Source organism: Phacochoerus africanus, chromosome 8 (assembly GCF_016906955.1).
Source record: "Phacochoerus africanus isolate WHEZ1 chromosome 8, ROS_Pafr_v1, whole genome shotgun sequence".
Lineage (NCBI taxonomy): Eukaryota > Metazoa > Chordata > Mammalia > Artiodactyla > Suidae > Phacochoerus > Phacochoerus africanus.
The window spans coordinates 63,703,477-63,839,816 of NC_062551.1; the positions used below are offsets into that span (position 1 = coordinate 63,703,477).

General features: G+C 61.6%; 3 protein-coding genes across 4 annotated transcripts; 2 read left to right on the forward strand and 1 right to left on the reverse strand.

The window, feature by feature from the left end:
* Nucleotides 1-1,248: 1,248 nt before the first annotated feature.
* On the forward strand, nucleotides 1,249-11,052 carry GABRD (gamma-aminobutyric acid type A receptor subunit delta). The gene is made up of 9 exons (XM_047792998.1): nucleotides 1,249-1,333; nucleotides 6,590-6,702; nucleotides 6,981-7,048; nucleotides 7,136-7,356; nucleotides 8,437-8,519; nucleotides 8,866-9,003; nucleotides 9,536-9,691; nucleotides 9,913-10,124; nucleotides 10,370-11,052. Exons 1-9 carry the CDS (start codon nucleotides 1,266-1,268, stop codon nucleotides 10,655-10,657), a joined length of 1,347 nt encoding a protein of 448 aa, XP_047648954.1. The 5' UTR covers nucleotides 1,249-1,265; the 3' UTR covers nucleotides 10,658-11,052.
* Nucleotides 11,053-24,721: 13,669 nt separating this feature from the next.
* On the forward strand, nucleotides 24,722-110,851 carry PRKCZ (protein kinase C zeta). The gene is made up of 18 exons (XM_047791120.1): nucleotides 24,722-24,958; nucleotides 28,831-28,952; nucleotides 29,697-29,786; nucleotides 31,133-31,183; nucleotides 80,979-81,064; nucleotides 84,810-84,941; nucleotides 85,746-85,827; nucleotides 86,847-86,899; nucleotides 89,232-89,420; nucleotides 91,665-91,762; nucleotides 99,813-99,899; nucleotides 101,023-101,158; nucleotides 101,281-101,368; nucleotides 102,285-102,404; nucleotides 103,211-103,290; nucleotides 103,630-103,719; nucleotides 109,985-110,100; nucleotides 110,479-110,851. The coding sequence occupies exons 1-18, from the start codon at nucleotides 24,888-24,890 to the stop codon at nucleotides 110,564-110,566; spliced, it is 1,779 nt and encodes a 592-aa protein (XP_047647076.1). The 5' UTR covers nucleotides 24,722-24,887; the 3' UTR covers nucleotides 110,567-110,851.
* A 1,667-nt stretch (nucleotides 110,852-112,518) lies between these two features.
* Nucleotides 112,519-116,883, reverse strand: FAAP20 (FA core complex associated protein 20). Of its 2 annotated transcripts, none has more exons than XM_047791122.1 (4): nucleotides 116,772-116,883; nucleotides 116,324-116,459; nucleotides 115,917-116,233; nucleotides 112,519-113,617 (listed from the first exon to the last, which is right to left on the reverse strand). In XM_047791122.1, exons 1-4 carry the CDS (start codon nucleotides 116,831-116,833, stop codon nucleotides 113,548-113,550), a joined length of 585 nt encoding a protein of 194 aa, XP_047647078.1. In that variant the 5' UTR covers nucleotides 116,834-116,883; the 3' UTR covers nucleotides 112,519-113,547. The 2 variants fall into 2 exon arrangements, with proteins under 2 accessions (XP_047647078.1, XP_047647079.1); XM_047791123.1 differs by having other exon boundaries at nucleotides 112,519-114,750.
* Between the last annotated feature and the right edge of the window lie 19,457 nt (nucleotides 116,884-136,340).

Sequence of the window (136,340 nt, forward strand, 5' to 3'; positions counted from 1 at the left end):
TGTGCTCTCTGCCCTTCTTGAGGGTTAACTCCTTAACTCTCGAGTCCTGTGTGGGAGGGCAAATGGGGGATGTGGCCTCGAGGCCCAGAGCACACACGCACACACGCAGCCAGTGGACCTCTACAGGCAGTGCCTCCACGTACCCAGAGGCCCCTCCTGGGAGACACGCACGCTGGGACCTGCCTGACTTTCCTAGAGCTCGTACCTGGCTTCAGGAGGCAGCTGGGAAGCAGCGCCCTGATATTCGGGCCCCAGGACTGGGCTAGAAAGTCACAGGAGCAAAGCCCTTTCCAGCCGTTCCTCCTGCACCTGCTCCTCCAGGGTCCGTGGTCAGCCGGGACCCACCCCCACTCCAGGACCGGCTCTCCTGTTCAGGTGTTTTCCTGAGATGTTCACGTTGGGTCATCAGCTGATGCGGCGTCTCCAAGTCAGTGAATGAGACCAAACGATTCAAGTTCGTGGTCAGCTTTTGGGGGGAAACTGCACAGAGCTTTTACGTTCGAGTCACAACAGAGAAGGAACACAAGGGGCCTTGACTTTCTCAGCAGTTGGGCGGGCGCGGTGGGTGCCATCCTGTCAGAGCCCAGAGTCTCCCATGCCCTCCGAGGGCGTGTGAACAGGAGATGGGGCCCGACCCGGTAGGCAGAGGGTCACCGCATCCCCGGCCGGAGAGGGATTCTGACCACAGAACTGCGGCCAGTGCGGCCCCGCTCCTCTCACCGCGGGGGCCCAAGCGTGAGGGTTCTGGAAGCGCCTGCCGGTGTTGGGGGAGGTGTCTCTCCCAGTTAAAGGTGCCGCCGCAGGGATGCTGGCACCCTCCGCGGCCCCACCAGTTCCCGGGATCCGTGACCCCCGCCTACGGCCCATGGCACACTCTGCTTCAGGGACGAGGTTCTGCCGCCCCCGTCGGTGCCCAGGCGCCGGGCCGGCAGCCGGAGGCCGCGTCCGCGGGGGTCGTGCGCCTGGGTGGCCACCCGGCAGAGGCGCGAAGGAGCGTTCGCGGCCGGCAAGGGCAGCGGCGCTGGGACAGCGCGGCACGGGGCGGGGCGGCCGGCAGGGGAGCGGCCCGGATCGGGGCGGGGCGGCTCCGGCTCCGGCTTCGGCTCCGGCTCCGCGCTCCGTCCGCCCTCGCGCTCGCGCCGCGCGCCTCCCGCTCCCGCCCGCCTGCGCCGCCGCCGCGGCCGCGGGCGAAGCAACTTCGCGAGCGCCTGCGACCGGCCGGACCCCGACGCCGCCCCCGGTCCGGCGCCGAGCCGGCCGAGGCCATGGGCGCGCTGGCGTGGCTGCTGCCCCCGCTCCTGCTGCTCTGCGCGCAGCAGCACCGCGGCACCAGGTGAGCGAGCGCCGGGGTCGCCCTCGATGGGGAGCCCTGCCTGCTGGGGTAGTGCTCGGCAGGAACCCCTGGTCTTCGGGTCCTCGCGTCTGCCTCCCGCGCCGCCGGGTCCCACCGCGTCGGTGCCCCACCTCGCCCCCGTGACTCCCCGGACCCGCTCGCCCCCGCGGGCCCCCTCTGGGGACCATGCCCTTGGGGCGCCGGCAGCGGCGCTGTTCCTGGTTCTGGCCGCCTCGGTGCTGTCCGCCTCCCGGTGCTGAACCGGCGGCGCGGGGCAAGGGGAGGGCGTCGGAGCCGCTCTCAGGGCTCCCTGTGCCCGGGCTGGGCTCGGCTGCTGAGCTCGCGTCCCTCAGCCCCAGCTGTCCCTTGGCCGGTCCCTGGCTGGCTGGTGCCCTTGCAGGCGCCGACGGAGCGCTCAGATGGCCCGAGCTTCAGGCAGGAAGAAAGGAGGGACCTGGGGACCCGGGAGGAGGCTTCTCCCCTTCCCACCAGAGCAGAGCTACCAGGACCTGCTTCCGCCAAAGCCGACAGGTCTGCGGTGGGCAGGAGGGCACCACCTCATGGCAGTGTGTGCTTGTTAAGGGGACCCCACAGGGCCGTTTCCGTGCCTTCCGACTCCAGAGTATGCAATGGAGGGAGCCGGGAGCCCTAGGCAGGAGCCGAGAGAAGATGCCCTTTCTTGTCTGCAGAGGAAGGGGCTAAGAAGGAACGGCCCCTGGGCTGAGGCTCCCTCCCTGGCACCGTCCAGGTCTCTCTGTGGACCTGATGTGGGCCCTGGATCCCCCAGCACGCTGAGCACTGAGCCTGGCCACCTACCATAGAGGTGTGAGGGGTCTTTTTGAAAACCATCTTGGTACAAGGGCTGCAGAAACAAACAAACAAACAAACAAACAAACAAACAAACCAAGCAAAAGCGGCTCCCTGCCCCCCCCCCCCAAGCATTCTGGTGTTCGTGGCCAACCAGCTGACGTCCAAGACTTTCAAAGCCAGAAATGGTTGAACACTAGCCCGTGCTTCGGCTGCAGGCACTCAGGCAACGGGGAACATGTCTGTGTATGTGCAGTCACAGTTTCCTTGGTGGGGCCGGGGGCAGAGTCAGGAAGGCCACCGTTTATGCCAAGGTCGCAGGCGGCGCGTGTGGCCCCTGTCCCAGGGCTTGTCCTGTATGGAGCCCGACGGGCCCATCTCCTTTTTCCTTTTCCTGCCTCACGGTACCAGGAAGGGCAAAGCACTGAGGTCTGGCTGCGGACAGAGGCCTGGCGTCGGTTACTAGCTCAGTCCCACAGCCATGTAGCCGCAGTTCTGAAATCCAAGTCGCTCCGAACCCCAAAATCTTAGTCCAAGTTTGACGCCAAAAGTCTTGGCTGCAAAGCCTGTCCTGCTTTCATCTTTGTTCATGATAATATTTTCTGCTGGAGAATTCTCCAGACTCCCCCTCGAGTCCGTAAGCACATCATATGGCTTTTCTAAACTCTGAAGTGTCTGAACTCCGACCCGCATCCGGCTCCTGGGGTACCGGGGGAGGAGTGAGCCTGTCTGCCTGTGCAGGAAGGCTGCAGGGCTGAGGGCCCGGTCGGGACAAGGGCCTCTGAGCTGTGGGGGCCTTCATCCATTTGGGGCCTCTTTGCCCATCTGCTCCTATACCCCTCCCCTCGGAAGCCAGGAGGATGCACCCTCCCGCCCCTCTCCCCCTGGGGTGGTGTGAGGGGACAGCGGGGCTAATGGGAGGTGGGTATCTGGCTGCCACTGCTCAGCCCGGATCCCAGGGATCCTCGTGGGTTAAGAGGGACTGGGTCACGGCCACACTTCCCTGAGTTGGAAGACCCACTCACGCAGCAACCACCCCATCTGCCAGCTGCCTACCCGAGCGGGTGGCCCTCCGTCTCCCTGGAGAAGGTGCCTCGCCGCTCCTGCCTCGCGCTCACCTCCGATCGTGGTGTTTCTCTTCGCCTTGGTAACTGAGGTGCCAGTGTGGCGGCTGCTCTAAAAGCAGAGCTGGCAGGGATCTGTGGGCGAGGATCGGGGAGGGGGCACCTTCAGCTACACCCACCTTCCCTTTTCTGTCCCCTGGGCCACAGGCAAGTGACAGGAGTGGGTGTCTCTGGTGGGGCTGGAAGGCGGCAGGGGGGAGGCCAGAGGACACCAGGAGCAGCCCGGGCAGGAGATTTCACCGAGCCTGTGGCGTCCCCCTGGCCGGAGCCTGGAGCCGGTGTCTCTGAGCCTCTGATCCTCTAAGGAAACCCCAGCCCTCAGCCACCGCCGGCTTCCTGGGCCTTCGGATGAGTCAGATGCTCTTTCCCAAGACTCTGATCAGAGTCCCCACATTCTTACCCCGTGCCGAGCTCCCCCCACCAGGTACCCTGCCCGACCCCCACCCGGACTCCACCTGCAGCAGTGGAGGAGGGCAGGGCCCTCCAGGACCCAGAGCTGCATGGAGCACAGCTTCCTGGGCGCTTGGGCCCCCATGCCCCTTCACAGCTGCATCAACCACCAGCCTCGTCCTAGTGGAGCAGGGATGCAGGGCGGGGGTGAGGGTCCTGTTCCTTCTCACCCCACAGAGGGCAGAGGCTGAGAGTCTGCTGGGGCCCTGACCGTTTGGGGCCGGCTTCTCAGTGAGGGCTGCCCTTGGCCTTGTCTTTGTACCCTGAGCTAGCGCGGGGCTTTGGCCGAGGGCGGGTGTGCTCACCTGTGCCTCCAGCCTAAGGCCAGAAGGACAGTGTCTCCCGACTGCCTCGCTCCAGGCCGGCTGGCCGCTGCTGCAAGGTGGCAGCTGGGCCGGTCCAAAAATAAAGGCTCACGGAATCCCTTCCCATTGACCTTGAGCGTGACCTCCATCTGCGTTTGGAATGGCGCCTTCTTGGGGCTGGGGCCTCCTTTAATTCCTCCTTTTCCTTGGTTACCAAAGCCTCTCCCTGGCCACCCCCCCCCCCCCCCGCCTAGCCTTGGCCTGGAGGGGCCCCGGGGGTCTGCGGGATACAGCAGCCTTGGTGGGTGGCACTATCTGAGCATCTCCGGCGTCCAGTTCAGCCCTCCTCAAGGCCCGCAGGAGAAGCAGACGAGGGGCCTGGGCGCCTTGCTGGTGCTTCTCTACGCCGCCTGAGAGGGCAGGGTCCAGGGCCGCGTCCAGCTGGATGCCCAGCCCCTGCCTCACACTGCCCCCTCCCCAACCCCAGGTCTGGACCAGGCCCCCTCCTGTCTCTGTGTTTCCGCCTCCCTCCCTCCACGGCCCAGCCTGGCATCACCCCAGCCTCCACGGTGCCCTTAGAGCACAGTCTTCTGTCCCCCAAGACACACCTCCCCCCTCCCCCCAACCCCGGATGGGCTCTGTTGTCCACCCCTCTCCACTCGTGGCCCCGGTGCCCCCCGCCGCCACCCTCCAGGCCCCTCCCTGGGCCCCACCTCGTGGAGCTGTCGCTGCAGCCACCTCTGCCTGCCCCCAGACAGGCGCCGGTTCTCTCTCCTTGGGCTCTGATGTCACTTTCTGGGGGAGGCTGTCCCATCCCAGCCGGGAGCTCCTGATCTCCCTTTCCTGTCACCCTCGTCACCCTTAAAGCCACTTGCTTTGTCACCACTCACAGACGCCATTTGGGCCTAGGCTGCAACCATCCTGTCCCCGCTGCTCAGTCACATCCCTGGGGGGTCCCATTTGCCCTCGATGGGTGGGTGAATAATGATCGGGACAGCCTCCAGCCTGGGGCAGGACGGGGTGGAGGGGGATCAGCTCGATGACCGATGTGGGTGTCAGGTAGCGCTGGAGAAAGAGGTGGGGCCTGATGGCAGAGGGTCCAGAGGCGGAGGCGTGGCCGACGCCTAAGAGGGGGGAGAGGAGGACGGAGACTGGGAGTCGGGGGAGGGGGGCTGCAGTGGCCCAGGCGGGGGCTGGAGGCTGCACAGCAGGAACCCCAGAGGGGAGGGCGGGCCAGTGGCGCCGTGGGAGCTGGGAGGGGGCACCTGGGTGCAGCCACACCTGACTTCAGGTCGCTCTGTCTCAGGGTTCCCAGCAGCCCCTTCATCCAGACCCGGGCCTGTCATGAATCCCCCAGGGGCTTGGGCCCAGGGTGACCTGGTGACCTTTTCCCACTGGGAACAGCTGTGATTCAGGGAGAAACAAGCGGGTTCCTCCTGAAAAGTCCCTTGTCCCCGGGGGGCGGTGGAGGAGGAAGGCCCCTTCCCGACAGGGGGCCAGAGGAGGAAGTGTGTGGGTCCCGGGCCGCTGTCACAAGGGACCGCAACCTGGAGGGCCTGAGACCATGGGAATGGTTCTCTCGAGATTCTGGAGGCCAGAGGTCTGAAGCCGGGGGTGTGGGCGGGGCGGGGACGTGTCCAGGCCTCTCCCTGGCCTCCGGGCTGCCAGAGTTCGGCTTCCTCGGCCTGTGACCCCATTGCTCCGACTCTGCCTCTGTGGTCACGTGGCTTCGCCTTGTCTGTCCACTGTCTCTTCTTGTAAGGACACCGGCCGCAGCCGTGGTTTAGGGCCCGACCTACTCTAGCATATGGCCTCATCTTAGCCAACTGCATCCGCAAAGCCCCTTCTTCCTAATGAGGTCCCATTCTGGGCTCCGGGTGGACACGCGTTTGGGGGTCACTCTTCACCAGATGATGGTGGGCAGGGGCGGCTATTGGGGAGCTTCTGGCAGCTGGCCTGTGCCGGTCACCCTGTGTGGCCTTGCCATGGACAAACAGGACCAGCCTAGGCTGGAACCAGGGGCACTGCCCCCAGCTGCTCCAGGGTCAGGCTGAGCCCTAGAAGCACAGGGCAACTGGAGGACCTATGGGGCCTGCCTGGGAAGGGACAGAGAGCAGGAGGCTGACTGCAGGCTCCCCAGGGGCCCTCAGCCTGGCCCAGAGTCCCAGGTTTGGACGTCCCCTGCTCCTCCTGTCCCTGCCCTCAGCCTCCTGGTTACGGGTCTTTGCTCCCAAGTCGCCTTTTATAGGGTCTCCGGTCCTCAGAAGCTGAGAGGAGGCCATGTGCTCTTGTTGGGGTCCCCCAGGGCCTATTTGTTGAGGACCCCAGGGGTGGGTGTGCCGGCTGGTTTAGAGGGGGCGTGGGGGCTCGGCCGGGTGGGCGGGGTGCAAACCAAGCGCAGAGGCTGGGGGAGAGGTCGAGCATCCTGGCCCTGCCCCTCCTGGGGGCTCCCTGTGTCTGGTGTGAGTTCCCGGGGCCTGCTGGGTCCTCCCTGCCCACCTGGCCTGGGTGCCCAGGACAGGCTCGGCCCCTGGCACCCTGCCTGTGACCAGCGGGCCTTGCGTCTCCAGGGCAATGAATGACATTGGCGACTACGTCGGCTCCAACCTGGAGATATCCTGGCTACCCAACCTGGATGGCCTGATGGAGGGCTACGCCCGCAACTTCCGGCCCGGCATTGGAGGTGAGGGTGGCCGTCCAGGGCGCGGGCAGGCCACTGGGGCCAGCTGTGGGGTGATCCCCGCCTGGCTCTGGGCTGGTGGAAGTTGGCTCCCCCGAGGGGTGTGTCAGCTCCCCAGCGAGACGGCTGCCAGGTGGATCTTCTCAGGCTTCAGGCACCAAGACGGCCACCCCTGCAAAAACCCTGGCTGCTCCCTGTCCTGCCTGCCTGCGGTGGGGGGCGTGGGGTGCCGGGGCCTAGCCTCAGCCCCCTGCCGCCTCGGGCCGGCTCCTTCCGCGCAGGGCCCCCTGTGAACGTGGCACTCGCCATCGAGGTGGCCAGCATCGACCACATCTCAGAGGTGAACATGGTAGGTCCCGGCCAGCTCTGCCCCCTGCCGCCCCCGGGCCAGCGCGCCCCAGAGCAGCGGGGCTGACGGCCGGACCCTGCCCCCCAGGAATACACCATGACCGTGTTCCTGCACCAGAGCTGGCGGGACAGCCGGCTCTCCTACAACCACACCAACGAGACCCTGGGCCTGGACAGCCGCTTTGTGGACAAGCTGTGGCTCCCAGACACCTTCATCGTGAACGCCAAGTCCGCTTGGTTCCACGACGTGACCGTGGAGAACAAGCTCATCCGGCTGCAGCCCGACGGCGTGATCCTGTACAGCATCCGGTGAGCCGGCCTGCGGAGCTCGGCGGCGGCCGGTGGTATTTATATCCCCTGCTGCCAGCAGCTGCTCAGGAAGGGGACCGCAGAGGCTGCTGGCGGGCAGCCAGCCGAGGCTGCTTTGGGACACACACGTGTCCTCCTGCTTTTAAACCGGGGGGAAGTTCATGTAACGTGACATCAACCATTTAAAAGCGAAGAGTTCCGTGATGCCTGGTGCCCTCCGAACGTTGTGCAAACGTCCCCTCGTCTCGGTTCCCATACGCTTCACCCCCGGAAGGAGGCCCGGTGCCCGTTGGCTCCGGCAGCAGCCCGTCTGCCTTCTGTCTCCGTGGATGTGTCTGCTCTGCCCATTTCATGCACAAGTCCTCATGCCCTCTGTGAGCCGGTGTGTCCGACTGGTCTCACTTCATTCGGTGTGTTCGAGGTTCGTTGTGTTGTGACACTCATCAGAAGCTCCTGCCTTCTGAGGGACAAACACTCCATTGCACGAACGCATCAGCTTGTGTGTCAGCTCCTCGCTCACTGGACACTGTGCTGGTTCCACGCTGACGGTCGTGAGCCGTGTTGTGACTGTCGTGAACAGACGTGTACGTGTGTTCGTTTGAATGTGTGTTTTCTGACACAGGCTTTGTGGACCTCATTGCCAACATTCTAAAATTCAGGTTTACATAAGAATCGAAATTCTCTTGGAAACCCAGAACTCTTGGCAACCTGAGCCTTTAGCAGGCTGCCTGGTCAGCAGGGGTGCCCAGAGGCCATGCCCAGGGGCGGGCGGGGTGCTCAGGCTGAACCTGCCGCCCTGGCCCCCGGCTTAGATAGTCAGGTGTTTTCAAGGATGAGGAAAGTGAATGAAATCCAGTTCTTGATCCCAGAATGAAAACGCACGCATACCTGGGACATGGCCACGATTTCCAGTTTCCACCCAGAGAGGCAGCTTGGCCTCCTCCCCGCATCCCAACCCCCCAATGAAGAGGCCCCATTGGCTGGGGTTAGGGTGTCTCTGTCTGCGGCGCGGCAGGGGGGCTGCTGGCTTCCGGGACCAGGCCTCACCCTGGGGAGCTCAGCGGCCTGTTGTCTGGGCAGAATCACCTCCACAGTGGCCTGCGACATGGACCTGGCCAAGTACCCCCTGGACGAGCAGGAGTGCATGCTGCATCTGGAAAGCTGTGAGTGCCCAGCCGGCGTGGGGAGGGAGGGCGGCGGGGCCCCTGCAGCCAGCCCGGCCCAGGGTCAGGGCGGCACCTGGGGTGGGTCACCGCCTGGCCGGCCGGCCCCGGATCCCACAAGACACCCATCTGTGTCACTGGGCCCGCGAGGCAGCTCCCAGGGGCCACCAGCAAGGGTGGCTTGCACTTCTTCCAGCTTTTCTGGCCTTTGCACCTGCCAAAGTGCCAGCGTGGCCCCAGGCCCCCTCGCTCCTGGCCGGGTTTTCCCTCGCCGTCCCCGCCTGTGTGTGGGGCCGCGGGGCTGGGGGGCGCCGGGCTCTGCTGCCCGTCTGTGGGCTCCCCGCAGACGGCTACTCGTCCGAGGATATCGTCTACTACTGGTCGGAAAACCAGGAGCAGATCCACGGGCTGGACCAGCTGCAGCTGGCGCAGTTCACCATCACCAGCTACCGCTTCAGCACGGAGCTGATGAACTTCAAGTCGGGTAACAGGGCCTCTCGCCCGCGAGCCCGGCCTGGGGCTTTTGAATGCTGCTAACAGAACCCCTGGCCGGCTCCTAGGGCCCGAGGCCGCGGCTGGCAAACTGCCGCTCCGCACGAGCGGTGCCAGCCGAGTGGCCAGGTCAGGTTTCCTCGGGCTCACTCCTTGGTCCCTCATGGCGTCCAGGGCTTGGCGGGGAGGAGGGGGGGGGGTCCCTGAGGGGTGGGGCCCCTCCTGATCCTCGTGCCCATCGTGGGAGCTTGGCTGTGCCCGAGGAGGACAGGAGGGAGGGAGCATGGTGCTCGGGGGAGGGGGGGCGGGGGGGGACGGTCCCTCCTTCCCATGGAGGCCCCACCACAGGGCTGGCCCCTCTGCTGAGCCCAGGCCTGGGGCACGGGCGGCTCCTGGCCCTCACGCGGTGAGGGTGGGGTGTCTCCCTGAGGCTTGCTGTGGCCCGCCTGCCCGCCCCAGCCCTCCCCTCCTGCGCGCTGCCAGCCGTGTGGCAGGTCTGGCCCTGACGGGTGGCCCTCCGGCAGCCGGCCAGTTCCCCCGGCTCAGCCTGGCCTTCCACCTGCGGAGGAACCGCGGCGTCCACATCATCCAGTCCTACATGCCCTCCATCCTGCTGGTCGCCATGTCCTGGGTCTCCTTCTGGATTAGTCAGGCCGCGGTGCCCGCCAGGGTTTCTCTAGGTACGGGGTCCTGGCCTCCGCCCCCAGGGAGCTGGTGCAAGGGTGGGAGCCTGGGGCCGGGCCCTGAGTGCACCGGTCACGAGCACAGGCCTGGCCTGGCGGCCCCTCGGCACTGTCCTGGGTACTGGCTGGCCAGGCCGGGCCCGATAAGAGGATGACCGGCTCCCAGGTTGGGGTGGGGGTGTCAGCGGCCCAGGGATGGCACCACCTGTTCCCGCCAGGCATCACCACCGTGCTGACCATGACCACCCTGATGGTCAGTGCCCGCTCCTCCCTCCCGCGGGCATCCGCCATCAAGGCGCTGGATGTGTACTTCTGGATCTGCTATGTCTTCGTGTTTGCTGCCCTGGTGGAGTACGCCTTTGCCCACTTCAATGCCGACTACCGGAAGAAGCAAAAGGCCAAGGCCAAGGTCAAGGAGCAGAGGGCTGAGGTGAGGCTGGGCCGGGCCGGGTCTCCAGTGTTCAGGACCAAGGCTCCCCCCCGCCCACCCAGTATGGGCCAGCAGATGCACCTTTTCCTGCGCTTGGCCCGGGACCCTCTGCCATTGCCGCCCCTGGGTCAGGGGGACAGGCTGGGACTCCTGGATCTGCCACAGTGCCTGCTGGGGGGTGGAGCCACTGGCCAGGCTGGGGGTCCCACGTAGGGGCCGCTCATCCCCCCCCCGCCCCCGTGCAGATGGACGTGAGGAGCGCCATCGTGCTCTTCTCCCTCTCGGCCGCCGGCGTCACCCAGGAGCTGGCTGTGTCCCGCCGGCAATGCCGCGTGCCCGGGAACCTCATGGGCTCCTACAGGTCCATGGAGGTGGAGACGGGGGAGACAAAGAAGCAGGGGGGTGGCCGGGGGGGCCTCCGGGCCCTTTTCAAGCCCATTGACGCAGACACCATTGACGTCTACGCCCGCGCCGTGTTCCCAGCCGCCTTCGCCGCCGTCAATGTCATCTACTGGGCAGCCTACACCATGTGAGACCGCGGGCAGGCCTTCGCGCCTCCTGCTGCCCAGAACCTCCTGGGGGAGGGACCCACGCTGCGTGTTTCGGAGCCCGCAGGCCACAGACGGCAAGAGGAAGGCCCTGGCTCCGTCCCCGCCCTCACGGGGATGCGGGCGCTGGGGACGCCGGCCCATGGCCTCCTTTCCCGCAGCAGAGCTGCCTGACCTGGGCCCAGCCAGGCAGGCGCTGTGCCTGGGGAGCTGCGCTTTTGACTAGGAACGTGGTCCTGAGCCTGGGCTCTGGGGTGTGGACCAGGAGGGGCGGGGGCCGGGAGTGGACAGCGCTCGACGTTGTGGGGAGACGGTGGCAAAGGCGCTTGTGAGCCTTCGGTCCCAGCATGAAATAAAATGAGGCCTTTGGCCGCTGCTCACATTCGCTGCTGCTGCTGCTGCGGCCTCCTCTTCCAGCCCCCAGAGCCTGGAGCCGTCTCTTCCCATGGGAGCTGGGGGTGCGGGAGGCCGAGGCGGCGTGAGGTGTCACCCCCACCCCCGGTCCCTTGGCCAGGAACAGAGCGCTCTGGGTCCTCACAGACACCCCAGCCCCTCCCCACCTCTGCCGCCACCACGGGCCCAGGGTGACAAAGTCACCCTGGGCGACCCTCGGCCTTGGGAGTTGACAGGCAGCCCCACAGAGAGAAGGGAGGTCGCCACGCTCAGAAGGAACAGAAGCCGAGACCGAGGGGCGGCCTTGTCACCCAGCTGTCTGCGCAGCGCGGGGAACGCCCCACTCAGTGTCCTGATGGTCAGGCGGCAGCCAGGCAATGACCCTGCTGGCCCTGCAGGGTCCCTCCAGGGCAGCAGCCAAACCACCTTGAGGGGAGTGTGTGAATCAGAAAGGTGGCCCCGCTGCGCCCTGCCCTCAGCCAGCACACCTGTCCAGGGTCTGCAGTGTCCCCAGGCCGTGAGGGCAGGTGCTGGCAGAGTGGCCCCTGAGGCCAGGCGGTCCAGCCAGGGATGCAGAACCCACTCCCTCCCAAAAGACCGGCCATGGCCGAGGGCGGAGGTGCACCTCACTCAGGCCCATGCCTCCAGCTCGGAGGCCCCTCACCCCCCCAAAGAGACTCTTGCTCTGAAAGGCCAGGCTGCAGGTCTGGACACGGTCATCTCGGGGGCTGGGACGGGCCAGGGGGCAGGGCCACGGGGCCCCAGCATGACTGCCCTGGGAGCACCGCAAACCATGCAGGAGAGCAGGCAGCTGGGCAGCAGCAGAGCCTGGATCTGGGTCCGCCAGGGCCCGGGGCAGCTCGGGGCAGCAGAGCTTGGCTGGCCATGCACGCCGGCTCCAAGAATGAGGGCAGTGATACCTCTTTGTCCCAGATCGGCACCCTCTGGCCTGTGTGTCCCCAGCAGGATCACTGCTCCCCCCCCCCCAACCCCCACCTCAGGTACCTGAAGTGTGTCCAGGCCCCAGCTGGTGCTCTGAAGCCCCCACCCCCACCCCCGCCCCGGGTTGGGCCTGAGACTTCCCACGGTACCCCTGCCTGGGCACCCAGGGTCCCACCCCAAGGCTTGCCTCCCGCCCACTTGGAGGACGCTCACAGAACTGCTGTCCTCACCTGGGTCCGGAAGCCAGTGAGCCACCCCCCTCTTCTGCCAGGACCCCAGCACCCGTCGCCCGCCTCTCCCCGCCCTCCTCCCACTGCGCGAACCCACATGAGCTATTTAAAGCCGGGCTTTGTGACCGCCTCGGGCACCCACGCAGCGCGGCCCGTCGGGCAGGAGCCTTCTCCTGATTCTGCAACCAGCAGTCCCGCCCTCTCGCCCGCAGGCTGCTATTTCTGCCCGCGCAGGGGCAGGGCCGGTTCTCTCTGGTCTGGGGTGGTGACAGGAGCGGATGGAAGGCCAGGGCCGGGCAGAGGTTTGCAGCTGAGAGGAACGGTGTGGACAGGGGTGTCAGCGCTTCCTGCAGGGGCACCCAGGCGGGTCGATGGGTGGGAGGTGGCCTGGGCTCTGTACACATCTTACCCTGGCAGGGACAGAGTGGAACCTGGTGGCTTCCCTGTTTGCTGTCTCCTGTGAAGACTGGGATGGGTACGCTGATCTCTGGGTCCCAAAGTGCCTCCCTGAGAGCTGGGACAGCCCGTCCCCAAGGCTGGAGGGGCCGGAGTGGCAGGGTACAAAGCCCAGCTGCCCTCCCTCGTCTGCGGGGCAGGGTGGGCACTGATCACCCCACTGTGAGGCGGTCAGCCCACCACACACGGAGCCCACACCGGGGGCCTTGTTTGAGTTCCCTCAAAAGCAGAGCCTGAGACAAGGACCTGGTGCCACGGACTGGGGGGGTTATGGTCCCAGTTCTGAGGGCCGGGGTCCGAGGTCAGGTGTGAATGGGTCTGCCCCAGGCCTCTCCCCACTCCTGGCGCTGCTGGCGATCCCTGGTGTCCCTCGGCTTGCAGACATGTCACCCGGTCTCTGTCCCCATCACCACATGGCTGTGTCCCGCCTCTTCTTGCAGAGGCACCTACTGTTGGGTCGGGGACCCCATTATCCAGTGCGACTTCATCTTAACTCATTACAGCTGCAAACGGGTCACATACTGATGTTCTGGGTGGACAAAATGCAGCCCAGGACAGAGGGTGACTCCCCAGACTCAGGAGGGTGGGGTGGGGAGAACGGAGGGAGGGGACCTGCAAGGGCCTTGACTGGCCTGGGGCAACCAGGTCCCCGGCCCACGGGGGAGCCCTGGGGAGGGGGGCCTGAGTCGTCTTTCAGAAGAATGGGAGCCGAGGCTTTACCACAAGTTCCTTCCCCCAGGCTGCCCGCCCTCAAGATGAGCGGCACCCCTGCTTCACTCCGGAGGGCCTGGAGGTGGCAACTGCGATGGCTCAGGGAGGCCCTGGTTCTTTAAGGTGCTGGCTGTCATAGCAGCAGTAACAAAAGACACGGAGGTTCCGTGGAACAAGCCACTTGGAGCCACGCGGCAGCCAGTCCAAGCTGTCGTCGGGAACCCCCCTCTCCCAGAGCCCCTGGCCAGCACTTCTGCTCACTTAGGCCACCTCCTGGTACAGTGACCAGACCCTGGTCCCAAGGGGCAACTCTCAGTCACCTTGCCCTTACGGGTGCCTGCGGCTCTGTGACCACTCTGTGCCCATGGCGTGTGGGAGCCCGAGAAGGCACACCTGTGATTTTTTTTTTTTTTTTCCTTTTTAGGGCCACATTCGTGGCATAGGGAAGTTCCCAGGCTAGGGGTCGCATCGGAGCAATAGCTGCTGTCCTGAACCACAGCCACAGCAACGAGGGATCTGAGCCACATCTGTGAGCTACCCCACAGCTCACGGCAATGCCAGATCCTTAACCCACTCACTGAGGCCAGGGATTGAACCTGTGTCCTTATGGAAACTAATTAACTAATTGGATTCTTAACCTGCTGAGCCACAACAGGAACTCCCGGGAATCCTACAAAGTTGAAAGTCAAGTGTGCTGCTCAGAGCCTTGGGGACCCTTCCCTCTGCCACTGTCACCATTGCTGCTGTATGTCAGCTCAGCCCATTGTTATCTTGGACTGACGCCAAGCTGGCACTTCCGGGAACCAGGCTGGAGTGGCTTCTCTGTCACTTGGTTTTAGGGGCCCCAGCCGGACATGAAGCCACAGGTTTGAGCTGAGGGGACGCATGGCTCTCTGGGATAGGCGGCCTGGCCTCTGGGCCCCTTTTAGGTAATTCTGTACCCTGGAGACTCACTGGGTCCTAAGCCGAAGGGACCATTTCCACTGTCGCCAGACAGCTGCACACCTGCTTAGAAATCCCAGCTGGCGGGCAGCTCCGGCTGCATGGGGCCTGCTGCCCTGTGTTCCCCGTGCCAAGGTTGGGCCCCCAGACATGTTTAGGGCACTGCTGTCACACAGCGAGTAGTTCCCCATGCAGGCCTCTCTGCCTCGCCCCAGGGGCCTAGGGGGTCTCCCTCCACGCCTCCAGCTGGGGCTTCTGCAGTCCCCAGGGGCCTCCGGACCTGCAGCAGGCGCTCTGCTCTGGGTGTTGCTGCAAACCTGCACCAAGTGTGGGTCGGCGGCCGCGTGGAGAAGCCCAGCCCGCGCTGGGCAGGTTGCGGTGCTGCAGCGTGGTGACCCTCCCTGAGGCTGGACCCTGACCCCGTGGGATCTGCGCCCCCGGCCGGTGGCTCTCACTGGGACTCACTTCCCGTCCACCAGGCCCAGTGCACTCACCGTCCTCCTCCAAGTGGATCGGGAGACAAACCACTTGGCCTATGCATCCACATGAGCCGGCGCCCCCGCCTCTGCCGTGGCCCCACCACGCCTGCCGCCCCTGGAGCCCTTGCGGAAAGGGGTCCTGCTGTTTCAGGACCCGCGGCGGCCATGCCTCCTGTTCACGTGGCCATGCGGGTCAGCCAGCCTTGAGCTTCCTGGTAACACCGGAGCCCCTCACCTGCGCCTTTCTCGTTGTTTTGGTGACAGGCCTGCCTTCTAGTTCTGGGGACCCGGCAGGGGGTGGCACCTGTGCCTTCTCCCTGACGGCGCTCCCCCACCCCCCAGCCTCCAAGCCCCTCTTCAAACTCTTCCAACGCTGTTCCTGTGTCTCCACCACTGTGCCCCGGCCTCAGGGAGCCACCCCAGCTGGGCCAGGGCTGGTGCCCCCCTGCTAGGACAGCCAACAGTCAGTCCTAGATCCCAGCCCAGCCCCTGATCCAACCCCCCCGCCCACGCCACACATGATGGAGCGCTCCTGAGCGGGCCTTGTGGTTCCCTTGGGAGCGAGCCAGGCTCTCCTGAAGCAGGTGCTCGGTATCCTGCTCGGGCCGGGCTGAGCCGGCCCCGCTGTGGTCTGGACCCAGTGAGGGGAGGGACGGATTCTGAAGGGACAAGAGTGAGGGTTGAATTGCGTCCCCGAGAAGGTAAGGTCCTCATTCCTGGCGCCTGTGACTGTGACACTGGAAATCGGGTCTTGGAAGATGTAATTAAGACGTAGGTTAAGATGGGAGTTCCCATTGTGGCTGAGTGGTTAAAGAACCCGACTAGGAACCATGAGGTCACGGGTTCGATCCCTGGCCTTGCTCAGCGGGTTAAGGATCCGGCATTGCCACGAGCTGTGGTGTAGGTCGCAGACACAGCTTGGACCCTGCATTGCTGTGGCTGTGGTGTAGCTGGCAGCTGCAGCTCTGATTCGACCCCTGGCCTGGGAACCTCCATACGCCGCGGGTGCGGCCCTAAAATGCAAAAAAAAAAAAAAAGATGTAGGTTAGGATGAAGTCCTGTTGGGGTGAGGTGGGCTCTAGGTCTAACCCCCGCTGCCCCCTTTGAGGAGAGGACAGACAGTGAGTCAGGGCAGACAGCTGTGTGACGACAGAGGCAGAGACGGCAGAGATGTGTGTATTTGCCAAGGACCCCAAGGGATGCCAGGAAAGCCCAGAATCTAGGGAGAGCCTCCAGGAGGGACCGGGCTGCCCACGCCTGGGCTCCTGGCCTCCAGGCCCTGGGCATAGATTTTGGTTGTTGTAAGGCTCCCAGTTGTGGCCCTTTGTCACAGAAGACACAGAAAGTGTGCGAGGAGCACTCTTTGGCAAGTGTGCCATCACAGATGTATCTCCAGGGCCTCCTCTTTCCACTGTCATGTGGGATGGGATCTGGGCACCAGATCCTGTGTTCACTCATAATGACCCCAGGCCAGGCTCATGCCCACGCCCCCGATAGGGTCCTGCTCTTAGCCCGAGAGGCCTGCCGAGGCTGCGGTCAGTCTTCCTGGGCCCTGTTGCCTCATGAAGGTTGGACCTTGGGCCTGATTCTCAGCACCCCTGCCTTCTGGCTGAAGGAGACGAGGTGACTTGGAGGTGACCTTTCCAGCTCCCCCTGCCCCCCGACGCCCTGAGGCCAAGGCGCTCCCGACCCAGTAGTGGCAGAGTCTGTGGGCCCGTGGGCACCACCCCATGTTTTCTGCCAGCGGGGCTGGGCCCTGGTCGTCATCAGGCAGAGTGACCCAGCTCCACGGTGCTTCCAGGCCCCCAGAGTAGCATCCACCGCAAGGACTTCAGGGCACAGAGTGAACTTGGCAGGTGACCCCGGGAGGCAGGAATGAGCAATGGGGAGGGGAGGAGAAGCCCCCGGAGACTGTCCCTGGGCTGTTGCTGTGGGGGTGTGGTCTCCAGCCCAGAGACCCTCTGGGGAACCATACCTACAGCCCCCAGCACTGTTCTGAGGATGGCCAGCTGGGTCCAGGGCCCACTGGCTGAGGGCTGCCCTGGGATGGTGACGTCCCCCTTGCAGGCTGCCCTCCCACCCTGGGCCGGGCAGGTCAGAGAAAGTCCTGGGGTGGGACAGGTAGAGACGGGGGCCTGCCTGTGCTTGGGGACTATGCCCCTGCTGCCCTGAAATTGGAGGGGAGCTGAGGGGACGGACACAGGGGGTCAAGGGACCCTCCAACCAGAGGTCCTGGATTTCCTGCGTGGTGGGGCGGCCATTTGGAGGAAATCAACGTGTTTTTCCCTTTTACCTCCGGAGCGTGACGTCTGGGTTAGGAAGTCCCATGACAGAGTTACCTCGTGGCTCAGTAGGTTAGGGATCTGCCATTGTCGCCGGTGGTACAGGTTCAATCCCTGGCTCGGAAACTCCCACATGCTGTGGGTGGGACCAAAGAAAATGAAGTCCTGTGACGTGGTGGCTGGGAGTTGGGCTCGGAGCTGGATGCCAGCCTTGTAACCCTGGGTGAATGACTCAACCGCCCTGGGGCTCTTCGCCTGCTAATGGGGTAAGGATGGCCCTTGGTTGTCATGAGCTTTAATGGATACAGTTAATAAAAAGCATCTACTGCAGTGCTTGGTACCTTGTGCCATTCAGGAGGTGCCCAGGGCACCCGACTGCCTCGGGGAAGGCGATCAGCCTGGTGGAGGAGGCACGTGAAAGCAGAGCTTGGCTGGCGTTCGGGTTCCGGTGCCGGAAGTAGCATGTGCAGCAGGAAGGTAGGCTTGCGGTCTTCCAGCCCCGCCCGGCAGGGCCAGGGCACTTTCTAGGAAACGCCGGCTTAGCTCCTTGGCTGTGGCCCAGGAGGAGGCCTGGTCTCGAGAAATGGGACAGCCCACCTCTCCCAGCCCAGGGGCTGCAGGAAGGGCGAGCAGAGGGGGAGAGGAAGGGGCTCCAACAGGCCCGAGAGAGATGTCTCCCCGACTCCAAGTTCAGCGATGACATGCCATGGGGGTTCAGCAAACGCTGCGCCTGGAGGGCTGGTTTAGTGGCACAGCAAGTGGCGGGTGACCTGCCACCCAGGTCACAGCCAGGGCACGCTGCTCCCATTCTGGACATGATTCAGAGGTGGGGCGGGTGGCCCAGCCTGCCTCCCGAGCTTCTAGGGCGCCACCCTGGTCCACTGAGGCCGAGCGAGAGGACGCTTAAGAGAGGCTGGGGCTCCACTGGGGCCAGAGAGCCGGAGGTCGCCACGCAGAGGCTGGCGCATCACCAACCGGGACACTGAGGGAGGACACCCCTCCTGGGTTGGCTGCTGGGCCGCATCAGGAAGCAGCGCTGAGACTGGTCCCCTCAGGTTTGTTTCTGCAAATCTCGTGAGCAGGATGCTGACTGCCTGCTGCTCTGCACAGTCTGGCTGAGGAGGACTCGGGGTGCACAGCCTGGGAGCGCTCCCCAGAAGGGGTGGAGTCTTTTCTTCCTGGTAAAAAGCACTTGGGGCCCTGAGCTCAGGCTCGTCTCTTGTAAGGGAACCGTGTGTATGCAGCAGCTCCCTGGGCTGCCTCCCTCGGGATGGGCCCCGCCCAGGTGGGCCCGGGGCACAAGCACCCGGATAGGGTGGCCGTGGGTTCCGTGTCCTCAGCCTGGGATGCCTGCAGCCCCCTTCCCCCGGGGACCAAGGGCCCAACACCCTAGGTACAGCCTTCGGGCAGCTGCAGCCACAACCGAGGCCCCAGGAACCGACTCCCCCTCAAGTGGACACTGAAGGCACAGCCCTCGGGATGCCCCCGATGCACCAGGCAGGGAGGCAGCAGGGCACTGAGGGGCCTGCCTGGGTACCTGCACTGGGCCCCAGAAGGTGCCCACCTCTCAAAGCCACAGAGCCTGCCCCATGCCCCAGGCAGCTGCAGTTGTCAAGCAGCCACTCTGCCGGGATGGTCCACGAGGGCTGGGGGCTGCCTCAGGAGTCTGCTCTTTGCGGCCGAAGCACGGACCTCGCCTTAGACAGAGAGGCCTGCACACAGCACGGCTGGCGGCCCAGTGCCTCCTTCTGGACAGGCCCTGCGGTTTGGTCCATCTGCTGGTTTGCTGGGGCCACTCTGCAGGGGTCCCTGGCAGAGCCTCTCCTGCCTGCTCTGGGTAGGCACCAGTTCAGGTCCTGAACGCCTGCCTGGGGGCCCCCTTGTGAGGTGGAGGGGGCCTTCTGCATGCCCTCCCCAGGATGGGCTTGGAACGAACAATTTAGATCCAGTGCCATGCTTTGGGCCATGCCCGCCTGGGGCCCCAGCCAGGCTCCGATGGGCAGACTCGGTGAGGTGCTGGCACTCAGGGTGGTGGATCCTGATGCATGGGGCGGGTGTGGACAGACAAGGTGGGTCTTGGGGCAGAGCGTTGGAGACCTGTCCCGTCTCTGCCACCGAGGCTCCCTGGGATGCTCCTTGCAGCTAAAATAGCGCTGGCACAGCATCACCATGGCGACCGTGCTCTGGGTGCTGCCTCTCCAGGCTTATTTTGGGTTTTAAATACAATCCCAGGCAGCCCTGGAACGGGAGAGCAGGACAGACTCTGTTTCCCAGCAGCCACCGGACAGGAAGTGCCCCCTCCCTCCACAGTGCCCCCACCCCCTGTCTTAGGTCCCATTCTGCAGGCTCGTCCAGCCTGAAGAGAGAGATGTGCAGTGTGTCCCCACTGGCCTTGGCAGCCCTGTGACCCTGGGACAAAGCCCTGGGCCACCCTGACCCTCGGTGTCCTCATTCAGAGAATGGGACCTTGTCACCCACGTCCCTGAGAAGGGCTGAGGGTGATGCTCACATGGGGGTGAGCCTGGGGCACCTTGCCAAACGGTCCTCACCTGTGCAATGGCACCATGCCAGGCTCAGCCACGTCTAGGAAGTGCCACTGCAGGGTCCAGCCCTTCCCAGCCAAGCAGCAGTGTCCTGCCAGCTTCTCTCCAGTCCCTGGACACGCCAATGCCCCCACCCCCGGCTGTCCTGCACCTCCTGCAGGGCATGCACACGGAAACACACACACAGGTACACAAGTGCACACACAGCACGCAGGCTGTGTCTGGGTCCAACGTGCAGACAAGCCTCAGGGCGCTTAAGAGGGACGATTTCTGTAACTGGCGGTTAAGCTGTAAATGTACCACTGCCCGTCGCCCACGGAGCGATGAACCTGGAAGCGGGACTGGCCTCCGGGCCCTCCTTCCGGGCGTGTGGTTGGGAGGAGCGCCCTACGGATGCGCCGAACCCCGGGGCAGTTCCTTCGTCCCTGAGGCACCCTCTACCGGGAACGCGCAGCACTGCGCCCATGGGAAGGCGTGGGCAGGGCTGCGGGGATGCGCCTCCGCACAGCCCGCAAGGGGAGAAAGCTAAACCCTCACCTTGAGGGAAGTCCGTCCGCAATCAGAGGTAGGAAATGGTGCCTCTGGGGCTGGGAGGCACACGTCTGCACAGACGCACGCGGACAGAGGCCCCTCGGGCTGCTCCGTGCCCCCAACCCCCTGCTCCCGGGCATCCGGAGTCCGAGGCCTCTCCCAGCGCACCCGCCGCTCTGCTCTCCAGCTCCCCTCCCCCTTACCTGCTCCCCAATTCCCTCTTCACAGCCTCCGGTCCACAGCCAGCCTCCCCTGCCCCACAGCCCCGAGACCCACTTTTGACAAAGCTGCCAGGTGTGTGACCTGTCCCCTGCCACCGTGCAGGTTCCCAGTCCCCCGTGGGCAACATCCCTTGAATGAGGAAGCAGGGAAATGAATATTGTCACTTGACCCACCTGTCAGCCAGCATCCCAGACTCCTGTGACCTGTGTGGTCCTTGCCAGGCCCCTCCTGGGTGAGTCAGTGTCACACCTGGCCTGAGGCCCTGCCCCCCCCCATGTGCCCCGCTGCTCAGTGAGTGCTCCTTCCTGCAGGCCACCCCTTCTGGGGCGGTCCCAAGTACTGGGTTGGCACAAATGCAGCCTGCGGACATTGGCGAGGAAGGGTCCCCTCAGGAGGGGCCACTGACCCCCACGGGAGGCCCTGATCAGTCTCCTCTGGCATAGCTCCACCTGACTTTTCTCTCCCCAAAGGCTCCCCGCGTTGTTGCGGGTCTCGCTTACAGAACATTAATCAAAGAAAAGCAGGGGGCACGTCTCGCCACCTGGGGGAGGGACCTGGGCCCCAGGAGAGGACCAGGGCTCCACTTGGCCCTCCCTCGGCGGCCCTGGCCCTCTCCTCCCCAGAGCTCAGAGGGTGGACGCACCCTGCAGCCCCACCCTGGGTCCCGGTGACAGGTGACAGGAGAGGGGCGGGGGCCCTGCTGCGCCTGGGGAGGCAGAACAGGGGGAGGGCCCCTCTCGGCACCTGCCGAGCCGTCCGAGTTCTACAACGAGCCTCTTGCATGTTTACAATCAGCTAAAAACAACACACCTCTGTACTTTCCATAGGTGTTTGTGATCTCAAACTATATGAGGTCTTTGTGGAAAAATGGGAAATACAGAACCTGCCCAGAGGTGAAAAAGATCAGCCCTCAGCTGGGGGGGTGGGGAGGGAAGGGGACTTCGGGCCTGTGCGGCCATCCAAGGCTCTGCCCCCCGGTGCCCGTGAAGCCTTGAATGGTGTCATTAGGCTGCAGACGGCCAACAAGGTGCCCCCAGAGCAGGCCCAGGGTCCTAGGAGGACCCCCTGGTCCCAGCATTTCCGAGGGGTTTTCACTCACTTGTTCATTCATGCCAGATGTGCTACATGAGTGACATGCCGGGGAAAAAGCGGTGACTCAGGCTGACCGGGTCCCAACCCATGCCAAGCACACCAACACCCTTTGCCTGTCTCCAGGGCTCTGGGAGAGAGGTGGACGCTGGCCGGGCACACCTACCTGTTGCTCAGGACCAAGCCCTCTGCCCATGAGGCCCTAAGAAGGGTGGCTCAGTGGCTCCACCCAGGCTGGGGGGTTGTTCTGCAGAGCTTGTTAGTGGGAGAACCCAAAGGCGGGGGGGCTCCACCTTCTGTGGGCTTCAAGAAAATCAGGCAACCCATGTGCCTCACCCGGGTCTGGGGCTGGGTGTGGTCGGGAGATCCCCTCCTGGAACAGGCCTCCCCACCCCCACCACCAGGGAGAACAGAGGTCCCGCCCTCCAAAGCCGCCTGACCCCAAGCAGGCAGCTCTAGCCCCCTCCACTTCCCACATGGCACTCAGGTCTGCCCACAGGGACACCGGACTGCCAGGGGCTCCTACTCCAGCAAGGGCTTCCCTGGTTAGCAAGGGATTTGGGGGAGCTCCCTGGTGGCTCCGCAGGTCAAAGATCTGGCGTGGTCATTGCTGTGGCTCTGGTTTGACTGCCACTCGATCCCTGGCCTGGGCATTTCCGCAAGCCTTTGGGCTGTTGCGTCAGTGGTGCCTTGCATGGGGCATGTCCAGGAAACAGTGCCCAGTGGAATCCTGCCCACAGTGGGAAGTGGGCATCAAGAACTGAACTCACTGACCCCTCCTCCTCCGCCCCGCCCCGCCCCGAGGAACCAGAACTTGGGGCGAGGGGGTGCTCTGGGGCATTCTCATTCTTCTCGGGATGTGCCCAAGGCCGTGTGCCAGGCTGGGCTCCTAATGGCCCAGGGGACACAGCCACAGCGCTGGCCATGGGGCCAGCTGAGGGGCCGGATCTGGGGGCTGCAGCCCACTCTCTGGCCTCTGGACAGCAGGTTCTGCTCATTCCTGTGCCACGCTGCTCGCCTCACAGGGCAAACCCTCGGACCCCATTCCCCTTCACGGGCACCTGACAGCAGTGCTGGGCATGGAGGAGCCACCCCACGGGGGTCGGGAGCAGACAATACGGTGCTGAAGATGTTGAGGAGACTCAAAGGAAGTGTGGGTCTGGGCACAGGTGCTCCCTGGAGATGGGACAGCATGTGCAAAGGCCCTGAGGCAGGAGGCAACCAGGGGTCCATGTGGAGTGAGCCAGGAGGGTGGAGGGAGACAGGGCAGGGAAGGCGTGGGGTCCCAGAGGACAGTGGACACGCTGCAGGTTTTGAATGCCAGAGATGGATACTGACGGACTTCTGTTTTAAGGAAGCTGGCAGCAGAGGGGCCCATCTGGAGCCGCCAGGGTCTGCAGGTAGCCTAGCATGGGTGCATGAGGGGGAGGTGGCCGAGCAAACTCCAGGAGATGGGGAGGGGCATCTGGGGGAGGTTGGTGGATGGGAGGGGCATCAGCCCAGGAGAGCAGTCTGGGGTTGGGAGGGTACCAGGAGCCCGATGTGAATGCGAGCGGCTCCGCAGCTCGAGGGCCTGAGAAGCACCGAAGACTGAGGCGGGGGTGGCAGAGGGAGATGAAGGAGAGGTGGGGGAGAGGCCAAGGCTCAGTTAAGAAAACACCTGCAAACTGGACGCAGTGTTTAAAACCCAGGAGCTGGTGGTGACAGTGGGGGATGGAGGGGCTCAGAGAAGGGCTGCAGACAGCTCGCGGCAGGAGTTTTGTTGTAAAGCAGAGAGAGAAATGGCCAGGGGGTGGAGGGATGTGGGGAGCAGATGACTTATTTTAAAAAAAAGAGAGAGAGAGTTTACAGCTCCCTAAGTAGGTGACAAGTGGGCTGTCAACAGGTTTCTCTGTGTCCACCTTCAGGGAGAATGTGGGTCCTATGACCACAAGCACTACGCCCAGGGATCCCAGCACCTGGTAACTCTGTGGAATGAGAGACCAAAGGAGGAATGCTTACAATTGTTCAAGTGAGGCATGGTGAATGCTAAGACAGGACTGGGTCAGAGGCTGCCAACATTTGGGGTAGGGAGCAGGAGAGCGGCAGGAGGGGAGTCGGCGAGCATGGATGGGTCTTTACAGGGGCGGCAGAGATGCAGACCTGACAACTAGCTGAGGTCCCGAAAACTGCAGATGTGGCCCCCCTGTGGATGCAACCACTGAGAGATGGGTTCTTCAGGGAAGACCCGAACCCTAGTGTAAGGGGAACGGATGGGCCCAGGACACAGGCGCCTGGGGGGTGGGGCCGTGAAAGTTCCGACGCGGCAGTGCGGAACAAACGCACTACGCTGGGAAGACCCCAAGGAGGTTGTTCAAAAATGAAGGCCACGGGGGAACCGGACACACTCAGTTTCCTTGTCCTGGACCGGGGAGTGGACTGGAGGAGAGGGAGCGGGCTGGGAGCAGAGACAAACCTTCCGCAGGGGGAGGAGGGCGGCTGGGGCCAGGAGAACCCGCGGAGCCCAGACCTGCGGGCCCTGCATTTCTCCGGGTTCTCGCTCCTCGCCCTCAGTCTCCGCATCTGCAAGCTGTACGGACGCGGGTCACACGGTCCGAGTGCTGCTCGGAATCGAGGGTCTGAGCGGCTGATCGCACGCGTCAGGGGCGACTCCTCCCCGCTCCAGCGGCTCTCAGACTCGCGCTCACCTCGAATTACCAGGTCTTCTTAGCACAGACTGCTGGAGTTTCCATTCCGCGAGTCTGGGCTGGGCCGAAGGCCTGTATTTCCAACAAGATCCCAGGGCGCGCAGCGCAGGGGCCGCACCTGGGAGCCGCGGCCCCGGGAGCCCACTTCGCCAAAGGGCCAGCGCGCAGGGCTGGTTTGGGGCGCCCGTTGCCGGGCAGAGCCGGGCCGCGCGCGCTCCCATTGGCCCCAGGTGCGGCCGCGCCCCGCCCGACAGGTAGTCCGCCCCGCGCCGCGCCATTGGGTCGCGGCCGCGGAGTCCCCCAGGGATTGGCCCAGGTGGAGGCCCCGCCTCACCCTCATTGGCCGCAGGTGCCACCGCCCCCGCCCCGGGACCGCCCGCCCCGCCGATTGGCCGCTGGCTGGGCCTCGGGTCGGCCATGTTCGGACCCCCCCCCGCCCCGCCCCCGCCGGTCCTGACGCTGGACTCCGTGCGCGCCCCCCCCCCGCTCCCCTGCGCGCGCCCGCCGGCCGCGCCCCCGCCCCGCCCCGCCCTGCCCGCTCCCAAGTTCCACGGAGTTGACCCGACCGGCACCCCTCGGTCCCCGCGCCGCGCGCTCCCTTCCGCGTTCCGCCGTCGGCCCCACCTGCGCCCCGGCCCGGCAACTGGGGCCCGCGCCATGGCCCGAGCGTCCGGGGCGCGGCGCTGACGGCGGCCAGGGGAGCGCGCCATGCCCAGCAGGACGGGCCCCAAGATGGACGGGAGCGGCGGCCGCGTCCGCCTGAAGGCGCACTACAGCGGGTGAGCGCCAGCGCCCGACGGCAGGGCCCGGCCGGGGTGGAGGGCCGAGCGCCGCCGTCGGGGACCGTGTCGCCGCAGCCTGGGGAGACCGAGAGCTGGGGGCAGCCGGACGAGGCGTGGGAGAGAGGGGACAGTGAGGCCCCTCCGGGCGCTGGGGCGTCCCGGGAGGTCCTGCGGTGGCCCAGGCGAGGCGGGCGCTCTTGAACGTCACGGGCGGGAAAGCTCGCGGCCAGGGCGCGGTGGGCCTGGCCCCCGGCGCCCTAGCTCGGGGTCGCAGGCCCAGCTCCGAGCGCGGCGGCCACACGGGTCCCTCCCAGCCCCGACGACATTTTCCTGGGCTCGGACTTGCCCGGGGCACTGGGCGGTGCGGGGAGCGGGCGTCGGGAACGCTCCACATCCTTGTGTTGACATCGGCCCGGAAAGCTGGCGGAAAGCTTAAGATCACAACGTGAAAGGACGAAAGTTTTTGTCACATTGTGAAGCCTGCTGGCAGAGGTTTAAAAGTCGTGGCGTCCTCAGCTTTTCCCAGTTTGAGAGCGTTGCAGCCCCGGCTGAAGGTGCGCCGCGGTGGCTGCGCGAGTGGAGCGCGCCTGGAAAGGCTCGGGAGCCCTTCCTTCGGGCGCCCGGCCTTTCTGACAGCCTCGGGCCCTGCGTCCGCGCCCCGCGCCCTGGATTCGATTCCAGCGGTGAGATGGGAGTCAGTGATCGAGCGCCTGGCCAGGGAGCAATCGCTGGATTCTTGGCCGCCGCGGGACAGCCCTGGTGGGGGAGGGAACTGCACTCAGAGGGACCGCGCCGCCGCTTCCTGCGCAGAGCAGACAGCGATGGAGGGAACCCTGGGCGCCTTTGCTGCTGCCGTTTCCCACTTGGTCTCCAGGAGCCCGGGTCTGCTCCCAGGGCCGCCTCTGCCGGGCAGGGAGGAGGGGGAAGGGGGGCTGAACGCCAGAGGTTGAACTTGGTGGTCTCCGCTGTAGTAGCACCGGAGGAGGGGCTTCAGGCTCTGACCTGGTGAGCGCACCTTGTTTGGGGTGTCCGGTGGGCATCTCCTGCTCTCTCTGCTGTCCTCAGCCTGACCACCTGGGAGCGCAGGGGGTGGGGGATGGTGGCAGAGCCCTAGGAGAGAAGGAAGGATTTCTGGAGGAGGACTGGCCAGCCCACCCTTAGAGGCTGGGGAGGCTTGTCTTCTGGCCTGGAAGGGTGGGCTGCAAACTAACACCGGTGAGACATTGGCTAGGTCCTGGCCGGGACTGGTCCAAGGGCCAGAGCATCCTGGCTTGCCGGCGGTGAGGAACAGGAGTGGCTGTCAACTCATCAGACAGTCCTCTGCCTACCTGGAACCGTGGCACTGAGCAATAGGTGACTTGGTGAAAATCAGAGATGGTCCTTAGTGAGAGGAAGAGGCCAGAAGTGGGAAGCAGACCCCCAGCCTCCCAGGAGGCCCCTCCCTGGCACTGAGTCCTTGGGAGTTCTGGCTGCATGCACACCCCCCCCACCCCCACCCCCCGGGGCTTGGGCCCCTGGAGAGTGCTGTGGTTACCGGAGAAACTGACCTGTTGAGTCCAGTCCTGGGCTGATGTGGCCACACCCAGCACTCCTCTTCCTTCCCCTCCGCCCTCTTTCCCTCTTCTCTGCTCCTCCTCCCTTCCTCTCCCTGCTTCCGCCCCCTCTCCTCTCCGCCCCCCTCCAGTCCCCTCCCCTCCTTCCCTCCGCCCTCTCATTCCCCTCCCCACCCGGCTCCTCCGGCGGTGCTTTTCCTAAAGTGCTCTAGAGGGTGCCTCTCCTTGCGGAGGGAGGCCTAGTCCCCTGTGCAGCAGAAAAGTGCCCCCTGGATCCAGCTCACGCAGCCAAACCCTGCAGGTCCAAGTGACATTTTGTCTCTGCTGCTGCCGCCACCGGGAAGGAGGTTAATTTCTAAGCAGCAGGGCTCGGAGCCGAGGGTCAGGAACATTCAAGACACTGTTTTTAAGGATAAAGGGCCTTCAGCTGCTCCCACTGGTGGTGGCTCCTCCCGGTCTCCCTGTCTGTCCCCTCCCTGCCCCTGTCTGTCCCCTCCCTGCCCCGGGCCCTCCGAAAGCTTGAGATCAGTCTCTGCCAGCGGGGCCTTTGGAGGGTCTCCGGGGTTTCCAGGTGATGTGTGCAGCGTTTGGAGACCCTGCTGTGCCAGCCTGAGTCCAAGTGCTGCTTTTCTAAGAACACATGAACAGCTCGGCTGGATCTTCCCTCTCTCCTGCTCTAGCTTGCCTTCCAGAACCCTTGCTAGGCACCTGCTCTGTGCAAAGCCCAGGGCTGGGTACTGCGGCCTGGGCACACCCAGGAGTCTGGGGAGGGCCTCTCAGCAGGCTGTTGGGTGCGGATGGGGCTCTGTTTTGGAGCGCCTGGTGGCTCAGAGAGGCTGCCTGATTCAGGTTTGGGGTGACCCTAGGGGTGGTGGTCAGGAGTCCGGCCTTGGGGGGGGTGGCCTCTCCCCGTGCGTGCTGAGGTCGTGCCGTGGAGAAGAGCCGAACTGCTATGACTGGGTCATGAGCTTGGGGTCCGGGGGGGTCCAGCCTGGTGTCCGGTGCTTCCAAACTGCTGGGGAGCCCCTACCTGGCCTCTAGGCCCTGAAGCACTGGGGGAGGGGGAAGCTAGCTGCCCCTTGGGGGAGGAGGTGCGGGAGAGGGTCACAGGGCAGGGAGGGGTCAAAGGTGAAGGGATGGTGAACTCTGACCTCCAGAGTTCTTGGTGGTGAGTCTGCTGATCCGTGTGGGTACCAAGCCGGGTGACTCCAGGGCGTGGGGTGGCTGCGGCGGGACCTTGGTCTCTGGGGCCACCCCAGGTGAGCTGTGTCCCCCTCTGTGCCACGGTTTCCGTTTGCCCCGATGCTGCCATGCTGCCAGCTGTGGTGAAGATGGCCGTGCTGTTCCCCGAAGCGCGCTCGGGGCGCTGGGCAGGTGCTGAGGTTTTTGAGCAGATGCGAGCAGCTGGGGCTACTTCCCCCACCCCTTCGGGGAGTATGGGCCGTGGGCCGGGCCTGGGCTGCAGTGGGCGCTGGGCTGACAGATGCTGGATCCTGGTGGCCCTGGATTTGTTACCTGGTGGGCAGAGACTCTTTATAAACACACTTGTCGGAGTTCAGAAGCCAGAGGTGTTCTCACCAAGCCGACCCTAGACGTCTGCTGTTGGCGTGTTTCAGACCTTCTCTGGCTGCTCGTGCTTGTGGTGGCAAACGTGGGTGGATAGATTTCCCCCCAAATCCAGTGTCTTCTGTGTGGTTGCTGCCCCGCCGTCCACCTGAGAGAGTGCCACCCCTTCTTTGTGGGGGGCGTCTCCCCCCGCCTGCGGCTGGGGGGAGCGCTCTCCCCCGAAGGGCCAGCCCTCAGAGGCTGACCGCGAGTCCCTGAGCCGCCACCAGTCCAGCTTCTACAGCCCAGTTTGGACGGAGAGAGAAGAGGCGGGGACTTGCTTTTCAAAACCCCCTTGCCTGGCTTGGTGGGGCTGCACCGGAGGCTCAGCCCAGGGGCCCCTCCCCGCCCCCACGTCCCAGTCTGTGGGTGGGTCCTGCCCCCGTTGGCCCCATCCAGGTTGGGGGACTGGGTAATGAGGTCCCTGAGCCTGACCAAAAGGGCTGTGTCCACCGGCCACCCCTCGGGGCGCCCCTCCCTGCAGGGCTCAGGGAGGTGCTTTCTGCCACTCCCACGGGCACCCGGGTAGGGCCCTTGCGGGGGTGATTTACCCGCTGCGGTCAGTGGTTGGCAGCGTGCGGGGGCGTCATAACCTTCTTTTTGGGGAAAACACCGCTCCATTTATCGAGGCACCGACTTGGTGCATCAGCCAGCAGGGCTTCACGGGACTTCGATGTACCCCATGGTGACCTGTCCGTCTCTCTGCCCCAGGGACATCCTGATCACCAGCCTGGACTCCGCCACCACCTTCGAGGAGCTCTGCGAGGAGGTGCGGGAGATGTGCTGTCTCAGCCGGGACCACCCGCTCACCCTCAAGTGGGTGGACAGCGAAGGTAGCTCCGGGGGGACGTGACTCTCCAGGCCCTTCCCCGCGTTCAGCGGCTTCACCTGGACTGGCTTCCCCGGCAGGGCCTTGGAACCGTCTCCCAGGCAGGGGCGGCGGGCCAGCGGCCCCTTGGGAGGAGGGCCCCAGCTGCGAGGCCGGCTCTGGCCCTGGGCACCGGGGGAGGCTGCAGGGTCTCCCCAACTCCCTGCTCACATGACCTTCCTTCCTTGGGTCCTGGGTCTTCCGGTGGCTCTTCGCTTCCTCAGGAAAGTGGGGAGGGAGGGGCGGCGGGGCTGGTGTCCCCCCCTCTCCACTGTCCCCCGTCCCCCCAGCCAGACACAGGCGGCCTCGTTCCCCCGCAGCTGTGCCAGGCAGTGGTCAGCCTGGGCACAGGGGCCACGGCGGGCCCTCTAGCCAGGCCCCGTCCCGCTGGCCCTGGGCGCCGGCTCCCTGCATGTCCGCTCCTGCCGGGCTCCGTCTGCAGCACCCACCATGAAGCATCTGCTCGCTCCTGCCCGGGCCAGGAAGGCCACCCGGCTTCAGGCCTCCTCCGGCCAGGGGCGAAGTTATTCCCCTCCTGGGGTGGTTGGTTGTGATGCGGGGCCCCGCTGGTCTGGGGGCCGCCTGCGCGGGGCCTGGTTACAGGCAGTGAGCCGTCACCCTGGCATGCCCGTCTGACGGCAAGGGCCTGCCTCTGTCAGCCCTTGCCTCGGGCCCGCGGTGGCCTCAGCGGTGTCCCTTGCCTGCCCAGGTGACCCCTGCACCGTGTCCTCCCAGATGGAGCTGGAGGAGGCCTTCCGGCTGTCCAGTCAGCGCAGGGACGAAGGGCTCATCATTCACGGTCAGTGCCGGCCACGGGGACCAGCCGGGGGGAGGGGAGGTGGGGGCGCTGCCGTCAGACCGGCAGCCGCACGGAGAGGATGGGCCTCAGTTTAAGACGGGGCAGTGCCGGCACATTAAGGATGTGGAATGTGACGCAGCTCCGTGGGTCCCCGACCCGGATGGAAATGGCTCATCTTGTGAGAGGCCGATGTGTCCTTCCCTGGACACAGAAGCCCGGGTTCCGGCCGCCGGCCCGTGCTACCCGTTTCCTGGTGGGGGCACAGTCACTCCCTTGCCCCCGCCTTTCCTGGAGCTCAGAGGGTCTGGGGCCCACGTGCCCAGGGGCAGAGCGGGCCTGGTGCGCAGCCCTGCTCCGAGGCGGACGGGACCCCCCCAGGCTCACAGCCCTCAGCTCAGCAGGCTCGGCGCTGGGGTGTAAGGTGTCCTGTCCATGTGGACTTTAAATGTGGGTTTGCAGACTGTGTGCCCCAGCGCTTGGGGTTCCCAGGGCCTGCGCCCCGCCATGTCTGCATCCACTTCTTTCTTTTCTTCTTCTGTTTTGGTTTTTTTTTTTTTTGGCTGCACCCGTGGCACATGAAAAATCCCAGGCCAGGAATCAAACCCATGCCACAGCAGCCACCCGAACCACACAGTGATGCCAGATCCTGAACCCGCCACACCATAGGGGAGTTCCCTGGACCCATTGCTGGTGCAGAGGCGGGAGGGGGGGTGCCCAGGGACAGCTGTGCCCAAGGAGAAGGACCAGCGCCGGCACCCGCCGCGGTTTTCTGCCCACAGTTGGGCATTGTCCTCCCTAGCGCTGGGCTTGTGGTTAAAATGCCCAGTTTGTAGCCCTTTATCTGAGTGTGGCTGAGCTGTGATGGATGCCCCGGCCTGCTGCGCTGCAGGGTAACAAGGCCCTGTTTAAAGGGGAGAGTCTGGCCCTTTAAAATTTCACTTTATTTTTTAGAATAAGAGAAGGGTTGTTTTAGGTAAGTTGTAATGATGGTGGAGCTTGCGTTTTAGTGATTTCTTGTGGAAACCCAGCGTAGGTTTTAGCATAATTTTGAGCTCTGTCTTGAGTGGAAGGAAACGGGCCGGGCCGGGCCTTCGGAGGCCACTTTTCTGGGCGTTTCCGTTCTTTCCCATTTCCATGCCGACGTAGAGGGCCTCCTTGGACGGCTCTGCTGTCGCGGTCCCTCTGGCTGCTCCTCCCCGATTTTTCCCTGCATCTCCCAGTCCCCCCCGGGAGCTGGGCTCCCATCCACATGCCAGGTCCCCAGGGCTTTGCCTGAATGAGCATCTCTCCAGGGCAGGCTCCTGCGGGGGCAGCGCGGGGCGCTAACGGCTTCCTCCTCTCTGCAGTGTTCCCCAGCATCCCTGAGGAGCCCGGCCTGCCCTGCCCCGGAGAAGACAGTGAGTACCAGCTCTACCCACCCGCGTCGGTGCGGCTCAGGCGGCCCCGCGTGCCGAGGGCAGGGAGGCTGCTTCGTGTGGCTTGGATGCTCCTGGCAGAGGGTTGGAAGGCCAGTGGGCAGCTGCTGTGGCCTCGTGTGGCCCTCTCACTGCGCCGTGGCTGAGCGGGCATGCTTGGGCCAGGGAGTTCCGCCCAGAGAGGGCACTGGCTCGGTCGGGTGGTGCCATAAGGAAAAGTCCGGGGCCGGCTGGAGGTGCTGCCCGGTGGGCAGGGCGGCGTGGATGAGGGGGGCAGCTCTGGGAAGCGGGGGGGCGTGTGTGGAGCCCAGTATGTCTGGGGGCAGGTGACAAGCTGGTGGCTGTCAGTAGTAAGTAAAGCTAGAGGTGGGAGTGGAGGGGGGACCCTGGGGACCCACACTGACGGTCAGCTGGGGCGGTGGGGGGAGGCTAGCCCGCCTGGCCTAGGACGGCAGGCACTTGAGTGGCACTTGGGACCTGGGAGGATGTGGCTGAGGGCGGGTGTTAGGAGGTGGGTATGCAGTGGGCGCCTGGGGAAGAGGGGTGGGGCCGGTGGGAGCGGGAGTCCCCGTGCCCAGAGAGCAGCCGTGGTGGGGCTGGGAGGTGGACGGGCTGCACAGGGGTTTTGGGGTCCTTGCCCCCGGGGCGTCCCTGCCCAGGATCTGCCCCTGGGTGCCCACCTCTCTTGGAAAGGGCACACACCCTGAGGGGCAGTGTTTCCGTGACAATGTACGTGTCTTCGTTCCTTTCTGCCCATGCCCCTGCTCTGTGCCCGTGTGGACGCTGTCCCGTGTGGGCCTTGTGTAGGGGCTGGTGACCAGGGCTGCAGTGTGGGGCTTCGGGGTTCTGCCCGAGGCTGAGGCTCAGGGGCCACGACACCTCGGGGAATGCAGAGAATGTGGCCGTCTCTGCACAAGGGCAGGTCCTTGAGGTGCTCACCGGGGCGGCCCCTAGGCTCTGGGCCACTTGGTTTTGTGGGAACATTCCAGCAGCGTCTTGGCAGTACCAGGGGAGGGGGTGGCAGAGGGTGAGTGTTCCTGCTCGATGGTGACGCTGCTCGTGGACAGCTAGGACGGTCACCCGATGCCCAGGTGATGCTGGCCCCCGTGTCTCTTGGTCTCCAGAAGTACTGTCTGCACCCGGCAGGGTAAACGGCCCCCATGACCCAGGTCAGGGCCTGTGCTCAGGGCTGGTGGAGCTGGCGGGTGTGGCTGCACCGTGGCGCCTGGGCCCGATTTCATGGCAGCAAAGCCCCTTCCAGAACCTCCTGTGCAGGTTTCATCTGAATCTAATGGGCTCTAAAGGGTTTTTTAAGAAATTGTGGGACACGCGTGTCACACGAAGTGGCCTGTTTCAACGCCTTGAGGGTTTGGTGTCATGTGCTGCGGTCGCCTTGTTCAAGCCCCGCCTCCACCCGCTTCTGAACCGTGTTCAGGAGGAAGCTTCGCACCCGCTGGCCGCTCAGCACCTGATGGCCACCGCCCCAGGCTGGGCCGTGGGTCCGCTTTGCATACATGGGATATGCGACGTGTGGCCTCATGCGTCTGCCTCGCTCACTTCGCTTGATGCCGTCATGATCATCCATGTGGCACGTCGCAGATTTTCTGCCGATTTTTCACTGCAGCGAATCACACGTAAAACCAGCGCAGCGTCTCAGCCATGCTGGTGCAGGCGGTCGTGTTAGCTGCGCTTGTGGTGCTGCTGCTGCTGCCCCGTTCTCCCAGGACGCTCTTCCCCTTCCCCACTGGAAACTCGGTCCCCGAAGCCCTGGCTCCCCGCCCTCCCCCAGCCCCCGCCCCCGCCGCACTTTCCGTTCCCGGTTTTGACTCCTTCGGGGACCTCCCAGCAGGGGTCATGCAGGATCTGTCCTCTGTGACTGGCCCACTTCCCTCCACGTCGGGTCTCAGGGTCTATCCCTGTCGCAGCAGGCGTCAGAATGGCCTTCCTTTTACGTCTGAGTGACATTCCAGTGTGGGGATGGACCACATCCGTTTATCTGTTCAACCGGAGATGGAGGCTTGGGCTGCTTCCGTGTTTTAGCCCCAGTGCGGGGTGCAGCGTGACCCCGGGTGCAGAGCAGGCTCTCTGGGTCCCTCCTTGCAGCTCTGGGCCTGTACGCCCAGGTGGGGGCTGTGGCAGCCCAGCTTTACTCTTCGGAGGCGCCTCAGTTCTCTTTCCTCCGGCGGCAGTGCCGTGCCCAGCGGGTCTCGTTTCCCGCAGCCTCGCCACGCGTGTTCTTTTCTGTGGTTTTGGCGGTTGCCCTCCTGTGCGTGAGGAGGTGCCTCCTTGCGGTTTGGATCCGCGCTTCCCTGATGATTAGCGCCGTCGCGCTCGCTGGCCCGGCTCTGTCTTCTTTGGAGCAAGGTCTCTTCAAGCTCTTTGCCCGTTTTGCATTGGGTTGTTGGTTTTGTTTCTGAGCTTAGGTGTTCTCTGCATCTTCTGGATGTGAACTCCCATCAGATAGATGATTTGCATGTATTTTCTCCTATTTCGGGAGTTTCTTTTTATTTGTTTACGGTGTGTCTTGATGCACAAAATTGTAAAATTTTCATGAAGTCCAGTTTGTTTATTTCTTCCTGTTGCCAGTTGTGGTGTCGTAGCCAAGAGGTCACTCCAGACTCCACGTGGGGAAGTTTTTGTCCTCTGTTTTCTTCTAAGAGGTGTACAGCTTCAGATCTTACATTTAGGGACTTTGCGTGGTGAGGTAGCTTTTGCATGTGATGTTAGAAAAGGGTCCAGCTTTGTTCAAGGCTTGTGGATGCGCAGTTTCCCAGCACCCTTTGTGGACAAGACCTGTCCCTGCCCCGTTGAGGGTCGTGGCTCCCGTGTTGGAAATCACGGGCTCTCTGTTCTGGCCCATTGCTCTGCACGTCTCTGTGCTAGCACGTTACAGACCATTGTAGCTTTGCAGCAAGTTTCAATATCAGTCCTCCAGTTTTGTTCTTTTTCAATACTGTTCTGGCTGTTGTGTGTCCCTGGAGATACCGTATGATTTTAGGGTGGGTTTTTTGTTTTTTGTCTGGGCCATGGCATGCAGTGGCTTGATGTGAGATCTCAGTTCCCAGACCCGGGATCGAACCCCAGCCACAGTAGTGAAAGCACTGAACCCTAACCACTAGACCACAAGGGAACTCCTAGAATGGGTTTTAAAAAAAATTTCTGCAAAGCACATCATCGGGATTTTGGTAGTGGTTGCACTGACTCTTTAGATCATTCTGGGAAGGATTGAGGTTTTAATGATATCTTAGTGAGTCTTCTAATCTGTAGATACGGGATGCCTTCTTGCTAATTTATGTCTTATTTAATTCCTTTCATGGCTGGGCTGTAGTCGTCACGGTCAAAGTCATCATCTCCTTGTTAGCTGTATTCATAAGTATCTTATTGTTCTTTTGCTGTTGTTCTCGGCTGCACCTGTGGCCTGTAGACGTTCTCGGGCGAGGGATCGAACCTGCACTGCAGCTGCAACCTCTACTGCAGTGGTCACGCCAGGTCCTTACCCTGCTGTGCCAGCAGGGAACTGCTTAAGAATTTCATTCCTGACGCTGGTGCGAGCGCAACTGTTCTCCTGCTTCCCTTCTTGGTCGCTGGGCGTGTCTATAAATGCGACTGATTTTTCTGTGCTGACTTTGTACCTGCCGTTTGGCGGAATTTGTTTATTCCAACACCTTCTTTGTGGAGTCTTTAGTGTCCTGTGTATCGTCTGTGAACAGAGATGCCTTTTCCGACTCCTTTTCGATTTATGTGCTTTTCGTTTCTTTTTCTTGCCTAATTGCTCTGGTTAGAACTTCCAGCCTTGGCTGAGTACAGGTGGTGAGAGTGGAACCTCGACTTGCTCCTGAGGAGGGAGGAAAAGCCTTTGGTCTTTGCGGTGGGTCTTTCACCGTCGCGGTGACGCTTGCGGTGGGTTTTCCACCTTCGCTTTCTGTGGTTCCCTTCTGTGGTGGTCCTTGTCCCTGGTTAGGAAGCCCCTGGAGTTTCCTGCGTGGGAGGAGTGTCTTGTCCTGGCACACCTGAGCTTTTGCTATCAGGGTCCCCCCCAGCATCGGGAGCAGGCGGGTCAGGGGACGATCTAGCGATGCGAGGGCGGCACCTCTGGCTCCCAGGCCTGATGGCCAGTCCCCAGTGGGTGGCGATTCCAGCAACCCGCGCCTGGGGAAGGCCCCCTGGGCTGCGGGCCGGGGAGGCTGCCGAGAGCTGCCGGTGGGGGTCTGCAGAGACCCCTGAATTCACGCAGCGGGCGAAGCGTTTCTCTGAGCTCTGAGAGCTGCTCGGGCAAGTTCATGCCCTTGAGGCGGGTTCATCGGCCGCGCGGGGGCCACCTGGACTGGCCTTGGCGTCTGGGGGGCGGGGGCGGGCGGTCAGCCCTGCCGGCTGAGCCTCAACCTGCGGGGTTGACGCCGCCTCCGGGGAGATGGGGTCAGAGATGAGTTGACGGGTCGGTAGCAGGGGCAGGAAACAGACTCGGTAGTGGAGTGTTCGGCTTTTTTGTTTTTTTAATCATGGAAGGACTTTTCAGTTTTGTCAGATGCCTTTTCTGCATCCGTCGACATGCCCATGTGTTGTCCCTTGTTCTCCTCTTTTTTTTTGTCCCTTTGTCTTTTCTAGGGCCGCTCCCATGGCATATGGAGGTTCCCAGGCTAGGGGTCCAATCGGAGCAGTAGCCACCGGTCTACGCCAGCCACAGCAACGTCAGATCCCAGCCGCGTCTGCAACCCACACCACAGCTCACGGCAACGTCGGATCCTTAACCCACTGAGCAAGGGCCGGGATTGAACCTGTGTCCTCATGGATATACTTGTCAGGTTCTTATTCCACTGAGCCACAGTGGGAACTCCTCTAAGTATTTTCTTTTCACTTTTTTGGCCATGTCTGCAGCATGTGGAAGTCCCCAGGCCAGGGATCGAACCTGAGCTTTTGCAGCCACCTGAGCCACTGTAGTGACAATGGTGGATTCTTAACCTGCTGTCCCACAAGGGGACTCCACGTCTCTAAGTATTTTCTAATTTCCCATGATTTCTCTGATCCATTAGTTATCCAAAGTATGTTGTTTAGGAGTTCCCATCATGGCTCAGCGGAAACTAATCTGACTAGTATCCTTGAGGACACAGGTTTGATCCCTAGCCTGGGAACCTCCATATACTGTGGATGTGGCCCTTAAAAAAATAAATAAATAAATAAAAGTGTATTGTTTAGGAGTTCCTGCTATGGCTCAGTGGGTTAGGAATCCAACTGCAGTGGTTCAGGGTTGCTGTGGAGGCACGGGTTCAATCCCTGACCTGGCTCAGTGGGTTAAAGAGCCTGGCATTGCTGCGGCTGCTGCTCAGATTCAGTCTCTGGCCCAGGAACTTCCATGTCGAGCTGTACGGCCATTTAAGAAGAGAAGGAAAAGGAGTTAATTTCCACACAATCTGTGCATCTTCCAGTTTTCCTTGTTGTTAATTCCCACCCTGATCCTGCTGCGGTCAAGAAGATGCTTTGTCTGCTGTCTGTCCTTTAAAATCTCTGAGCCTGACGTGTGGCCTGACCATGGTCTCTTCCTGAAAATGTCCCGAGCACAGCTGAGAAGGACGCGTGTGCTGCTTCCTCCATCTGGCTGCTCCCTCACAGCGTCTCCTGGCTGAGCCGTGCCCACCGGCCCGCGGGCGGGCGCAGGGGTGGTTTCTGCCTCCTGACTCATGTCCGCGAGCAGTCACGGCAGGTGCCAGGACCCCAGGCGCCCTCCCTGAAGGGTCTGGCGTCTGTGTGAGTCTGGCTCCTGCGCCAGCAGTGCTCCGTCGCCCATGGGGGCTCGGGGTGACAGCCTGGCGGCTCAGCCGGGGGCCACGCTCCCCACGGTCCGTTGGCACCAAGGGCCTGGCACCAAGGGCCAGGCTGAGGGCCTGGGGGGCTCCCTCCCACCAGCTGGGCACACGTTTCCAGGCTCCTCTGGGGCTGGGCGCCTGGCACCATGAGGAATCCTGGTGCGGGGTGCTGTGGGGAGACGGGGGCTGGCCGGGGAGGACCTCCAGGTGGTGGCCGGCAGTGGCTCTGGGTGGCTTGTTGGAGCACAGAAGTGAGGGAGGGGTCTGAGGGAGGCCCACCTGCAGGGCAGGGGTGCGGGCAGCGGCAGCGCAGAGGGGCTTTGCGGCCTCGTGGCCACCCGTGTCGCCCCCTCTGTGCATTGTCCGTCCTGTGCCGGCAGGTCCCCTGAGTGGATCTGTCCTCTGTCTGGCCTGGGAGATGCCACGGGTGTCACACGTGTGGCGGCAGGACGCGGGGGGTGCACGGCGTATGGGCCTGGGCCGGCTCTTCGACCCCCTTCCTCACCTGCAAAGTAGGGGACAGCGGGCTTGTTTGTAGCAGTGCTGAGAGCCCCGTGGAGCAAGTGCTCTTTCACTGCGTCTTGAAGGACTGCCGGGGGCACTTATAGGGCAGCATAAACAAAGTCCTTTCTGTCCCAGTGGGCGGTGAGTGTGGATCCCAGGGGGCTCCCTGGAGGAGGAGTCTCACTGGAGGCCCTGTGGCCTGGAGTTAGATGTGGATGCTGCAGGCCTTGGGTGACCTCCCGGGAAGGAGGCTGCGGTGTCTGCATCAGGACCCAGTGGGAGCAGGGCCGATGGTCCTGACGCAGCTGGGACCCTCGGGTCTCAAAGGCCACAGAGAAAATACAGCCGGGAGTTTGGGGTCAGGGGATCCTACCTCAAAGCCAGTGGTGTCCTGCAAGTCCACAGGACTGGCCCTGGCAGCCTGTGTGCTTCGTGTCATTTGTCCCGGCCTGTCCACAGGCTCAGGCGTCCCCGGGCTGTTGGGTGGATGTCCCCCTCCTGCCTCTTCCCTAGGGGAGGCGTCCCACCGCAGGCGGCACCGCCGAGCACCCTGCTTGTCCCCTGGGCGGCGCTCGTGTGGCTCTGGGGCCAAGCCCAGCGCTCGGGGCAGGATGCTCAGTGTTGGGGAGACTGTGTCTGGGTCGGGACTCTGGGAAGCTGGGCCCCTCTCCAGCCTCACCGCTCCGCTCTGGAGGGGCTTGACCCCTGGCGGCCAAGTCCCTGGCACAGCCCCCTACGGGCCTGAGTGGGCTTCCTCGCCTGTCGGGAGCCCCGGCCTCTGAGGGCTATCAAGCCCTCTTGTAGGTGGCGGTGGAGGGGGTTACAGCTCCCCCAACCCCGGGGCTGTTCCCAGGCCGTTTCCCCTTCTGTGGAAAGAGTTTTCGCAGTCTGAGATGTTAAGGGCAGGTGCCCGGCAACCTACGGGGGGCAGAGGGCACCGCTGCAGGGAGCCTGGGCTCCCCTGGTCTCCCCTGGCTCGTACATCTAGAAGCTCAGAGAGCTGGTACCACGGAGTGGGGCCACGTTGGGCCTGGTGGAGGCCACAGTGGGCTGAGGGGAGGGGCTGCGGGGGGAGGGCGCCCTCGCTGGGCCGTAGCAGGATCCCCAGGCCCATCGGGCCCCCTCGCCCGCCTGTCTCGCTGACACCCCCACCTGCTGGGCCTGAAGCTGCTGTCCGGCCTTCTCTCTGGCCTGAAGCTTCCTGGACACAGGCTGCTCGATGGCCCAGAAGCAGAGCCGGGCAGGGAGGGGCCTCGGCTGGGGTGTGTCTGGGTGGCCCCGAACCCCGGGAGTGGCAGCCCTGGGGAGTGTGTGTCTCTGAGGCGGTGCCGCTGTGCTGCTGGGTCCGAGCCCTGGTCCCGGGGTGGGGGCGGGGGGCGTGTGTCTGCCTCGGTTCCCCCTGTTCTGAGGGTCGTGTGAGTACCAGCGGCTTAGAAGGGCTCCATGAGGGAGCTGAGTGCCCGGCGAGGCCAGCGCGCTGTCTCCCCCGCCCAGCGCCCCAGCTGGCTGATGGGGGCAGTTGTCCCCATCATGTGCCTGAGGCCACCCTGTGTCCTCAGGTCAGAGGGCACAAACTAGGCTCACCTGGGGGGGGGGCGGGCAGGAGGGCCAGTTACCAGTGGTTACCTGGTAACCAGTTACCACGGAATCCTTCTGAAGTTACCAGCGCCTGGTATCCCCTCGTGTTTGTAGGTACGCGTGTAGTTTCATAAAAGTCCAGTTTGATTCCGCTTTGTCTCAAATTACTTGCAACAACCTGGAGAAGTGGCTTTTCCACCTAAAATAGGCTTCCTGTAAAATTAATAAGCTCTCAGCTCAGCCCGGCTGTCCTAGAGTTCCCCACAGCTGGACATCTCGGCGACACAGAGACCCGGCCTGGGTGCTGTGACAGAGCTAATCGTATGCAACGTTTCCAGGGGGCTCGGAGTGCGTTTGCGCGTCCCACTGAGGCTGCTGGCAGATTGGGGGTTCCGTCGCTTTGTGATCTCACGCTCTTGGGGTCATGCAGGCTTTTTCCCGGAAGGGCAAACAGTACCTGGGGCTCGCTGGGCCGTCTGGTCTCTGCCGCTGCGGTGTGCAAGTGGCTGCAGCTCGGACACGGAGGAGCAGCGCTGTGCTACTGTGAAGCTTTCTTGACAGACACGCTCCCGGGTCTCCTGGGGACCTTCTACCCCAGGGGTGTGTCTGGTGTTGTATCTTGGAGTTTCAAACGCCCTCGCAACGGCCGGTCAACCACTGGGTCAGAGAAGCTCCAAAGTGATTTCAGCCCAGAGCAAGGGAAGGAGCCAAAATTCGCACCCACAGCTTTGGCCCGGATTCTCTGCCGTGAACACAAATAAGCAGGCGCCTCAGCCTGACGCCTGCTCTGAGCGACTGGGGGGGAGGTTGGAGCCAAGACACATGCCTCCCCCGGCCTGTGCGCCGGCCAGAATGTGGCCCATAGAAGTTTCTTGAACCTTCCCGGGGCCCCAGCGTGGATCTGGCCATGTAGGCTCCGCACAACACCAGGGTTCTGGAGAGTTTGGCTGAGGCTGGTACCGTCTTTGCCCTCGTGATTTTGGGATTGGAGGGAAACAGGCTTAGGGTCGCCCTTCAGCCAGCAGGGCTGGATGCCAGGTGGGGCCCAGGGTGGGTGTCGGAGGTCAAGGGCCTGCTTTAGCCACAGCTGGGAACAGTGCAGGTGGCACACAAGCCTTAGGCTGAAGCGGGTGTGATACCAGACCAGTCGCCCCAATGCCCCACCCCCGGAGCTCGGTTCCCGGTTTCTGCCCTTCCCGCTGCCCCCCTGCCCCCAGAGCCACAGCAACACCCAGACGCCCCCGACCCGGTTCGGCCACCTTGTTGGCCAGAGCCACACGGCTGCTCCTTCCCTCCCCTCCGGCCAGGGACCCTTGAGCGTCTGCCTCAGACCCATCTCGGCCCCTGCAGACGCAGGTCAGAGGTCACCCGTACTCCGTGGCTGCTGCGTCCCCATGTCCCGGCCGCGAGCCTGAGTGGGCCCCTCCGGGCTCTGTCCCCAGGACGCTGTGTTTGAGATGCTGGCAAGGCTGAGCGGCTGCCCCGCGCTGCCCCTGCCGCCAGCCTCTGCGCAGGGATGCTCGTTGTCCTGTGACGTCAGCTCCTTGATATCCAGGCCGTGTTTTAGCTGGTGCCTCGGCCGCCGGCTGCAGCTTCCCAGGGGAGCGGGTACCACCCGGGCCTGGAGACATGAGGAGGCAGGGATGTGAGAGGCGGGGGACCGGCCGGCCAGCCTCCCTTTAAATCTCTGCCCCTGGAGCCTGAGCCCACCCTGCCTATTGTCGGGGTCCAGGGGGGGCGGGGCGGCGCTGGGGGAGGAGGATGCCCCCTTTCACGCCCACCGCTCGCAGCGCATAAAGAGCCGGAGCCGAGGAGGCAGGAGAAGAAAGCGGGTGAGTAACGTGCTGGGCCCGGGCGTGGGGGCAGGCCTGGCCCGCAGCCCCCCTGCGGCACGGATGCTCGGAACACAGGCGCGGGGCGCTGCTGGCAGGGATGCGGCTGCCGCAGCTCCGAGCCATGGGGGGAGCAGCGCCGAGGGGTGACAGGTTTCAGAAAAACAAGCCCCAGGGGAGCGCCCAGCGTGGGACGTGGCTGGCGGGGCAGGAGGTCGCTCAGTGTGTGACCGGGGCCGGGCCTCGCGGCCGGTCGGCCCGGGAAGTAGCCTCCTTTTCCTCCGACCCCGGGCTCGGGCCCTGCTGGCTCCTGGGGAGTCGGCTCGCTGGTGACTCCGCAGTGGAGGGTCTGAGCCCACGGCCGGGCGGACGTGCCTCTGCGCTGCTGCCGCGTGCGTGGGCAGCGCCGTGATGGGGCAGCCCTGCGCCCCCCACCCTGGCTGGCGACTGGCACCTGCCTGCCCCGCCTGAGCCCCGCGGCCCGGCGGTCCTGGCTGCATCCCTGTGTGGACAGCGGGTCTGTGGGAGCCTGGCTGGCACGGCCAGCATCAGCGTGCCGGCCCCTCCCGCAGGGCCTCGGAGGTCGCGGCCGGCTGTTCCCTCTGAGATGGTCGGAGGTAGACCCCGTGCGGCAGCTGCACGTCTGGCGGGAGGTGGGCATGTGGGAGCTCCTCTGACGTCCATTTTGCAAAAGGTGCTTTTGCAAAAAACAAAACAACAGCGTGCAGCCCCCCTCCCCCGCCCGCAGGCTGGGGGGGCAGGGCGGCCTGGGAGGGTGGGCTGCTGGGCGCAGGTCCCCTCTCGCGGATGGTGGGGGATGAGGAGTGCGCCCCTCCCCCAGGAGCAGAGGGACCCTTGAAATACCGCGTTCTGCAGCTGGCCCGTGCTGGGGGTGACTTGTTGGTTTGGGATCCAGAATGGAAAAATTGGGGAGCACTGAAGCGCCCGCGGGAAGGGAGACGCGCAGTAGGCTCCCACGTGTGGCCGAGGAGCAGGAATTAGCTGTGTCATAGTTTCTTCGGGACATCTTGGCCTGTTTCCTTCCCTGGGATCACGGGCTGCTGGTGCAGGGCTGGTGGGACCCTCAGTGCAGACACGCTGACCGCAGACCCAGGACACAGCTCCGGGCCCCAGGGCCTCTGCTGGGCTTGGTTGAAGCCATGGCTGGGGGAGGAGTGAACCCCAGAACCATATCCATCCTGTGTCGATGCCGCCGGGGCGGGGGGGCCGCTGAGGTGTGTCCACCTGTACCTGCGTCTGGGTCACATCTGGTGGCTTCACCACTTGCCTGTCTTACTGCGTCAGCCACCGGCGGGACCCCGTCACAAAGTTCAGGGCCGCTGGCAGTTATGTAAGGAGTGTGTGTGCTGCACCTTCCAGACGCTACCTCCAGGGCTCCCTGGCACCAGCCGGTCACACGGAGAGGGTGGAGCCTCGGCCTCCCTTTGCTCGGGTGCTGCCGGCCCCCGTCGGGGCGTCTGGTTCCCTCGGGGACCCTCCCTTGATCCTCGTGTTCCTGTCTTGTTCCTTTGATGTTGGGGAGGGGGCCGCGTCCCGTCTACCACCCAGGACGAGCCGAGCCCCGCTGTCTAACTGGCGAGAGGCCTGTTCTCGGAGCTCCAGTCGGCCGGTGCCCGGGGTCAGGCTCCAGACTCCACTGGGGACCCAGAGGCGTGAGGAGCTGCCATTTCCTTGCCACCCAGGGTGTCGTCAGGACACCCTGAGCCAGGGACACCCAGTCCCTCTGAGAACAGACCCTCTCCGGGCTTCGTGTCTGTTTACGACTGCAGAGCAGAGACGTTTCTGTTTGCCGGCCTCCCTCGGGGTTTGGGGGGGCCTGGGTCCGGTCGCGTCGTGGTTACTCCCTGCCGCCACTGGCCCTTTGCTCGTGCCGTCCCCGCCGCTCCTGCCAGTCGGTGAGTGGCACTCGGGGCTCTGTTCCGTGAGGGTTGGACGGGCATCTCACGCTCCTGTGGGCCCCCAGCCCAGGGTGGGCACTGGGCAGGCTCCCTGTTGCAGAAGCTTGTTGCTTTGGGGGGGCAGGAGAAGCTTTGTCCCAGATCAGCCCCCTGGACCGGGCGCTCGCCCAGCGTTCCTGTGGTCTGGGTGGTGGCATTACGGCGGTTGTCATTCATGCGGGAGGCAGCCTGGAAAAATCCCGGCCGGTGTATTTGGATGTGGCGGTTTATTTTTAGGCTCATCCTAAAACGTGGAGCAGGCCTCGGCGTCACTGCCGGCCTCTCCTCCTTGGGGCTCTGAGGACCCCGCTGGATGCCGATCCCTCCCCCCTCCGCCCTGGGGGGCTGAAGCGGAGCCCGTGGGTCCCCGTGTCCACCAAGGGAGGGTCCAGGTCAGAGCGGTAAGGGCGCCAGCCGACGCCTGCGATCCTTGGTCGGTGGTTATTTTCGAGGTGCTGAGCTGTGGTCTGACAGCTGTGGAGCCTGTTTCAGCTTCATTTTAGTGATAATTTATTGGGTGAACAAGAGCTCGCATGCGTGACGGCGGGTGGGGGCGGGAGGAACCCGAATTGGTGTTTTATTGTTTGATGCGCTGATGTGAATGTGTCCAGTCTTTTTAAAGTTTGCTTTCCTCTAATGTCTCTTCTTTGGGGAGTTTTGGAAAGATTTGATTTGCAGCAAAATGGAGCATCTCTGTATGTGGGTGTGAAGAGCGGGAGCGGTAGCTGGGGGCCGGGTGCCCAGCTGCCCTGGTCACGCGCCTCCCCGGCCCCCGCCCGGGGCCTACGTTTGCGTACCTTTGAAACGAGGTTGTAGGATGGACCGAGCAAGGTTGCGGGAACCGGGGGCTGGGCGGCATCCCGGCCATGAAATGCTTGGGGTAAAGTTTGCATTTATGTTAATTATTTTCACATCTTGAATTTAATTTGTTTTAAAGCGTTGACTGGTCCACGTGTTTTAGAGAGAGAGCAGGTGCCGCCGCCCGAGGGGCTCGTCTTCATCTCCTGGTGGGTTCTTCCTGGCATGTATTTCTAGATTTCGGGGGCACGCCTTGCTGTCTGGGGCATGCCTTTTCCGGGAGGGTTGTTTACACACTGTATCTTGTGGCCCCCGCACCAGTGCGCACGAGTCACTGGCATTCCCTTCCCTGTCTTATACAGCTTTTCGTTTCTCTTGATTTTTTCCTTCCTTAGATTTTGCTAGAAGCCCTGTCTCGTTTGCCCTCATCATCCCAGCTCGGGGGCCGTGCTCCCAGTGCCCCAGGCTCCACACAACATGCCCCATCATCCCAGGACCCCCCGCCACCCTGCCTGCTTGCTTCCTCCATCCTTGCCTCCCCCCTTTTTTGGCTTAATCTCCAGTTAAGACACCCTCCAGAGGCGGTTCCGAGAGAGGGGGCGCGTTTTTCGAGAGCTGGGGTGAAAGTGCTTTTCCTCTGGGGACTGCTGGTGAGAGCTGAGCTGGGTACGGAACCCTTTGCTGGTCTCACCTCCTCCTCCGCACTTTGATGGCCCTGACCGCAGCCTCTTAATTTCCGGTGTGATCGCAGCGTCAGAGGTGGTTTTGCGTTTGTGTAGGTTTTCTCCTAAAAGATTTTTAGGGTCTTAGGAGTTCCTGAAGTGGAACAGCGGGATCGATGGTGTCTCTGCCGTGGCAGGAACGTGGGTTCGGTCCCCAGCCCGGTGCAGCAGGGTAGGGATCTGGCATTGCTGTAGCTGTGGCGTAGGTCACACCTGCAGCTTGGATCTGATCGCCGGCCCGGGAACTTCATATGCCGTAGGGCAGCCAAAAAAGGAAAGGAAAAAAAAAAAAGGATTTTAGGATCTTTCGTCTTCTTTGTTCTCAAGTTTCATGATGATGGGCTTGACATGGGGCTGTTGGCTTCTGTGCCGGAGCTTTCAGCAGGGACACGGCAGGCGTTCGTGGTGGGGGTTTGGTTCAGTCACTTCTTTGCCGGCTCCGCTCCCTCCCGTTGCCTTTTTCTGGAGCCCAGTGACGACTTGCTGGGGCCCCTTAGCTGGTCCTCTGCTGTCCTCGCTTCCGATTCTTTTATTTTGTTAAACAGGTGCTATTTTCTTGTACAAACCATTACCAGGTGTGTTGTCTTGGCCTTATTATTATTTTTTAACTTCCAAGAGCTCTCTTTTGATGTTGTTCTCGGAAGCTGCCTTTTCAGAGAGGAGTGTTCTGCCCCCGTGTCCCGGGGAAGTCACACCATTTTTTGGACGGGATTAATGACGGCCCGTCACATGCTGTGGTTACGTGGGTTCCTGAGCACGCTTACGGCTTTGGCGCTTTCATCGTCACGATGCCGCGTGGGAGCCCACTTTCGACATCTCCGTCCTGTGGAGAGAATGGCACCCCGGGCACAGAGAGGTCGGGTCATTTGCCCACATTACACAGCTCAGAGGTGGGGCCCATCCGCCGTGGCTGGGCCCACGTCCAGGCTCTCGGCCGAGGGGTCAGCTCCGCTCAGAACCTCGTCTGTGCAGTGGTGATGGTGCTTCTGGCTGCAGGGCAGGCGGCCTGACCCCAGAACTCTGGAAGTGGCTCTGTCCACTCTGGTGGCCTCGGTCTGTCCAGCCTTGGTCCGTCCTCTGTCCCGGGCGGTGTCTGGGGAGAGGCTGAGCAGTAAGGGGCTCAGACGGACCGGCTGCATCTTCCAGGAGTGAGTCTGCTGGGGCTTCTTCTGCCTTGGTCGGCGAGTAAGATGAGTCGTGTGGAAACTGACCGTCCGTGAGTGTGGGGTTCATGGCTCGGCATCTGCGTGGCCATTTGTGATATAAGATGTGTCTGTTTCTCAGTGCTCCCCCCCCCCCCGCTGCCCCCATCACCCATCTCCAGGTGGCACCTGGAGAGGCCACGCAGTTGGCTGGCATGCCCTTCCCTCGTCTCCTTGCCAGCGACGGCCGGGGGTGATGCCCCATGGGGCCCTGTTTGGTTGCTTGCCGCAGCTCAGGAAGTGCCTCCCGCCCCATGGGCTCCGGGCTGCCTCTCCAGAGGCACTTGGGCGCTTGGCGGTCAGCGGGTAAGCCAGGCAGTGGGCAGCTTCCAGGAGCCGGCGGGGAGGGTGGCGTGCCCACCGTGGTGTGGGGTGACCGTGATGTGCACCAAGGGGTCACGCTACAGAGATGGGTTTTAAATACCTCCTTCCCCAGGCTGGCATCCAGCATGTGGGTCCTGGAACAGACCCGCTGGGCTGCTGGGATGTCGAGGCATCAGGAGACGGTGTTGGCACAGGGGGCAGCTGCGTGGACGGCGCAGACCCAGATGCGGGACGCCGGTCTCCACCTGCAGACCCGCATCCCTCCGACCTCTGGTTCTGGCCCCGGGGGGTGGCTTAGGCCGCGTCCTAGGCTCGCAGCAGCTCCTGAAGAACCACAGAGCTTCGAAGACGTGACCCGCCCTTCCTGTAGTTGACATTTGACAAGAGACGTATGTGTTCATCATTTAAAAATTCAAACCCCTTCACGTTAATGTAAACAACGCATTTTAGCGAAAATGGCTCTTCTCCAGAACAAAACAAAATACCTGGCGTGAGGGAGTGGCGAGGCCCTTCCGTGTCCAGCGCGGGGACGACAGCCCGGCTCCCCGCCTCCGCGTCAGCCTGTCGAACCAGGTGCTCTCGGTCGACGTGTCCACGGGAAGCCTCGGAGCGTCCTCTCGGGAGCCTTCTCAGGCTGGCACGAATGCTTTGCTCTGCCGTTTCTCTAAAGCCCAGAAACTGGTTGTTTCGCAAAGGTTAGTTACAGGGAGTGCCCGTCGCGGCGCAGCGGAGACAAATCCGACCAGGAACCATGAGGTGGCAGGTTCGATCCCTGGCCTTGCTCCGTGGGTTAAGGATCCGGCGTTGCCGTGAGCTGTGGTGCAGGTCGCAGACGTGGCTTGGATCCTGCGTGGCTGTGGCTGTGGTGTAGGCCGGCGGGTACGGCTCCGATTGGACCCCTAGCCTGGGACCCTCCATAGGGCGTGAGTGCAGCCCTAGAAAGCAAAAAAAAAAAAGGTTAGATACCATGCGGATTTGAAACCACGTCGGTGAGGTCTTCTTCCTTTTTGGTGGAAATACGTTGGTTTGTCTCGCGAGTGGGCAGGTCCGTGACCCACGCACGATGCTGTTGTGTGTGACACTCTGGTCCTTGAGGAAGTGCCAGGTCCCTGAGTTACCGGACCTTCCGAAGTGCGGCGAGGGTCGAGACGGCACGTGCTCTCACTGCTGTGGAGCCGGTTTGCACTTGTGGTTCCCCAGGGAGCGTCTCCAGGTCTCCGACCGGGTGGAGGTCGGATGTAGGGTGGATGGATTTCAGGGGGGCCGTTCGTGCCCACATGAGTGGGCTGCTGGCTGATCCCAAGGGAGGGAGGGGGTCCTCTGTTGCTGGGCAGGGGGTGCAGGGAGGGAGCCAAGTGTGCAGCGCTTCCTCTTGGTGAGTCTGGACCAGCTCAGGGTGGCCACTGAGGGGAACAGTGTGGCAGAAGGTCAGGAACAGACTCAGGGAGCAGTGAGCTCAGAGTCATTGGAGAAGCACAAAGCGGGGAGGGGTGGGAGAGGTCCCAGGGGTCTGCGGCGGGTCCACCTCACCCCTCGCCTCTGGGTCATGCTTACACTTCCCTGGATGGGGCTTTGTTCTCGCAAAGACGTGTCGGTAGCATTTTCAGTAACCTGTCTGCATATCTGCTGGGAGGAGGAGACTCGGGCAGGGCTGGTCACACAAGAGGAGCCAGTGGCAGGACTGGAGGCCTGAGTGTTGCAGGGCGTGTGCTCAGACTTCAGAGCCGGGGCCTCGGGGCAGCCGAGTGGGTCTTCCCTCTGGCCCCAGGCGGCCAGCGGCAGCCGGAACCCTGGCGCAGGTCCTCGGCACACACCCGCCCCTCTTGCCAAACCGGACTCTGTTGATCCTGTCTTTCCAGGTCCCTATTAGCTGAAGACGCCTCCCAGCCAGTGCCGCCCCGGGGTCGCAGTCGCGGCGCCTCGCAGATCCACGGCCCTGGGGAGGCCCTCGGGGGCGGCGGCCGTGCTTCCCCCACGTGGTGTCGGCCTCCAGGGAGGGTTTCGTAACCTCCGTGGCACCCTCCTGGCGGTTTTCGCTCCGTCGTCCCCTTTGCCAACGCGAGTGGGCGTTTTTTGTTGCGAGGAAGAGCTGCCCCCCCCCGCCCCCGTTTAAAAACGATGTCGTGTCTGGAGCTCCTGTTGTGGCTCAGCTGGCTGAGAATCAGACTGGAATCCATGAGGATGCGCATTTGACCCCTGGTCTCGCTCAGGGGGCTAAGGATCCGGTGTTGCCGTGGCTGTGGTGTCGGCCGTCCACTGCAGCTCCGGTTCAAATCCTAGCCCGGGAACTTCAGATGCCGCAGGTGCAGCCCTAAAAAGAACAAAAACAAAAAATAAAAATAAAAACGATGTCATATCAACATGGACTGGGATTTTCTAGAACTCGAGTTTGTTATACTTCCTACCTGTTACCCCTCCTGAGGCTCCTGGCAGAGTGTCTTCTACCCCTGCGCTGGCACAGATGCCCCCCTGCCCGCAGGCGGCTGCAAGCCTGTTTCTGGGTGCGCCTGGCCGGCTCTGCTGGGAGAACAGGGGCCCGTGCTCCGGGACCCTTGGCCTCTGGACTCTGTCCACCTCCCCCCGACACACCGAGTCATTCGAGGCAGTTCCCCACGGGGCCTCTGGGACAACGACGTCCCCGTGCACCTGGCTGTGTCGTCAGCATGCAGCAGGTGGGGTCGACGTCTGTCTGCTCCCTTGCCTGCTTCTGGACGGGCTGTGGCACATTGACAAGATTCAGAAATAAAAACTGTCTGCAAAGACCCCTTCCGTGACCCGTGTACACCCAATTTCATTCATTTTTTTGGCTTGTTTTTCCTGCGTTTCTTTTTTGTAAAAATAGGTGTGTATGGATCATTTACTCTTTTTTTAACCGCAAGCGTAGCCTGGTATCGGTTGCCTTCTCCGTGTTGCTTTCACGCACTCATCTGCTTGTGTGTGTGTGTGTGTGTGTGTGTGTGTGTGTTTCGAAGGAGAATGGAGATGGAAATAGTGGTAAAGGTTAAACTACTGACAGCATCACAAAACCAAGGAAAAAATCACGTTTATTAGCTTCATTGTTAAATAGCCGCTTAGCACGAGACTGTAATGTCTCCCCTGGTATTTTCTGGCTGCAAACATTTTGATTGCCTTCTCAAATGACAATTTGGAGTATTTTCTACAGAGAACCCTCAAACATAATTATAATTTTGTCAACTGTATTACAGTCTTTGCTGTAATGTGGTTGACAAAATTTCACTCGATCTTTTGGGAAATCTTTTTTTTTTCAGCCTCACAAATGATTATCGGTAATACCACGTCAGTCTTTAGAATTGTTTTCCGATTTGGGAATATCTGCGTGTCTTTCGTTTAAGATTGGTAAGTCCCCAGGACGTTTCACCTTTTCTTGTGCACTGACTCGTCTTGAATATTCTTCGTGCGATAATCACGCAGCGATGGTTTTGCTGTAGAGGTCCTCACTGTGGGCACACACGCTGTGTGAATTTTGTGTTATCGTCATTCATGTTGTAGTTTTTGAGAGATGCTTGAAGCATGTGACTTAGTATTCTGGCAAATGCGTGGAACACAACACAGCACGTGGGAGCGCCTGCAGCCCCTCGTCCCGCTAAGCGTCTGTGCCCCCGACTGGTGCTGCTTTACAGCTGGGAGGGGGCTCTGGCCACCGGCCGTCCTGCGGAACATGTGTCACATCCCACGTCCACCTGCAGCCAAGGAACACACACTGTAGAAACTGCCCTCTCAGCCTCCTTGTGCTTCTCTTTATTACAATCGTCTCTCCTAGAGCCGTTTTAGTTCACAGCCGCCTTGAGAAGATGGCCCCGAGAGGTCCCCTCTGCACGCCCCGGGCAGCGCGCCTGTGCTCAGCGCCCCCCCGCCCCCGAGGGAGGGAACACCCGTTGAGGTTCCTGAGCCTGCAGCAACACATCGTTTCTGCCCCGAGCCTGTGGAAGCCCCTCGACCTCGGCTTCACGCTCGGTGGGGTGCGTTCTGTGTGTCTGGACAGATGTGGAGTGATGGTTCCACCGTCTCAGAGTCGTCAGAACAGGCCCACTGCCCTAAAGCCCTCCGCGAGCCCCGCACCCTCCGCCCTCCAGCCCCTGGTGAGACGCTGGTCTTTTTGCTGTCTCCGTGGTTTTGCCTCTTTCAGAACGCCGTGGAGGAGTTCCCGGGTGGCACAGGGGGTTGAGGCTCTCCCATTGTCACTGCTGTGGCTCAGGCTGCTGCTTCAGCGCGGGGTCCATCCCTGACCTGGGAACTTACTCCTGCCATGGATGCGCCCCAAGAATAAAATTAAATGAACGAATATCGCCGGGGCCAGGCGGTAAGAGGCCTTCCCGGCCGTCTCCCTTCACGTGGCGACGCGCGGTTAAGGCTCCTCCGCGTGTTCCCGTGGCTTGAGAGCCGCTTCGCTGTTGTCTGGACGAACCGCAGCCGATCTGATCACCTACCCACGGGGAGCTTGGCTGCACCCACGTTTTGGCAGTTGTGAACCAGGCCGTCGGAAATGTCTTCCCGGAGGCTCTTGTGTGGACGAGAGCTTTCCGGCCCTGTGTGTAAAGGCTTGCTTGCGGCTGCTGGACTGTCTGGTAAGACTGCGTTTGATTTGTGGGAAGACTCTCAAGGGTCTTCCCGCGTGGCTGCGCTGGGTCCCATCTCCCGCAGCGAGCTTCCCCGTTGCCCCAGTCCTCGCCAGCATTGGGTGCTGCCCAGGCTCTGGAGTGGGGTCGTTCTAACAGGTGTAGCTGAACTGTCTTTAGCAGCTCAGAAGGGTTAATGGTGTTCCCATGTCAGGCACCAGACCTCAAGAACGCTTTCATCTTCTCACCTACTTTTAAACAAAGGAGAGGTCTGAGAATCCGGAAATAAAGTTTTAAGTGTGGAGCGGATAGAGTTTAAGGCTCTGCTGTGGGCTGACTGTGTTCCTGGCTGGGAAGGGGCCCCGTCACACTGAGAGCCATGATGTCACTCCGTTTGGACGGTGGCCTGAGACACGGGGTGGTGTGCGCAGCGACGTGCCACTGATGAGACCTTTGCTCGAAGTTATGTTAACAAGTCCCTTATTTTTCTATTTTATTTATTCTGTCTTTTCTAGGGCCGCACCTGCAGCATATGGAGGTTCCCAGGCTGGGGGTCAAATCAGAGCTACAGCCGCTGGCCTAGACCACAGCAACAGCCACGCAGGATCTGAGCCGCACCTGCGACCTACACCACAGCTCACAGCATCGTCGGATCCTTAACCCACTGAGCGGGGCCAGGGATCAAACCCACATGCTCTTGAATACTAGTCAGGCTCATTACTGCTGAGCCACAACAGGAACTTCCTTACATTTTTTTTTTTTTCTTTTCAGGGCTGTACGGGCGGCGTATGGAGGAGCCCAGACTAGGGGTCGAATCAGAGCTACAGCTGCTGGCCTCCACCACAGCCACAACCACGCAGGGTCCGAGCCGCGTCTGTGACCTACACCACAGCTCACGGCAACGCCGGATCCTTAACCCCCTTAACCCCCTGTGCAAGGCCATGGATCGAACCCGCAACCTCGTGGTTCCTGGTCAGGTTGGTTACCACCGAGCCACAGTGGGAGTTCCTGTGCCACATCTTCTTAATCCAGTCATCTGTCACCAGACATTTAGGTTGTTGCCGTGTCTTGGCTGTTGCGAGTAGTGCTGCTGCGACCATCGGGGTGCATTGAAGTGGATACGCCTTTTCTCCAGACACACACCCAGGAGCGTTAGTGCTGGGTCACGTGGGGGCTCTATTTCTAGTCTTCAGCAGAATGTCCGTGCTGTTTTCCGCAGTGGCTGCAGCAGTTTATGCCCCCGGCAGCAGCGTGGGGAGGTTGTCTTTTCTCCGCGCCCCCCCCCCGGCCCCAGCATTTGCTCTTTGTGGGCCTGTGGGTGGCCGTTCTGTCTGGCGTGAAGTGGGGCCTCACTGTCGTTGGGCTTTGCCTTTCCGTCACAGTCACGTGCCCGCCGCCCACCTGTGTGTCTTCTTTGGAGAAACGTCTTTTTGGGTCTCCTGCCCGCTTTTCAGTTGCGTCGTTCTGGTCATTGCTGCTGCTCTTGGGCTGAATGAGCCATGTGTGTGTCTGGGCGACTGAGCCCCGGTTGCCCCTCGTCTGCAAAGACTTTCTCCCAGTCTCTCGGTTGTCTTTTCATTTTGTTGATGGTCTCTTTGCTGTGCAAGAGCTTGTGAGTGTGATTAGGTCCTGTTTGTTGATCTTTGCTTTTATTTCTATTGCCTTGATAATTCTCTTATTTTTGTAGTCTTTTTTTCTTTTTTTCTTTTTTTTTTTTTTTTTTTGGTCTTACCTCATCACCTAGAAAATTTTGGTGTCATTCCCAAAGGACTATAGTGAGATACGTGAGCAGTATGTGAATTATGTCACCAAGACAATATATTGCGGGGAGTTCTCTGGCGGCTCAGCAGGTTAAGGATCCAGCATTGTCACCTTAGGGGCTTGGGTTGCTGCCGTGGTGCGGGTTTGATCCCTGGCCCAGGAATTTTGCATGCCTCAGGCGCAGCCAAAAAGAAAAAGAAGGAGAAGTCAATGTGGAAAGAACAAGTGAATAACCCCGAGGTGGTTTCCGTCTGAAGCCAGCATTTGGGGCAGGGGCCAGGGGGCCTCTCGATGCTCCTGTGTGTGGCGAGGACGTGGTTGCAGGAAGTGACCAACTAAAGGAGAGCATATCCAACTCGAAAACTTGGGGGACCCCGTCCCGTCCAGCCTCCGAGGAGCTGCTGCCACGGTGAGGCAGCAGGAGCAGCGTCTGGGCGCCCGCAGCGGCGGGAGGTCTGGCTTCGAGGTGGGGCTGCCGCGACAGCTGCCTGGTGACTGGCACGTGTTGGCCCTGGACTCGTGGCTGAAGGCGCCTTTGTTCTCGGGGTGCAGAGCCAGCGCTCAATAGCGGCTTTCTCTGCCGGCCCGGGGGCGGGGAGGGGGCCTTAGGTGCTGTGGTTCAAACGTGATCCTGTCACTTCCCTCCTGAGTGACGTCGGGAAGGTCACTTGGCCTTTCCCCACCTACCTGGCCCCTCGCTGCCCAAGGCCTGCCTCCCTCTGCCAGGCCGAGGCCAACCCCACGTGTCCCTCCCCAGCTGCGCCCACACTGTGCTCTGTTTAAAAGCCCCCCCCCCCGTTCGTCCTCTTTGGCTTTTGTGCCCCCCTCCCCCGTGTGGCCTCTGTGGAGGGGGAGGGGCACCGGCTTCATCTCAGGTGTGTCCTCCCTGGACACACGCAAGTGCCTGCTGGCCTGCTTCCCTGGAGAGTCCCCTCCAGACACCCAAGGGCCCTGGACCCGGGGGCCAGTCAGCGAAGGGCCACCGCAGCTCTGCCTGCTGCCTGGGTGTGACGTCACTCTGCTGCGGGTCTGGCTGCGGGTACCCAGGGCTGGTCACGTGGGCCACTCGCACCCTGAGGCCTCAGGGCTGCAGCATCTGCAGCATCTTGGGAGGAAAGTGGTGACCGTGAGGGGCCATGAAGGGCACCGCAAAGGAAGGAGTTTCTACTTTGCATGAAAGACTGTGTTTCTGCGCATTCCTGTCGTGGCTCCGCAGGTTAAGAACCTGACGAATACGCATAAGGACGCAGGTTCGATCCCCGGCCTTGCTTGGTGGGTTAAGGATCTGGTGTTGCCGTAAGCTGCGGTGTAGGTCGCAGACACGGCTCGGTTCCCGCGTTGCTATGGCTCTGGCGTAGGCCGGTGGCTACAGCTCCAATTGGACCCCTGGCCTGGGAACCTCCATGTGCCTGGGCAGTGGCCCTAGAAATGGCAAAAAATAAAATAAAAAATAAAACAGTGTTTCTGGCTAAAAAGCAACACATGTTGACTACGGAAAATTTGAACCGTGCAATAAAATGTAAGGGAAAGTCTAAATCGCCCCTTCGGGTGCTCCCTGGTGAGCATGCCTGTAAACTTTCTCCTGGTCGTCTGTGCCGGTCGGTCGGGGCAAAGGACGTCCGGGGACCCCAAGCTAGGAAGCCCCTCCCATTGTAGCTGCCGGCCCAGGACGCCGAGCGGCCGCCCTGCCCCCCTGTCCCCTTGCCTACAGTTCTAGTCCACGGCTCGTGTCCCGGTGCAGAATCACAGGAGAGCGACTCTCCTCCAGGAGTGGAGACGCAGTTTCTCATCAATATCTGTGAACCGGTGGCACCCGGGCACGGGTTCGGGGGCGCTGCCTCACCGGCCTCGCCCATCATAGGACATCAGCGGCCACCCTGTTTTCGAGTGAGGGCACGTTCCGGGGTGCTGGGGATCCGAGCCACATCTGCGACCTGCACCGCAGCTCATGGCAACACTGGATCCCCTAGCCCACCGAGCGAGGCCGGGGATCGAACCCGCATCCTCGTGGTTCCTAGCCAGGTTCGTGACCCACTGAGCCGCCATGGGAGCCCTGAAGCTTGTCTTTCTTGATGTTATGATCCCAGCGGATTATTGAACACGCCTCGCAAAAGCCGTCTTTGAAGGCTGCCAAGTGTACCGTCACAGGGAGACACTTGGATAAAAGGGTCGGGGAGCGGGGGCCATGGGCCGAAGCCAGCCCACCGTTGCTTCTGTTGTTTTGAACGGTGCGGTGAAACACGCTTCATCTGGAACTTCCCTCTCGACCAGTCCCAGTGTGTGCACAGCCCAGCGGTTAAGGCCCAGTCACGTGGTCATGTGACCACCGCCTCTGTCCGCTCCAGAAACTGCTCGTCTTCCTAGATTGGAGCTCTGTCCCCGGGGTGTGCTCACTCCCCACCTATCCCCCACCCCACCCCTGCCCTCCTGCAGCCGCCCCAGGAGTCTGAGTCCTGGGTCCCCAGAGAGCGGGGGCCATGCCCGGTGTCCTCAGGTTCAGCCACGTGGCGGCAGGTGCCAGTCCTCCTGGCCTGAGGCTGGATCACTGTCCCGTGTGGCCGGGCCGCATCGCGCTGGGCCGTCTCCACGGCCGCTCGCCCCATGTGGCTGCGCGGGCCCTGCCCCGCCTCCTGGGAGTGCACGTCGGGCGGGCTTTCTGGGGCGCGGAGATCCTGTTTTTCATTGTTTGAGGAACCACCAGACCGTCTTCCGCAGGAGCTGTGTGTTTCACATCCCCGCCCGCAGCGCATGGGGCCACTTCCCTCCCGACCGCTCCCATGAGTGTTGTCCTCTGGTTGCTGGGTCGCGGCCACCATTTTGGGGGTGCAGGGGTGTCTCGTTGGTTCCGTGCGTCTCCCCAGTGACTTTGGCAGTCATCGGCCAGCCGTCTGTCTTCGCTGGAGAAACGTCTGTTCAGGTCCTTGGCCGGTTTTAGAATCTGGTGGTTGGCTACTGTGCTGTTGGCTTGTCCTGGGGGGTTTTCAGTGACAGCCCGCATGCTGAGCACAGCGACTCCCCTGGACCCACTGTCGCCACCTCAGAGCAGGGCCGTCAAAGGCGCCGGCTTCGGGGTGGAGAGCAGACGAGCGTCTGCAACATCAGCACGATGGGCCGACCGTCCTTTGCCTTCTTTTCCTTCTTTTGATATTTTCCAAGCCTTTTGTCAGGTCTTTTTTTATACTATAAACATTCATTAAGAAGGAAGAAGGCAGCATTCCCGTCGTGGCTCAGCGGGTTAAGCATCCATGAGGACGCAGGTTCGATCCCTGGCCTCGCTCAGTGGGTTACGGATCCCCCATGGCTATGGCTGTGGCATGGGCCGGTGGCTGTAGCTCTGATTCGACCCCAAGCCTGGGAGCCCCATATGCCGAGGGCATGGCCCTAAAAAGACAGAAAGAAGAAAGGAGAACAGTGGAGCAGGCACTCCTGTCTCAGAGGCGCCTGCAGCTGGTGCCGTGGCTCCATCCCCCGAGGAAGTGGGGCTGCGGAGCAAGTGGGACTTTTCCTGCTTCTCCCAAAGCTCATCTTCCTGCAGGACCTGGTGGGAACAGTTGCCTGGGGACTTCCGCTCTGCCCCTCCCCGGATGCTTGGTCGGTTCAGCAACACCGCCCCCCTGGCCCCCCAGTGTGCACGAGGTGACCCTCAGGAGAATACAGTGAGGTGGCAAAAGCTGGGGACTCAGGCCCATCGGAAGGTGACAGGCCCCCGAAACCCAGCCACAGGGAGACCCGCTCAGCTTGGAGAAGCGGGGTGGCGGGGTCCCCTCCTCGGGGCCGCCCCACGGGGGCAGAGCACAGAGGGCGGGCTCTGAACGGCCCCTCCTGGGAACACCTGCTGGTCAGTGAAAACCGCCTTCCCTTTCTTAGCTTCGGGGCTTTGAAGAAATGCTGGGGTCTGGTGGACCTGAAGGCTGTGGGTTCATTTAAGACCGAAAGTTCCCTGAGTCTCATGGTGATGCTCTTGGAAGTGAACCAAACATAAATCATTCATGGGTTTAGCTGATCTGTTTTCGTACAAAGGGAGCCTTTAAATTGAATTATATTTGAGCATTAAAGGATGGTTTAGCCAAGGAAGCCGGAGGCGGTTTTCAAGGTGAGTGGAGGTGAGAGCTGTGGGAGGACTGGCGAGGCGCAGGCACCTGTGCACAGAAGGGCCAGAAGCTGGGCTGGGCGGGTGGGAGTTTGGGGGTGACTCTGGGTGTCAGCCATGATGTTAAAACTCAGCTCCAATATCTTAAACCAAACAGGCTGCAGATGCACTTACCTCCTGTGTGTGTGTGTGTGTGTGTGTGTGTGTGTGAGCATGTGAACATGGTGTGGTCGGTGTGCATGCTGTGTAGACAGCGGTGGGCAGGTGTGGACACCATGTGGATGGGGCAGACAGATGTGGATGGCGTGGACAGTGTGATGACAGCTGCCTCCTGGCCTCCCCCACCCTCCTTGGCACCCCAGGCACTTGTATAGCCTCAGCCTTCCTCCTGGCAGGTGGAACATGGTGCCCTTGGACCCACTGGTAAGTCCAACCACATAGGGGGGACCCCACCTGCTCCCTGGGTGCAGCATTGGCAGAAACAAGGGGCCCTGTGGCCCAGCCGGTGCACTGGTCCCCGCTTCCCTAGGAGGAGCAGGGTGGATTTGGGTCCGTTTGCCGTGGGGGGTGGAGGGGCTGTCAGAAGCTGGTTCCCCCAGAAGCTTCGGAAGGACCCCCCACGCTTGCCCTCGGAGCTGCTTACTTCCTGCTGAGTCCGTTTGTTTTACCCCGCAGCATCAGCGCAAACCATCAGCGCAAACCCTGGGCAGCCTGCACTGAGCTGGTGACGGAGCCACCGCTGTGCCCACTGGCCGCTTGGCCTCCCTCACCTACCAAGTCATAGGCTTTGAGCCCAATTCTGTGCCTCCTGTCTGTGCTGTGGGTTGGGGTTCGTCGGGTTGGCCCTTCCTGGAGCCACAAAGCTCCGTGTGACACCCCCGCCCCAGGAGCTGGGGTCCTGGCAGGAAATGGTGTGAAGCCATAGCTCAGGGCATCCGGGAAGGGGCTGTTGTTCCTTCAAGAAGGTCCTCCATGTGGCCTCCTGAGTCTCCCCCCCCTCCCCCTTCCCTCCCCCTTCTCCCTCCTCCTCCCCTCCCCCCTCCGTTACTTCCCCCTCCCCCTCCTTCTCTCCCTCTCTCGCCCTCCATCCTGCACCTGGATGCCCGGCTGGGCAGTTGCTGGAAGAACCCTTGACCTGGAGCCTCCCAATCTGGGCTCGTTAATGAGCAGAGGAGCAGAAACAGATCATCTAAAGTTCTGAGCTATGATTAGTGGAAGTGGTGCCAAGACAGAAACACGGGAGATGGGAAGCGAAGCCCAGAGAACCCACGGCCTGGTCCTGGACCTGCTCGGGAAGGAGGGGCGGGGTTCCTGGGGTGGGGCCATGTGCCAGGTCACCCATGAGCTGTGCCTTTGTGAGCGTAAATCCGGGGTGTGACCTGTTTGCTGTTCCAACCATCCGGCTAAATCGGATTACACGCAAGGAGTCGGGAAATGCATTTTCAAAGTAACGCAGTGAGATAAAGATGCTTTAAAAGCTGCCTCTGAGCGCCTCTGGTCCCCCAGTGTCCCCAGGCCTTCCTCACACAGTGACTGCGGCCCAAGGGCAAAGTCACAGTCTCACACCTGCAGGCTGCCGCCTTTCCCTTGGCTTGGTTTTATTCTGCAGTGATTAGAGGCTGTTTTGCCAAAATTATTTCAAAATCCGCCACACGGAAAAACATGTGTGTCGGGAGACCATCTGCGGTACGAGGAGCCTCCGGAGGCAGCAGCCTGTGCGCTGGCGTCTTGCCTTGTCACCCTGGTCGCCGCAGGTCACCAGCTGCGGGCCGGGACTCCGCTCCGCCCCCGCGCCCGGAGCCGCCCTTTGCTGCTGGGCGCCTCCTGCATGGGCCTCAGTCCCAGGGGCTCGGCCCGTGGAGCTGGACATGCTGCCACCCTCCCTGCCGTCCCTCTGTGGACAGTGTCGTCTGGACACCGGCACGGGTCTGCTCCAGCGACGAGGGTGTCTCTGGCACGTTTTGGTGATTCTCACCATCTTTCAGGCTTCGTCTTTTTTGGAGGAGCTGTGGTATCTGTGGTGTTATTGTTGCAGTTTTTGGGGAGCCCTGAAGCACACCCACATAAGAAGACAGTGAACTTGATGGGTAAACCTGTTCTGATTGCCCCCCCCCCCCGGACCGGCTGCCGCCCCCACCCCCCACCCCCCCCACCTCTCCACCCCAGACGGAAACACTGAAATCCGGCCAATGAATAACCCTGCAGTAGCCCCTGGTGTTCAGGTGAAGGGAAAAGCCGTGTATCTGTCACTTTCATCCAAAGCTGGACGTGGTTAAGCTCCGAGGGCCAGGCGCGTCAGAGGCTGAGACAGGCTGGATGGAGGCTAGGCCTCTTGTGCCCAGCAGCCAAGCCGTGGTTGCAGAGGGAAAGCTCTTGAAGGGAATGAAAGTGCTGCTCTGGTGAACACGTAACTAGTAAGAAGCTGAAACAGCCTTATTGCGGGTACGCAGAGGCTGCACGGTCTGGGTGGAGGCCCGCAGCGGCCAGAGCATCCTTCGAGCCAAAGCCTCACCCAGAGCAAGCCCTTCACTCTCTTGAATCCTGAAGGCGGCCCAGGGGTGAGGAAGCTGCACAAGAAGGATTAGAAGCGGGCAGAGGGATTCCTGAGGTTTAAGGGAAGACGCTGTCTCCATAACGTCCGACGGAAGGGGGAGGGGCAGGTGCTGATGGAGAAGCCACAGCTCCCAGAAGATCCGGCTCGGGTTGCTCATGAAGGGGCTGCACAGAACAACAGCTCATCGGCGAGACGGTCTAGGACTTTGGCAGCGAGAGAGGAGTCAGCGCCCGCCTTCGAGGCGGCAACGGACAGGCTGCCTCTCCTGTTAGGGGCTGGTGTGGCCGGGGACTTGAAGCTGAAGCCAGTGCTCAGCTACCGCCTGGAAATCCTAGGGCCCTGAAGAAAGATGCTAACTCTCCACTCGTGCTCTGTAAACCAACAACGAAGGCTGGGTGATGGCATGTGTCTACAACACGCTCTACTGACCCTTTGAAGCTCTCTGTGTAGACCTGGTGCTCAGAAAAAAAATAAATATTCCTTTCGAAACATCACTGCTCCTTGGCAAGGCACCTGGTCACCCAAGGGCTCTGCTGGAGAGGGACAACGACGCCAAAGTCGTCTTCATGCCAACACGACGTCCACTCTGCAAGCCCAGGGATGGAAGGGTCGTTGTGACTTTCAGGTCTTATTCTTTAAGAAACACACTGTGTAAGGCTCTAGCTGCCATAGATAATGGTTTCTCTGATGGATCTGGGCAAAGTCAACCAAAACCTTCTGGGAGTTCCCATTGTGATTCAGTGGGTCAAGGACCCGATGTTGTCTCTGTGAGGATGCGGGTTCGATCCCTGGCCTCACTCAGTGAGTTAAAGATCTGGCATTGCTTCAGGCTGTGGCATAGGTCTCAGGTGCAGCTCGGATCGGGTGTTGCTGTGGCTGTGGTGTAGGCTGTAGCTGCAGCTCCGATTCGACCCTTAGGCTGGGAACCTCCATATGCCACAGGTGTGGCCGTAAGAAGAAGAAGACCTTCTGGAAAGGGTTTGTTCCTGTAGATGCCATTCAGACCATTCATAACTCATGGAAAGAGGTCAAAATATCAGGGTTACGAGAGATGGGGAGAAGTTGATTCCACCCCTCCTGGAAGACTTTGCGGTTTTGGGACCTCAGCAAAGGCGGTAACTGCGCATGTGGAGGAAACGCAAGGGAACTAGGATCGGCTGCATAGCTGCAGTCTCACAATACAACCCGAGTGGCAAGCGGCTGCTCGGGGCTGAGCAAAGAGAGTGGCTTCTCGAATGAGATGGAATCTCCTGGCGGAGACACCGTGAAGATTGCTGACGTGACCGTGAAGGATTTAGAATATCGTACAGACGTAGCTGATGAAGCAGCAGCAGCAACATCTGAGTGGACCGACTCCAATTTCGAAAGAAGTTCCGCGCTGGGTAAAGGCTGTGAAACAGGATGGCTGCAGAGAAATCATCCATGAAAGGAAGGGTCCGTTGAGGCAGCAAACTTTCTTGCTGATTATTTTAGAACCAGCCCCAGCCGCCCTGTCAGCAGCCGCCCCCTGATCAGTCGGCAGCATTGACGCCAAGGCAGGACCCTCCACCTGCAGGAAGGTTACAGCTCACTGAAGACCCTGGTGATGGTTCTAGCAGTTCCTTTTTTTTTTTTTTTGCTATTTCTTGGGCTGCTCCCACGGCATATGGAGGTTCCCAGGCTAGGGGTTGAATCGGAGCTGTAGCCACCGGCCTACGCCAGAGCCACAGCAACACGGGATCCGAGCCGCGTCTGCAACCTACACCACAACTCACGGCAACGCTGGATCGTTAACCCACAGAGCAAGGGCAGGGACCGAACCCGCAACTTCATGGTTCCTAGTCGGATTCGTTAACCACTGCGCCACGATGGGAACTCCGGTTCTAGCAGTTCTTAGCAAGGAAGTGTTTTTCGCTTAAGGCATGTACATTGTTTTTTCAGACATGATGTCGCTGCACAGCTTACGGTCTACAGTGTAGTGTAAACAAAACTCTCATGCGCCCTGGGAAACCCACCATATCCCCGAGGTGTGCCTGTGTTGATGCACACTCTACTATACGCTTCCCCAGGACGTGAGAGGCTGTCCCCTTGACCCTGTCCTGCCTCCGGGATGCCGAGGGCTCCTGGCAATTCGCCTGTCTCCCTTATGTCTGACTTTCTAAACTGAGCAGGTCAATGAGGAAATAACTTCATTTATTAAAAGATATTAAAAGATTATCCATTGTAGGAGTTCCATTGCGGCTCAGCAGGTTAAGAACACGACTGGTATCCATGAGGATGCGGGTTCGATCCCTGGCCTCGTTCAATGGGTTAAGGATCAGGCGTTGCTGTGATCTGGGGTGTAGGTCACAGATGTGACTCAGATTCAGTGTGGCCGTGGCTGTGCTGTAGGCCAGGGGCTGCAGCTCTGATTCTGCCCATGGCCTGGGAACTTCTTGTGCTGCAGGTGCAGCCCTAAAAAGAAAAAAATGGAAATTAACAAGAATAAAAGATTCTTTGTTGTTGGAGGACCCCGAGCGGGCTCCTCTGGCCCTGGCCCCTCTTTCCTGACTTTGGGGTCCCTCTAGCGATATGGAAACCCTGTGTCAGAATTTACTTGTGGCAGCTTGGGGCTTTCCCTCCAATAAATCCTTTCTTTAAAAATTATTTAAAATTTTTTTTTGGCCACGCCCGCCGCCTGCAGAAGTTCCCAGTCCAGGGATGGAACCCAGACCACAGCAGTGACCAGAGCTGCTGCAGTGACAACATTGGGTCCGAACCTGCTGAGCCACCAGGGAACTCAAATCCTTAAAGCCTTTCAAAGGGCTTAATCTCAGGGAGAAGTAGGCCCTTTTGTGTGTTCAGTTACCAAAGCTGTTTTTTTTTTTTTTTGTCTTTTGTCTTTTTTGTTGTTGTTGTTGTTGCTATTTCTTGGGCCGCTCCCGCGGCATATGGAGATTCCCAGGCTAGGGGTTGAATCGGAGCTGTAGCCACCGGCCTACGCCAGAGCCACAGCAACGCGGGATCCGAGCCGCGTCTGCAACCTACACCATAGCTCACAGCAACGCCAGATCGTTAACCCACTGAGCAAGGGCAGGGACCGAACCCATAACCTCATGGTTCCTAGTCAGATTCGTTAACCACTGCGCCACGACGGGAACTCCCCCAAAGCTGTTTTGAATCTCAAACATGATTTAAGAAATGTAGACGACCTCTAACTGGAGGGGACCTGGGGCACCTCCCTCCCCCACCTTCCCTGGTGGCCCTGGACCCTCGGTGCCCTTCCGGCTCTGTGTCCCCCGCTTTTTCCTTTGACCTGGTCACAAAATCCCAGGGACAGCGTCCAGTGTGTGGGGTTTCCGAGGCTGAATTCCTGTTCTCTGTCCAGTTGGTGTTTCATTCGCTCATTCATCATTCATTCTTTCGAGCTCAGCTGTTGAGAGCCCGAGCCAGGCAACTCGGGCTGGGCCTGGCCTGTGTCATCACTGGCTGCAGGACCAGGACCAGGCTCCCCGCGCTTCGGTTTCCCTCAAACAGATGGCAGGGGTGCCTGCCTTGCGGGGCTGGGGCAGGTCGTGAGCCCCCTTCCCTCCCCTGCGCCTCCCCCCAAGCCCTGGTTGTTGCGAAGGAACACAGGCCCCTTGGCTCGCGGGACGCCTCCTGTGAGCCTGTTTTCATGCCCGCGGTGTTGTGCTCTCGTCTGTTGCTCTGTTACTTGGAGGAAAGGATCCGACAGGCTTTGGAAACACTGAGCGGACCTGGAGCCCAGACGGTGCCTGCAGGCCTGCCTCCCAGGAGGCCCTGGAGGGGAGAGGGTTCAGCGCCGCCTCAGCCGGGCCCCGCGTCGGCCCACGGCAGGTAGAGTAGATGCTGGGCAGACGGTGGGTTGGGTGCTGCTGGGAGACAGAAGGCGTGTGTAACAGATACAAATAGACCCATCGCCCTTCGGGAATAGATACAGGAGATACAGAGTAATTCGGAACTGATACGAGTGGAACGGAGGAGGTGCGGAGGGGCCCGGAACAGACACCGGCTGCCCTAGGACCCGCACATGCTGATGGGGATCCTGCTTCCCCGCGTCTGTGGGACCCTGCACTGTGACGGGGGTTTGGGGAGACAGCGTCGTTTGCTCTCCCGCCCCTTCGCAGGCACAGCCCAGCCGGAGCCACTTTCCGCTCTGGCGGGGGGAGGGCCCCTCTGGTTGGGTGTCCACCAGGTCGGGAGGGCGAAGGGCCAGCAGAGCTGGGGCTGGTCCTGGAGCCAGCCGCCCCCCCAACTTTGCTCCGCCCCAGGATGTTTTGAACTTACATTTTTTCCTTAGAGTCTGGTGTGGGCTTTTTAAGATCTGCTTACAGGTTTTTGCTGGTGTATTTTTAGATTCCTAGAAGGTTCGTGTCTTTTTTCTCTTCTTTATTATAACTTTTCAGAAACGACGTCTAAAAATCCAGCCCCTCCCCACTTCACCAAAGCGTCCCAAGGTGGCTAGCTCTGGGACGAGCGGCAGAAACAGCGCCTCCCCCCCATTTCTTTGACAGTTTTTCCCTGCTCCCCTGGGGCAGGGGAGCGCTGCTGAGATGCGGAGAGAAGCAGGTGTGGCCCTGGCCTTTGTGCTCCTCGGCCCTGGGGGGCCCACGCGCATGTGCCAGGGCTTTGCGGACGTGGGGCCTGGCGCCTCCTAACTGCCTTGCACAGTGACCCACACAAGGGGCAGGCCTTTATGGGTGGCAGTTGAGTCAGTCGTTTTCTCCAGGAAGGTCCCCTCAGCACGCGGGCCATGCAGCTTGGTCAGCTGCCAAGCGGGGGCCGAAGCCAGCCCTGCCCTGGAGGAGGCCACGGCCCAGGAGGAGAGTGTGTGGCAGGGCCATGGGGGCCATGGACGTGGTGACACCGCCCGCTCCTGGTGGGCGTTACAGTGCTGCCTAGAGTCTGCGTTTGGGCTGTTGCAGGAGGCGGGGGGCCGTGTGGGGTCCCTTTCTTGTCCATGTCATGAGGCTCCCAGGAACCGGCTGGGCTCCTGAGGGGGTCCCAGTGACTCCAGGGAGAAGCTTGGGTTTGAGGGGTGAGCAGGGCCGGGAAAGGGGGGCTCGAAGGCTGCCAGCCCCTGAACCTCGAAACTGGAGTCACATGGCTATGTTCTCTTTGGCTAAAACCTAGACCTGGGGCTGGTGGAGCTGCAAGGGGGCCCCAGTGACCAGGTGGCTGCTGGGCGCTTACCCCGGAGCAGGGAGAGGATGCTGGGCTTCATTGACCCAAGGTGCCCACCCCTCGGGGCCTTCTGTGCGCAAGGCCCTGCGGTGACCGTGTCTGGTTCAGGGACGGGGTGGTGCCACCTGTCTGCGTGGAGTTTGCGCTCTAGGTGGAGAGAGGGGTGGCCAGGTGAGCCCGGGCTGCTCCCTCCACCAGGAGGTTTGAGCCCAGATAAGAGGGGAGGGAGCCGCTCTGCCTGGGGGGCCGTCCCCGCTGGGGGGCGAGGCGTGGTTGGGGTGCCGATGTGGAGGACCTGGTGTGGCTGGAGCCCGTCCTGGAGCCCTCATGAGGTGGAACCATGTGGCTGGAGTGGGGAGCACGCGGGTGGGTGGGTCGGGGCCAGCGGCCTTTGGGCCCTGCGGGGCCAAAGACAAGGGCAGCGGAGGGTCAGGGAGAAGAGGGGGCAGGGGCCCAGCTCTGGGAGATGACTGGCAGGACTGGAAAAGGGAGAAGCAGAGGACGGGTCCCCAGTGAAGAGGTCAGCCAGGCAGGTGAGCAAGGACAGGTGCGCCAGGGCAGGTGAGTGCAGGCAGGTGAGCCAGGCAGGTGGGCAAGGACAGGTGCACAGACACCGCCTCCCAGGTGAGGGGCAGCCTCGGGGACTGGAAGAGTTTAATCGCCACACCTGGTCCCCATTCCACGTCAGGCGTGTCCGGTTACCTCTTCAGCCAGGGTGACCCGCCTTGGCCCCTGGCCACTTGCTGGGCCCTGGTTAGGCCTGTCCACCGATGGCAGCCTCTGTGTGCCTTTGGGCCTCGCAGCAGCATCTCAGCAAAGGATGCTGAGACACGGTGCCAGCCTCTCGAGCACCAAGGCAGTTTCCTGTCACCGACCTCAGAGACGCCTACAGTTGTGTGTTGTGGCCACACAGGCCCTCCTACCTGGCCTGGTGCTGCCTTTACGTCGGAAAGGAGGCGGCGCTCTGCTCCCACACCCCCAGACGGCCACTGAGCCACTGGCTTATCCTGGCAGGGGGGCAGGGCCCACAGGCGACCTGCAGGCTGGCTGCGGAGGGGGAGCTGCGTGCCGCAGTCCACCGTCCTGGTGGACGGGGCTCTGGATAGACAGCCGTCTGAGGAAAATGGGTTTAGGGCGAGCTGGTCGCGGGGCTGAGAGCTGCTTTGAAACGCCAAGTGGGGGCGGTGGACAGGGCTGTCCACGAGGACTGGGGTGAGTCCCAATCCCAGGACGACCTCGGAGGAGGAAAGGGAGGCCCCGCCCCAGTCATCGAGCTCTCCCTCCCTCTCCCTCTCTGTCTCCCTCCCCATCTCTCTCCCTCTCTCCCTTCCCTCCGGCTCTCCCTCCCTCCTGCTCTCCGTCTCTCTGAGTCTGTCTCCCTCTTGTTCCTCGTTGGTCTCCTCTGCATTTGGCTTGCTGGTGGGGGGGGGAGGCCTGGCCTGTCCCTCCCCGAGTGCAGGTCTGTGGGGAGGTAGGGCCCCGGCCACGGGCAGAAATGGGTGGTGCCCCCAGCTGACTGAGCGCCCCCTCCCCCGACTGCCTGGCTCACTTGGGCAGAGCCCGCTCCCCCGGAGCTGCCTTGCAGAGACCGGGCTCCAGCTGGGGGAGGAGGTGAAGGCCAGAAGGAGGAGATGGGTCTCTTGTGGGTTTTGTTTGTTTTTTGTGTGGTTGGTTTGTTTTGGCCGCCAAGCGGCATGTGGAGTTCCTGGGCCAGGGATCCGATCCGAGCCACAGGGGTGACCCAAGCGGAAGCTGTGGCAACGCCGGATCCTGTAACCCACTATGCGGGGCTGGGGATCGAACCTGCGCCTTGGTGCCACCATTGCGCCACAGCAGGAACTCCTGTCTTGTGGGGTTTTTAAAGAAATTTTACTATGAAATATTTACAAAGAATGATGTGATAGGCCTCACCCAGCCTGCACCCACTTCCCCAGCCCCGAGCCCCAGGCTGCATAAGGTCCACGGACACTTTAGCAAAGATCTCCAAAGAACAAGCATCCCACAGCGGCACTGTCCCATCGGAACACAAAAGAACGCATGTACTGTTCCCCTTTTTTGGTTGCTTTTTTGTTTTTTCTTTTTAGGGCTGCACCTGCGGCATAGGGAAGTTCCCAGGCGGGGGGTCCAATCGGAGCTTCAGCTGCTGGGCCGCCTACACCACAGCCACAGCCGCGTCTGATCTGAGCTGCATCTGCAACCTACACCACAGCTCACGGCACCGCCGGACCCTTACCTCACGGAGCCGTGACGGGAACTCCAGTCATTGTAACATCTCCGAACACGGGTGCGTGTCTGTTTCCTCAACGGCCTCAAATTTTGTTAAAGGTTTGTTTTTCAGTCGATTAGAATGAGGCCTGTACTGTGCTGTGGGGACTGGCGGGAGCAGCGGTGACCTCTGTGTAGCTGTGGTGCCACATCAGAGCAGCATGTCGCTGTGTCACAGGCACCGCTCGCTGTGTGTGGTCCGCAGCGGCTCTGCTACTGACACACTGAAGGTTTGCGGCAACCATGCATTGTCAGACGATGGTCACAGCATTTTTAGCAATCAAGTACTTTTTAATTAAGGTAAGCGCATTTTCTTGGACGGTGACGCTATTACACACGTGACGGACTGCGTGGAGCGTAATCGTAACTTTTATACGCACGGAGAAACCAAAGTGTATGTCTGTGTGATTCGCTTCGTTGTGACACTGGCTGTGTCGTGTGGACTAACCCACGAGGTCTAGGACGTACCTGCATTTCGACCCCGCCCTCCGCCACGCCCCCTCCCTCTCCTACGAGTGGAATCTGGGGGGGGGTCTCTGCCGCTCCCCCCAGCACAGCAAGCGCCTGGAGGCTCAGCCACAGCGTGTGGGGACCAGGACGCCCTCGGGCCCAACCGCCGCTGGCTATGCGACCCTGGGGGCGGGTGTCCCCCCACCCCCCACCCCGCAGCAGGTCCTGAGACGCTCGGCTGTGCAGCTCCTCGGCCCTCCCTGCCGCTCTGCCTCGTCTTCACGTCGCCTCTGGGCACCTGCTGGCGGTGTGACAGCTTGACCAGCGGACACTCTTCCTGGGAGGAGGCGGGAGGAAGTGAGGAAATGGCTGTGGCTTTGCCAACCATGGTGACTGGGGGTGTCCACAGATCAGGCCCCCGGCTAACTGGATATGGGCACCGTGGTGCCTGAGGGGCCGACCCGAGAGCTTCTGTCGCCACATCTTCCCTGGACGCTGACCCTCCTGCCCCCTAACAAGGACCTTGTGGTGACATCAGGCCACCCAGATAATCCAGGACGATCCCCTCGCAGGGTCCCTACCTTAATCACACAGGCGACACCACATGGGCTCCGGGATTAGGACAGGATGTCTCGGGGGGGGACATTCAGCCCCAGGTGCCTCCAGGCCCCGCGGAGTGAGAGCAGGACCCAGCCGGGACCCTGGCCGGAGCTCTGGGGACAGAGGCTGGGAGCCACCTCGGGTGTCTCTGGGGACCTGGCCTTGGATGGCCGCAGTTTGCCCGTCTGTAAAGTGGAGTCCACGGCACCTGGCCTTTCTCTCCACTGGGTCCCGACAGGCGTTACACGCGCTGATTACGGCCCCCAGCCGGGCTGAGCTTCCTAAGGACGGTAGGGCTGGGGGTGGGACGGGGAGAGGCCACTGTGGGCACCCACTCAGTGCCGGGCCCGGGTCTGCCCCCCAGCAGCCCAGACCTGCCCGGGCAGGGGGGCAGGATCCCAGAGGGGAGGCGGGGGGCCCGGGTCACGGCCCTGGAGGTCCTGTGTGTCATCGGGCTTTCATGCTGTTGGAGCCACACGGGGACAGTGCCGCCAGCCCGGGGCCTGGGCCGGGGGCGGGGGGAGGAAGGCGTGAGCCCAGAGACATCCAGAGGCAGGACCAGCGGACTTGGTCACTGACTCGGCGTTGAGGGGAGCGCAGGCCCCACCCTCCCGATCTCATCCTGTCACCTCCTGTCGCTATCCTGCTGGGGCGTCAGGCCCTCAGCACAGGAGTGTGGGAGACACACAGGCAGCCCCGCAGGGGGCGGGGTGGGAAAGGAAGATCAGGAAGGTGTTTGGGGACCTCTGGGGGTGGCACGAAAGGACCCATATCAGCCAAGAAGCTGGGGCCGGGGAGGAGAGCCAGGGAGCAAGGACAGGGAGGGGTGGCAACAGGGGGCTGGGGGTCTGGGGAACACTCCCCCTTCAGCCCTGCCCCCACCCCTCCCTGCCTGGGGCAAAGCCACCCTTGTCGGACCCGCTCGCACCGGCACCAGGGAGTCCGGATCCCTTCCCCAGACCTCGCTTCTCATGATTTGACCCTCAAACTCAGGATTTACAAAAATTTGGCATGTGTGTGTCCAGCCTTCTGTCCAGCCATCTGCCCATCGAGGTCCCCAGGTTTCCACCCAAGTGGAAGAATCAGCGTGGGGCCAAGGACTGCACGCTTTCTTCTTGGAAGAGCCAGGAGCAGCCCCCCACCCCGGGTGTCCCAGTTTAGTTGGCAATGTTGGTTCCTTTCTCGGCGGTCCCCCAGGGGGCTGTGGCACTGGGGGAAGCTTGTGCCGAGGTCACTGGCATCCGGGCAGAGGGAAGGCGCGGGCACGGCACGGGTGTGGCCAGGGCCCTGTCTTTGGGGGTCGGGTGGTTCTGAGGATGGAGGGCTGTGTAGACCAGGCCCAGGAAGGCCAAGTCACTGGTGTTGGGCAGAGAGGTGGGACCTGGTGCCCGTGACTCTGAGGTGGAGGGAGACAGCTTTGGAGGGTGGAGAGGAGGGAGGGAAGGGGCTGGAGGTGCCCATTGACCACCTGCAACCCCGGAAGTGGGGCGCTGCCAGACGGGGGCCCCACCTTGGGCCAAGAGGGTGGTCGCCCTGTCGCCTAAGTGGCTTGGCAGGGGGTGCATGCGGGCGGGGTGTCTGCTCAGCTTTATTTGGTTCTTTTTTCCTTTCTTTCCTTTTTTGGCCGCCCTGTGACATCCGGAGCTCCTGGGCCAGGGATCAGATCTCAGCTGCAATTGCGACCTACGCCACAGCTGCGGCACCGCCGGATCCTTAACCCCCTGTGCTGGGCCAGGCATCGAGCCTGTGCCCAGTGCTCCCAAGATGCCCCCGATCCTGTTGCGTGGGAACTCCGGCTCTTTTTGATTCCGCCAAACGTTTCCCCAAGCCGGCTTCATCAGTTTTTTACTTTGCACTGTTTTTTGATACCAGTCGTGTGGGGTTTTCTGTGCCAGCAACAGTTTGGACACCAGCGGGCTGTCCTGCAGTGTAAGGAGGTTTTGACACCTCCTGCCCGGGGTCAGCGCAGACCCCGGGGGGGGGGGGGTCAAGGGTTCTGGGAGTTCCCTGCTGTGGGTCTGGTTCTACCACTGGCCCAGGAACTGCCTCATGCTGCAGGTGCGGCCACAACCAGCTTCCCATCTGGAGTCCCACGTAGCGACCACCAGCGGTAACTGGTTCCCAGTCCCCTCAGGTTCAGTCATTGGCTAGAACTGCTCACAAAACTCAGACGCAGTTTGCTTACCTGCGCCGTCACATTATAAAGAGCCCCCCAGAACAGCCCGAAGGAAGCGAATCCCCCCCAACCCCCAGAACAGCCCGAAGGAAGCGATGCAGAGGGCGAGGGGGGCAGAACTTGCAGACCTGGGTTTTCTAGGAGGTTTCATGGAGCGATTGATGAAGTCACTGACCCACGGTGACTAACGCAATTTCCAGCCCCTCCGGCCTCCCTAGGAGCAGGCGTGTTGCCATGGTTCCAACCCTCAAATCGTCCAGGGCCCTGGACGTTCTGACGACCAGCCCCCCGCCCGAAGCCAACCTCAGCAGCTTACAAAAGCCCCTCAGATGGAGTTCCTGTCGTGGCGCAGTGGTTAACGAATCCGACTAGGAACCATGAGGTTGCGGGTTCGGTCCCTGCCCTTGCTCAGTGGGTTGACGATCTGGCGTTGCCGTGAGCTGTGGTGTAGGTTGCAGACGCGGCTCGGATCCCGCGTTGCTGTGGCTCTGGCGTAGGCCAGTGGCTACAGCTTCGATTAGACCCCTAGCCTGGGAACCTCCATATGCCGAAGGAGCGGCCCAAAAGAAATAGCAATAAGACAAAAAAAAAAAAAAAGACAAAAGCCCCTCAGACTCCAAGGGTTTGCAGGGCAGGGCGCGTGCCAGGGACACACCTGGGGTAAATGTGAGCTTCTGCACCCGTCCCCGGGCTGGGGGGCACTCACACCCTCTCAGAACATGGAGTGGGAGTCGGCGGGCCGCACGCTGTGACCTTGGTCTGTGATTCCTCATTATCCCTGGGGTGGGAGTCCTCTCACTTGCAGGCTGCTTAGGCCCTGCCTGTGCTGGGTGCCTGTCTGTGTCGTTTGCCCGGTTTCAAAACCAAGTTGTTTAAAAGCAGCTTAGACTGGGGAGTTCCCGTCGTGGCGCAGTGGTTAACGAATCCGACTAGGAACCATGAGGTTGCGGGTTCGGTCCCTGCCCTTGCTCAGTGGGTTAACGATCCGGCGTTGCCGTGAGCTGTGGTGTAGGTTGCAGACGCGGCTCGGATCCCGCGTTGCTGTGGCTCTGGCGTAGGCTGGTGGCTACAGCTCCAATTCAACCCCTAGCCTGGGAACCTCCATATGCCGCGGGAGCGGCCCAAGAAATAGCAACAACAACAGCAACAACAAAAAAGACCAAAAAAATAAAAAATAAAAAAAATAAAAGCAGCTTAGACTAAATAAGTAAATAAATAAAAATAAAACCTTTGGAGCCCCTGTTGTGGCTCAGCGGTAACAAACCCAACTAGTATCCATGAGGTTGCAGGTTCGATCACTGGCCTTGCTTCAGGGGTTAAGGATCCGGTGTTGCTGTGGCTGTGGTGTAGGTCACAGACGCAGCTCGGATTCGACCCCTAGCCTGGGAACCTCCATGTGCTGTGGGTGCGGCCCTAAAAAGCAAAGAAAAAAAAAAATTTTTTTAAGCAGCCTAACAGGCTGCTCATCTGTTTTACTGGGTGGCAGGCGCTCTTCCTGTGCTGTAGGTGGGCACTGCCAGCGTCTGCCCTCACTCGGCAGCTCACCTTTGCGTCCTGCCGGACAGAACACCACCTTTGCTTTGCAGGAATGCTTTTTGCATCCCGTTGGAGAGGTTTCCCCTTAGCCCCAGGTCCTGGGGATTTTCTCTCTGCCCACACCCAGGCTCGCCTCAGGCTGCCACAGCCGGGTGAGTTTTGTGTCAGGTGTGAGGTTGGGGCTGAGGTCACCTGCCCCCCGCCCCCCCCCCCCCGCCCCCCGTGTTGGAGGCCGGTGGATCCAGGGCCCCGTACTGGGAAATCCATCCTTGTCTCGCCAGTGACATCTTTGTCCTGGATGGGGGGGGGGGGCCCTCTTTCTGAACTTGGGTCCCGTTGGCCTTTGGCACCAGCGTCGCCCTGTCTTCACCGGCTGTGTGCTGACGGTTAGCGCCGTGTGTCACAGCATCTCCCATGGTCTTCTCCGAGCAGCTTGGTGCTTTTCCCTCTTCCATTTCGAGGCACATTTTTCATGATTGGCTCTCGGCTTCCCAGAACCAAGCCAGTGAGGGATGACACTTGAGAGCGCAGCTCGACGGGGAACCTGGGATGTGCTTGGTGTTGAAGCTTCCCATCCAGCACATGCCTTTCCTTCTTCACATTCTTTCTGTAACATCTGTGGGCTTCGTAGCAGTTCTGCGTGGGGTTTGTAGAGCACTTTCCTGGTATTTACGTGGCCAGGCTGCTCTCACGGTTTTGCTGTCTGTTCGCTTGTAGAACTGTTTGGAGAAATGCAGCTGATGTGGGTCCTGCACTCTGGTCCAGCAACCCTGGTAAAGCTGCGAATCGCATCGTATGGACCCTAGTGCCGGACCCGCACAGACCTTCGGGTTTCTCCCTGTAGACGGAGCCGTCTCACCAACACCAGTGTCACCTCTCCCTCTCCAAACCCTCAGCTGGCGCCGCGTGGCCCTGGCGCCAGTTCACTTGCCAGGAGATTGCAGGACAGAGGTCCTGACAGCAGGCGTCCTCTCGTTCTCTCCGTGTCGGAGGAAAGTTTCCAGACTTTCACCATCGAGCATGTTGTTTGTGACTGATTTTTCTTTCGTTTGTAATCCCCGCCATCAAGTTGAGGAGGCTGTGTTTTATTCCTGGTGAGAGACTTTTGTCCTGAACATCATAGAATTTTGTCACTTTCTTTCCCACCTTTTCACCTGCTTCTTCTTTTTCATTCTATTAATAAGTTGAATGGCGCTGATTGACCTTACATGTTAAACGGGCCCTGCACTCCCTAAGTTCACCTTTTTGAGCTGCAACGGGCTATTCTTTCTCTATTTCGCTGGATCCAGTTTGCTCATATTTGTCTGGTACTTTTGCAGCTATGCTTATGAGAGAGATTGTGGCCTGTCATTTTCTTTTTTTTTTAAGTTTTCAGAGTTAAACCTGGAGGTCTGGTGGCCTCTATAAAATTAATGGAGCTTTTTAAAATTCTTGGGAAGATTTGCGTAAGACTGATATTATTTCTAAATTAATTATTTGGAAGAATTCACCAGTTAATTTCTTTGTGGGACTACTTTAGATTCTAGGTTTCATTTTCATTTTTTATTTTTCCTTTTTCGGCCGCACCCACAGCAGGTGGACGTTCCCAGGCCAGGGATTGATTCTGAGCCCCAGCTGCCACCTCCCTGTGGCAGCTGCAGATCCCTAACCCACTGCACGGGGCTGGGGATCCGACCACAGAAACAAGGCAGGTGACAGACCCACCGCGCTACAACGGGAACTCCTGGGCTTAATGTGCAAAGGACAGTCAGCTGTTCAAACTTCGTGTTCTTTTTTTCCTGTCACCTTTATTTAGTAAACTGTGTTTTTAAGGACATTTTAAGTCTAAATTGTCGACATAGTATAAATCTTTATTGTGTTTTAAAATATTTTGCGGAGTTCCTATTGTGGCTCAGCAGGTTAAGAACCTGTCTAGTATCCATGAGGCTGTAGGTTCAATCTCTGGCCTCACTCAGTGGGTCAAGGATCCAGTGTTGCTGTGAGCTGTGGTGTAGGTCACAGACACGGCTCAGAGCTGGTGTTGCCGTGGCTCTGGTGTAGGCTGGCAGCTGCAGCTGCAGTTTAACCCCTAGCCTGGGAACTTCCATATGCTGCCTGTGCAGCCCCCCCCCCCAAAAAAGATAAAATAAACAAAATCTCTTCAATGGCTATTAAATATTTGGAGATTTGTCTCTTTTCTTTTAATTTTGTTTTCCTTCATGTTTTTTGTGCTATATGTGGTGCATAGAAATTCAGGGTCATCAATCATATCTTCCTTTTGAATGGACACTTTTCATGAAATGTTTTTCTTTAAGACGAAAAATTTATCAGCACTTAAGTCTCCTTGGTCTGGCCTCAGTATAACTATGCCTCTGTGTGTGTGTGTGTGTGTGTGTGTGTGTGTGTATGTGGCAGGGGGCAGGGGACTTAGTTAACTTCTATATTTTCATCCTTTTACTTTCAACTTTTCTGATCATATTTTGGGAAGGGCTCTTATCAGCAGAAGTTAGTTGTTGTTTTGGACCTAGTCTGACAATCCCTGTCTTTTTTTTTTCTTCTTCTTCTTAGGGCTGCCTACACCTGCGGCATATGGAGGTTCCCAGGCTAAGGGTCTAATCGGAGTGACAGCTGCTGGCCCACCTCACAGCCACAGCAACGCCAGACCCAAGCTGCGTCTGCGTCCTATACCACAGCTCAAGGCAATGTCGGATGCTTAACCCACTGATCGGGAGCCAAGGATTGAACCCACATCCTCATAGATATTGGTTGGGTTCATTACTGCTGAGCCACAGTGGGAACTCCAGCAACCCCTTTCTTAATTGAAGTATTTAGTTCATTTGCATTTAATATAATGCTGATAAGTTACAGTTTCCACCTGTGCTCTTACTATTTGTTCATTTACTGGCCACACCGACGGCATGTGGAAGTGCCCAGGCAAGGGATCAGATCCACACCACAGCAGTGACAGCCCTGGGTCCTTAACCCACTGCGTCAAATGGGAACTTCCTCCGTTGTTTGTTTTATAATTGACCCACCTGTTCTTTCTTTGGCCTTATTTTCTTGCCTTCTTTTGGTTTAATCAAGTGTTAGTTTTCCACCCCCCCCCCATTAGCTTTCTTAAGTTATATTTTTTAAAGGTTTATTTTTTTATTTTTAATATGCTGGCTACCTTAGAAATCATAGCACAAATTACTACTTTTACTCTTTTTCGGGAAAGTAAGACCCTTACAGCACTTCAGTCCTCTTCATCCTCTCACGCTGGTATCTCTCACGCTCTTGTTAGCGTGTGCGTGAATTCTACTTAGGGTTTATTTTATTTATTTTTTAATTTTTATTTTTATTTTTTGTTTTTTTGTCTTTTTTGCCATTTCTTGGGCCGCTCCCGCGGCATATGGAGGTTCCCAGGCTAGGGGTCCAATCGGAGCCGTACCCACCGGCCTACACCACAGCCACAGCCACACGGCATCTGAGCCGCGTCTGCCACCCACACCACAGCTCACGGCAACGCTGGATCCTTAACCCACTGAGCAGGGCTGGGGACCGAACCTGCAACCTCAGGGTTCCTAGTCGGATTCGTTAACCACTGCGCCACGATGGGAACTCCAATTCTCCTTATGTTTTAAACCCCACAATTCATCATTATTGAGTTTTTATTAAGGTATCGTTGGTTGACGATGCTTCTTCAAGCTCTGTTGACAGCAGAGTGACCTGATCACACGCATTTCCCTGCACCGTACAGTAGGGCCCCATTGCCCATCCATTCCAAGTATAGCAGTTTGCATCCAAAAAACCCCCCAAGTGCCCACTCCCTCCCCCTTCCCTCCTGGGAACCCCAAGTCTGCGCTCCTTGGCCATGATCTATTTCTGGTTTTTTACATAGGGTCATGTTTCATGTTTCAGATTCCACAAATAAGGGCTGTTGTGTGGCACTTGTCTTCCTCTTTCCGACTTATATCCCTTAGTGTGAGACTCTCGTTGCCTCCGTGTTGCTGCAAAGGGCATTAGTTTGTCTTTTTATGCCGAGGAGTCTTCCATTGTATGCACGCACCACGTCTCCTTAGCCCCTCCGTCCGTCGAGGGACATGTAGGTTGTTTCCACGTCTGGCTGTGGTGAACGGTGCTGCGGTGAGCGTCGGGGGGACAGGTTTGTCCAGGTCTATGCCCAGGAGTGGGATTGCCGCGTCGTGTGCTCGTTCTGTAGTTACTGTTCTGCAGAACCTCCGGACTCTCCTCCGCAGCGGTTGTGCCAGTTTACTCGCCACCGACAGTGGAGGAGCGTGCCCTCTTCCTCCGCACCCTCCCCGGCATCTGTCGTTTGGTGGCGTGTGCGTGGTGGCCGTTGCGACCCGTGAGAGGTAATGCTTCGCCTGGAGCTCTCTCAACCTCCTTCCTGACACATGCCCGTTACTCCCTGCGGGGTCGAGCTTAGGTCCGAGGCCGCGGTCCTTCCCGAAACACTCCCTCCAGCAGCTCTTCTAGCACTGCTTTGCTGAGGCCCACCTGGCTTTTGTTTCCGGGTCCACGTCTGTCTCTTGCCTGTGCTTTTGAGGCCGTTCTCTCTGGGCATGGAGTCCAGGGTCGCCTCTGCCTTCGTCCCCTGGGCTCGGGTCCGTGTCCTTCGGCCATGTCCAGTCTGTCCCCCTGCTCTTTTCCGTGCTTCCTGCCATCCTGGCCCCCCCTCTGTGTTTCAGCCTGACTCCTGTCCTCTGCTCTCGTTTTGTCTAACCTGCTCTTCAATCGCTTTATTATTGCTTTCAGTTACTGCATGTCCGCTTTTAGGATTTCTAAAATCCCAGAATTCGATTCCGGAGTTCCCATTGTGGCACAGTGGTTAACGAATCCGACTAGGAACCATGAGGTTGCGGGTTCGATCCCTGCCCTTGCTCAGTGGGTTAAGGATCCAGCGTTGCCGTGAGCTGTGGTGTAGGTCGCAGATGCGGCTCGGATCCCGTGTTGCTGTGGCTCTGGCGTAGGCCGGCGGCTACAGCTCCGATTGGACCCCTGGCCTGGGAACCTCCATATGCCGCTGGAGCGGCCCAAGAAATGGCAAAAGACAAAAAAAAAAAAAAAGAATTCGATGCCTTTTTTAATGGACCCAGGTCACTGGATAAATGCCCTCATTTCACCTGTCTTGTTTAGGAGATTTTGAATCTCTGAATTCCCTGTGAGTCCATTTCTGTTGACTCTTTGGTCAAATGCTGCTCTTTCTTGGCCTGTCTGGTCATTTGTTCCTGACTGTCAGACACTGTGTTCGGGAAACTGTCAGAGCGCTCTCAGAGACGGCATTTTCCCCATGAAAGGATGCGCCTTTATCCCAGCAGGTGGAGCCTGGGTGAATCACTGATTCCGTGGAGGTTGGTCCTGGACTGTCTTTCAGTAATTGCGGCTGGAACTGGCTGGGGGTCCCCGGGACCCTGGTGTCCAGCCTTTGCCTTCCCGGCACCATGAGTCAGCCAGAAGTCTCCACCGGCTGGCTTGGTGTCTGCTTTAACCTTTTAGTAGCTGCCGTCCGCGCCTTTTCTTGCCCTGTTGCCCCGAGCCTGTGTAGCGCGGGGCCTTGGAAATGCCTCCCACGGAAGCTGGATTGTAGGTTCATTCTTCTATGGCCCGTTTCCTCCGGGATCCTGAGACAGGTAGAGGCAGGCGAGCACCCACCAGTGGGGCCGGAGGGCAGAGCATCACCGCAGGTGGATTATTCTCCAGCCTGGAAGGTCTCACGGATTCACCTGGCCAAGCTTGGGGCTCGGGGAGCCTGTCGCGCCCCACTTTCCTCTTTCCCCTTCGGCGTGGGACTGGCCAGCTTTGCCTGTCCCAACACTGCGTTTTGGGGACACACAGCTGACCTGGTTTCCCGGGTCCAAGCTGGGGGGCATTTTCTGTAGGACGAATTGCCCCCTGGGTGTGACCCCTCCCTGCCTTGGGGATGTTTCAATGAGACTTTGGACGTCGGAGTGAGACTTTGGGGCTACAGGACGGGGTGAATGTGTCTCCCCAGTTCTTGTGTGGAAGTCCTCACCCCAGGAGGAGGTGGATGGAGAGGAGACTCAGGGAGCGCATCCCGCTGCCCCTGTGCCACGGTGAGGCCATCGGAGCCACCTGTCCAGGGCGCCAGCCCCCTGACTCCGTCGGAGCCCGCCTGTGGGTGTGTCGTGGTGACCACGGGACCGGGCAGTCCCTCGGGCCAGCTGCTCTGCGCAGAGCTCAGTTTCGTCCGCCGCGGGAGCCCAAGCCCCGGGCCTCGCTTTTTGCTCCCGGGAAGCAGCGTCGTCTCCCTTGGAGCCTGTGGCGCCTGGGCCACGCTTGCTCCGGTCCTCGCGCTCCTTGGGGGGCGGCCGCACCATCCCCTCCTGCGTTCCCGGCCCCCTCACACTTTCGGGGTGTGCATTCCTGGCCCCGGCGCTCGAGCCACAGGTGCAGCCGGGCCTGCGGCCGGGGACATGGGTCCCTTATGGTGCAGGGGGCGTGCGCGACTCCAGGACGGGAATCGTGCAGGAGAACCTCTGCGTGGAGAGCAGCCAGCTCAGCGTGGACTGACTCACGACCTGGTGCCTGGAATCCGCTGTACATTTTTCCATGGACTCTTTCTGAAAACATTGGTCAGCTGTTCATCGAAACTCAATTCATATCGTGACCAATTTGTATCTTTGTGATAAAAATTAGTAGAAAGGCGGACTGTCCTACCTGCTCCCCCTGAAAACACCTACCTCCGAGGGTTGGGTTTCTTAACTGGTGGTATTTGGCGACACAGGGCAGCAGAGGGGTGAGGAGCAGGCAGCCACGTGGTTAAGGACCTTGGGTGAGGGGGCCTGCGGGCCATGGGAGGGCACCCTGCTGCCCTGGCCCAGCTACGTCCTGCCTGCAGCCACCCTCACCCCCCACGTGACCCACAAAGCTCCAGGACGACGTGGGTCCTGCCGCACAGCCCTGGGGGCAGCGCCCAGCCCCTCCTGAGACACAGAGATGCCTGGTGTTGTCCAGAAATGGGTGGCCAGCCCTGCGCGCCCACAGTGACACCAGCCACGGGGAAAATGCAGATGAGCATGTGGCTCCTGGGCTTCCTGGAACTGTGTGTGTCCACACACCTCACTGTCCCTGAGGCCACCAGCAGGAGATACCCAGGCCGGCACCCCCTCAAGACCCAAAGTCCTGTGTCTGGATGGTCACTTGCTGCTCTTGCAGGAGCCTCTTGGTGGAACGTGTGTTTGGTGAGAACAGGGCCACCGAGGCAAGAACACCAAGGATCCAGACACAGGCCCTGCTGTCCTGGGCACGGGCCCAAGTGGACGCACTGTCCCTGGAGGAAGCTGGGCCTGGGGGCAGCCATGCCCGCTCTGCCAAGGACCCGCCACAACCCTGTGGGTCACAGCCTGGAACCCCCACAGGAGCACTTGGCTGGCTCTGGCACCCATCCCAGGAGCACTCCCGCCACTGTTCCCAGGTGCCACAGGGCTGTCCTGCGGTTGTGCTGGGCCGAGCTGGTCACCTGGGCCGTGGGTCCATGTCCAGCAAACAGCCAGAGAGGCCCCCTGCACCACCGCGACCTGCCCTGCACCCCACGCTTGTCCCCAGCGCTGGAGGGGCCTGGTTTGCCTCGCGGCCGTTGCTCTAAGCTCCCTTTTGAAAGTGTTTCTTCGCCTGCCAGCACCTTCAAGATGCTCGATTGCCATAGAAACAGCCCGTTCCCGTGCCCTGCAGCCGCCTAATTATAGAATTCCAGAGACAAGCAGGGAGCTTGTTCACGGAGGCTGAGCGGAGGTGCGGGGGCGCCGAGCACACAACCACGAGGATCCGCAGTCCTTCCTGCACCGCGACCAGAGCTCAGGCGCAGGAAGGCGACCGGCTGCGCCCCTGGCCCCAGCGGCTCCAACTCTGAGCTTGGCCCTGACTCGGGGCCTGAGATGGAACCGCCGGGTGAAGGCCGCCGGGTGGAGCAGCCTGGGCTCAGCCAGAGCTGCCCGCCGGGGCGCTCACTCCCGTGGAGGCCCAGGCAGCCCACCCAGAGGGCCTCCGGGACCGTTGACCCCCAGGACCAGCCGCACGGCTGGTGGACACCCGCGCCCTTAGCGGCCGAGCTGGGGGCAGAGCTCAGCCCCCGCCCACCCAGCCCTGTCCCCGCGGTCGCTGGCCTCCCGCTTCCCAGAGCAGTTTCATCTCACGACTCTGTGTCCTGAGCAGCACGTCGTCTGTTTGGCCACAGGGCCTCGTGTCAGAGACCCTGTTCTGGGCGTCACCAGATCGTCTTAGGTCGACTTTTTATTTGACTTGATTTTCAAAGCATCTGTGCTGCTGAGTGTGGGTGACGGGTTGCAGCTGATGGCTCCTGCTGGGCAGCCACGCACACACTGCCCTCTGCCCATTGGCTTGGGCATCCGCGGACACTGTGCTGCCCCAAGCCCATTGTGACCCTCTCTCAGACCCTGGTCTGGGAGCAGTGTGATTGCTGGGTCGGGGAGGCGCCTTCCTCGCCGTGGCTGGTTTGGGCCCCAGTGCAGCCTGTCTGGGAGAACAGGTGACTTCCGGCGGCTCTGGCCCTTGGCGGTGTTTGGGGTCTAATTCTAACTCCTTCCTTAGGGACCCCACCTCCAAATGCAGCCGCATGGGGGCTGGGGGGGACATGTCACGGGAGGGGCATCAGCGGTCTCCCCGCTCGTGCCTCATGCCCGGGGGTCATGCAGAGTCTGCCCCCTCCGCGAGCTTTCCAGCCTCCGTGGGTCCCTAACACCCCTTGGCCTCTGCGCGCTGTCTTTGAGTTTCTCATTTTGGGCGACCTCAGTCTAATTCGAAGGGGACCTTCCTGGGGCACGTGTCCCGATCTGCAGCTCGGGGCCGTCTGGGTCTCCGGGTCTGCCCGACGTCGGCGCCTTCTCCCTCCTCGGTGGGGACCCACGAGGGCCAGCCTTCCCCACATAGAGCCAGGCGGGCAGGGGCCCTGGGGACTCAGTGCCCGGGGCACAGGGGCCGAGGGCCCTGCCTCCAGCCCCGCCTGGTTCTGTCCGGGCGTCTGCGTCTCGGTCCCCCTTAATCTCCCGTTTGAAAGGAGAGAAGCCGCCTTGCCGTCTCCGTGACCTGATTTCGGTGGGTTCCAGCCAGACCTGGTCCTTTGCTTGTTTTAAAAACATTCCGTGCTGTTTCCACGTGCGTATGTTCCTGGCACGTCTCTGACTCTCCTGAAACGCGCCTTCACTCCAGAACTTTGTAAGAGCACAAAGCTTCCCGTTGTACCCTGAGTATTTTGTTTTCACGTATTTCCAAAGGGTTTGGAAGGAGCAAAGTTGGAGACGTTTTGAGGAAGAATAAAACCAGCGGTCCTGGCTGTAGGTTTAGCTCCGCTTTGTTCATTAGCAGTGTCCTTGCGCAGAGTTTGAATGACTGAATCCAGGCTGTGAACGTGACGCTTTGTGGAACTTGCAGCTCAGCATGAGGGTTCGGTTGGTTTTGCTTTTCTTCTGCCCTCAGATTTGCTGGATGAGGGGCACCGGGGGGTCCTGGGCCAGTGCTGCCCAAGTGCCTCCTGGGCTGACTGCGGATTTGCAGCCGGCTAGGGCCTCTCCGCATCCAGGAGCTCCCGGCACCCCTTACCCCCGAGCCTGTCCCTGTGAGGAGAAGGGCTGGGCAGGAGGGCAGGAAGGAGAGCGTGGGAGGGCACCCAGCCAGAGGACGCCACTGCCTGGACCCCACCAGCAGCTGTCCCCATGGGGGATCCTGGGGGCGTTCCCGTCGTCTGTCCCCCTGGGTGGCTATCTCAGCCGCCACGGGGACCCCGGAGCCTGTGAGACGAGGTGGAAGGTGTGGCGGGTGTCTGGCTCCCCGGCCGGGCGCCTGTGCCTGTTGTGCCCTGCGTGGGGGGGGCGGGGGGCAGGCTCGTGGCTGCTGCGCTGTCTTCACCCCTTCCTCCTGTTCTCCCCAGAATCCATCTACCGCCGCGGGGCCAGAAGATGGAGGAAGCTGTACCGCGCCAACGGCCACCTCTTCCAGGCCAAGCGCTTTAACAGGGTGAGTGGCGGCCCCCGTGCCCGCCCGCGGGCCCCGGGCCTGGCTCCCGGCCTCCAGCCCTGCACTCTGCCCAGCACCAGGCCCCGGCTGCTTTCCCGGCCACTTGCCCCAGATGATGGCCAGCCTCTTCCTCTTCCTGAGCCCGGGAAGGTGCCCGCTCGGGTCTTGAGTGGGTGGCTGCTTGCTGGCTGTGGTCTGTGTCTCTGTCACCTGAGCCCTTTGTAGGGGCCACGGCTCGGGGACCTGCCTGCCCGCGTGCGGGAGGGCCTGTGACTTTGACCCACAACCGGGACACACTTGCTGCAGCGCTGATGGTCATGAGGATCTCCCGTGGGGCCCAGAAGCCCGAGACAGCCCCCTACCCCCTGCCTGCCTGCCCACTGCCAGCCACCTCCCAGGGTGCTTTGGCTGGGCTGGCCCTCCTCGTGCCACCCTTCTCTTCCGTGGAAATGACGTGCTTCATGTGGCTCTGTAGTCACTCCATGGCCCAGCGGAAGAGGAGGTGCCCGCAGGCGCCCGGCGCCCAGAACCATGTGCCCCGGGGCTGCCAGAACTAAGCGCCACAGACAGACTGGGTGCTTCAACCAGAAGCGCACCCTCTAGCAGCTCTGGCACCTGGAGGCCCAGCCTGGGTGCGGGCTGCACTGAGGGCGCTGGCTCTTTGGTAAATGCCCAGCCGGGATCCGAATGGCCAGTTAAAACGAGAGCCGTGATTGTTCTCGAGGGAGGCGGCCCGACCTCATCGGTAGCCAGTCAGGGACACGCAGGACGATCAAAGTCACCAGCACTCAGGCTGCTGTGCACAGTGACCAGGTGCCCACGCCCGGGGGCACGCCCGGGGGCACTACCCGGACCCCTCCTCTGGAAAGCGGTTGGGGAGATGCCTGGTGGCTCTGAGTGGCTGTCCCCAGCAGCGTCTCCACCCAGGAGGAGCAGCCGCCTCGCCGAGGTTTGCATGTGTCCCCTTGGCACGTGGGGTAGGACCTGAGCTCCCTGTGCTGTGTGACACCTGACCCCCCACGGGGGCTTGAACCTCAGCACTTTATATGCCCCGCCCCCTCCTGCTGCAGGGCTGGCTGCGTGGGGCTGGGGCTGGGTGGTTGGGAAGCAGAGGGTCCCTGGGGGGAAGGGGGCGGGCTGGGGCGGGGAGACCAGCTCTGAAGGCGCCACCAGAAGTGCTGGTCAGAGCAGCAGGAACAGGGATGAACAGGCATCTTCCCCATGAAGAGCCAGGATTTAAGTCTCTAAGTGTTCGGGGGCCGCGAGGCGTCGGTCACCGCGGCACCGCTCTGCCGTCGGCGTGTGACCCACCCCCGGACAAGAGGTCGGAGAGTGAGCACAGCCACGTCCCAGTAAAGCTTTATTTATCAAAGCAGGAGGTGGTCACCCATGGCCCAGGCCGCTCTAGGAGCCTGGAGTGGCCACTTGCCAAATGATCAAGACCGTGGGAGGAGCAAGTCTGGGGCCTGGGCTGAGACCCGCTCCCCATCCCCCAAGGGCTCAGGACAGAGGAGAACGGAGGTGCCCTCCCCCTCCCTGGACAGAAGAACCCCGCTCCTGTGTGAGCAGGAAGGGCATGCTCCCTGAGAATTTGCAGCCTCAAGCTGGACCCCACACCACTGCCCCCTCTGCCCCGCCATCCACGTGGCCCAGCAGCGCCCCCAGGTGGCTGGCAGAGGGCCAGCGTCTCTGCAGCTGAGCCTCAGAATCCCCACAGATCAATGCACAGAACCCCGAGCTCGCAGCCCAGCACCACACGGCTCAGTGGGAACCGGGGTCCTGAGCAAGAAGGAGCAGGAGGCCAGACTGAACTCTCACCCCGACGGAAGAGGAGAGTGTTCCCTGGGGATTAAAAAACTGGCATCCATGACTGAAAGCACGAGCAGGGAACCGCTTTGGCGGCATGTGAGACAGACAGAAAAATATTTTCCTCCCATTGAGCTACTCTTGTTCCTCTCTGAGATGAGAGGCTCGGGTTTGAAGCTGGATTTTGTCTTCTAGGAGCACATTTCTTAAAACGTCAATAATTTGAATCTAGATTTGAAGCAAGGAGCCTTGGGCAACGTTGTGGTAGCCTCTCCCGTGGGTGCGAGGCCTCGATGTCGTGGGCACTGGCACCTGTCAGAGCCACGCCGCCCTTTGTCACCCGTTGTCCCAGCCCCTGGTAAGAGTGGCTTTGTAGGAAAAGGGATCTTTGTTCGTCTGCAGAGACACCAGGTGGTTGTGCCTTTGCCCGTAAATAAGATGCAAACATTTCAGAGCCGATTGTTAAGTGGTGACTTGGAGAGAGCTGAGCACACAGCACGTTATACTAAAAGAACAACTTTGAGGGGTTCCTGTCATGGCTCAGGCAGGTTAAGAACCCAGCTAGTATCCATGAGGATGTGAGTTTGAGCCCTGGCCTCTCTTGGTGGGTTCAGGATCCCGTGTTGCCGTGAACTATGGTGTAGGTCACAGATGCAACTCAGATCTGGCGTTGCTGTGGCTGTGGTGCAGGCTGGCATCTGCAGCTCCAGTTCAACCCCTTCGCCTGGGAACCTCCACATGCCATGGGTGTGGCCCTTAAAAGCAGAAGCCAAAAAAAGGCCTTTGCCTTGGCTCTCGGATGCTCCTTCCTCGGATCCTGAATTCTCCCCAGCAGTTGCCCTCCTGGGGTGGAGGTGCCGTCATTCAGGGGATTGGCCAGGGCTGAGGTCTCAAGAGGGTTGGCCCTGTGGCCCCCGTTGTCCCTCACTGCCGTCCACTGCATTTCCGGTGGGTCCCGGGGGCACCCCACAGTTGGGGGGTGGATTCAGCCACACGGGGACTTTGGAAGACACTCTCCCTTTTCCTGTTATGGAAGTTGAAAGCTGTGGGCATGTGTGTGTCTTCAGCACGTAGTGGGCGCCCACTGGGTGCGGCTGTGTGGCCGTGACTAACAGACACGAGCCCTGCATGTGGGGAGGGGCCTGGGCTCTTGGTGGCTGTTGGCCGTGAGCAGCCACCCCGTGGGGCTGGGTGGCACCCCAGGTCCACACCCGCGGAGGGGTGGCTCCATTTCCTAGCTCAGCTCAGTCCGCGGCTGGCAGGGGGGGTCAGTTCTGGTCTCCAGGAGAGACTTGAGACTCTCCGAAGAGGCTAGAAGGTGGAAAAACTCAACAGGGAGGCCGTAGGTGTGCAGACGCTACGCGCCTGTGAGGACAGCTTGGGCTCTGGGTGGCGGGCGTGCGGCCAGACTTCTGGACACGCTCACGTCCCTGCGTGTTGTGACATTCCAAAGTGGGAAAGCTGCCCCGAGCCAGCAGATAGTAGTCATGAAATTCACGTGCTCAGAGCTGAGAAGAACAAAAATTGGCTGTTTAAAGTCTTTTAAAAGCTGGAAAAAAGCCCCAGACCACTGCACAGAGCCCCGGTCAGCTCGTAGTCCCGCTGCGGCCAGATGCCTGCGGCCGCGACTCCTGGATGGCCAGGCGGCCCACGCTCTGCCCACCCGGGGCCCTTGGCTGTTCCCACCTCTAGGCCCTGTGAGCCGGGGGCCTTGCGGGGAGGGGTCCCATCACCCCCACCCCGGGCCTCGCCTGTCTCTTCACGAGCAGCCCAGCCCCCTCCTTGGGGCCCCTGCTTCCCCCCTCCCCGGGGAAGGACCCAGGTGGGGGCGGCTGGGCCTGGTGCCCCAGCTCCATGTGGCCGCGCAGCACGTCCCCTCGGGCCACTGGGGCTGCGGGGGCACCGGCCCCGCTTGACGGCGCTGTTGTCGCCCGCGCAGGGAGCGTACTGCGGCCAGTGCAGCGAAAGGATATGGGGCCTCGCGAGGCAAGGCTACAGGTGCATCAGCTGCAGACTGCTGGTCCATAAGCGCTGCCACGGCCTCGTCCCGCTGACCTGCAAGAGGCATATGGTGAGTGGGGCCAGGCCCGGGGCACCTGGGACTGCAGGGCCACAGCCCGGCTGGTGGTCCGGGTCTGTGCCCAGGCAGGAAGCAGCGCTTAGCAGCTGGGGGCGAAGCCGGCTGCCCTGACCCTCAAGGCCCCGGGCCCAGCCCCAGTGCCCCACCCCGCAGGGAAGGCCCACTTAGGTGTCCAGCCTCCGCTGGTGCTCTACCCAGCCGGCCACATGCGATGGCCCGGGAGTGGAGCTGGAGTGACCATCAGCCCCCCAGGCTCTGCGAGCACGGGTCCCATCACAGAGTGAGCCGGAAAGGCACGTCTGGGGCTGGAGCAAGGGCAGAGGTGTCACGCGGTGTTGCCGGAGCGCTGGGACACGGGTCCCGCAGATGCGGGAGGCGCTGGCTCAGCCGCAGCTGCCAAAACCTAGAAAGGTGCCCGCGCCCTTCGATCCTCTAGGTCCACATTAGCCTGAGAAATGAGACCAGCCCCGAGGCCACTGCCAGAAGCTGAGGGATGCCCGGGGCTGCAGTGTCCACCAGGAGGGACCTGCCTCCATTGTGACATTCGCCCTGAAACCCGGAGCCAGGTGGTGTCTGATGGCTGGCGGCACACGACGCGGGCTGGGAGGGGACTCTGCGTGGACGCACGCGTATCAGAGCGCGCCCACTGCAAAGGCCACGGCCCGAGGCACCGGGCGGTCCCCTCTGCCTGCGACTCGCAGGGTTTCCTCCAGGCCAGTGCAGGAATGGACGCTTGAGTGATGAGAACCGTGGCATGGCAGCGTGCGGGTCACTCTTCACGCCGTCTCTCTGCAGGATTCTGTCATGCCTTCCCAGGAGCCTGCAGTAGACGACAGCAGTGACCGCGTGGACCTTCCGTCCGAGGACACCGATGGAAGTAGGGCCCCGGGATGCCCGCCCGCCTCTGCCTCCGGCCGGTTCCCCCACATCCCATTCTCCCCGAGGGCCAGTGTCCGTGAGCTCAGCGGCTCCTGGGGAGCTTGGGGCGGGCTCTCCAGGCGGAGATGGGGGGTGGCCTTCCCGGGCACCCAGCTGTCTGTGAGCGGCTGCCCTGGGGGCCCGGTGGCAGGGGGAGGGTCTTCCCTCTGCTGACTTTGGAGGTTCTAGAAGGCAGGAGTGCAGCAGCCACCATGGCCCCTCCCACACACTAGGTGCCCACCGCCGTGGAAAGGCCTGCTGTTCATACCACACGCTCTTGTGTACCTCTCAGGGTTTCGTGGGGTTTTGGGGGGTTTTTTTTGGTTGGGGAGACTTTTCTAAGGCTAAAAGGTGTCCAGAGAGCGGTTTTGAACACTAGCTGGACTGACGGCCCAGCTCTGAGCTCCTGCAATTCTGTGCACTGTTACATGGGTGTGAAAGGCCTGGCCCCTCCCTTGATACATATGGGCCCCGCCCCCAGGTGAAATGATGCCTCGGAACATAAAGCCCATAGCCTAGCACCTCCTGAAAAGGACACTCCTGACACCTGCCCACCCACCCGCTCACCATCCACCACCCACCCACCACCCACCCGACCCTCGCGCCATCCACCCCCTCCCCCACCTGCCACCCACGACCCATTCAACCAGCCATGCGTCCAGCTTTCCATCTGCATCCTAAGAACAGACTGAAAGGTTAGGCCCCACAACCTCAGTCCTAGGCATGTGGCAAACTTGCCACCGTGCCGGTTTGGGGCCCTCCCCGGAGTTCCAAGTCAGCAGGTCCAGGTGGGCCCAGGAAGCTGCATTTTCTTAAGACTCTAGCTGAGTCAGAGGTGGCTGCTCCTGGCCTTCGCCCTGAGCGCCGCCGGCTTGGCCTGGGCCGCCGCGCGTCGGCAGGGCTGGGGCGGGGGCCCCGAGTCTCGTGCCGTGGTCCCGGCAGTGCTCCTGACACCTGGCCTTCCTCTCTCTCCAATAGTTGCTTATATTTCTTCAACCCGGAAACACGACGGCATCAAAGATGATTCCGAGGTGAGTGTGGGAAATGGCTTCTCTCTCCAGGGGTTTTTAGAAGTTTGTTGCCTCATTGCTGGGCAGTTATGGAAACTCCAAGGTGAGCTGGGCGCCTTTGGGCAGGGCTGCTCCTGCTGAGCGGGGCCATGGCCTCCGGCACACGGCGGTCCCATGCAGGGTGGAGGGCTCTGAGGTCGTCCAGACATTTAGCTCAGAGGTCACCGGGACAGCTGAACGGGCAGAGAGCCAGTGCTGCGCCTCAGAGGCGAGGACCTGGCGCTTCTTAGACGCAACTCCTTCACTGATGCGAACCGGGGGCCAGTGTCCTTCCTTGGCCACATCTGTGAGCCTGAGCGGCCTGGCCTGAGCCCGGGTCAGGGGGCCTCTCTGCCCTCGGGATCCTCTTCCGTCAAGTTGGGATGACCTTTGCACCTTCCGCGAGGGTGAACCGAGAGCGGTTGCGTGAGCTCTTAGTGCCCGCCCGCCCGCACGGGGAGCTGTGCACGCACTGACCGCTCTGGCTGGCTCACCGGGCGCCCGCGACCTCCGCGGAGCAAACGCCTGCACTCACCCGCCCGCAGTCGCCTCCCGTCCCCTGTGACAAATGTTCCTGTCCCTGGGGCGTCCATGCCTCGTGTGGCAGAGATGTTGGCACCTCTCTCGGGGCTGGGCCCTCTGGTTTGGGGGGATGAGTGTCCAGTGTGCCCAAGTCAGTCTGTTGGGGGGGAGATGGGGGGGAGTGAGGAGGGGGAGACAGGGTGAGGAGGGGGAGGCAAGGGGAGTGAGGAGGGAGGGACGGGGGGGGGTGGGATGAAGAAGGGGAGGGGGGATGAGGAGGGGAGATGGGGTGGGGAGGGAGAGGTGAGGGGGCGGTGAGGAGGGGGAAACGCGGGGCGGGGGGGGGAAGTGCTCTGGACCCAGGCCCGCTTCCTTCGAGGCAGGGTCTCACTTGGGACACACCCTTTATGAATCCCCCTGAGGCTTCTGTGCCAAGGGCTCTTTGGGGCCCAGATCCTGGCCCCCGGCTCCCAGCTCCCCCTCCACCCCAGCGGCAGGGCAGGCCCAGGGCTGGCTCCTGAGTAGCAGTTCTTGTCCAGTTATTTCATTCAAGCCTCGGTACATTTCCGTGGGTGCCTTTGCAGCACGACGCAGTTGGGCCCTGCACCGAGTCTCCTGCATCAACCCAGGTCTGACACCGTCACCCGGGGGGGGGGGGGGCACCCGAGCCTGCAGGTGCGAGGCTGCGTCCCACCCGACCGACCCCTCCTCCCACTTGAGATGGCCCATCGTGGGTCCAGGCTGTCACCTCTGACTGACAGGCTGTAGCTCAGAGGGTCCCACAGCCCCACCTCCGGCTTCCGTTAATGCTCACAGGACTCAGAATGGTTCACTTACCAGATCATCAGTTCCTGATAAAAGGATGTGACTCAGGAGCAGCTGGAAGAGAAGCCCAGGGTGTGGGGAAGGGGCGGGGCGGGGGGCTTCCGCGCCCTTCCCGGTCCACGTGCCCTCCGGCCCACAAGCTCTGCACGCTGTCCTGTGGGGGTTCAGGGAGCTTCATTGCACAGGCGCGACCACAGCCGCGAGGGAGTCAACCTCCAGCCCCTCCCCCTCCCCCGGAATCACCGGGTTGTTTCCCTGGCAACCAGCTGCATCCACTGGTGACCTAGAGGCTCGCCTAAAGTCGCCTCATTAACATAACAAAAGACACCTTGCTGGTTCTCCCCCGGGTGCAGGGAAGGGGCCCTAGAACAAATTTCGTGTTATAAATCACAGCATCACAGCTGGACTCAGGATAATAACTGAGGCCCAGGGGGTCCTGCTTCCCAGCCTGCGCTCAGCCCCCATCCACGGAACCTTGGAGAGTGGCAGGGCAGGCTACCCCTTTCCCAAAGTCATGTCCCCTCTGGACGCCTAGGTCCTTCCTGTCTGGCCACTGCGTCTGGAGTGAGTCTCGAACGCCTCCCTGCACCACAGGAAGCCGTTCGGGGCAGAAGCTTGTGTTCCTGGTCACGCAGCCTTCTGTTCACTGCGTGCCGTTTCTAGGACAGCTGCTTTGGCTGGCCTTTCCAGACGTTAGCCAGCGACCCTCTGCAGACCCCCCCGGGAGGGCCAGGGGGCCCTGGGGGTGTGAGCCTGTGGTCACCTCCTTGGCCGTCCAGGGAGCGCTGGCCCCTCGCCGAGGCTATGACGGTTTTCCGGTCTCTAGCCCGGTCATCAGAGGCCGCAGGCCTGGGGTCCACGCCGGGGGTCTCAGGGGGCCCAGGGCCCGGGACTCCGGGACACGGATGCCACGAGTCCCCCTATCCCACGCGTGCCCCGTCCCCGCCCCGGTCTTGTCCTCCCGCAGGACCTCAAGCCGGTCATCGACGGGATGGACGGGATCAAAATCTCGCAGGGGCTCGGGCTACAGGACTTCGACCTGATCAGGGTCATTGGGCGCGGCAGCTACGCCAAGGTCCTGTTGGTGCGGCTGAAGAAGAGCGACCAGGTGTACGCCATGAAGGTGGTGAAGAAGGAGCTGGTCCACGACGACGAGGTCAGCGCCGCGCCTGCTCGCTCCCGCCGCGGCAGGCGCCCGCCACGGAACTGCCACTTTGCCGCGTGGGGGGGACGGCCCAGGGGCTCCCCGGTGGCTCAGCGTGTTGAGGGTCTTGCGCGGGTTCGCTCCCTGGCCCGGGCGCGTCCTCCCCGCCCCGCCGCTGCCAGCTCCCTGCCTGGGCTTCCTGTTCTGGGCGCCCGCGCGGGGACCAGGGACCAGGGAGCGTGCATCGCGCGACGGCGTCTACTTGGCGCCCGGAGCAGCGTGTCCTGCCGTCCGTCCTCGCTGCAGTGAGCGCCCGCGCCGCCTCCGCCGCTTTCCTGCCGCAGTCACGCCCCGCGTCGTGGACACGTCCGTGCCAGCAGTGCGCAGGGCCCCAGCGCTACCTGCGCTTCCCTGGGTTTTGGCGACCATGGACCCAGGGGGCATGGCGTGGCGGGATTGCCGTTCCTGTGCTGACAGCTGTGCACTCGTCGTGGCCTCCTGTGCTTTGATGACACCTGAGCAGGGGCTCCCTCTCTCAGAGGCCGAGGGCTGTCACCCTAGGCCACTGCTTATACGAGCCCACTTGTGCCAGGGCTCCGTGGGCCAGGCTTGTGGTTTGGCACACAGGGTGGCGCTGGACCGAATCTTCCCTGGCCGTCCTGGTGCATCTGTGCCACCCAGCGGCCCCTCCGCCCTGCGTGGCACTCACGGGTGGGTGTGGGTGTCCAGGCTGGACGGCTCAGAAAGCTGAGGCTCCAAGAAGTGTGGTGCCCGCCTGCGTCTTCACTGACGGTGGCAGCGCTGCCAGATGGTTCCAGACCCCGCCGCAGCCGCTGGCTGGAGGCTTAGTGGGCGTGGGCAGCTTGTGGAAGGCTGAGAGCAGCGGGGGGGGGGGGGGGGGGACTGCGTGCGTCTGGCGGTGACTAGGCCGGACCTGGAGGTGGTCTCGGAAGAGCGGGAGACTGCCACCCCAGCTGGGCGGGGCCGGTGGCCTGGAGGGTGGCCTCCGCGTCCTGGCCCCTGGGACCTGAGAATAAGGACTGATGGGTGGATGTAATTAAGGATTTCGGGAGGTCATCCTGGACTATCTGCGGGCCCGAAACCCGGGGACAAGCGTCCTTTCAGGAAAAGTCAGGGAAAGATGGGAAAGATTTGAGAAGGAAGAAGAAAACATAGACACACAGAAAAGCTGGTGTGAAGCGGGAGGCAGACAGGTGAGCAGATCAGACCTGAGGAGCAGGAAGGACGCTCCCGGGCCTTGGGGGCGCTCTGCCCGCGCTTTGAGCCCAGGCCTCCGCCTGAGCGCTGTGTTTGGTGGTGTCAGCCTTGGGGCTGCGGTGCTTTCTTAAAACAGCCTCCCTCAGGGTCCAGCAGGCAGGACAGAGGCAGCTGCCGTCCAGCAGGAGCCCCGGGGGCTTGAGGATCACCTGGGGGAGGGCTTTCTTCCTGAGCACCTGACCGACCCGTGGCTTTGGAGGACAGAGGCAGGGACCGGTCAAGAGATCAGCTTAAGGCCGGCCTCACCCAGGGGACGCCCGAGTGCAGAGGCCCGGTGGCCACTGCAGGAGCAGGTGGAACCACCCTGCCCGAGGTCCCTCTGGGGGCGGGAGGGGCTCAGGACCAGCCCAGGAGGAGGCCCCCTGGGAGTTGGCCACGCTTTGGAAAACCTTAGGGGAGGCAGGCTGCTCTGGGCCCGGTTCCCTCTCCCTTTCCCAGCCCTAAGATAAGAGGTTTAACCTCTTGTCCAGCTCTGCTTTCTCGAGTTGAAAGGGAACCAAAGCCGTGACCTCACTGTGACTCAAGCTGACTTCTCCCCAGTCCCGGCTCGGGCTGTGTGGGGACAGCCTGTCGTGGGAGCTGGTACACGGGAGGCTGGGGAGCCCGCTGCAGTCACTGCCTCCCGTCATCCCTGGAGGCGACGACACACACCTTGCAAGGCTGCCGTGGCAACACATGAGGCTGGGCTGCGGGCCTGAGCGCCTGCGGCCCGGAGGCCAGCACGCAGCTGGCGATGCTGGTGGAACTGGTGGTGGAGGTGATGGAGGTGAAGGCGGTGCAGGGATGATGCGCGAGGGTGTCGGCGAGGCTGCTGGGGGGTGGGGGTGGGGCAGTGACGGTGGCGGAGCCGGATTTTTTGGTGGCGTCACCTTCTCCTCTCTGCACTGTCGCCTCAGGCAGAGTTGAGAAACATTCCTCTCTCGGCGCCCCTTCTCCAGGACACCTGTGAGGGGTTCACACTCCTGGCTTCTCTTGCAGGATATTGACTGGGTACAGACAGAGAAGCACGTGTTTGAGCAGGCGTCCAGCAACCCTTTCCTGGTCGGCTTACACTCCTGCTTCCAGACGACGAGTCGGTAAGAGCAAAGCGGTGTTTCTGGGGTTCTGCTGATTTCGGATCGGAACCGTGTGGAAGCTGAGTTGGCTGAGGCGTCTATGAGGCTCCCCCTTTGCAAGTATGGGGGTTTTTTGGTTCATCACACTAGCTTTGTTCTCATTCGCTGGTGTCATATTAAGTAAATTTCATACATCTGAAGCTAAATTCTTTTATTCTGTTTACAAAATATTTATTAGGGAGTTCCCGTCGTGGCGCAGTGGTTAACGAATCCGACTAGGAACCATGAGGTTGTGGGTTCGGTCCCTGCCCTTGCTCAGTGGGTTAACGATCCGGCGTTGCCGTGAGCTGTGGTGTAGGTTGCAGACGTGGCTCGGATCCCGCGTTGCTGTGGCTCTGGCGTAGGCCAGTGGCTACAGCTCCGATTGGACCCCTGGCCTGGGAACCTCCATATGCCGCAGGAGCGGCCCAAAGAAATAGCAAAAAGACAAAAAACAACAACAACAACAACAAAATATTTATTAAAGGTGTCCCACTGACACAGGCGTGGGGCAAGGTGGGGGGGTGCCCCTGTGAACAGGAGGTGGGTCTTGGTGCTTATGGATCATACCGACTAATAAGTACTCACAGCTTGGAGTTCCCTGGTGGCTCAGCAGGTTAAGGATCTGGGGTTGTCACGCTGTGGCACAGGTTCCATCCCTGGCCTAGGAACTTCCGTATATCACACCTGTGGCCAAAAAGAAAAAAAACAAAAAATACTCACTGTTTGACTTATGAGCTTTATACTTAATAGAATTGTGCTTTAAAAAGGTTTGAGAACTGCTAGTCTAGGATATTGAATTTATATGCGGCTTGGATTTTTTTTTTTTTTGCCAAAGAGCTTGTGCTCACCTAGTTTGGTTACTTGGAAAATTATCCACTGTGTTGTGGGTTGGGTCCTCAAGGCCACCCCCAGGCCCTGAGCACTGAGGAGAGCTCACGGGGCTCTGCCACTGACCCACTCCAGGCTCAGACTTCCTGCTGTGAGAGGCTGGGGAGCAAAACAGGCAAAGGGCGAGGCATGGGGTGGATTCGGGGATCCTAAGCCGCCCGAGTCCCCTCCCCTGTGTCACACAGGATACCCTGAGCCCCTCCGGAAGGAACGGGGAATGGTTTGATGCAGGCGGGTCACGTGGGCACCTTACTAACGCCCCAGAAGCCGGGACTCAGCAGGTGGCAGGTGTCGGCATGAACCCTTTACATGGGAACAGACTGAGCCGGGGACCCAGAGGGGGCGACCGCGTCCACGCTCCTGTGCTCAGAGCTTCTCGACTCACCTCTCCCCCGGTCCATCCATCATCAGGCCGCCCCCACCCCCATGGTCTGCGCCTTTGCCCGTCCTGGCTCTCAGTGATTCTCCCCGGGGGGTCTCAGGCTCCTCCCCCTCCTACCGCCACCCCCCACCTGAGCCACAGCCACAGCCTCCTCAGGGGGCTGGTCCCGGGCTCCCCAGGCCCCTGGGCCCCCCACATCAGAGCGAAGCCAACGCAGATCTGAAGTGTCCATCTCCTGCCTCAGAGCCCCCGGGACGCTGCCCCAGTCATGCTGGGGTCCAGTCCCGGCCGAGGCGTGTAGACGAGGCCCCTGCCCCAGGCTCCGGCCTGACTCCACCCCCGTTGCCTCCTTTCCTCGCTGGCTCCCCCCGGCCCGGAGCCGCCGAGGGCCCAGCGGTCAGAGGCACTGCCCGGTCTCCTGGGACCACAGCGGCGCCTGCAGAGGCCTCCCCAACCCCACCTTCCCAGGCGGATGCCGAAGCAGCTCCGCTATGGGTGGTTCGCTCTGCTGTGGGAACGAGCAGGACATGGGCACAAGCTCAGCTGTTTGGCCTCACTTCCACCTCTGCTGTGGGAGCCCAGCCTCTTTGGCACCCAGGCCCGGGCATCTCCCGTCACAGGGTCCCAGGGTCCCGGGTGTGATCAAATTAGAACGGGGAAAAAGGGTCCCTCAGTGTGTGTGGCCCCCAGGCAGCCGCCCCCTCTGCTGCTTAGAAGATGTGTTTGCAGCACGTTCAGCATCACAGCGCGGAGGCGGCCACGGCACACCCACGTCTCCTCCCTCTGGCTCTTTTTTTTTTTTTTTGTCTTTTTGTCTTTTTAGGGCTGCACCCGCAGCATATGGGGGTTCCCAGGCTAGGGGTCCAATCAGAGCTGTAGCCGCCAGCCTATACCACAGCCCCAGCAACGCGGGATCCGAGCCACGTCTGCCACCTACACCACAGTTCACGGCAACGCCAGATCCTTAACCCACTGAGCGAGGCCAGGGATTGAACCCACAACCTCACGGTTCCCAGTCGGATTCGTTTCCACTGCGCCACAACGGGAACTCCTCGTTCCTCTGGTTCTTACCCCTGGACTCCATCAGCCACCTCCTCCAGGAGCCCAGGTTTTTCCCAGGTTTCCAGATGCCACTTTCACCTGGAGTTTGCGCCCACGCCCGTCTGCCCCATGGATGGGACCCCAGGGGCTCGGCGGGCAGGCAGGGTCCGTGCTGGAGCACGTGGTTGGTACCTGGCGCCTTGCGGGCCATCGCACCGTGGACGGGTAGCTGTTTAGGGACAGTCAGGGGTTTGGTACAGGCACCAAGTGGGCACATGGCAGAGTTCGTGCTGTTTAACCTGCGCTCACCAGCCAGCGAGGGGCCAGGAAGTGGTTACAACCAGCTCAAAGGCCAGTTCAAAATCCCGCATGCGGGTGGGCAACCAGGACACTGGGACAGGCTAACACACAGGGAGAGCCACTGGGTGGGGAGGGGCCGCCAGGCAGACTTCCTTTGCGCGTCTGTGGACGGCAGCATTTGCGTCAAAGTCACCACATGGATGACTCGGAAGCAGAGCCCACTGCCCCCGAGACCCCCGTCCTCAGTTCTGTTTCTGCAAAGCCTTTCATGGTTTCCTGGCAGGGGCACCAGCAGAGGCTCAGCGCCAGTGGCCAGGGCTCAAATGCCACCCTCCCCCCCAGGGACGGGGGGGCCTGGGGAAGATGGGGACACGCGTGTCCTCTGACGCCAGGGGAGCGTGGACGGACTGAGCAAAACAGGAGCTGCTGGGGCAGAAGGGAAGGTCTGGACCTGGAAAATGGGGACGCTGGGGTCGAAGGGCGTGGGGACGGGCGCAGGAGCCCAGGGACGGGTCATGCCTCAAGCAGAGGGGGTGGACGTGGTGAGAAGCAGGTGGGCGTGTGGGGCGGGCAGAGCCAGGGCCTGGGTCTGACCCTGGATGGTCTGCCTGATGTGGGTGGGGGGTGGGGTGGGGGGAGAACCGGTTCCCGGGGGCCTTGGCAGTGGAGGGGGCGCGGACAGGATACCCCTGTGACCCGGGCGTGCAGGCGTGGGCACAAAGGGCTGTGCACTTGGCAGGATCATTGTGACCTTGAGCAGGCAGGTGCCCCTCCCCGGGGACCATGATCACTGTGCTCTCACAATGCAGCGAATCTGTGCCAGCCATGGTTTAACCCAGAATAGAAGGAGCGACGCTGAGTGACAGCGGGCATGGGTGGGGCCACGTCACCTCTGCTGATGTGACGCAGAGGCCTCGAGCTCGCACCCCACCCGGACCACCTAAAATAGTCAGAGGTGGCCTCTGCCCTTGGGCCCGGCTGGGGCCCCCCGGTGCGAGGGCACGCGTGGAGGAGGGACCCTTCCGGGGACCAGAGTCTGGACTCGGGAGCCCGTGCGAGGTTTCCAGGCTTCGCTTTATTTTTACGTCGTGTGGGTGGACTGCACTGTCCTCCAACCCTGGGCGGCCAGGCTCCCCCCAGAGCCCCGGACAGGGAGGGCCCCTCGGGATGCGGCCTCGGTCCACCCAGCCCCTGGAGCCGCGTCCCCCTGCCGTCACCGCACAGCCCTCAGTGGGGGCAGCCCCTTGTTTCCTCCTGATCTGAGGGCAGCTGGCGGCTCTGGGCCAGGGTGGATGGGTGGCGGGGTGTCATCGCCTTGCGCTGGGGACGGAGGCCCGGGAGCGGCACGAGCCGTCCGCAGCCGGTGTCCTTGGGCCATCCCGTTGGGACACGGTGACCTCACTGCCCCCCACATCTGCCGCCTGAGACTCCCCAGGACAGGGCCTGGCTCAGGCCGGATGTGGGGCTGCTGCTCCACAAGTGTCAGGACCAGACCTGAAGTTGTGCCGCTGAGTGCCTGTGAACCGACATCAGAAGCCACACAGAAGGATCACAGAAGGATCGCTTCTTTTTGAAAACTTGACACAATTTTATTTTACTTATTTTTTGGCTGCACGTGTGGCATGCACAAGTTCCCAGGCCAGGGGTCGAACCCGCGTCATAGTAGCCACCCAAACTGCTGCAGTGACAACACCGGACCCTTAACCACTAGGCCACCAGGGAACTCTTTTTTTTTCTTCTTCTTTTTGGTTTTTTGTGTGCGTGCCAAATTCTCTGTGAGAGTTCAATATCGGGTTATTGCTGTATAACTCTTTTTTTAATTCCTCGGTGAATTTTATTACATCTATTGTTGTACCACGATCCTCACAACCAAATTCACCAGGGAACTCTTTTTGACACAATTTTAAAACAGCTTGAAAGTGAAAGAAGGAAGTAACTCTGTGCACACTCCTTGCGAGTTTTGCTGAGTGTCTTTCTTCTTTGCTGGTTCTGTCTCCGTGTGGACTTTAGAGTCAACCCGCCTTGCTCCAGAAAGGTAAATGGGGCACCCTTGTGACATGGATACCCCGTACACGGTCCCCCAGTTTCCCTTTTCATCTGCTCTATCAGGAAATTTAAAGTTTTCTGCATCCAGGAGTTCCCTCTGTGGCAGAACAGGATGAGCGGCGTCTTGGGAGCGCTGGGATGCAGGTTCGATCCCCAGCCCGGCACAGTGGCTTAAGGATCTGGCATTGCTGCAGCTGTGGCCTAGGTCTCAACTGTGGCTCAGATCTGATCCCTGGCCTGGGAGCTCCATGTGCCGTGGGGTGACAAAAAAAAGTTTCTTGGCGTTCCCGTCATGGCGCAGCAGAAACGAATCCGATTAGGAACCATGAGGCTGCAGGTTCAATCCCTGGCCTCGCTCAGTGAATTAAGGATCTGGCATTGCCGTGAGCTGTGGCGTAGGTCGCAGATGCGGCTTGGACTAGCGTTGCTGAGACTGTGGTGTAGACTGGCAACTACAACTCTGATTCGACCCCTGGCCTGGGAACCTCCATGTGCCGTGGGTGCGGCCCTAAAAAGCCAAAAAAAAAGGGTTTCTTTTTTTTTTTTTTTTTACTTTCTTAATTTTTGCTCTAGGTGTTTCTCTCTTTGTGTTTGTGTGTGTGTATCATTTTTATTTTTTTGGCTGCACCTGCAGCACATGGAAGTTCCCAGGCCAGGGATCGAACCCACACCACAGCAGTGACAGTGCCAGATCCTTAACCACTGGGCCACCAGGGAGCCCATCCCGGTTCTTTGGTTTCTGCTCTAAGTGAGGTCTTTTCTTCCACGGTCGGGACAGCAGCGTGACGTGGTTTCTGCCTGTGGATTCCGTGCCCAGGGTTCTTCCTCCCGAATTCTCAGTGGCCTCTTGGGTTCCGGATGAGCAGCCACATACCTGCAGAGGAGGCCACCACCCGTCCTGCCCAGTTGACGCCTCTGCTCTGGGGCAGGCAGGTGGGGTCGGCTGCCTTCGCCAGCTCCCGGCCCTGTGAGTGGACTTGGTACATTACTAAGGGCTCCTTTCCCTCCCTGGTGTCACACGCTTGCCGACCGTGCTGCAGCCCAGGGGCTCGGGTGCAGGGACGTGGCCTTCGGCTGGACTCAGCTCATCTGAGTCACGACGCATCATCCTCAGAGTGACACCCGATGGCCCCGGTGGGCTCTTGCCCTAAGGAGTGTCTAAAGCAGGGTCGAGCTTTACCTGCGGAAGGAGGGGAGACCCTCGGGGACACGGCTGCCCCACGGAGAAAGGCCCTGCTCGGTGAGCTGCTGTGTCCCAGGGCCCCAGGCGGCTGCGTGTTTCTGGCCAGGCCAGGCCAGCCGTGACCCTGGGTGCGGAGAGGAAGTGACAGGGGGTTTCCGTGTCCCTGCTTCCCAGGGCTTCGTTCGTGCTGGCGTTTTTCTCTCGCGGGGCTGCACTGTGTTCTCCCTGGGGCAGTGCTGCTTTCTGTCCCCGTCCGTCCCCCGCGGAGACCGCGTCGGGGTCGGCACATCTCCTCCTGGGGCGGCGCGATCCCTGGAAACTGTGGGAGATGCCCCTCTGTGCTTTGGAGTCACAGGGTTTGGTACTGGGGGGGGGGGTTTAAACTGTGAAACCCGAGGCCGCTTCCCGGGGGTCAAGGACTCTCACGGCGCGTCCTCAGGGGGGCGGCCGGGATGGGCCGCGTGCGTGTGTCACCGTGTGTCACAACAGTGCTGACGGTCGGCGGGGGCTGGGCAGGGGCCCCTCCCTCACTCCTCACACCCGGCGGCAAACCCTTGCGTCCTCCCTCCGTCGGGGCTCAAGAGGAGCCACAGGCACAACCCGAGCGCGTGGAGTTTGCCGGCGAAGCAGGCGGGGCCGGTTTTCTAAGACACTGGCAGGCTGCCGCTCGGAGTCGGGTCCAGCCCAGGTCCCAGGCTTACACCGTTGGCAGCAGAAATGCTTCCGCCTTTTTTTTTTTTGGTCTTTTTTTTTTGCTATTTCTTTGGGCCGCTCCCGCGGCATATGGAGGTTCCCAGGCTAGGGGTCCAATCGGAGCTGTAGCCACTGGCCTACGCCAGAGCCACAGCAACGCGGGATCCGAGCCGCATCTGCAACCTACACCACAGCTCACGGCAACGCCGGATCGTTAACCCACTGAGCAAGGGCAGGGACCGAACCCGCAACCTCATGGTTCCTAGTCGGATTCGTTAACCACTGCGCCACGACGGGAACTCCCGCTTCCGCCTTTTACGCATCCATTTGGGAGGGACCGACTGAGCTACCCCGTGCTGGGCACCGGCAGGACCCCGCCAGGGCGGCCGAGATCAGCCGGGTCCCTGCTCCGTGGCCGTCACAGCCCGGTGGGCGACGCATGCGTTGCCACGGACACGTCCGCCGTCCTTGTGCAGCTGGCCTGCTGCCGGCGCCACGTCAGTGCTAATAATATTTGATAAGCAAACGAGCAGAAGCAGGTGGCCCGGTGTCAAGGTCAGGGTTCCTGGCCCCTGCAGGCCACCCCGCCCCAGGGCCCAGGGAAGGCTCCGGCTCTGTCCGGGACGCAGGCCGCCACCTCCATCTCTGCCCCTGGCGCGTCCTGTTCTGGCCTCTGCATGTGGTCAGAGCTTGGCAGGTGCTCAGCGTGTGGTCAGAGCTTGGCAGGTGGGCGGCTCCTCCTCCTCCGGGGCTGGGTGCCGGCAGGCTCACCCCCTCCCCTGTGCTCCCCACTCCAGAAATGCCCCAGGTGAGCCACTGACCCCCAAATCCAGCAGCCTCCCTCAGCCATGTATTTTTGGAAAATGTGTGTGAGTCTGGTTTTGAAAATGGAACCTTATTAAATGCGAGAAGGATCTTCTCAGGAAAGAAACCATGTGGCCAATTGTCTGGAGACCTGGAGGACCACACCCCTCTGCCCCTCCCCGCCCCCAAAGGTCCGTTGGCCACGCAGACCCCCACCCCAACCTGTGCTGGCCGCTGGAGGCCTGCCTGCTCTGCCTCCGGCCCTCAGGTCGCCCTGTGTTCTCACCTGGGCCCCCTGCCCTGGCCCCCCCAGACAGGGGCCAGGGCAGTCCTCTGGGAGGTGGTCACCTTCTGGCTTTTCCAAGAGCCAGTCCCCTTGGCCCCCAGGGTGGTCCTGAGCGCTTTGGCCCCCACCCACCGTGCGGGCCCTGCTCCCCGGGAGGCCTTCCAGGGCTGCTGGGCCACACAGCCCTCCCCACCCTGTTTCTGCCTTTTTCCCCGGGAGGCGGCCTGGCCCCCTTGGGAGAAGCAGTAACTGTGCTCCTGGGACGAGGGGGAGTGACGTCTCTCTCTGGAGTTTTGCTGTGTCGGGGGCAGGACTGAGCCCGCGTGGGCGGGCGCCTGTCCCCACGGCCAGCGAGGGGGCAGTGCCGGCCGCGTGCGATCCGGCCTCCGCGCGCCTCTCCCGGCAGGTTGTTCCTGGTCATCGAGTACGTCAATGGGGGCGACCTCATGTTCCACATGCAGAGGCAGAGGAAGCTGCCGGAGGAGCACGCCAGGTGGGCATGGGCCCGGGAGCAGGGCTGGGGGCGGGGCCGGCCAGAGCCGCGAGAGGCCAGCGGGTTAGAGCCTCGGGACGCACGTGCCAAAGCGCTGGCCTCACCTCGGCCCTTTCTCTGCTTCCAAAGTGGGACTGGGGGTGGGGGGCCCGACGGTAAAGTTGCCCGCGGGGAGTGACTGTTCGTGGGCTGCACCGCTGGGGTCTGCTCGGTGGGGGAGGACGATGATCACCGCCAGGGACACAGGGACACAGACCCCGTGCCGCTTCCCCCGCAGCAGGGAAGGCGCCCCCACACCCCGTTCCCTTTCCCAAAATCGTGTGAAACACACACAACCTGAAATTCACCATCTCACCCACTTCTGAGCGCCCAGCTCAGTGGCATGAAGGCGCGTTCCTGTCCTGCAACTGTCACCCCCGCCATCTCCAGACCGTTTTCTTCCCAAACGGACGTCCCGTCCCCTCCCCGGCCCGGCCCCACCCTCTGACGTTCCATCTGGACTCCGGCTCCTCCAGGGGCGTCGGGAGTGCATTACACAGGCCTCGGGCCTCTGTGTCGCTGATGCCACTCGGCGTGACATCCTCAGGGCTCGTCCCCACGGCCGCGGGCGTCCGTGTCCTCCCTTCCCAAGGCTGAGTGTCACTGCCCGGGGACAGACCGCGTGTTCTCATCCTCGGCTTGGGATGGACCCTTGGCCTCTTTCCCCATTTCAGCTGCCGGAGCCGTGCTGCTCTGGCGTGGCTCTACCCATGCCCACTCCAGGCCGGATTCAGTTCTCTGGGGTGTTTATGCAGAAGTAGGATTGCTGGGTCACATGATAATTGGATGTTGAATTTTTTGAGGACCTTCCAAAATTCCAAACCGTTTCCGCAGGAGCAGCACCCAAGGGGCCCAGCCCTTCCGCCTCCTCGCCGGCGCTTGTTTTCAGTTTGGGGGGGGTTGGCTGGTGGCCGTGAGGTGGGGTCTCCTTGAGGTTGGGGTTCGCCTTGTCCCGACCACCAGACGCGGGTCTTGCTGGCCCTCGGGCTCAGCGCCCGCCACGCCCTCCCCATTCACACCCGGCTGCCCAGGTCCTCGCTGGGGTCTCTGCTGACGACCGCGTGTCGTCGTCGCCTCCCCCCAGATTCTACGCTGCTGAGATTTGCATTGCGCTCAACTTCTTGCACGAGAGAGGGATCATCTACCGCGACCTGAAGCTGGACAACGTGCTCCTGGACGCCGACGGCCACATCAAGCTGACGGACTACGGCATGTGCAAGGCGAGCGCCCGCCCCGCCCCGTGTCGCCCCGCCCGGCCCCGCCCCGCCCCGCGCCCCCCGCCCGCCGCCCGCCGCCCGGGGTGTCTGCGGGCCTCCCTCCTGGTAACGCTCTGTCCCCACAGGAGGGCCTGGGCCCCGGTGACACGACCAGCACGTTCTGCGGGACGCCGAACTACATCGCCCCCGAGATCCTGCGCGGGGAGGAGTACGGTGAGCTCGGGGCTACGGGCGGCGGGGCCCGGACGGGGATGCCCGGGGATGACTCCGGAGCTTGGAAGCTGCCTCCCCTGGGGGGGGGCTCGACCCCCAGCAGAGGGAGGCGGTGGGCCTGCCTGGGTGACCCTGCCTATGGTCTAGCCAGGGGCCCTGGGGCTGGTCCAGAGCTGGGGGGGGGTTGTTGACCAGATGGCGCTAAACACACACCCTGACTTGGCGCCCAGCCCCCCATCACCATCTGCCACAGTCCCCCCCTGTGGTCCCTGCGTTGGCCTGAGTGTCCCCAACTGAGAGCCCTGGGCCCGGCCTCTCCGATCCACCAGCCCAAGGGCTCGGAAAGAGGTGCTGCCATCATGGGTGCTGCCCAGGGGTCCGGGTGGGACAAGGCCATGTGTGCACGCGTGCGTGTGCGTGTGTGGGTGTAGGTGTGTGCACGTGTGTGTGGGTGTGTATGTGCGCACACCCCCATGCTCTTTTAGGTGTTGCTGTTTTCAATGACACACGTAACATATACACTGGCAAATACTTGCAAACATTTTCTTGGCCATTAAAATGAGGGGGCAGGGTGACAGGTATCCTGCCCCTCAGATAACTAGGCCTCCAGGGAGGCGGATACGATTGAGGTCGCTTGGTGGCCGCTCGACAGCCCATGGGCCAGAGCGGAGTCTAGAGCCCCGCCTGGGCCGGGGATGGCATGTGTGGTGGAGGCGGACAGCTCCAGGCTTTCAGGGGACCGCGGGCCACCGCGCTGCTCTCAGTGTGGGAACCGCTTTGCAGCTAATGAGGGAAGGCGCCCCAGGACAGTGCACAGAGGGGAGGCCAGGCCTCCCCGGGACCGGACGGCACCGCCGGGGGGCTCCTCCTGCGGCCGCTGCGGCCGCCAGCCTGATGGGCCCGCTCGCTCCTCCAGGGTTCAGCGTGGACTGGTGGGCGCTGGGCGTCCTGATGTTCGAGATGATGGCCGGCCGCTCCCCCTTCGACATCATCACCGACAACCCGGACATGAACACCGAGGACTACCTTTTCCAAGGTGTGTGCCCAGGTCGTGGCTCAGGCCGTGCGGCAGGCCCTCCGAGCCCCGCAGGGTGCCCCGCTCAGGCCCTCAGGCTGGTCCCCTTGCCTCCCGGCCCGAGGGGCCCCATCCAAGGCCAGCTCTCTGGGAGCAAAGACCGGGCCGTGGGAGCAACCGTGGACGGAGGCCACTGCTCCCTCACGTCCACAGAAAAGAACCTGGAGTCCCCACCGTGGCTCAGTGCGTTAAGAACCCGACTAGTGTCCATGAGGATGCAAGTTCGATCCCTGAGTCCGGGTTGGGGCTGGGCTTGGCCAGGCCACTGCCCTTTCCAGCCGCACGCCTTGCCGTCTAAGCTATAGGGCTGGAATTGACTGTCCCTGGGATGCTGGGGCTGGGGACGAGGCTGTCCCCACAGTGCCCTCTGGCTCTGTGGACGTGGGGACTTGGGGACGTGGTGCCAGCCAAGCCTCTGTTGGTTCATCCGTGTCATAAGCTCATGTGACCATGTGCACCGGGGCCTCTGAGGCCTAGAGATCTGCTGGGGGGAGGGGGCCTGGGCCACCAAGCCCCCACCCAGCTGCTCAGAGAGGCTCCAGCTCCCTGCAGGAAGAGGGGTGTAGGGGGCCGTCCCAGGGAAGGAGGTGGCCTCTCACGTCGCCCCGTGGGGGGCAGGGTGGGGGTCACAGGGAAGGAGCTGCCTCTCACGTCGCTCCGTGGCGGGGGTTGTGGGGGGGTCACAGCTGGCCTCTCACGTCGCCCCGTGATTGGTGTTGGGGGGTCTCGGGCAAGGAGCTGGCTCTCACGCCCTGACCCACCCGCAGTCATCCTGGAGAAGCCCATCCGGATCCCCCGGTTCCTCTCGGTCAAGGCCTCCCACGTCCTGAAAGGGTTCTTAAACAAGGTACGTCCGTGGCCCCCCGTGGCGGCCGGGCGGCGGCCCTTTCTCAGCGTCCCTGGGGCCGAGGCTCCCCACCTGGCGGGCCCCTCTCAGGGTGGGCTCCGGGACACGCGGGGGTGGGTGGGACCTGCTCCCTTCCTCCAGTGGCCTGTGGGTACTTATTTCTACTTGACAAAATAAATGAGAAGTTACGCCAACGAGGGATTTGCTGAGGAAGCTTAATGTGTTGGGAGGAAGGCTTTTCATGAAGCTTCGGCTTCGAGTGGGGGGGCGGGGCGCTGTCGCAGGGGGGCGGGGCTGCTTGGCTTGGTGCTGACTTGACCGCTTGAACTCTGACCCCAGGACCCCAAGGAGAGGCTGGGCTGCCGGCCGCAGACCGGGTTTTCCGACATCAAGTCTCACGCCTTCTTCCGCAGCATAGACTGGGACCTGGTAAAGCGCATCCCGGCTGAGCGGGGGGCAGGGCCTGGGGGCGGGCGGGGGGAGGGGGGCATCCTCATCCGCATTCAGAACAGGGAGGGCGGGGCCGTGACAGGCCCCTGGGGGGAGGTCCCGAGAGGGGCCCCAGGGAGCGAGCGCGGCCTGTGGCCCTGTGCAGAACCAGCGCCCAGACAAGCGTGTTCACTCTGGTTTCAAGCTCAGTTTCCCAAAATCCGCCGTGCTGGGTCCCGGACCCTGGCTCGGGCCATGGTCGTCGCGCGCAGGGCCCTCCAGGCTTAGGGCCGCGGCTCCTGGCGTGTAAGGAAAATGGAACCTGATTTGTTTCAAAATATATAAATGGTTGCAGTTACTGAAATATAACCTTTAAAATATGTTTTCTTGAGAAACAAAGTTAGGTAGCTAATTACGGAAGTGTTGAGCTCTGGCTGGAACTGAATCAGAAGCTCTGGGACCCCTGGGCGCCTCCCTCCTGCAGCCCTCCCTCCAGGCCCCCAGGCGCCTGGCCGCCCCTGTTACTGTCGCTTTCCAGCCACAGGACTTTCCTGTGTGTGTTTGGGGGTTCTGGGTGGGGGGAAGCCAGGCCCAGCACCCCCCCGGTTCCTAGGACCTGGTGGCCGCTGAGGGACAGGGCTAGAATGTGCTCCTGTCCCCCTGCCGCCACCCCATGCCCACCCCCCAACCCCCCATTCCCAGCCCAGCCCCCGCCCTGTCCCCAGCCCAATGGGGTTATTTTGAAACAGAATCTGATCAGGTACAAATACACAGAAACAACACTCAGAGCATTGGCACTTTTAAAGAGACCAGCTTGAATTTTTTTTCATTTAATTTTATTGTTCCACTAGCACAAAGGAGAAATCGGAATACTGATTGCTTTCGAATGGTTAATTATGCAGCTTGGCACACTTGGTGTCCCCTGCCTGGCGCCCATGGGACTCCTCAAGGCCCACACTGACTCCCAGGGGTCCAACTGCGGACCTGGGGGAGCCCAAGGCAGAGCCCCGCCCCCGCAGGTTGACGGCTCTGCCCAGTTCAGCTCCGGCACTGGCCAGGCAGGTGTACCCCCACTAAGCCGGGAAGGGCCTGCCCAGGAAGCTCGCCTGTGGCCGCAGGGCTCCCAACAGATCTTGGGCCTCAGTGAGAGACCTTGGTGGCCTGTGGCGCTGCGTCCATTGAAGCTGGTACTTGGTCGCTTGTAGTAAAGCCGGTTCTCAGGTGTGACCTGGGTGCTGCCTTGCCCCTTTAGCTGTCTCTAAACATTTTCCTATGAGCAGATCCACGGCCTGGGCATGAAACGGCAGGCTTATTCCTACGTGGTTTTCGTGTCACAAACAGGGTTTACAATGAGGCCACATCTAGACCCCAAATGGCAGAGGGAACGCGGGTGGGTCCTGAGGGGTCGGCGGCGGCTCGGGTGCTCTTCGCCATGGGCGCCGTGGGTGTTCGCAGATGTAGACCTGCCCAGTGGCCCGGAAGCGCGAGCTTTTGTGAGGAGCACACGGGGCCAGGGCACAGTGTCAGGGGTGGGGGCACGTGGGGGGACATGGGGGCAGGGAGGGGAAGAAGCACTTTGACAAAACAGGGCTGGGGAACCTCCTCCCGCTGTGGGTGGAGGCAGCCCGGGCCCCCACGCCTTGGCCCCCGGCTGTTGCTCCCCGCACATCCGGGGCCTTGGGACAGGTATTTCTTCTTGTAATTAGAGTCTAGTTGGTTTACGGAGTTGTGCCAGCTTCTGCTGCACAGCAAAGTGACTCAGCCGCGCCTACATTCTCTTCCTTCCGTTGTCTTCCCTCATGGTCCATGCCAGGAGATGGGCTGTACGGCAAGCAGGGCCTCGCTGCTCACCCTTCTAAATGCGATAGTTTCCATCTGCTAACCCCAAACTCCCCGTCCCTCCCACCCCCTCGCCCCTCCCCCTGGGTAACCCCAAGTCTGTTCTCCGTGTCTGTGAGTATTTCTGTTTTGTGCCTAGGTTCACGTGTGCCGTGTTTTAGATTCCACATGTAAATGATTCTGTGTGGTCTTTGTCTTTCTCTGACTCACATCACTTAGAGTGAGACTCTCTAATGCATCCGTGTTGCTGCAAATGGCATGATTTTGTTCTTTTTATGGCTGAGTAGCATTCCATTGTGTATATGTACCATGGCTTCTTCATTCATTCATCTGTCGATGGACAGTTAGGTTGTTGCCAGGTCTTGACTGCTGTGAATAGTGCGGCTGTAAACATACAGGCGCATGTATATATTTTTTTGAATTGTAGTTTTGTCCAGATATATGCCCAGGAGTGGGATTGCTGGATCGCGTGGTACTTTGGGGTTTTTTTAAATTTTTTAATTTTTTTTTTTTTTTGCTTTTTAGGGCCACACCCGCAGCATATGGAGGTTCCCAGGCTAGGGGTTGAATCATAGCTACAGCTGCCGGCCTACACCACAGCCACAGCCACACAGGACCCAAGCCATGTCTTTGATCTACACCACAGCTCACAGCAACACCAGATCCTTAACCCCCTGAGCGAGGCCAGGAATCAAACCCGCAACCTCATGGATCGTAGTCAGGTTCGTTAACCACTGATCCATGAAGGGAACTCCAGGATCATATGGTAGTTTTATATTTAGTTTTCTGAGGAACCTCCATACCAGTCTTCTACACTGGTTGTACCAGTTCACGTTCCCACCAAGAGGGAAGCATGTATTATTCGTAGACATGTTAGTGATGGCCACTTGACCAGTGTGAGGTGGCACCTCATTGTGGTTTTATTTGCATTTCTCTAGTGATTAGCAATATTGAGCCTTTTTTCACATGCCTGTTGGCCATCTGTATGTCCTCTTTGGAGAAATGTCTGTTTAGGTCTTCTGCCCATTTTTCCATTGGGTCATCTGTTTTGTTGCTGTTGAGATGTACAGGTTGTTTGTATATTTTGGGGACTAAGCCCTTGTCAGTCGCATTGTTTGCAACTATTTTCTCCCAGTCCGTAGGCTGTCTTTTCATTGTTTACCCCCCCCCTCCGCCCCCGGTTTCCTTGTCTGTGCAAAAGCTTACAAGTTTGATTAAGGTCCTTTTCTTTTTCCTTTTTCGGCCCCCCCCCCCTTGGCTTACGGCGTTCCTGGTCCAGGATCAGATCCGAGCTGCAGATGCAACAGAAGCCGCAGCTGTGGCAATGCCAGATCCTTAGCCAGGCAGGGAATCGAACCTGCGTCCGAGTGCTCCCAAGATGCTGCCAGTCCCATTGTGCTGCAGCAGGAACTCCCCATTTGTTTATTTCTGGTTTTATTTCTGTTGCCTGGGAGACCAACGGGAGAAACGATTAGTACCATTGATGTCAGACCGAGTTTGGCCTGTGTTCTCTTCCAGGCCTTTTATGGCGTCTTGTCTCATGTTTGTCTTTAAGCCATTTGGAGGTGTTGTTTTGTGTCTGTTCTGTGCGTGGTGTGAGGGTGTGTTCTAGTTTCACTCATTTACACTCAGCCGTCCCGTTTCCCAAGCACCGCTTGCCGAAGAGACTGTCTTTTTACCGTCTCATGGTCTTGCCTCCTTTGTCCGAAATCAATTGACTGTAGGTGTCTGGGTTTATTTCTGGGCCCTCTCTTCTGCTCCGTTGGTCTGTGTGTCTGTTTTTGTACCAGTACCACACTGTCTTGATTACTATAGCTTTGTAATTTTGTCCGAAGTCTGGGAGAGTGATGCCTCCTGCTTTATTTTTTTCCTCAGGATTGCTTTGGCAGTTCTGGGTCTTTCATGGGTCCATATAACTTTTTCGATTATTTGTTCTAGTTCTGTGAAAAATGTCCTGGGTGGGAGTTCCCGTTGTGGCGCAGCAGAAATGTATCTGACTACCATCCATGAGGATGCAGGTTCGATCCCCGGCCTCACTCAGTGGGTTAAGGATGCAGTGTTGCTGTGAGCTATGGTGTAGGCTGGCAGCTGCAGCTCTCATTCGACCCTAGCCTGGGAACCTCCATATGCAAGGGTCCAGCCCTAAAAAGCAAAAAAAGAAACAAATGTCCTGGCTAAGTTGGTAGGATCACAGTAAGTCTGTAGATTGCTTTGAGAAGCGTGGTCATTTTCACGATATTAATTCTTCCAGTCCAGAAGCACAGGATAGCTTTCCGTTTCCTTGAACCCTCTTTACTGTCCTTGACTAACGTTTTATAGTTCGCAGTGTGTACGTCTTTCGCTTCCTTGGTCCGGTATATTCCTAGGTACTTAATATTTTTGGGTGCTATTTTAAAAGGTATTGTTCTTTTTATATTCCTTTGCTAATATCTCATTGTTAGTATATAGAAATTCAGCTGATTCCTGAATGTTAATCTTGGATCCTGCTAGTTTGCTGAGTTCGTTGATCCCTTTGAGTAGCTTGAGGTTTTTTGTTTGTCTTTTTAGGGTGGTACTCATGGCGTGTGGAAGTTCCCAGGCTAGGGGTCAATTGGGAGCCGTAGCTGCCAGCCTACACCACAGCCACGGCAACTTGGGATCCAAGCCACATCCGTGACCTACACTGCAGCTCACAGCAAAGCCAGATCCTTAACCCACTGAGTGAGGCCAGGGATTGTACCCACGTCTTCAAGGAGACTAGTCGGGTTTGTTACTGCCTAGCCACAGTGAGAACTCCTGAGTTTGAGTAGTTTTATGTGGAGTCTTGGAGTTTTCTACATCATGTCGTCTGCATACAGTGACGATTTTACGTCTTCTCTTCCCATGTGGATAGCTTTCTTTTTCTTGTCTGATTGCTGTGGCTGGGCCTTCCAGTACCATGTTGAGTAAAAGTGATGAGAGTGGGTATCCTTGTCTTGTTCCAGGTTTGAGCGGGAAGGAGCTGCTCAGCCTTTCTCCATTGAGTGTTGTCTTGGCTGTCGGTTTGTGATACGTGGCTTTTATTATGTCGTGTTCCCTTTATACCCACTTTGGTAACGGTATTTAATCACGAATGGATGTTGGATTTTGTCAGATGCATTTTCTGCATCTATTGAGATGAGCGTGTGGTTTTTGCCTTTTGTTAATGTGGTGCATGACGTTGATGGACTTGCGTGTGTTGAACCATCCTTGTGAAGTTGGGATGAATCCACTTGGCTGTGGTGTGTGATCTTTTTTATGTGTTGTTGGATCTGGGACAATTCTGTCTTGGATGGAGACACAGGGAGGTCCCACTTGGGTTCCAGGCTCTGAGCTCACTCAGACCTTCCGGGGGAAGGCGGCAGCCATCCCCAAGAGGCCTGGGTCGAGTCTCCTGCATCGAGCTGCTCCGAGCCCTGAGAGCTGAGGGGTCTGGGGGTCCGGGGAGCTGGCTCTGGTGTTTTGTCTTGCTCCCAGCCTCACAGTGGCTGCTGTTGGCAGGAACAGATCTGACAGGACGGCCGCACGAGGCATGGACCATGTCTGTCACTTATGGCTCCATCTGAGTTCTTGGGAGCACAGCACATGCCAGGTGGGGTCGGGAGAGAGGGTGTGGTGCTTCCTTGTGGGCGGCATGGCACTGAGCAGTTCTGCCCCAGCAGCCACCCCGCCCTCTGCAAGGCAGGACCGCATCTCAGCCTCCTGAGTGGCTGGTGGGCAGCCAGAGTCTAGATCCTGAGAAGCCCCGTCTCCTGCGGACAGAGCGTTTCGGGGGTGTGCATTCCTTTGGGAAGAGAAACGTGTGGGCAGAAATGACTGCTGATGGCCTGGCCGGGAGGAAGGGTCCCTCCTGAAGCACCAGGGTGGGCAGGGGCATCCCTGCCTCATCCCGGCTCCTTTCTGAGGGTTCCAAGATTAAGAAAGGAAAACACTCCCACCTCCTATGGTTTAAGTGGAGAGGCCGCTGGGGGCACAGGCCCTGATGACCAGGGCTTCCTGCCACGGCCCCATCCAGGGACCGTGGGGCCTGCTGCTGGCACCTTTCAGCTCAAGGAGGCTTTTTCTGACTTGAGAAAAATTTCTCTTTGACTTTAAGAAAAAACAATTGGCATCAAACATGAGGCCTATGTGGAGTTCCTGCAGTGGCTCAGGGGGTTAAGAAGCAGACAGTGTCCGTGAGGATGTGGGTTCTGGCCTCCTCAGCAAGTGAAGGATCTGGCGTTGCTACAGGCTGCGGCACAGGTCGTGATACAGCTTGGGTCTGGTGGTGCGGTGCCTGTGGTGCCGGCCTCAGGGGCAGCTCTGATTCAACTTCTGGGCCAGGAACTTCATTATGCCTCAGAGGCGCTGTCAAAAGCCATGAGAAAAAGGGTATTGTGCCCAAAATAGAGCTGGGCGCCGCTGGTCTGACTGGCCGCCGTCCTTCCAGCTGGGGAAGAAGCAGGCCCTCCCGCCCTTCCAGCCGCAGATCACCGATGACTACGGCCTGGACAACTTCGACACGCAGTTCACCAGCGAGCCGGTGCAGCTGACCCCGGATGACGAGTAAGACCCGCCCTGGGGGTGGTCTGGAGCCGCGGGGACCGACCCTGAGCCGCAGGGGGCACGGCGTGGGCGGGGCTCCTGTGGGATCTGGTGGGGGGATCCTGAGCTGTGGGGGTGGAGTCTCTCGCGGGGTGGGGGGTAGGAGTTGGGAATGGGGTCCTGAGCTGCGGGGAGGGGCGGGGGCGGAGCCTCCCATGAAGGCGGGGGTGGGGACGAGTTGGGGGGCGGGGCGGGGGCGGAGCCTCCCATGGGGTCTGGGGCGGGGCTGCGGACCCTGAGCTGCCGGGAGGCGGAGTCTCGTGTGGGGGCCGGGGGCGGGCACACCCCCCCCTACCGGGGCGCAGGGTCCCAGCGCGCCTGCGCTCTCCGCGCCTGCAGGGACGTCATCAAGAGGATCGACCAGTCGGAGTTCGAAGGGTTTGAGTACATCAACCCGCTGCTGCTGTCCACCGAGGAGTCCGTGTGAGGCGGCCCTGGGCCCCGGGGCACCGCCGCCTGCGCCCCTGACTCTGCCCGTGACCACAGCGCATGCATGCCAGGCTGGGCCCGAGCCGGTCGCCCTCTCGTCCGGCCGCGCGCTGGAGGAATTTGCTTCTCGTGCCTGCGCCGCGGAGGCCCCGCGGTGACCGTGTCCAGGGAGAAACTGTCCCCCGATTTCGAAGGTGCACACTTTCCGCAGAACCAGAACGGACCTGCTCCGCCGGGAGAGGTAGCCTGTAATGTCCTGAGGAATAAAGTGTCCCGATGCTGACGAAGCTTCCCTTTGATGCCTTTTTTCCGCGGGTGGCACCGGCCCAGCGGTGTGGGCTGGGGACGGGAGCGAAGTGCCTGCAGGGACGCGCTGCCGCGAAGAGTTTTTACACATCCAGAACATTTTCTAAATGCCGGTAAGTTCCTGTTGTTAACACTGAACACGTGTTTTCCCGCCGAGCCTGGCAGGAGCCGCTGTGGTCTAACGCCCAGCTCACCCACGTGGGCACTGCTGGTCCCCACCAGGAGGAAACTTGGAGTCTGGAGTCTCTAAAACACTGCTCGCCAAAGCCCCGGAGACCAAAAGAGAAAAAAAGAAAATTGGAAACTAAATCTGCACAAAATATATTTCTGAAAACACTAAGCAGTGCCTACCTGATGTCTTGTGTTATGTATCAGATTTTTGGAAAATATTTTTATGAGGAACAATGCTCAGAATTAGAAATTTTAGAAAGATGTATGTATGAAGGGCCCTAGCCTTACAGTTAAACAGTCAGAATACGCCCACGGGCTGCACCCTCCTGGCCCAGCTCACCTCTCACTCTGATCAAAGAGCACCCAGTCACCCTCTTTCTTAGGGGAAAAGCCCAACCCAAGATTTTCTAGAAAGAGCTAAATCATGTGGGTTTTTTAAGTCCCTGGACCATCGCATGTGGTGCGGGGATGGACAGAGTGTGAGAGGGGCTCCCCCCACCTGCCAGTCCATCTCCCTGCACCACGTGGCCCCCGTGCGGCTGGCGGCTCCGAGCAGATCATGGTGAGAAAAGTGACAAGAAACTGCTGCTCGGCTGTGACCCTCTGCTGCCTGGGCTCTCCCTCGGTCTCCTTGGGGTCAGGCCCCCTAGACCCCAGGCCCCTGGCCACCCAAGGTCACTGGGCCCTCCTGCCCTGAGTGGGGTCCCAGCTGCAGAGCAGCACCTGTGGAGCGTGGAGATGTGTGGCAACCAGCCCCCAGTGGGGACCCAGAGGACCTGCCTGCAGAGACCGACACATGGACCAGGGAGCAGAGCCAGAGCCACCGTGGGCCTCGCAGGTGTGCAGCCTGGTGAGGCCATCGGGTCACAGACCCGCCATGAGGGCTACGTGGTCACTTAAGACCAGGGAGCGTGGGACCTGCTGACATCGCCTGCAGTGGGCAGAGATCCCGCTGCACCCAGGAAGGGGCCACAAATGGCCTCGGGAGCTCCCCTTTCTCCCAGCGGGGGGCTGTGGATTTGTTCTGATTGAAGGCATTTCTTTCAGTGTCAAGGTGTCGCCAAGTAGCTTCCCGGTTCCCACTGGTTGCTCGTGTACAAAACGCATGCGTAACCTGTGCTCCCGAGGAGGAGACTGTGCTGTCCCTTGTTTTTTTAAGTTAAAGGTGAAGGAGGTGTCGGGGTAGGGCCTGGACACAAATCCTCGTGTTTTCGAGCAGCTCCGTCTCCACAAAGGTGTCCTTTCTGCAGTTCCTGCAAAGTGGTGACAGCAGCACCGCAAGGCGGGGACACTCCCCGCGGTTTTATAGTCTTGTACCGTGACCGGCAGCGAGGCCTTGGCTCTCCTTCCGCAGAAATTCCCACCAAGGCCACGGCCACTCATGTTACGCATGGCCCTGAAGACCTCGGCAACAGACTCACTGTTATTTCCATGAAAAGTTAAGTGTCTCCAGGAAGCAAAGGGTTTTGAAGCTGTTTTTTAAGAAAGATTTTATTCTTTAGAGCAGTTTTAGGTTCACAGCAAAAGTGAGGGTAGGGTACAGAGTCCCCGGGGCCCCTGTCCTCGTCCCCATCCCGCAGAAGGGGCACCGACATCTGGGTCACAGGGTCTGTGGTTCGGACCCATGTTTGACATGCGTGTCGTGGAAACACCACTGTAACCCAGGGTATTTTCACTGCTCCCAAACCCTGAGCTCCACCTGCAGACCGCCCACTCCTCCCTAAGCCCTGGCAGCCACTGAGCTTGGTAGCATCTCCGCAGTTTTGCCCTTTCTAGAACGTCCTGCACTGGGACTCACAGCAGGCAGCCTCTTTAGGCCACGTCTCTGGCTGAGTAACTGCCCTTCCGCTTCCCCCATGTCTTCTCGCGGCCCCTCAGAAGGTGTCTTTGAAAGGAAAATACAGCTTCTGGAAGAAGCCTGGCCTTCCCTTCCTGCCCGTCCCGCCGCCAGGGCCGCGGCTGCGTGGCGGAGGTGGAGACAAGGCACTTCCAGAACCCGTGGGCCGACAGCCCGTGAAGGAAAACCACCTCCACCCGCTCTGGCCCCATTTCCCAGCTGCACAGAGTCTGCACAAAACACGGCCGAGCAGGAGGTGTCACCGGCTGGCCGGGTCCCACCCTTAAGGTCCCAACTCACGGGGAAGCTGCTGCAGGCACTGACAGGCACCTGCGGCTGCAAAAGGAACAGGTTCGCCCAGGGGATCAGAACACGGTCATGAGATGTGAGCTGAGCCCGTGCAGCCAGCAGGACGTGTGCCCTTGCGCCAGCTCCGGCACAGATACCCACACTGCTCGGGACAGGATCCCTGCCGCCTGCCTGGGGCTGGTCGTCTGCCGAGTGGCCTGTCCACCTCAGCCAGCGCCCTACGCAGCATCAGCCAAAGAGAAAAAAGGACCCGATGTTTCGCTCTGGACCCAGAGAAAAGACGTGGCTCCTGCACCGACACGCTTTTGCAGCAGGACTTCAGCACGCGGAGCGGAGGCCTGGCAGCTGGGGCGCCGCTACCACCCGTCTCCCGCGTTCTCCGCCAGGCACCGGGCCAGGTGGCCGTCGATGTCCAGTGGGGCCAGCCTGCGGAGGAGAGAGGGACATGCTGGCCACGCTCTCAGAGAAACCACAGGGAGGAGCCACCAAACCGGAAAAGGCCTTTCCAGATCCTGCTCCCTGGGCCCAGGGGCCCCGGCCTCCATCTCTGCTCAAAAGCATCCCCCAGAATCATTGGAAGTACAGTTTTCTAGGGACAGTCCTGTTTCTGCGTCCAGCCCTAACTGGGACCCTCCCGTGGCTCTGTGTGTCTCCCTGCCGCCGCCCCCCCCAGCCCCGGTCCCTCAACAGTGTCTCCCTGTCACCTGTAGTCTTAGGCCATGGCCTGACAAGGGCACACGCCCTCCTTTTCAATCAAAGGGAAGAAGCTGCTAGAAGCATTCCAGACACGTGGAGATCCAGACCCCCCCCCCGCCACTGACTACTGAGATCTGAGGCGCCCGGCTGGAACCCCCATCCCCAGGGGGCTCTTCCAGGCCACAGAGGAAAGAAGGCGGCCCAAGAACGAAGCTGCCCCTACGAGGGGGAGGAGGGGCTGGGGCGCCCTGACAGCATCAGGAAGCCTAAGGGCTTCCTCTGCCAAGAAAACCAATGACCCTCAGCACTCCCAGCAGTATCTCCGTCCCCGGGTTTCTTCTGAGGCTGTGAATCAAGAGGACTTGGAGTTTTAAAGAGCATTCGCCGCTTCCTCAGGAGGGTCAGGGGGCTGGTGTTTGCAGCCCACAACCAGCTGAAGCACCGGTGCAGGCGAGAGGCGTGTGCAGTGAGATGCTGCGTCTGGAAATGGTTTGCAAATTCTCGGTGCTACTAGCTGTACAGGCATCTTGCCCCTCCGGCCAAGCCTGACCCCGCGAGCCGGCCGGGGGAGGCGGTGCTTCGCCCACGCCCACAGCCCGCTGCTCCCCTTGCCCCCACCCTGCCGTCAGGGGGCTGTGTGGAAGGGGTGCCCTTCCGCCTCACCCACCACACCAGACTCCCAAGGGCTGGGTGCAGGGAGACATCACCCCTGGAGGAGCCTGGATGTTTGACTCCAGCCAGTTTCTTCTCTCCTGCGTGGTTTTGTGCTACATGTTTTGATACCTGGTTTGATGACTTTTTGTCTGTCAGCAGCAGCTAGTTCTAGAGGCCACTCCCTTCACCCTCCAGGGCTGGTTTTGCTTCTGGAAGACGAGGGGTGTAACTCAACAGTCTCCAGGCCACGGGATACAGACGAAACCTGCCATCCACCTGCTTCACGTGACCGAGCTTCTTGCTGCCATCCTCACCCCCGTAATCCTATAGCTGTGTCTTCAGCTATGGGACACGTGGCCCAGAAGCTGGGCAGTTAGAACTTAACTTGTTTGTTTGTTTGTTTTTTAGGGCCGCAACCGCAGCATGTGGAAGTTCTCAGGTGAGGGGTCCAATCAAAGCTACAACCGCTAATCTACACCACAGCCACAGACAGCAATGTCGGATCCAAGCCACATCTTCGACCTACACCACAGCTCATGGCAATGTCCCCTCCCCAACCCACTGAGCGAGGCCAGGGACTGAACCCATATCCTCACGGATACTCGTTGAATTCGATTCTGCCGCACCACTGTGGGAACTCCCATGTCACCCTTACTTTCAAAAAGTATAAAAATATATGCCGAGTTTTTTTGTTGTTGTTGTTGTTTTTGTCTTTTTGCTATTTCTTTGGGCCGCTCCCGCAGCATATGGAGGTTCCCAGGCTAGGGGTTAAATCGGAGCTGTAGCCACTGGCCTATGCCAGAGCCACAGCAACGCGGGATCCGAGCCACGTCTGCAACCTACACCACAGCTCACGGCAACACCGGATTGTTAACCCACTGAGCAAGGGCAGGGACCGAACCCGCAACCTCATGGTTCCTAGTCAGATTCGTTAACCACTGCGCCACGACGGGAACTTCCTATGCCGGGTTTTTAAAAAGAAAAAAGCATCTCTGGACACTGAGACACCCCACCCCAGGAAGGCGCCGTGGGTGTATAACAGAACCACTCAGTAACCCACCCTCTGGCCTGGCTGGGCCCTGAACGCAGCTGCAGCCAGGGGACACCATTGCCACCAAGTTCCCAGATGTCAGGTGGACCCAGGCAGAGCCAATTAGGAGCCTCCCTGCCCTCCTGCGCTGCTGGCCCAGGGGTTGTCAGGGGACCAGCAGGTGGGCCTCCGCCCCTGAGTCCTGTGACCTCCCACTGATCCGCAAGGTCTCTGCACTTTGTTTGAAATGCCAAACTGGAGCTGGGGGACCCTGGCCTTCCAAAACTGGCCGTGGCTTCCAAAAGGGGCAGCAGAGGGGAGGGGAGGCCCAGGACGGCCACTCACCCGCGGGTGAAGTCAGCCTGGCACATGGGACAGCTCTGCAGGCTGGGCGGCCCCTCCACGGACCTCTTCCCCTCGGAGGGCAGCTCGTCCGGCAGCTGCTCCTCGGCCCTGGGGGTCCTGAGGGGCTCGGGCACGAGGGGTCGTCGGGGGGACCGCGCGGGGGACCCAGGGCGCCCCCCGGCCCCGCGGAGCACCCGGTACGAGCGGCCTGGGTCCCTGCCTCGCGCTGGGGGCGGCGGGAAGGGCGTCCAGGAGAAAGTCTCCGTTCCCACGGTGAAGCTTTCCATGGGCGCGCGCTCAGGGCTGCGCCTCGGCTCCTGCAAGACCGGGTCGTCGGACCGCGCCGGCCGCGGCCGCCCCTCCCCAGCCGGAGACCCGGGGCCACGCGGGGGTCACCGCACACGCACCTGGCCGGGAAACGCAGGCAGCGGCGGCAGCTCGCCGTCCACGCTCAGATCCGCGCTCGCCACGCGTAGCAGCTCAGCCCACAGCCGCGCACACTCGCCGCCGTCCGGGGGAGACCCGGGGGGGTCGCTGCGGGGCCTGGGGCGGCGAGAGGCGGAGAACTCGGCGAGAGAACCCAGAGGACCCGGGAGCGGGGCTGGGGGCGGCCCTGGAGGGCGCGCTCAGCGGGGGAGGAACGCGGACAGGGCAGCTTGGCCCGGGTTGGGGATGCACCCGCGGGAGGAGTCGGTAGGGAAGAGCAGGGCGGGCGGGACCGAGGCGGGTCCCAGGAAGCACGTGGGGGGGCTCGACACCCGGCCACTGCTCAGCCGGGGAACACGAGGCCCCACCCAGGTCGCTCCCCGGTCCCGCCGCCCCAGCCTCCAGCCTCCCCAGCCTCCCCAGCCTCACCCGACCCTCGAGGGCGGCCTCCGGCGGCTCAGGCTCAGCCTCGTCCTCCGCGCCGCCTCCATATGCGCCCGGAGCCCGCGCGCCTTGCGGAAGTGAGCGCGCGACCACTCCCCCGGCAGGCCCCGCCCCCGGCACAGGCCCCGCCCCGAGGCCCCGACGCACCCCGCCCGGAACTTCCCCGCCGCCTCCCCCCCTTCCCCGCCCGCACGCGACCCCGCCCAGGAAGCACCGGGCCCCTCCCCACGCCCGACTTGCGCTCTGCGCCGCGGCTCCTACCCCGCCTGCTTCGGACCCCTGCCCGCCTGGGCGCTGAGGGCGACCGCGAGGGGCCCCCACGACCTGCTCCTCAGGCCATGCGATGCCCTCCCCTTTGTGACACTATCAGAACGTGTCCCGACCCCAAACTTTGGGGTGACGGAGGCCAGGCTTCGTCCCTCCACCGCGGAGGTGGCACTGAGGTGGGGAGGCGGCCTGGCCTTGGGGGAGCCGTTTTCCAGCTGAGCCGAGCACTCCCCCCGCCACCCCTCAGGCCTAGGTCTGCAGAGGCCTCCGAGGAGGGGAAACCGGGCAGGAAGACAGCTGGGGACCGGCGTCCCCACCGCCGGCTTCCAGGAATGTCCTGGCGCTGCCGCCTTCCTGCACGTGGCAGCTCTGAGCCTCCGTTTGCAGCTCAGAAGACCAGGTCGTTTCCTTACAAGAGCAGGAGCTGAGTTTCCTTAATTAAGAAATAGAGTGCAAGGACCAAGTCCGGGCTGGGGTCCTCGGCAGAGGGCGGGGCCTGGAGGGGGCTTCCTGGTGCCCGCCGGCACTCTCACCGAGCCACCTTGCAACGCGCCGCTTGGTGGCAGCAGACTCCCAGGCACCCTCAGTGTTCCCGCTGGTGCCGAGCTGGTGGCCGGCGCCCCGCGATCCTGGGGTTGGGATGCGAGGGGACCGAGGGGCAGGCAGCTCCTCTCCAGACCGCAAGCAGATGCCGCGGGGACTCCCGGCTCCCCCAACCCCACAGCTTTGGGGCTCTGCTCTGCGCCCCCTCCTGCAGGGGCTCCCACAATGCCGCCCTCCTCAAGGCACAGCCCCTTCTCCAACCCCGTGTCGGGGCGCCCCATCTGGGGCACATGTCCCCACGTCGAGACCACCCAGGAGACCAGTCGTGTCCCCTGGGGCTGCCAAATCCTAGCCAGGACGGTTTCCAGTGCCAGCGAGCCCTGGGGGCCTCGTCCCTGGAGTCTCCCAGGTGCACGTGCACGAACAAAGGGAGCTGCTGTCACGGGTGGGCTCAGGGCCTGGAGGGGGTGACCTGCCGGCTCCCAGGTGTGAAGGCTCACGGGCTGGCACATCACAGGTGCCAGCAGACCGAGGACCCCAAAAGGCTTGTGTCTGCAGTTCCCAGACACAGCCCCACCTGCCCTGGCTTTGGCTTCTGCTGCTTCAGCGCTTCCTGGCAATGTCACCGTACTTCTGAGCACCAGCCGTGGGGACGTCCAGGAGCGATACCCTGCCTCGGATGGCCAGCGTGTGCCCGGCCTTGGGCAGTGCTAGGAAGTTACTGCTTCTCCCCACAGGGCCCCAGGAACCCAGCCCTGGGGGCTTCAGCATCCCAGCCTCCACTACAGACCACACGGCTGTTTCCCCGGCCCTAGACAGGCGGCGAAGTGGGAGCGGGGAGGGTCCCGGTGGACCCAAGACAGGGGCCGAGAGAAGGCGTGTGCCTCAGAGGTGCAGGCCCTAGGGGCTCTCAGGCAGGGCTGTGCCTGGCTCTGGCCTTCAGCACCCACTCTCTTTTGGTCTCAGCCACCCGCTGTGGGCCAGGGTCGGGGGGCCAAGACTCAGGCCAGGCCTGTGCTAAGTGCCAGGCCTCAGAGCCATGCTTGGTGGGGGTGGGGGTAGGGGGAGGCAGAGCCACATGTAAAGCTGTCTCCTGGGGCTTCTCCTCTCTGGTTTCATCCAGCTGCTGGGGATTAACTCCCCATCACCACTGGACCTACAGCCCGGGGCGCTTCCACAGAAAACAGGCCTGGGGTGACCCCTGTGCCAAGCCCGCGGCAGGTGCCGGCGCCTGTCAGGAGCCCTGCTCCCGGTCCCCTGGGCCGCCGCTCTCCCGACAGCTGCCCACCCGCCTGCCGGGCCTGCACGGGATCCTTCTGGAGATGAACAGGGACCCACCTTGTACCAGCTGTCCCGGCATGACCAGCAAGACGCCATGTGGGTGGTGGGGCTGGAGGAAGTTTAAAAGTTGAACTTGATTAAAAGGCTCCCGTTTTCTGAGCCATCTGCTCCAGTGACAGGCAGCGGGCTTTACTGGAAAATAATTTCTGATGGGGATGGATGCTGGCGACGAGGAAACGAGTTTTTCACAAGCCGAATTTGTGTTTACAGAGATTTCAGCGTTTTGGAGGAGGCGCTCCTGCAGCAGCGAAGCAGAAAGGGCTCCAGTGGGCGGGGGTGTCAGGCCCCACCCTGCAGCCGCGGGCAAGACCCAGCTGTGAGGCCCCCTCCCTCACGCTCTCCCTGGCTGGGGAAGTAGGTACCCCTCCCGTCCAAGGCACCTGCCCCAGACTCAGGGGGACATCCGCAGCCAGCTGCTCAGGGGCCTGACCCTCCCCAACACCTTCCAGTCCCCAGGGTGACAGGTGTCCGGGCCCCTGGCATCCTCGAGCCCTCCCTCCTGGGAACGAAGTTTGCCGCTGATGGCCACTGAGGCCTCGACTCCAAGGCCCGCCCGACTACACGTCAGTGGTCTCGGCCCAGAGCCACTGGCAGGCTCAGGGTCTGAGCCCCACCCCCGTCGGCTTCCCCACCCCATCCTTTGATTTTGAGGGGGCCGGTTCTGCTATCAGGGCACTGGGCAAGTGCCGTCAAGACGGCACAGGTGGGCAAAGGCCTGCAGGCACGCCCAGCCCACTGGCCGCACAGCCTCCAATTTCCAAGTGAAACCGGGGGTTGGGGCACATGCTCTGTGCAACTGCCCTGCTGGCAGTGCCCGCCAGCCGTGAGGACGGCCTCGAGGGCTGGGCACCCCCTCCCCAGACCCCGGCCTTCAGACGCAGCCGTGCAGCGGGCTGTGCCAGCCTCACCTGCTGGCCTGTGGGGGCCAAGTAGGCAAGCCCGCCTGGAGCCAGGCAGTGGCATTCATGGGTGTGCAGAGTGCCAGGCAGACAGGCTGGGTTGAAACAGTTACCCCGGAAACATCGGGCGATCCGTTGGGCAGCAGAGCAGGGTGCGGGCTGCCCACCGGGGTGAGGGCCAGGGCGCCCTCGGTCCCCTTCTTGAGGCCCCTCCTCACGGCCGTGGCCGGCGCCTGTGTCACCAAGGGCCTGGAGCCACGGGGAGCCTGAGGATGAGTGGCAATGCAAGGCAGAGACCAAGCTTTGAGGATATTGGGTGGCCAAACAGTGTCCCCCCAAGTTTGTGTCCCTTGGGAATCTGTGAAATGAGCTTATTTGGAGTCACGTTAAGATGAAGCCATTCTGGCTTCAGGTGCCCTGATCCGGTGTGGCCTGTGTCCCTGCAAGGAGAGGGATGTGTGGGCGGAGGGTGGAGGGAGGCAGCGAAGCCCCAGGGACACCTGGAGCCCCGAGGCCGGAGGATGCTCCCCGCCCCACCTGCACCCGTCCCCGCTGCGGGGGGGGCGGGGCAGAGACACCCGGAGTGGGAGCTAGTGGGTCCTGACGTTTAAAGCCCTCTGGGGGGCCTTTGTGCAGCAGCCATGGACCCGGCCAGCCCTGGGACTCAGACCTCTCCAGGTCGTCATCTGGCACCAAGTGCTGCTGGGAGACCCCCAGGCATCCTCAGGCCCCGCTTCTTGCCCTGGGTCCCGTCACCATCCCCCAGAGCAGGGACGCTGCTGCCACCATGGCTGAGACGGTGGCCCAGCTCCCACTGTCCGGGGAAGAACCGGGGTGGGCGACACTGGCAGGCCCCTCCCTCTCTGCCCTCCCCCGCCTCCCCTCCCAGAGAGCCCGTCCGTGGACTCTAGAGGCTTCTCACCTCCTTACTGCAGATCTCCTGGCCAGAACCTCAGCTTCCCAAGATGCCCACCTGTCACCCCAACTTCCGACCTCCTGCTCTGAGGGAGTCTGAGTGTTCTGATCCCTTTCCTGGGGGCCCCCTTGGGTGGGGCCATCCTCAGGAGGCAGGGGTCCCCATCTGAGGAGCTGCTGGCGTCAGCCATGTCCTCCCCTCCCCCAGCTCCCCTCCATCTCCCGTCACAAGGGCACAAAGGCTTTAGCCTGTCCCAGTGTGGACACAGAGGCCAGGTCAGGGGTCAGCAGACAGCTATTCGACCTCCCTGGCAGTAACGGGTACGGGTTTGTGGGGCGGGGTTGCGGGCACAGGCAGAAAACTGCCTCCTTACCCCCGCCCCCAGGGGCCAGTCCTGGAGGTGTTTAACGTGCCCTCTGAGTCTTTGGCTGCCCAGAGGTGCCAGCAGCAGCCACAGGACACGGGTCATCTGCCTGAGACCCCACGGGGACACCAGCCCCTCCAATGGAAGGGCCCGTGCCACCTTTCTCTGCTGCCAGGTTGGGGGCAGCAGTTGGTCTGGGCATAACTGGCTGTTGGTTGTCTGGCCCGGGGGGGCTGAAAGGGGCCAGGCCAGCTCTCTGCCTGAGACCCCGGGCCTCACCGTCCAGGGGTCGGGGACAGCCAGACCCCGCAGGCCCCGCCCACTCCCGTTGCCCTGGGCGCTAAGCCTCCTGCCACGGGAGCCTCCCCAGGCCAGAGGCCAGCCCAGCCCCTGAGTGTCCCCTTGGAGGCCTGCAGGGGACTTGGCCAGCGGGAGCTGTGGCTGGCGGCCCTGTGGAACCGCTTCTCTGAACTGGCCTTCTTCCTGCCTGAGCCCAAGGTGGGGCCGGGACGAGTTGGAATCAGGCTGGAGACATCCACGGGCAGCCGAACCCCCTCGGGCCTCTGAGCCTGGCTGTCCTCCTCCCGCCCCCTCCTCGGCCACTCTGCAGGCCAGGCCTGGGCTGCAATCCTGGCAGGAGGGAGGGAGCCGTCCAGGGAGGGAGCTGGCCTCTCCCAGCTCCTGAGGCAGCTTCGGGCCCATCTGGCTGCTCAGGAAGGGTCTGGAGAGTGTGCAGGAATTTAAGAAAACCCACAGAGCTCGGGGGGGACGGGGAGTCAGGGACATGTGACTCATTTGGGGGTCCTTCTCAGGAGCACAGCCCACCATGGGCAGTGGGCACCTTCCGAGCTGGCAAAGCCCACCCGCTGAGACAGCAGACCCACCCCTGGAGATGGAGGTGGGGGGGCCTACCAGCTGGTCCCCCCTCGGCGGCTCATCACCCCTCCCCTGCTTCCTCCTTTCTCCCTCGGGGACACCACAGGCTCCTCGGTGGCCAAACCCTCCTAACACACACTGTGGGTCAGGCCCCGCCCCGGCCACCCCGTGCACATGGCTCACCCTCGCTGGGGGCAGCCGAGCCCAGCGCGGTCCTCCCCTCTGCCCACCCGATCAGGGAGGGGCAGGTGGTGGCTCCGGAGACATCAGTGGGGGCAGGTCACTTCTGGGACACAGGCGCCTTCACCACCCACCCCAGGACGGAGGGGCTCTGGCCCTGCCCCAAGTACAGACGGGCCAACCAGCCCTCTGTCCTTTGCCGCAGGACAGTGAGCTCTGAGCTGGGGCCTGAACCCGGGTCTCCTGTGCTGCTGCAGGGGTGGCCTTGCTGATGTCTGGCACTGAGTGGCCTTGAGAGGAGGTCAGGGAGTGACGGGAGTGCTGCTGCTCTGAGCACCATGGGGAGGGGGGTGCAAGGGGAGCCCTCCCACCCTGGGTGCCCACGTGCCCCCCCACCACAGGGCTGCTCCTGAGCTGTGGAGGCGCCAGGGGACTCAGGGAGAGGACCATCCCCCAACCCTGCACCCACGGCCAGCCACCCTACCTGCCCAGGGTCTGCCCACGTGGCTGGTGTGGCCACTGTCCCTCTGATGTCTCCAGGGCCATGGTCTTGCCCGCAGCTGCCCAAGGTCACCCTGCAGCACTCGGCCCTCACCAGCCTCCCCGCTCTTGCCCTCAGGTGCTGCCCTCGTCCACGGCCAGTGATCCCCGACTCGCCTACCTCCGACCTGCCTCGCCCTCCTGGCCTCGGTCCCTCCGCCTGCCCCTCCTCTCAGGTCATTCTCTGCTCGCTGCGCTTTGCACGCAGAGGACGTGCCCAGCGGCCACGTGCCAGGAGCTCTGGGCCACCGTGGGCAGTGAGCGACCCTGGGCAGGGGAAGGGCCTGGAAGCTCCGAAGGTCCTGCCACGTGCCCGCTGGAGCGCATGATGATGCTCTGGGTGCCTTCTGCCCCCTGGAGGCTGTGGGCTCCCAGGAGGCCCCCCCTCACCCTCCACCAAATGCCGCATCAGTGTGTGTGCAGGGGTGCTGCCCCCTCCCACCCAGGGCCCCAGCCCTGGAGACCCCCCTCCTGCGGGTACCACCGGCCTTGGTTCCCCCGTTTCTTCTCAGCCCGGCCTGAGGGTGGAGGCTGGCTGTGCCCCAGTCCGTTCCGGTTGCTGTGACAAAATACCACGGACGGTGCTATCAGGGTTTCTCTCTCTGTCCTCACGTGCCAAGGACACTGTCCCTTTTATGGGGTCACTAATAAATGACCCATCACCCACATAACCCATCACTCCCCAAAGGCCCCCCCCCTTAACTGGGATGAGGTCTCAACACACCATCTGGGGATCCCAGGGGCATCGGCTCCCAGGGGCTCTGCAGCCTCTGCTCCGGGTGGGGGCCACCCCCCGGTCCAGGTACCTTCATCGCTGGCCCCCTCTCTCCAGGTGGGGGAGGAACGGAGGCCCCCATGGCGTCACGTCCCTGACCCTGCTTGCCGGCCTGTCAGTAAGGTGGGAGAGAAGCACAGTATGGTGGGAGGCCTCCTCTCCTGGAGACGGGGTCCCCCTGCCACCCCTCCCGGCACAGCCAAGAGCACACTTTGGAGAGAGGGTCCTTACTCTGTCCAGGCTCTTTGCCGAGCCCACAAGAGGGGCTGTGAATGCCGAGGCTCTGACAGACGTCGCTGTCCAGGCCACCATCAGGGCGGGGATGCTGATGCTTAAGGAGAAGCCTCACAGGAGACAGTTTCTCTGGTGGAAGAACAGCTGCCGAGCGAAGCTTCGACACCAGAGGCGGGAAGGGGTTCGCTCAGATTGTCCCGCACCAGGCCACGTGACCGGGGGACGGTCCTCTCCCCGGTGAGGCGCCCCGCTCGGCTGGTGCGGGGTTCCCACCAGCTTTGGTGGCCCTTCCTCGCAGTGGGCGATACAGGCCCCCCCGCCCCGGGTAGATGTTTTGCCGGAGAGCACATCGGGACCAGCGGCCAGGTGAAGAGGGGTGTGTCTCCCTGGGAAGACACGGGCTGGTGGGAGAGATGGTTTGCCCACTTAGACTCCACATTCCAGAATAGAGGCAAGTCTACCCGGCTCCAGGGAGCCGGGCCCCAAGCTCGGGGGCAGCCGGCAGGGCCGGGTCCCGGTAGAGGGGGGCGGCCCACTTGCCACGGAGACCCAGGACGCCCTGTCCCGGACACAGGGGGAGCCGGGGCCCTTCCTCTGGGGCCTGCGGAGAGGGGTCTGCCCAGGCCCCCCTACCCCCGACCCTAGGTGTGGGCTGGTGGACCCCCGGATCTGGGAGAAGCGCGGGGCCAGGGAAGCCTGCGGCCGGGGGCGCTGGGGCCGCGGCAAGAGGGCCTGGTGCTGCCAAGCCCTCTGGAGCGATCGCCGCCCGGAAAAGGCCCTGCTTCTCCCAGAGGACGAGGGAGCCCTGGCCGGGTACTGGGTGGTCACCCCGGCAGGCACAGAGCCCCGGGAAGCGCCGCGCGTGCCTGTGGTCGCCCTCCCGCCCCCACGCGGGGCCTCGGTCCGCTCCTGCCCTCAGGCGTTTTCCATCCTCGGCCGGAGACGGAGCCACCAGTTCCGCGCGCGCGTCCCTGCGCTAGCGGTCTGTGCGGGGGTCCGTGTGTGCGCGTGTGCACGTGTCTGTGCTCCTGCCGCCGGGCGGAAGCCCAGGCGCCTCCGGCCCAGGGAGTGTCCCGCGGGGACGGGGACCATGGCGGGGGCTCGGGCTCTGCCTCGGGCGGCAGGTCTCCCGCAGCCCTGCCGGCCGGCGCTGGGCTCCCGCCCGCCTCCGGCCTCCTTTTTCCCCCTCCGCTTTGCCCGCCCGCCGCCGCCCCCTCCCCTCCCCTCCCGCCCCCGCCCCCTCCTCCCGCCGCCGCCCCCTCCCCCTGCTTCCTGGCGAGCAGATCGCAACCAGACTTGTTGTTAAGTCTCCCTGCAGTTGTCCGCCCGCCCGTCCAAGTTAAATATTACTCATGGAGAGGGGAGCCCGCTGGGCAGCGCTGGCCCGAAGGTGGATCGGCCTGGGGAAGGCGCTGGGTGGAGGCCAATGCCAGGCCTGTGGCCTCCAGGACCCTCCCTGCAGCGTCTGTGGGCCCCGGGTGTGGGGCTGGGGGTGGCAGGCCGAGGCCACCAGCTCTGCCCTGTCCTCGGAAATTGCCTTAAGGCCCACGCAGCAGCAGGACGGGGCGTGGTGGGGGGGGCAGCGCCCCTGGGCCGGGTGGGGACGGGCTGCCTGGGGCCGAAATGGGGCTGAGGCGGGTGGGCGAGGGCCCTGCCCTCAGCAGACTCTCCTGCCCTGTGCCTGCCTTCAGCGGGCTCTCCTGCCCTGTGCCAGGCTGGGGACGGCACGGGGACACGATGTTCAGAAAAACACCCATCTGCTTTGAATCGATTCCCCTTTGCCTCACCCTCAGGTTTCTGGCAGCACGGTGGAGGCACGGGGTGCTGGCTGCTGAACCTCCCCAGGGAAGCTCACCCGGCCGCTGCTCCAGCCACCTCTCAGCTCTGGGGACCACCCTGGCTGGGAGCAGCGCCCCCGGAGCCCCGTCCCCCAGGGCAGCAAAGCTGGGGGTGTCCTGCAGACCCACGCCCTCTGGCTACCAGCCCCGCACTCTGCATGGACCCTCTGGGCCTGAGCGCCTCAGCCTCGGGGCCTTTGCCCCTACTGTGCCTACAATGCTCCCTCTTACCTATCAGGCCGCTGGAGCCCTGCGAGGGCAGCCCCTCCACCAGCGCCCCACCCACCTCACTGTACACACTCCCGTCTAATTAGAACCTATGGAAATCTAATTTTTTTTTTTTTTTTTTTTGCTTTTCTAGGGCCGCACCCGCAGCATATGGAAGTTCCCAGGCGAGGGGTCAAATCCAAGCTGGAGCCACTGGCCTACACTACAGCCACAGCAGCTCCTGGTCCGAGCCGCGTCTGTGACCTACACCGCAGCTCACAGCAACGCCGGATCCCCAACCCACTGAGTGAGGCCAGGGATTGAACCCGCATCCTCATGGAGACTAGTCGGATTTGTTTCCTCTGTGTCACAACAGGAACTCCCTGGACATGTAATTTTTAAGGGACACTCGAGAGGGGGAATTCCTTCCTGTTCGTCCCAGGTAGGCCCTCAATAAACCCAGTGGAAGAAACCAGTCCCACATTTGCACCTGGCGTGGGGCTCACTCATTGGCGCTCCCTGCCCTCAGGGCCAGAGACCCCCGGCCCTGCCTGGACCCCAACCTGGGTGGGACGTGCCCGGCCAACCAGAGCGCAGGGACCATCCCAGGAATCCAAGCCGTTACATAAAAGCCCTGGGGGAGGAGGCAGGAGGCAGAGGCACAGAGTCCTGCGGTGACAGCGGGTGCCGCCACCTGAACGTTCCAGGGCCAGAGGCCGTTTGCCCTCCGACTTCACAGCTGCAGGGTGAGGGCTGCCCCCCTTGGTCCCACAGCCCCCAGACCCCGTGTCTCCTGTCCAGGTAGAGAGGGTTGGTGGGTACTTAATGGCGCAGGCCACGTGTCCCTCCCTGCTGGAGCCACTTCCCTTCAGGGAGCAGCATCCCAGCTGGCATGGGCTCCTCCTGGCCTGAGCCCAGGGACGCGGCCCTAGGACAGGGGGCTCTTGGAGTGTGGCCGGTTGAAAGCCACCACTCCCCCTATGGCTCTCTGCACACCTTTCTGTGAACGTGTCTGTGTGGGGCTCCGGGGACAGGCCGCCCACCTGTCTGCCTCCTGCCCAGACCTGTGAGCCGCCTGCCTGAGTCAGAAGGAGACGAGTCGAGACTTCGTACCTGGAATCCAGCAGGAGAGCAGGAATGTGGGCCTTGAAAGCAACTCCCTTCGGTATCTCTCTGGGAGCAGAGGTGTCGGCTACGGGATCTGCTAAGTGCCTTCTTTGTCCTTCTAGGGGCTGCCGGGACCCCATGTGGCCCTGCCTCTCGGCCTGGCCTGGCCCCGCCTGCTCCCCGCCATCCCACCCCAGGCCCAGCGTATGAGGTCCAGTTGAGGCTGGTGGGAGTGGGCTGGAGGTTGGTGTCCTGGACCCTGTGGGGTGACTGGGTGACAGAAGGAGCAGGGCCTGCTTAGAGATGCAGCCCCAGCAGCCCACCAAGCAAGTGGCCTCTGCAGGCTCGGCGTCTGGGTGGGCTGGCTCTGTAGGCTCCCACACGGAAGGAAAAACTGACCATGGCAGGAACGAGGGGGTGAGAGGATGAGGGGATGAGGGGACGAGGCTCTCCCAGATGCACTTGTCATCCTGCGAGGCATCACTGAGGCCATCTTGGCAAACATCTGAGTCCACGGCACAGCGTGTACCCAGGACGAGGGTGCTTCTCCACGAAGGGGCCCCGCCCTCCCACCCAGTCCTGGCCCGAGGTGGCCCTCTGGCCCAAGGGTCCCCATCCTTGGCCTGGGCAGAGGGCGGCCCCCAGGCTGGGCGTTGACGGGACAGCTGGGTGACGCGTAGCCGGGTGACCCACTGCAGGCGACCTGGCCCAGGAGGTGGGGCCACCGGCCCCAGTGCTGCTGCCAGACCAGGTCCAGGGTGTGGGGCCTGAGGCCTCGGGACCCTCAGCCGGGCAGCGGCCCCTGGCCTGGAGTGAGGCAGCCTCACGGAGGGGACCAGACGTCCTGGGCCGCTGTCACAGAGTGGGCCACAGGGCCTCCTGGTGCGCCGGCCTGCGTGGCCCCGGCGGTCCCCTGCTTCTGATGCGAGGCCCAGCCGCTAGGGCCCAGCAGCCCCCGCAGGGAGCTCGGCTGCGTGGCAGGGAGCCCGGGCAGAGGCACGGCTGCTCCTGGCCCCGCTGCTGAGGGGCCCGGGGAGGCGGGAGGCGTCCAGAGCGGCCGCAGTCCTGGCCCCGTGGCGGCGACTGGAGGCCTGGGCGGCAGGAAAGGGAAAGGTGACGTCATTGCCGCCTGGAATCTGCTGTTTGGAGGCGTCGCCATGGAGACCGGAAGGCTCAGGGTGGGTAAAAATAGCAAACCCAAGAGGCTGCAAGTTCCAAGACCGCGAGTCTCTGCAAAGAAAGGAAAACACGGTCTCATTCCGCGTGTCTCCAGGAGGACGGAGGCCCCGGGCTGGGAGCCGGCGGGAGGGGCCGCGGGGCTTCCGGCTCCGTGCCACCCGCTGGCACGCGGTCCCCGGGGTCCCTGCCGCCCGCCCGCCTGGGAGCTTTGTCCCCAGGCAGGGTGTGGCGCGCCAGGCTCCCGGTGGGAGCGTCTGGGAGTCCGGGCGGGGCGGGCGGCAGCGCTGGGGCCACTTTCCTCCCCTCTTCCTCCCGAACACGGAGCTCAGAGGAAGGCGGCCCCTCTCGGGCTTGGCGGCCCAGGCCCGGGGGCGTTGCGGCTGGGCCCAGCCCCTCCCGGCCCGCGACTGCCCCTCCGGGAGTGTCCGTGCAGGTGACAAGGGGACCTGCTTTGCTCCTCTCCAGGCCAGGGAGCGCACTTGGCCCCCAAAAAGCCCAGCCCACCCCCCAGCTGCGTCCCGCCGGGGGCCCCCCGTGTCCGCTCAGACGGCCTTTGGTCCCAGGCCGCAGAAATGAGGCAGCATGGCTGAGGTCCCCCGGGCCCTTCTCCCCTGACAGCTGAGGCCAGACCGAGTCCTGGGAGGACGCCTGCCGCCTCGATGGGCTTCCGGGCTGGCACCCACCTCCCGTCGGAGGCTTTGCCAGACTCCTCTGTCCTGACCAAAGTGAAGTCTGATTGCCGCTCCCCCAAGAGCAAGAGTCCTGGCCGGATCATTCTTGCGCTCAGAGCACAAGAGCACTGGTTGGGGGGTAGCCCACGGGTCCTGGGGAGAAAGTCCATCCCCCCCGGGGGGATGGTGCCCGGGGCGGGGGCGGGTGGGGGCTCTGCCCACAGCCCCAGGGAAGCTGCAAAGAGCTGCAGCCCCTTCTCTTCACCCTCGTTCTGGGGCCCCCTGCAGCAAGGAGGCTCGCCCCTTGTGCCCAGACGCCCTGGGTGCGTGGTGGTTGCTGGTTGGAGGAGGAGAGGGGAAATGGGCCCCGTGTGGGGGAGCTCGTTCCCCCAAGAAATAGCTCGGATGCCTTATGTAATGAGTGAGCTCACTGCGGCCTCTGCCAGGAATGACGGCAGGAGGTGGGAGGGGGTCGGGAGGGGCCGCGCGGGGAACCAAGTGTGGCTCCGATTTACGACGATTTACGAGGAGAGGGGGCCCAGGCCTGTGCAGCAGGAGGGGCTGCTGCCGCCCTCGGTGCGGGGTGGCAGAGGCCTGGGTCCTCGGCACTGCAGGGCCGGGGCAGGGGCGGGGGTGAGCCCAGTGCCTGGCAGGGCCAGCAGGCTTTGGACCGGGGTCTGCCCTGCTTCCCCGCCAGGTGCCTGCAGGAGCACGGTCAGCGCAAGGGCCGCCTAAGAGAACGTGGGGAGCGCTTTGGGAGACCTGCAGGGCGGGCACCAGCTGCCCTCTGGCCTCCTGCCCCTCCCCCCACCACAGGACGGGCAGCCAGGGGGACACTGCTCTGAGGGTTGCCTCCCCTTCCTTCTCCCTGCCCAGGCCCTGGTTTCCGCCTTTGCACCCTCCCTCTGGGTGTCAGTCCCCCCACCCCAGTGCAACAGGCCCAACTCCCGGAGCCATCCAGCCCCCCTCTGTCTCCTGGAGAAGCAGCCTCAGTCCCAGAAAGAGGAAGGGGCTCAGGGAAGTGGCCGCACGGAGCCCCCAGCCGGTGGGGGCCATCTCCCAAAGTGCCAGCCCAGGGACGACCCCCAGGGAGCTGGGCCTCGTCTCATCAGACCAGCCCATCACCAAGAGTTACTGAGTCTACTCACCGCCCGATGCCACGGGGCCCTGCCAGGGAGGGGCAGGTCACGGTCAGGAGGCTGGCCCCAGGGCCCAGGTTGGGGCATGGAGGGGCCCAGACTCTGCTCCCAGGGAGTGTGGCAGCTGGAGGGGCCGGGAACCCAAGGGAGGCCGGCCGGGCCGTGTCCTCGGGCTGTGGGGAGAGACGGACACCCCTGGACGGAACCAGAGGAGGGGCTCCCTCCGGCTGGGTGTCTGGACCTCAGGCTTCCCCTGATGGCTGGGAGGCTAGGCGGGTGTGTCCAGGAGGTGGCGGTCCTTTTTGCCCCACCCCCAGGGGGGTCCCCTGTGGTCTGACCCACAGAGACCCCGGCCTCATCAAAGCCACCTGTCCACACCCTGCCTTTAGTAGTTGGGGCTCATTTGAGCTCCCACTCTCCGACCACTAGGTGCCCTGGGTAGGTCCTGTGCCACCCGAGGCTTGGTGTGCCTTGCTGAGACCTGGGATGGTGACATCACCCCCCAGTGCCACATGTGACCACAAGCATGGGCCCAGGCCCTGCTCTCGTCACCTGCAGTGAGCAGCAGTCCCCCGGAGGGCGGCCTCTGGAAGGTGTTGGTGGGAAACTTCCTGCGGGCAAGGACCAGCCTTTGCGCCCCATTGGGTCCCTCATGCCACCCGGTGGCTCTCTCATGTCTGTGGGGCAAATGGACAGCACGGGGATCCTCGAAGGGCCCAGCTCCCCTCTCCCCACAGCTCAGCACCCTGGCCCTTGGTCCAGGCAGCTCAGGGCTGCAGGGCATGGGAGTGAGGCGGCAACCCTGTGATCAGCCAGGCGTGTCCTGGCCATGTCCTGCTCCGTAGCAGCACAGGACGCTTCAGGGACAGGGTCCTGCGGGTGGGGACGGGGCCTTCTCCGCAGATCACCCTCCAGGCTGAGGACGCGTCCCCAGAGCCAGCCCAGTACGCGGGCCCCTGGGCAGGCGGACCTGGGGCTCCTCGCCTCACTCCTGCCCATTCCCCCAAGGCCGGTATGGCCTCCCCCAGCAGACAGGCTTCCAGAGCCGCCTGGCCTCCCCAGCCCAAGGCCTGGGGCCAGGGCTGGGCTCGCTCTCACCCTGGGTGTGGCCTTGACGCGGGGCTGAGCAGCCATCTGGCTCCCTGACTGCCCACCCGCCCTGCCAGGCCCCCGGAGGCCGGGCGGCCTCGAAGTCGCCACATCTGTTTTGGTCCAGCAGCTGAGGCCAGGCCTGCTGTGGAGGCAGGAGGCTGGCAGTGCCTAGGGCCCCGAGGTGGGCATTTGGGTGTCTCTGCTTGGCATGACAGGAAAGGGGCCCACTCTTCCCTCCCCTCACGTCCAAGAGGCCTTCTGGGCAGGGGCGAGGGCTTTGGAGGTGCCGCCTGTGGGGGGAGGTGGGCAGAGCTTGGGGGCACCAGGTGAGGCCACCACCTGAGCAGCCCCCTTGGCAGTGGTGGGCCCGACACACCCTCACTGCCGATAGCGACTCCCAGGCCCTGGAGCACCCCTCTGCGCAGCTGACCCGTGAGGCAGGTCCTGGCTGAGTGCTGGATGCTGGACCCACGTGTGCTCTGGCCCAGGCCCTGCCGCCATGCAGGAGCGGCCCTCTCCCCCTGGAGGTGAGGGGTGGGCCCCTTTCCCGTGCCAGGCAGGGCCACCCAAAGCCCAGCCCAGGGCCCGAGGCACTGCCAGCCCCCCCGCCCCTGCAGGCCCGGCCTGAGTGTGAGGCGCACACACCCTTGGCCCCCGATGAGCTGTCCTTACACATGGACCATGAGGCTGACCCCACAGAAGGTTCCGTGGGGGAAGGTGGCTCCCTGCCAGACGGAGGCCCAGGAGAAGCCCCAGGGAAGGTGGGCGGCCTGAGTGAAGCAGCTTCTCTGGAAAGCCATGTAGCTCCCTCGCTTTGCAAAAGCCACTTTCTCGTCTCTGACGTAGAAACTGAAGACCAGAAACACCAAAGTACCGCATAGGTGTGTCCTGAAACCTCGGCAGGGGTGCATCATCATTCAGTTGAAAACAGGAATTCCCGTTGTGGCGCAGCGGAAACACATCTGCCTAGGAACCATGGGGTTGCGGGTTCGATCCCTGGCCTCGCTCAGTGGCTTAAAGATCCAGCGTTGCCCTGAGCTGTGGTGTGGGTCGCAGACGCGGCTCGGATCCTGCGTTGCTGTGACTGTGGTGTAGGCTGGTGGCTGCAGCTCCGATTCGACCCCTAGCCTGAGAACCTCCATATGCCGCGGGTGCAGCCCTGAAAAAAAACCAAAAAACCCAACTTCTTGTGATTCCTATCTTGATTCCTCCCCTCATTGATGACTTTTTCAAAGGGTGTTCTTATTGTTTTCGGGGGTGGGGGAGTTGGAAGTTCCTGGGCTAGGGATTGAACCTGGAACAACCCAAGCCACTACTGTGACAACACCAGATCCTTAATCCGCTGCACCGCAGAAGAATCTCCTCAAAGTGTGTTTTTTTTTGTTTGTTTTTGTTTTTGTTTTTGTTTTCCTTTTTAGGGCCACATCTGTGTCATACAGAAGTTCCCAGGCTAGGGGTTGAATCGGAGCTGCAGCCGCTGGCCTACACCACAGCCACAGCCATGTAAGAGCCAAGCTGCATCTGTGACCTACACCCCAGCTCATGGCAGCACTTACTCCTTAACCCACTGAGGGAGGCCAGGGATTGAGCCTCCGTCCTCATGGACGCTAGTCAGATTCATTAACCACCGAGTCACATGGGAACGCCCAAAGTGTGTTCTTTTTTTTTTTTTTCCTTTTTGTCCCTTTTAGGGCCACACCCACAGCGCATGGAGTTTCCCAGGCTAGGGGTCTAATCAGAGCTGTAGCCTCCGGCCGACACCACAACCACAGCCACGTGGGATCCAAGCCTTGTCTGCAACCTACACTATAGCTCATGGCAACGCTGGATCCTTAACCCACTGAGCGAGGCCAGGGACCGAACCTGCAACCTCATGGTTCCCAGTCTGATGCGTTAACCACTGCGCCATGACGGGAACTCCACGTGTGTTCTTCAGGGTCCCAATCAGTGGCATTTTTTTGTGGGAATGTGAGTTCACCTTTTTGTTGGTATTTATTTTTAGTTTAGAGTTGTGTTTGATTTAATTCTTACCAGAGAATGTCAGATATGTAGGTGAAAAGAACAAAGAGAACCCAAAAGGTTGGGACTCTTTTGACGGGTCTGCAGTGAGCCGGTGCCACACCTGAGCCTGGGCCCCAGGGCCTGGTCTCCCACGCTCTCGATGCTCTTAGCTCTTTCTTGTCTGGTTTTTCTCCATTTTTCTAAATTATGTGCTCTGGCTGCTTCTTTTTCTTTTTCTTTGTTTCTTTTTACAGCCACACTGGTGGCACACGGAGGTCCCCAGGCTAGGGGTCAAATTGGAGCTGCAGCCGCCGGCCTACACCACAGCCACAGCAACACCGGATCTGAGCTGCGTCTGCCACCTATACCACAGCTCATGGCAACACTGGATCCTTAACCCACTGAGTGAGGCCGGGGATTGAACCTGCATCCTTGGAGTTCTCGTCGTGGCCCAGCAGAAAAGCATCTGACTAGCACCCGTGAAGTTGGCCTCACTCAGTGGGGTAAGGATCCGGCGTTGCCATGAGCTGTGGCGTAGGTCCCAGACGCGGCTGGGATCCCGTGTTGCTGTGGCTGTGGCGTAGGGTGGCAGCCGCAGCTCCAATTCGACCCCTAGCCTGGGGACCTCTGTGTGCCAGCGGGTGCAGCCCTGAAAAGTTTAGAAAAAAAAAGAAAACCCGCATCCTCGTGGATACTAGTTAGGTTTCTAGGCCACTGAGCGACAACAGGAGCTCCCCCACTTTTCTAAATTATGTGCTCTTGCTTCTTTCTTCATTTACAAATTTCAGACGTTGCGAGACGTCGCAGGGGTGGCTCTGCCCCACACCCCCTTTCCCCCTTGGACTCTCTCCTCTCACGTCTTCCCAGTTGAGCCAGGTTGCTGTTATGCTGCTAAAACCCTGTGAAAACCGCCCACCGCTGAGCCAAGCAGTGAGCTCTGCTTGGAGCTCCTCTTTGTTTTTCCTGGAGTTTATGTTTGCCTTGCTTTATTTTTCATGCGTGGCGTTTTCTCACTGCCTGTAGCTGACACCTCCCCCATCATCTGGCAGGCTCTGATCTCGTCCAGGGCTTCCCATGTTCCATGGGCACCCTCTGCCCACCTGGTCTGCTCTGGGCTGCCTGGTCTCGGGGCTCCTCCCTCGGGCCACTGGGCAGAATCCCGATGTCCCCTTCTTGGGCTGGCCAGCCCCTTCTCAGCTTGTGTTATGGTGGACGCTCCAATTTAACAGTGGCCTGTGGCCTCCACTCTGTCCCACTCTGGTCCTAACTCCTGGTCCTCAGTGGGCGTGAGGCCAGCTCCAAGCCCCACAGAGGCTGCTTGACCTCCACCCTGCCCTCCACCGTGGCTTGCCTTCTGGCCTCATTTCCAGCTCTGTGGAGCTCCCTTCCTTCTGCATTTCCACAGAACATTTAAAGCACAGGCCTATATTCTGCAGCAGGTGTTTGTGCTGGAGATGGGGTCCAGCTCCTCTGCCAGCCCAGTTCGTGCTGCTGCCCCTGCCCCGAGGCCTCACCCTGCCATGCCCTGTGGTAGGCCTTCCAGCTGGAGCCCACTCTGCTGGGCAGCTTGGAGAACTCCCACCTCCTCCCCATAGCTTTCTCACAAATAATTTTGCATGTTTTCCAACAACCTCAAGCCTACAGAGAATTTAGAAGTTGCAAGAATACCGCAGGAGCCACCCCACACATGCCCCGCAAACCCCTCAATGGCGACTTGGTAACCTGGTGCCCTAACACGCCCATGACACCCCGACCCGGGCAGGGCGGCTGCTTGGCCCCCAGACCACGTTGGTTGCTCTGATGACATCTTTTGCAGTCACGAGATGCAGCCAGGACCACACATTGCACTGAGCTGGCGCCTCTTTCTCTCCATTGTTCCGGAATATTCCTTTCCTGATGCCTTGGGAGTCTCCCGGCCTGTCCTTCTGTGTGGCTGTCAGAGGTGCCATCAGGGACAGATGCCAGTCGTCCTCTGTGGCAGGAGGCTCACAGAAGTGCCCAGCCCACCTGTCAGGTGGTGCAGTGTTGTGCCTGTTCCATGCCCCACGGGGTCCACTTTTCTTTTTTGGCAGTGTCTGTGGCATACAGAAGTTCTTGGGCCAGGGAATGAACCCAGGCCACAGCAGTGACGTGAGCCACAGCAGTGACAGCAGACCCTTATGCCACCGAGCCACCAGGGAACTCCAGGGGTGTCCACTTTGATGGTCTGGTTTTGGTGGCACCAGCCAGCATCTCCCCTGGGGACTCCTTTTCCCTGAGCAGCTGACAGAAGCCTCGTGGGGAACAGTAGAACTGTGCAAAGAGCCCATTTCCCATCAAACTTTCATCTTACAAATACTTTTTTTCTTTTTGGCCGCACCTGCAGTAAGTTCCCAGGCCGGGGATCAAACCTGAGCCGCAGCTATGACCTACTGCACAGCTGTGCAACACTGGATCCTAAACCCAGTGTGTCGGGCTGGGGACTGAACTCCCATCTCCACAGTGACCCAAGCTGCTACATTCGCACCATTAACCCACGGCACCACAGCAGGAACTCCACAAATAGGCTTATTTTAATAAATGGTTAAATACACGTGGGCCTGCAGTTTTCTACTTTACTCCGTGGCTATAACCCACAGCACCTATTATGATCTCTGACTTGCTGGGGGCCCTTCCGCCTTAAGCCGCCTGCATATCCTTTCCTTGCTCTCCATACGTCCCGACGCAGTAAGATGTTTGAAACTCATCCTGCACCCTTTTCCCCAGCCCTGCGACCAGCCACTTCTCCAGGGCACTCTGGCTCCTTTCAGTAGAAGGTGGAACTTAGAAGCCAAGATATAAGTTCTCAGGGTGCTTGCTGCTGTTGGGGTGTCGCTCCCCCACTGTCTCAGTGGGCAGAGCCAGGGAGTACACGGCTGTCTGTACAAACCCGCACCTACTTCTGTAGTTTTGCTATTTGCTTATAAACTTTAAAATTCCCGGGTTCGCATGGGTATTGCCAACTCTAATCGTTTTTTCACCCCTCCGCATATTTTGAATTTCCACCTCTAACAGCGAGAGACCTGAACTGCCACCAGCAGAGTGATTCCTTATCGGCGCCATCCCACTCGTGATCCATCTCTTGCCCCAGGGATGGGACGTCTCCTCTCCTCTCCTCTTCTCCTTGGGCTCTGACCTCCGTCAGGCCCACCCCCTGGCTTGGCTCTGAGCCCCAGGACCCAGTCCCAGGAGCCAGGGATGTCAGGGTCGTAACACACCCGGGCGTCCTGCCCCCACTTCCTCCCTCCCTCCCTCCAACCCCAACTTTGTGTCCTGGAAACACCCCTCCAACGAACTCTTTGCCCTCAAGCCTTTGTCTCAGGTCTGTTTTTGGCAGAACCCAAACTAAGACAAAAGTCTTCTCTAG

What these genes read in the sequence shown, in the direction of transcription:
- PRKCZ (XM_047791120.1), top strand. Translation starts at nt 24,888, where the DNA reads ATGCCCAGCAGGACGGGCCCCAAGATGGACGGGAGCGGCGGCCGCGTC. An exon ending in AGGCCAAGCGCTTTAACAGG is followed by an intron (nt 81,065 to 84,809) that starts GTGAGTGGCGGC and finishes TCGCCCGCGCAG; the next exon opens with GGAGCGTACTGCGGCCAGTG. An exon ending in CAGCTGACCCCGGATGACGA is followed by an intron (nt 110,101 to 110,478) that starts GTAAGACCCGCC and finishes CCGCGCCTGCAG; the next exon opens with GGACGTCATCAAGAGGATCG.
- FAAP20 (XM_047791122.1), bottom strand. Translation starts at nt 116,833, where the DNA reads ATGGAGGCGGCGCGGAGGACGAGGCTGAGCCTGAGCCGCCGGAGGCCG. An exon ending in TGCCTGCGTTTCCCGGCCAG is followed by an intron (nt 116,234 to 116,323) that starts GTGCGTGTGCGG and finishes CCGGTCTTGCAG; the next exon opens with GAGCCGAGGCGCAGCCCTGA. An exon ending in CAGGCTGACTTCACCCGCGG is followed by an intron (nt 113,618 to 115,916) that starts GTGAGTGGCCGT and finishes TCTCCTCCGCAG; the next exon opens with GCTGGCCCCACTGGACATCG.
- GABRD (XM_047792998.1), top strand. Translation starts at nt 1,266, where the DNA reads ATGGGCGCGCTGGCGTGGCTGCTGCCCCCGCTCCTGCTGCTCTGCGCG. An exon ending in CATGCTGCATCTGGAAAGCT is followed by an intron (nt 8,520 to 8,865) that starts GTGAGTGCCCAG and finishes GGCTCCCCGCAG; the next exon opens with ACGGCTACTCGTCCGAGGAT. An exon ending in TCAAGGAGCAGAGGGCTGAG is followed by an intron (nt 10,125 to 10,369) that starts GTGAGGCTGGGC and finishes GCCCCCGTGCAG; the next exon opens with ATGGACGTGAGGAGCGCCAT.